This window comes from Homo sapiens, chromosome 11 (assembly GCF_000001405.40).
Source record: "Homo sapiens chromosome 11, GRCh38.p14 Primary Assembly".
Classification (NCBI taxonomy): domain Eukaryota; kingdom Metazoa; phylum Chordata; class Mammalia; order Primates; family Hominidae; genus Homo; species Homo sapiens.
Genome location: NC_000011.10, coordinates 107,749,359 through 107,889,710, shown reverse-complemented (window position 1 = coordinate 107,889,710; position 140,352 = coordinate 107,749,359). Strand labels below are relative to the sequence as shown.

Below are 140,352 nucleotides of genomic sequence, written 5' to 3'. Positions count from 1 at the left end.
AGCTGAGATCTTGCCACTACTCCACAGAATGGGTGACAGGGTGAGACTCATTCTCAAACAAAACAAAACAAAACAGGTTTTTTGTTTTGTTTTGTTTTTTTAGACGGAGTTTTGCTCTTGTCACCCAGGCTGGAGTGCAATGGCATGATCCCAGCTCACTGCAACCTCCGCCATCCAGGTTCAAGCGATTCTCCCGCCTCAGCCTCCCAAGTAGCTGGGATTACAGGCACCCACCATAATGCCTGCCTAATTTTTGTATTTTTGTAGAAACGGGGTTTCACCATGTTGGCCAGGCTGGTCTTAACCTCCTGACCTCAGGTGGGCCACCCACCTCAGCCTCCCAAAGTGCTGGGATTACAGGCGTGAGCCACTGTGCCCAGACAGAACTTCAGTTTTTTAACAAGAATGCAGTAATCTACAATGTAGATTTTACACGGAATGACTCTAGATAATGGGAATAGTTTCCTTAGGCATTTTCTCTCAATTTTTTCCCTTTGACATTCTTAACAGAGGCTACTTAGTTATTCCTCAATGAGAAGGAGATTAATATAAAGAGGGCTACAGTAAGGCATTCCCAGAATTTGTTGGCTTTGAGAGCAATACCAAAAAGAATCAACGTATTCCGTAACTAACTCTTATAGTGGATAGCAGCCTCAGGAAATATCCACTCTAAGATGGGTTTTGCTAACAAACACTGGGACTATGCTGTAATCCTAGGGCTGGTAAATAACTCAGAAAGTTATAACCTTCAGCACTATCCACATGAGGAAAACACTATATTTTACAACTATAAATACTCTGTTTAGGCCGGGTGCAGTGGCTCATGCCTGTAATCCTAGCACTTTGGGAGGCCACGACGGGTGTATCACCTGAGATGAGGAGTTCGAGACCAGCCTGGCCAACATGGCAAAACCCTGTCTTTATTAGAACTACAAAATTGGGCTGGGAGCAGTGGCTTATGCCTGTAATCCCAGCACTTTAGGAGGCCGAGGCGGGTGGATCACGAGGTCAAGAGATGGAGACAATCCTGGCCAACATGGTGAAACCCCATCTCTACTAAAAATACAAAAAATAGCTGGGCGTGGTGGCACACGCCTGTACTCCCAGCTACTCAGGAGGCTGGGGCAGGAGAATCGCTTGAATCCGGGAGGCGGAGGTTGCAGTCAGCCGAGGTCGTGCCACTGCTCTCCGGCTTGGGGACAGAGCGATACTCTGTCTCAAAACAGCAACAACAACAACAACGACAACAAAAACCACTACAAAATTGGCCGGATTGCTTATGCCTGTAATCCCTGCACTTTGGGAGGCCGAGGTGGGTGGATCACCTGAAGTCAGGAGTTTGAGACCAGCCTGGCCAACATAATGAAACCCCATCTCTACTAAAAATACAAAAAATTAGCCAGGCATGGTGGTGGGCACCTGTAATCCCAGCTACTTGGGAGGCTGAGACAGGAGAATTTCTTGAACTCCGGAGGCAGAGGTTGCAGTGAGCTGAGATCAAGCCACTGCACTCTAGCCTGGGCAACAAGAGCGGAACTCCATCTCAAAAAAATAAATAAATAAATAAATAAAACACTACAAAATTACCTGGCTGTGGTGGTGCATGCCTGTAATCCCAGATACTTGGGAGGCTGAGGCGGGAGAATCACATGAACCCGGGAGGTGGAGGTTGCAGTGAGCCAAGATCACGCCATTGCACTCCAGCCAGGCTGACAGAGCGAGACTCCATCTCAAAAAGATAATCATAAAAAATAAATAAATAAATAAATAAATAAATAAATACTTAGGTTACTGGAGAGATGGAAGCTACTGTGGGAAAGGGGCTTTCCAGTTTACATCACCCTTTTTGTGTTTCATTTACGCGGTAACACAATGGCTTAGCGCTTGATCCGTGTTCAGTTTCCTTCTAGTGTGCCTTCCTCATTTGCACACAGGAAAGCAAAAATTTTAGATTTCCCAAACTCCTAGTGGCTATGTGTTTTTTTAAAAAAAAACTTTTTAGTATGGACATTTTCAAACAAACATTTACAAAAGTAGATAGAATAGTATAATGTACTCTGCATAAGCAAAAGCTCTAAAATATTAAGATGAGTGTGCTCAAAGGGGTTATCTTTTATTTTTATTTTTATTTTTTAAGAGTCGAAGTCTTGCTCTGTCACCCAGGCTGGCCTCAAACTCCTGGGCTCAAGCGTTTTCCTGCCTTGGCTTCTCAAAGTTGCCGGGATTTCAGTCATGAGCCATCACAGCCAACCATGAGATTATCTTTTATGTCACTCTAAACCTAACTAAGCTTTATTTTATGTACTATTTTTTTTCCCATTTGTTTTTCTTTTCTTGTACATTTTAAAAATTGGGTATACCTTAAAGTGCACATAAAAGTGTGGGTCGGTGAATTTTTACATATGTATATACCATGTAACCACTCCTTACATGAAGATATAAATTATGTTTATGTCCCAGAAGTCTCCTTCCTACTCTCTCCCAGTTGATATTTCTCCACAGTGTATTAGTTTCCCAGATTATCACAGACTGGGTGGCTTAAACCAACAGAAATTTATTATTTCACAGATCTGGAGGCTAGAAGGTAAAAATCAAGGTATGGGTGAGGTTGATTCCTTCTGGATGCTCTGTGGGAGAATCTGTTCCATGCCCCTTCTCCTAGACTCAGGTGGTTGCCAACAATCCCTGGTGTTCCTTAGCTTGCAGTGACCTCTATCCAGTCTCTGCCTCCATCGTCACATGGCATTCTCCTTCTATGTCTCTATGTCCAAATTACCCTCTTCCTTTTTTTTTTTTTTTTTTTTTGAGATGGAATTTCACTCTTGTTGCCCAGGCTGGAGTACAATGGCATGATCTCAGTTCACCACAACCTCCACCTCCCAGGTTCAAGTGATTCTCCTGCCTCAGCCTCCTGAGTAGCTGGGATTACAGGCATGCGCCACCATGCCCAGCTAATTTTTTGTATTTTTAGTAGAGATGGGGTTTCTCCATGTTGGTCAGGCTGGTCTTGAACTCCCGACCTCAGGTGATCTGCCCACCTTGGCCTCCCAAAATGCTGGGATTACAGGTGTGAGCCACCGTGCCTGGTCCAAATTGTCCTCTTCTTATAAGCACATCAATCATTGAATTAGGTCTCACCTGAATCCACTCTGATCTTATCCTACTTGATTACATTCTCATAGACCCTATTTCCAAATAAGGTCACATTCACAGGTACCTGGATTAGGACTTTGACATATTTTTTGTGGGGACACAATTCAATTCATAACACCAAAGGTAACCACTATTCTGACTCTTATCATAATGGATTAGTTTTACCTTCTTGGTTTTCTTGAAATTCACATAAATGGAAGCATGCAGTATGTAATGGCTTTTGTCACTCAATATTATGCGTGTGAGATTCATCTCAATTTGTTTCCCATAGCAGTACTTTGTTCTTTTCATGTACTATAGTATTGTAGGAATATACAACAGTTTATTCTGTTGATGGGTACTTGGGTGTTTTCCAGTTTGAGGCTATAACTAATAAAAATGGAGCCGGGTGCAGTGGCTCACACCTGTAACCCAGCACTTTGGGAGGCTGAGGCAGGTGGATTGCTTAAGCCCAGGAGTTTGAGACTGGCCTAGGCAGCCTGGCAAAACCCTGTGCCTACAAAAAATACAAAAATTAGCTGGGCGTAGTGGCACACGCCTGTGGTCCCAGCTACTTGGGAGGCTGAGGTGGAGGATCACTTGAACCTGGGAGGTGGAGGTTGCAGTGAGCCAAGATTGTGCCGCTGCACTCCAGCCTGGGTGACAGAGTGAGAGACTGTCTCAAAAAAAAAAAAAAAAAAAAAAAGGTTATGAACATTCTTCTGTTCGCGAATATGTATTCATTTTCTCTTGCGCATACACCTAGGAGTGGGTTTGCAGGGTCATGGCATATGCATATGTTCAGCTCTAGCAGCTATACTGCCAAAAAGTTTTCTAAACTGGTTATACTTCTTTCTATTCCTGCCAGCAGTATATTAGAATTCCAGTAGTTACACATCCTTATCAATTTTGGTATTATCATTTAAAAAGTTAGCAGTTCCTTTGGGCATGTAGTGGAATGTCATTGCATTTCTTTGATGACTAATGATAGTGAATATCTTATGTTTATTGATCATTTGGATATTATTAATTTGGAACTGTGTTTTATCCATAATACTTCTGATACCAACTACTGTGATCTGTTTCTACCCATAGAACACTCCTGGCACCAAATGTGTGGGGTTTTTTTTTTCCCTGACATCAACCAGTTCTCCAGCTCTTCAGATACCAGCTGGACTTCGTGCGGTTCTATCTGATGTTATGTACTTTGAGTTGGCATCAGATGCAACAAATTAAGGGTTCAGTCCCACAAGGCTGCCATCACTTCAGATGTCAATTGCAAGCTGAGGGCCTCCCTTCTTTTGAATGACGAGCTATAAATCGGGAGTTCCCATGATCCCCTCCTCAGGTTCTATAATTTGCTAGAACAGCCCACAGAACTCAGGAAAACTGTTTCCTTACGTTTACTGATCTAGTGTAAAGAACACAACTCAGGAGCAGCCAAATAAAAGAAATGCATAGGGCAAGATATGGGGAAGAGGCATAGAGCTTTCATGCCCTCTCCGGGTGCCCCATCTTCCCAGCACCTCAATGTGTTCATCAACCCAGAAACTCTCCAAACCCCATTGTTTCCGGTTTTTATGGAAATTTCATTATGGTAGCATAATTGATTACATCATTGGCCATTGGTGATTGAACTCAATCTCCACCTCTTCCCTCCTTCCCAGAGGTGAGGTGGGGGCCAAAGTTCCAACTCTCTAACACATGGTTGATTCCTCTGGCTACCATCCTCCATCCTATAGCTATCTAGGGAACCACCAAGAATCACCTTATTAGCGTTATTTTAGGTTTAGTTGAAAGGAGCTTGCTATGAATAACAAAAGACGCTCCTCTTACTTCAGAGATTCCAAGGGTTTTAGGAGTTCTGTGCCAGGAACTGGGATGAAGACCAAATATGTATCTCTCATTATATCACAATATCACAGATGTCTTATTTTGTGAAGGGTCTATAAAAATACATATTTTTTTTTCCTTTTCCTTTTTTTTTTTTTTTTTGAGGCAGAGTCTCCCTCTGTCCCCCAGGCTGGAGTGCAGTGGTGCGATCTCGGCTCACTGCAAGCTCCGCCTCCCGGGTTCACGCCATTCTCCTGCCTTAGCCTCCCCAGTAGCTGGGACTATAGGCGCCTGCCACCACGCCCAGCTAATTTTTTGTATTTTTAGTAGAGACGGGGTTTCGCCGTGTTAGCCAGGATGGTCTTGATCTCCTGACCTCGTGATCTGCCCGTCTTGGCCTCCCAAAGTGCTGGGATTACAGGCGTGAGCCACTGCGCCCGGCGTATAAAAATATTTTGCTGGCTGGGTGCGGTGGCTCATGCCAGTAATCTAGCACTTTGGGAGGCCGAGGTGGGCAGATAACCTGAGGTCAGGAGTTCGAGACCAGCCTGACCAACATGGAGAAACCCTGTCTCTACTAAAAATACAAAATTAGCCAGGCATGGTGGCGCATGCCTGTAATCCCAGCTTCTTGGGAGGCTGAGGCAGGAGAATGGCGTGAACCCGGGAGGCGGAGCTTGCAGTGAGCTGAGATCAAGCCATTGCACTCCAGCCTGGGCAACAAGAGCAAAACTCCGTCTAAAAAAAAAAAAAAATTTTGCTGGCCAGTTGTGGTGGCTCATGCCTATAATGCCAGCACTTTGGGAGGCTGAAGCTAGAAGATCGCTTGACCCAGGAGTTTGATACCAGCCTGGGCAACATTGGAGAGACCCTGTCTCTACCAAAAATAGTATTAATAAATTAATTAAATGTTACAAAGAAAAAAATTAACATAAAGAAAAATGAACAAAATTTTTTGTCTACTTTTTTTTGGGCTTTTTCTTTTGGATTTATATGAGTTCTTTATGTATACAGATATGAGTCTTTTGACTGGGGACAGTGGCTCACACCTATAATCTCAGCGCTTTGGGAGGCCGAGGCAGGCAGATCACTTGAGGTCAGGAGTTCGAGATCAGCTTGGCCAACATGGTGAAACGCTGTCTCTACTATACTAATAAAAAAAATTAGCCGGGCATGGTGGTGCATACCTGTAATCCCAGCTACTTGGGAGGCTGAGGCAGAAGAATCGATGGAATCTGGGAGGCAGAGGTTGCAGCAAACCAAGATCATGCCACTGCACTCCAGCCTGGGCAACAGACTGAGACTCTGTCTCAGAAAAAAAAAAAAAAAAAAGATGTGAGTCTTCTGGCAGATATATGTATTGTAATTTTTCTTTTTCCTCCCGAGATGGAGTTTTGCTCTGTCACCCAGGCTGGAGTGCAGTGGCGCAATCTCAGCTCACTGCAACCTCCACCTCCTGGGTTCAAGCAATTCTCCTGCTTCAGCCTCCTGAGTAGTTGGGATTACAGGTGCCCATCACCACACCTGGCTAATTTTTGTATTTTTAATAGAGACGGGGTTTCGCCATGTTGGGCAGGCTGGTCTTGAACTCTGACCTTGTGATCTGCCCGCTTCAGACTCCCAAAGAGCTGGGATTACAGGCGTGAGCCACTGTGCCTGACCTAATATTTTTAAATAAATAAATCTGTTGCTGGATTTAAAAAATTGTTTTAATGGCTCAACACTTTTATATTATAGATTAAGTAAATGCAAAATTCCATTTCAGGCAGTAATGTCAATTAGACACCTGAATGACCCTTCAAACTAAATAAAATATAAGGCACATAAAATAATTTAAAATGCATTACTGAGCTGATATGAAAGTAATAATGTTAGCAGCGGAACATATCCAAGTCACAGAGCACCAAAGCATGTTACCGACAGCGAATACGTAAGGTCTGCAGCAACCTCAATTCTTGCCTCTTAAGAAGAAAGAATTCACCTCATGGGCATAAAGCAGAGTGAGAGATCCAGGCAAATTTTAGAGCAGGAATTAAAGTTTATTAAAAAGTTTTAGGGCAGCAATGAAAGGAAGTAAAGTACACTTGGAAGAGGGCCAAGTGAGGGACTTGAGAGAGTCAAGTGCACAATCTGATCTTTTGACTTGGGGTTTTATATGTTGGCATGCTTCCAGGGTCTTGCATTACATCTCTCCTGATTCTTCCATTGGAGTGGGCTGTCCACATGTGCAGTGGCCTGCTAGCGCTTGGGAGGTGAGCATGTGCAGTGTGTTTACTGGAGTTGTATGCATGCTCATTTGAGGCATTCTTCCCTTACCAGTCAAGTGTTCCTATAAGGTCATATACCAGTTAAACTCCACCATTTTGCCTCTTAGTGCGCATGTGTGAGCCTACTTGCCCAACTCCTAAGATCTTATCAGGAAGCTGCTGATCACCAGCTTCAGGTTTTTCTACATATTGGGAGACTGCCTTTCCCTGGTGTTGGCTGCAACCAAGAGAGAAAGTTAACAACTGCCTGACCATCACCTGATGGTTGCCTAACATTTCTGGTAGAGCAAGAGGCCCTCTCCTGCCCTGCTCATACCTGACTAATTACTTACTGTAACAATAACTCTGCAGAGGCCTCCAAACAAAAGAAAACTCAGAGACCTTGAGAGGTAATATGATAAAGACAGTATTTGCCCTGGAGTTTTCTGCTAAATCTTGAAGAATGTGAGTCTTCTGCTTTGAAGACCTCTTGGAGCTACTTCTTTAATTGTAGAAGTTAAAGTCTGGGACATGCTTAGGTGAGAAATCTAGAAATCAGCCTTCTTGTCAGAGGCTTTTGGACCAGAGCAACTCCATCTTGAATAGGAGCTAGGTAAAATGAGGCTGAAACCTACTGGCTGCATTCCTAGACGGTTAAGTCATTCTAAGCAGGATGAGATTGGGGGTTGGCACCAGATACAGGTCATAAAGACCTTGCTGATAAAACAGCTTGCAGTAAAGAAGCCAGCTAAAACCCACCAAAACCAAGATGGCCATAAGAGTGACCTCTGGTGGTCCTCAGTGCTACACTCCCACCAGCGCCATGACAGTTTACAAATGCCATGGCAACGTCATGGCAGGAAGTTACCCTATATGGTCTAAAAAGGGGAGGCATGAATAATCCACCCCTTGTTTAGCATATAATCAAGAAATAGCCGGCCGGGCTTGGTGGCTCACACCTGTAATCCCAACACTTTGGGAGGCCGAGGTGGGCGGATCACGAGGTCAAGAGATCGAGACCATCCTGGCCAACATGGTGAAACCCCGTCTCTACTAAAAATACAAAAATTAGCTGGGCATGGTGGCAGGCGCCTCTAGTCTCAGCTATTCGGGAAGCTGAGGCAGGAGAATCGCTTGAACTAGGGAGGCAGAGGTTGCAGTGAGCCAAGATCAGGACACTGCACTCCAGCCCTGGTGACAGAGTGAGACTCTGTCTCAAAAAAAAAAAAAAAAAAAGAAAGAAAGAAATAGCCATAAAAAAGGGCAACCAGCAGCCCTCAAAGCTGCTCTGTCTGTGGAGTAATCATTCTTTTACTCCTTTACTTTCTTAACTTGCTTTCACTTTACAGACTTGCCCTGAATTCTTTATTGTGTGAGATCCAAGAACCCACTCTTGGGGTCTGGATGGGGACCCCTTTCCTGTAACATTCTGAATAAAGCTGAAGCTCCCCAGATCTACACCTGAAGTATAAAGAAAAATGAAAAAATAAATTCCATTGTGCAAAAGACATCAGAAAAGACAGTTGCCTATCTGTAACTGCCCAATGGGGTTCACCTTGCCAGCTGCCTAGACAGAGCCCATTCATCGAGACAGGGGAATTGCAATAGAGAAAGAGTAATTCATGCAGAGATGGTTGTGAGGGAGACTGGAGTTTTATTATTACTCAAATCGGTCTCCCCAAGCACTCATGGAGCAGAGTTTTTAAGGACAACTTTGTGGGTAGGGGAAGGCAGTGAGCCCGGAGTGCTGACTGGGCAGGGATGAAATCATAGGGAGTCAAAGCTGTCTTCTTGCACTGAGTCCATTCCTGGGTGGGGACCACAAGATCAGAAAAGCCCATTTATCAGTCTGGGTGGTGCCAGCTGATCCATCAAGTGCAGGGTCTGCAAAACATCTCAAGCACTGATTTTAGGAGTAGTTGAGGGAGGGTCAGAGTTTTGTAGCCTCCAGCTGCATGACTCCTAAACCATAATTTCTAATCTTGTGGCTAATGTTAGTCCTACAAAGGCAATCTGGTCCCCAGGCAAGAAGGAGGTCTGCTATGAGAAAGGGCTGTTATCATCTTTGTTTTAAACTATAAACTATAGGCCCAGGTGTGGTTGCTCACGCCTGTAATCCCAGCACTTTGGGAGGCCAAAGTGGGTGGATCACCTGAGGTCAGGAGTTCAAGACTGCCTGGCCAACATGGTGAAACTCTGACTCTACTAAAAATACCAAAAAATTGGCCTAGCGCAGTGGCTCATGCCTATAATCTCAGCACTTTGGGAGGCTGACGTGGGCGGATCAAGAAGTCAGGAGTTCAAGACCAATCTGGCCAACATAGTGAAACCCTGTCTCTACTAAAAATACAAAAAATTAGCCGGGTGTGGTGGTGTGCGCCTGTAATCCCAGCTACTTGGGAGGCTGAGGCAGGAGAAGCACGTGATCCCGGGAGCAGAGGTTGCAGTGAGCGGAGATCACACGTTGCACTCCAGCCTGGGTGACAGTGCGAGACTCCGTCTAAAAAACAAAAAACCAGGTGGGGGTTCCCTCTCTCGGCTTTGGAGCCCCCGTCCCTGTCTCTGTACAGGGGAGCTTCTTCCTTCTGTCTTCTCCCTTCCTTCTTGCCTATTAAACTCTCAACTCCTTAAAACAAAACAAAACAAAACAAAACAAAATTACCCAGGTGTCGGGGTGGGTGCCTGTAATCCCAGATACTTACAAGGCTGAGGCAGGAGAATTGCTTGAGCCTGGGAGGCGGAGTTTGCAGTGAGCTGAGGTCGCGCCATTGCTCTCCAGCCTGGGCAACAAGAGTGAAATTCCATTACAAAAAAAAAAAAAAACAACTATAAACTACAAACTAAGTTTCTTTCAAAGTTAGTTCGCCCTACGTCCAGGAATGTACCAGGACAACTTGGAGGTTAGAAGCAAGATGGAGTCTGTTAAGTTAGATCTCTTTCACTGTCTCAGTCATAATTTCGCGAAGGCAGTTTCATATCTTGAACTTGGAACTTGACAGAAGAGAAAGCTATTTCTTGCGGATTCATAACACAAGCTAGCTTTTATGAGTTTTGCAGTTTTAATTCATGCTACCTGTGAAACTCAGAAAACCTTCGAATAGGGAATTTTAAATGGTGCTATTTGGTAGCTCTTGTCATGCGCGTCCGTGTGAAGAGACCACCAAACAGGCTTTGTGTGAGCAATAAAGCTTTTTAATCACCTGGGTGCAGGCGGGCTGAGTCCGAAAAGAGAGTCAGCAAAGGGTGGTGGGATTATTATTAGTTCTTAAGGGCGGGGGGGTTGGGGGGCGGTGGGCGGGGGGAGAGGGACAGAATATTACAAAGTACCTTCTTAAGGGCAGGGGAGAATATATCCTATCAGTTAGGGTGGGGCAGGAACAAATCAGTGATGGAACGTCATCAGTTAAGGCTATTTTCACTTCTTGTGTGGATCTTCAGTTGCTTTAGGCCATCTGGATGTATTCGTGCAGGTCACAGGGGATATGATGGCTTAGCTTGGGCTCAGAGGCCTGACAGCTCTCTCAGTCAGAAGTAACTTATCTTTGGGAGAATTCAGCTGTAATCCAGGTATCAAAATATTCATGGATAATATATCAATATTCAGATCTAGGAAGCCCAATAAAGCCAGGTAAATCCCAAGCAAAAAAATCCACATCTAGATACATCATAGTGAAATGCACAACCCTAAAAAAAAAATAAAGAAAAAAAAAGGATGGTGAAAAGTCACAGGAAAAGAGTCAGATCACCTACAGGAAAAAGGTAATTAGATGGTTGGCTGCCTTCTCAATTGCAAAAATGAAGATAGGAAAATATATTCAAAGTGGTTACAGAAAATATTAGTCAATCTTAAGTTTTATATCCATCAACAGTATCTTAAAAAACAAAGAGGGTGCCATAAAGGTATTTTCAGACAAAAATAGACTTTACATCAAAAGACCCCCTGTAAAGGGAATTCTAAAGATGTAACTGCAGTAGAAACAAAATAAAATCCTGATGGAAGACCTAGGCTACATAATTTTTGGGTCCTAGCGCAGAGTCATTGAAAATGTGAGGCTCGGCTGGGCGCAGTGGCTCACGCCTGTAATCACAGCACCTTGGGAGGCCGAGACGGGCAGATCACGAGGTCAGGAGATCCAGACCATCCTGGCTAACACAGTGAAACCCTGTCTCTACTAAAAATACAAAAAATTAGCTGGGTGTTGTGGTGGGTGCCTGTAGTCCCAGCTACTCAGGAGGCTGAGGCAGGAGAATGGCGTGAACCTGGGAGGCAGAGCTGGCAGTGAGCCGATATTGCACCACTGTACTCCAAGCTGGGAGACAGAGTGAGACTCCGTCTCAAAAAAAAAAAAAAGATAAAAGAAAATATGAGGCTCCGAGGCCAGGCGCCGTGGCTCACACCGGTAATCCCAGCACTCTGGGAGGCCAGAGCAGGCAGATCACCTGAGGTCAGGAGTTCGAGACCAGCCTGGCCAAAATGGTGAAATCCCCATCTCTACAAAAATACAAAAATGAGCCAGTCCTGGTGGCAGGTGCCTGTAATTGTAGGTACTGGGGAGATTGAGGCAGGAGAATCGGTTGACCCCAGGAGGTGGAGGTTGCAGTAAGCCAAGATCATGCCACTGCACTCCAGCCTGGGCAACAGAATGAGACTCTGTCTCAAAAAAAAAAAAAAAAGAAAAAAGAAAATATGAGGCTCCTTGTTAAAAAAATTATTAAAAATTTCAAGATGGCAGTAGCAGGCATGGTGACTCTGCCTGTAATTGCTGCACTTTGGGAGACCAGAGCAGGTGGATTACCTGAGGTCAGGAGTCCAAGACCAGCCTGGCCAACATGGTGAAACTTGTCTCTACTAAAAATACAAAAATTAGCTAGGTGTGATGGCGTGCACCTGTAATCCCAGCTACTCAGGAGGCTGAGGCAGGAGAATCGTTTGAGCCAGGGAGGCAGAAGTTGCAGTGAGCCGAAAAAGTGCACCATTGCACTCCAGCCTGGGTGACAGAGCGAGACTCCGTCTCAAAAACAAAAAACAAAAAACAAAAAAACCTGATGACAACAGCAGAGCGTGAGAGCCAGTGCTGTGGTTTAAATGTGTCCCCACCAAAATTCAAGTGTTGAAACTTAATGGCCAGTGTAATGATAGTAAGAGGTGGTGCCTTTAAGAGGTAATTAGGTCATGAGGGCTCCTACCCTTTGAAATGGGATTAAGTCTTTTAAGAGAGATTCACATAGGTTCAGGTTGGCTTGCCTTTCTGCCTTCCACCCTGTGAGGACACAGGGATCCCCCTCTCCACAAGATACAGCAATAAGGTCCCATCCAGGAAGCAGAGAGCAGCCCTTTCCAAACAACTGAACCTGCTGGTGCCTTGATCTTGGGCTTCTCAGGTTCCAGAACTATGAGAAAATTAATTTATTTTCTTTCTTTCTTTCTTTTTTGAGACAGTCTTGCCCTGTTGCCCAGGCTGGAGTGCAATGACTTGATCTCGGCTCACTGCAACTTCTGCCTCCCAGGTTCAAGCAATTCTCGTGCCTCAGCCTCCCAAGTAGCTGGGATTACAGGTGCACACCATCACACCCAGCTAATTTTTTGTATTTTTAGTAGAGACAGGGTTTCACCATGTTGGCCAGGCTGGTCTTAAACTCCTGACTTCAAGTGATTCTCAGCCTCCCAAAATGCAGGGATTACATGCCTGAGCCGCCGCGTATCTTCTTTATGAACTATCGAGTATTTTGTTATAGCAGCACAAACAGACTAAGACACCAAGCATGGGGCCCTTTGTGACTACATAAGTCATACATCCACAAATCTGGCCCTAGGTACTGTACTGTTGAATGACTGTTATATAATCATTAATTATGTGAAACAACAATAATACTATTCTGTGGTGGGCAGGCATATGAAAACCTACCCCAAAGGCCGAGGGAGCTGAGAGACCATAGAAAGAGGCTGACAAATCCAGTTTCTCATAAAGCAATATTTAATAGGACTTACTAACAGAAGCTTTGTCTCATGCAACTGCAAATTGGTGGATCCTTGCAGTTACCCCCAAGACCCAGGGCTTATATTCAATAATAGGGAATTTGCCGAAGGGCAGGACATACAGTAAGTATGTGAAACTATAAATCTTAAGAGGCATTCTCAGAACTGGAGTTAATCATAAATCAACATGGATTAGCATATGAAGTTGATTTAGCTTCCACAAGTCTGTACTTTGCGGTTGAGAAGAAGCAAGCTAGAACTAAATTACTAGATAACAACAGCATATAAGCTGGGAGAGTTATAAAGTATTCTAAGGTTCTTGCATTGTTTGGGAAGAGGATAAAACTTTTGATTAATTTTAGACTTCACTAAGTTTGCATGTTAGAATAGCTATGACTACTATGAAAGAATAGGCATAGGTAACAAAACTTCCAAACAGGAGAAAAAACTCAGCCAGTTCAAAAGAAGGCAAGACAGAGAGAGACAGAAACATTAAGACAAGTTGCAAACCACATAGTAATTTGGTATAAATAAATCAAAATATGTCAGTAATCATCCTATGTGTAAATAGACTAAACTGTCCAATGAAAAGGCAAAGATTAAAGTAGATTTAGCAGTTCAAGTAACAAAAAGAAAAAAAAAAAAGAAAAGGCAAAGAGCCTAAAAACAAAACAAAGCTGGGCGTGGTAGCTCACGCCTGTAATCCCAGCACTTTGGGAGGCCAAGGTGGGTGGATCACCTGAGGTCAGGAGTTCGAGACCAGCCTGGCCAACATGGTGAAACCCTGCCTCTACTAAAAATACAAAATTAGCCGGGTACGGCGGCATGCACCTGTAATCCCAGCTACTTGGGAGGCTGAAGCAGGAGAATCACTTGAACCCGGGAGGCAGAGGTTGCAGTGAGCCGAGATTGCCATTGCACTCCAGCCTGGGCAACAAGAGCAAAACTCCGTCTCAAAAACAAAAAACAAAACAAAATAAAATCCAGCTATGTGCTGTTTCAAGATATATATATATATAAATATCATTATTATACAGAAATATTGAAAAGCAATGAATAGAAAAAAATATGCCAGGCCAATACCAACTAAAATGAAGTTGGAAAAGCTGTATTAGCATCAGAAAAAATAGACTTTCACACAAAAAGTATTAGGGCAGATAAAGAGTGTCATGTCATAATAATAAAATACTCAACAGAGATGTGTAACAAAAACTACTCTGTACCTAATAATAAAAATTTAAAACATATGAAGTAAATATTGACAATTTTATAATGAGAAACTAAGTTTCTATTTCTTCCTATAATGGAAGAATAGGTTGGTTCTCAAATTTTCGTCTGTCTCACGATCCCATGATGGGCTTCTTAAAACAGATTGCTGGGCCCAACTCCAGAGCTTCTGATTCAATAGGTCTAGGGTGGGGACTGAGAATTTCCACTTCTTACAAGCACCTGAGAGAAGCACCTAGTTCTCAGGTGCTGCTGATGTTTCTGATTCAGGCCTATGCTTTGAGAACCACTGGTTTAACAAATATTTCAGAAATTGATAGATCAAATAGACAAAAAAAATCAGTAGGAGACTGAATATTTGTTCAAATGGACATGTTAAAACACTGAGGGCTGGGCACGGTGGCTCATGCCTGTAATCCCAACACTTTGGGAGGCAAAGGCCAATGGATCACTTGAGGTCAGGAGTTTGAGAACAGCCCGGCCAACATGGTGAAACCCCATCTCTAGTAAAAATACAAAAATGAGCCAGGTGTGTGGCGGGTGCCTGTAATTCCAGGTACTCGGGAGGCTAAGGCAGGAGAATCGCTTGAACCTGGGAGAGGGAGGCTGCAGTGAGCTGAAATCATACCACTGCACTCCAGCCTGGGCGACAGAGTGAGGCTCCATCTCAAAAAAACAAAAACAAAAACAAAAACAAAAAAAACAACCAACCAACCAAACAAACAAAAAACACATTGAGAATAAACATTCTGCCAGGCGTGGTGGCTCACGCCTATAATCCCAGCACTTTGGGAGGCCGAGGCAGGCGGATCACCTGAGATTGGGAGTTTGAGACCAGCCTGACCAACGTGGAGAAACCCCATCTCTTCTAAAAATACAAAATTAGCCGGGTGTGGTGGTGCATGTAATCCCAGCTACTCAGCAGGCTGAGGCAGGAGAATCGCTTGAACGTGGGAGGCAGAGGTTGCAGTGAGCCGAGATGGCGCCATTGCACTCCAACATGGGCAACAAGAGCAAAACTCTGTCTCAAAAAAAAAAAAAAAAAGAAAGAAAACAAAAAACAAACAAAAAAAATTATTTTACACACACATGAAAAACATTTATCAAAATTGACCATGTACTAGGTCTTAAAACTTATCTCGCTATTTTCAAAATATTGAAAGTATCAGGTCAGGTCAGGTATGGTGGCTCACACTTGTAATCCCAATGATTTGGGAGGCCAGGAGTTCTAGACCAGCCTGGGCGACATGGAGAAAACCAGTCTCTACAAAAAATTTAAAAATTAGCCAGGTGTGGTGGTGCTCGCTTGTAGTCCCAGCTACTCCAGAATCTGAGGCAGAAACATCCTGTGAGCCCATGAGTTTGAGGCTGCAGTGAGTTATGACTATACCACTGCACTCCAGCCTGGGTGACAGAGTGAGACCCTATCTCTAAAAAAAAAAAAAGTATCATATAGCCTACATTATCATACAATTAAGTTAGAAATCAACTATAGAAAATAATTAAAAACTTGGCCAGGTGCAGTGGCCCACGCCTGTAATTCTAACACTTTGGGAGGCTACGGCATGTGGATCACCTGAGGTCAGGAGTTCAAGACCAGCCTGGCCAATATGGCGAAACCCCCTCTCTACTAAAAATACAAAAATTAACCAAGTGTGGTGGCTTATGCCTATAGTCCCAGCTACTCAGGAGGCTGAGGAGGGAGAATCACTTGAACCTGGGCGGCAGAGGTTGCAGTGAGCCGAGATCGCGCCACTGCACTCCAGCCTGGCGACAGAACGAGACTCCGTCTCAAAAAAAAAAAAAAGTTAAAAACTCTTATTATGCTTGGAAATTAAGGGATGTGTCTTTCCAACTCACGAGTCAAAGAAGAAGTTATAATGGAAACTGGAAAATACGTAGAAGTGAATGATAGTAAAGCCATTATCAAAACTCGTGAGAGGCAACTCAAAATTAATGAGTTTAGAACGCAGTTTAAGGAGTTAGGGAAAAAGCAACATAAGCCCAAATAATGTAGAAGGAAGGAAATAATATAAATTGGAACAAAAATTACTGAAGTAGGGCAAGGGTCGGTGGCTCAAACCTGTAATCTTAGCACTTTGGGAGGCCGAGACGGCAGATAGCTTGACCCCACGAGTTGGAGACCAGCCTGGGCAACCCAGTCTGTACAAAAGATACAAAAACAGCCAGGCATGGCAGCTGGCACCTGTGGTCCCAGCTACTTGGGAGGCTGAGGTGGGAGGATCACCTGAGCCTGGGAGTTTGAGGCTGAAGTGAGCCATGTTCATGCCACTGCACTCCAGCCTAGGTGAGACTCTATCTCAAAAATAAATAAATAAATAAGTAAATAAATAAAATATAGAGAGGATTAAAAAAGAGTTCCCAGAGGAAGGAATCCCTTTGCTTACTGTTGAAGGATAAGACTTCTCCTTAATCTAATGGAAAGGTATAGCTGTGCAAAATGGCATGTTGTAGTTCACGAGCTGTAAGTAACTTGGTCTGGCTAGAGGGATAGTGGTTGTTAAGTGGGTGCAGAAGAGTGAAGAAAGGAAAAGGCAGTGAGAGAGGCACTGAGATTAATACATTAAAATTCATGGAAGATGTGTATGAAAAGATAAATATATGTTTTTGGGAGGTCACTTTATGATTTAGCTTCTTTTGAGTGCTAACATGATTCTCAAGATACTTATGGGGCTGTTCTCCATAGATGGGCAGGAAATTCTCTGTGGGTGGGAGAACACAATATAAGTAATCTAAGAACAAGATAATTTTAGATAATTTCTGTATGAGTTTGTTAGGGTTGCCATAACAAGATATAACAGACTGAGTGGCTTAAACACATTTATTTTCTCACAGTCTTGGAGGTTAGAAGTCTGAAATCAACATGGTGGCAGAATTGGCTTTTTTGTTGAGACAGAGTTTCGCTCTCGTGGCCCAGGCTGGAGTGCAATGGGGCGGTCTCTGCTCACTGCAACCTCCGCCTCCCAGATTCAAGCGATTCTCCTGTCTTGGCCTCCCGTGTAGCTGGAACTACAGGCATGTGCCACCATGCCCGGCTAATTTTGTATTTTTAGTAGAGATGGAGTTTCTCCATGTTGGTCAGGGTGGTCTTGAATTCCTGACCTCACGTGATCCGCCGGCCTTGGCCTTCCAAAGTGCTGGGATTACAGTCGTGAGCCACCGCGCCAAGCCAGAACTGGTTTCTTTTGAAGCATCTCTCGTCGCTTGTACAGGGCCATCTCTCTGTGTTTTCACATGGTCTTTCCTCTGTAACTGTCTGTGTCTTAATTTCCTCTTGTTATAAGGATACTAGTTATATTGGATTAGGGCCTACCCTAATGTCTTCATTATAACTTAATACCTCTAAAGACTTCGTCGCTGCAATCACATTCTGAGGCACTGGAGGTTAGGACTTCAACATATGAATTTTGGTAGACCTCATTATAGCCCTCCGTCCACCTCTCCTCCAAATTCATACGCTCACCCTGTTCTAACTGTGCCAGAAATCTTAACTCATTTCAGCATCAAGTGTAAGCACAAAATATAATCTAAATCAGGTATGAGTGAGACTCATAGGAGTTATGATTTGTCCTGAGGCAAAATTCCTCCCCAGCTGTGAATCTATAAAACCAGACAAGTTATCTGCTTCCAAAATACAATGATGGCATAGGCATAGCATAGTCTTTCCCATTCCAAAAGTCAGAAATAAAAAATAAATCCCAGCCGGATGCGGTGGCTCATGCCTATAATCCCAGCACTTTGGTGGCCGAGGCGGGTGGATCACCTGAGCTCAGGAGTTCGAGACCAGCCTGGCCAATATGGCGAAACCCTTTCTTTATTAAAAAAGCAAACATTAACCAGACCTGGTAGCTTATTATGCCGGTAGTCCCAGCTACTCAGGAGGCTGAGGAGGGAGAATTGCTTGAACCCAGGAGGCGGAGGTTGCAGTAAGCCAAGATCATGCCACTGCACTCCAGCCTGTGTGACAGAGCGAGACTCTGTCTCCAAAAAACAAACAAACGAACAAAAAAAGACTAAGGCTCCAGAATAATCTTTGGCTTGATGCTCTGTCCTCGGCCCACCAGCGTGGTGGTCCACCCCCTCAGCCCTGGGTGACTTCAATATATACATTTCTGGGCAGGGGGCGGTGCACAATTCAGCCCCCAACAATACCTATGATGAAAATGTAACCTATCAATTTGATAGGGAGAGACTGGGAACCAGTGGATTAAGTCAAGGACATCTTCTCTAAGGAGGCAACACTGGACCTAAGACTATGCTTAGATCTGAAGGCAGATTATTCCGGGCAGAGGAAATGAGACAATAGAAATAAAGGGAAAGAGAAAGAACACAGTATGCAGGTTGAAGAGTTAGGCAGCGCATTTAAGCTAGAGCAAGGAGCCTAAATTTCATGCTAAATACAACAGGCAGGCATTGTAGGCTTATAAGCAGGGGAGAGTGACCTTATTTCGTAGGGATTTTGGGTAATGGACTGTAGGAGGCAAGAATAGAATAAGTAGGAAGATATACCAGTCTGTTGCAGCATATAGGCCACAGATTTTGGTGGTTTGGCCTATGGTGGTGAAGACAGAGAAAAGGGAATGGATTTCAGATATATTTTGAAAATGAATATAAAAACTGGGCTGGGCGTGGTGGCTCATGCCTGTAATCCCAGCACTTTGGGAGGCTGAGGTGGGTGGATCACCTGAGGTCAGGAGTTCAAGATCAGCCTGACCAATATGGTGAAACCCTGTCTCTACTAAAAATACAAAAATTAGCCAGGCGTGGCGGCGTGTGACTGTAGTCCCAGACACTAGGGAGGCTGAGACAAGAGAATTGCTTGAACCCGGGAGGCCGAGGTTGCAGTGACCCGAGATCGTGCCGCTGTACTCCAGCCTGGGTGACAGAGCGAGACTCTGTCTCAAAAAAAAAAAAAAAAAAAAAAGGAAAGACTGGCTATTGAATTGAATGAGAGAAATAAGAGAAAAGGAGAAACCATGTATGATCCCTAGATTCTTTTATTTTTAAAATTAATTTTTTTTCCATAGAAATGAGGTCTTACTTTATTGCTTGTTTCAAACTCCTGGCCTCAAGTGATCCTCCCAGCTCAGCCTCCCAAAGTGCTGGGATTACAGGCATGAGCCACCATGCCTGGCAGATCCCTAGTTTCTTAGTTTGAGAACTGATAGATTGAAGTGCTTTATGTTGCAATGGGTGTAAGTGAGGAAAGTAAGAAATGGAGGAACAGAGAGAGTTTTGTTTGGGCTGTGTTTGAGATGCCTTTAAGACTTCCTAGTGGATATGGCAAGTCAGCAATTATATATACAAATGTGAAGCTCAGGGGAAGCCTGTGCTGGAGCTAAAAAAGTCAGGGAGTCATTAGCCTATGGTTGGTATTTTAAACCACTGCATTAGACAAAAAGGGACTGCTATGGTTAATGACACAGTTTAAAACTTCTCAAGATGATTTTTTGTTTTTCTCTTTTGTGTTTTTATTTTTTGTACAACCTATATTTGTTTCCTTTTCATTTTCCCTTCAGTACTTATTTTAGAAGTTAGATGACCTCAGGAAAAGGGATTCAGGCAATGGTACCTGGAAAAGAGGTGAAGTGAAGAGAAATCTTTCAGGACTGTAAGCAGAAAAGAAGGGGTGAAGTGGGAGCTGGCTGGGACCAAGGGATAATCAGGAATAAGCTCATTTCTTGGAGCCTTTACTCCTCAATTAAATAATAAGGTTAGGCTGGGCATGGTGGCTCATGCCTTTTTGGGGGTTTTGGGGAATGGAGTCTCACTGTGTCACCCAGGCTGGAGTACAGTGGTGTAAACTCGGCCCACTGCAACCTCTGCCTCCCAGGCTCAAGCTTTTTTTTTTTTTTTGAGGCAGAGTCAGTCTCACTCTGTCACCCGGGCTAGAGTGCAGTGGTGCGATCTCAGCTCACTGCAACCTCTGCCCCCTGGGTTCAAGCAATTCTCCTGCCTCAGCCTCCCAAGTAGCTGGGATTACAGGCACCCGCCACCACACCCCGCTAATTTTTGTATTTTTAGTAGCAACAGGGTTTCACCATGTTGGCCAGGTTGGTCTTGAACTCCTGACCTTAGGTGATCCACCCTTCTTGGCCTCCCAAAGTGCTGGGATTACAGGTGTGAGCCACTGCACCCGGCCTAGCTCAAGCTCTTTTAATCCCAACACTTTCAGAGGCCAAGGCAGGAGGACCACTTGAGCCCAGGAGTTCAAGTCCATTCTGGGCAACATGGAGAAACCCCATCTCTACAAAAAATACAAGAAATTAGCTGAGCATGGTGGTGTGCACCTGTGGTCCCAGCTATTTGGAAGGCTGAGGTGGGAGGATCACTTGTGCCTGAGGAAGTTGAAGCTGCAGTGAGCCGTGATCACACCACTGCAATCCAGTCTAGGTGAGAGAGTGAGACCTTGTCTCAAAAAAAAAAAAAAAAAAAAAAAAAGAAAGCTGGGCGCGGTGGCTCACGCCTGTAATCCCAGAACTTTGGGAGGCCAAGGCGGGTGGATCACGAGGTCAGGAGTTCAAGACCAGCCTGGCCAACACAGTGAAACCCCGTCTCTACAAAAAATACAAAAATTAGCTGGGCATGGTGGCAGGTGCCTGTAATCCCAGCTACTCCGGAGGCTGAGGCAGGAGAAAAGCTTGAACCCGGGAGGCCGAGGCTGCAGTGAACCCAGATCGCACCACTGCACTCCAGCCTGGGCGACAGAACGAGACTCTGTCTCAAAAAAATAAATAAATAAATAAATAAATAAAATAAAAATAAGGGCAGTTAGGGTTGTGCAAAGTACTTTCCTCTCTATTAAATTGTAAACAATATGAAGACAAGAACCAAGTCTTAATTACTCCTACATTCTTCGTGCCATCTAGCATGGGGCCCTGAACATAGTAGGTGTTCTAAAATGTTTTTGGAGGGAAAGAAGGAAGGAAAGGTTGATGGAAGAGTAAAAGTATCTTTCACATATTGAATATCAGAGAGCACATCTAGAAATGTGGTCTGCTCATAATTTGCATTCAACCAATATATAGTTGATTGATTTGTAATGTGTCCTATAATAAGATAATGGTAATAAGGCTAATTCTCTAAACAAAGTTGCCATCTAAGCAGATAGTATTATTGATTCCCTCTGCTTAATGACAGGTAATTCTGACTTTTTTTTTTTTTTTGAGACGGAGTCTCACTCTGTCGCCCAGGCTGGAGTGCAGTGGTGCGATCTCAGCTCACTGCAAGCTCCGCCTCCCAGGTTCACGCCGTTCTCCTGCCTCAGCCTCCCGAGTAGCTGGGACTACAGGCACCCACCACTGTGCCCAGCTAATTTTTTGTATGTTTAGTAGAGACGGGGTTTCACTGTGGTCTCGATCTCCTGACCTCGTGATCTGCCCGCCTTGGCCTCCCAAAGTGATGGGATAACAGGCGTGAGCCACCACGCCCGGCCAATTCTGACATTTTCATTTCTTTGGTACCTTGTATACTAATCTAGGCCATTCAAATCGAAGACAGATTGACACTGATCAGTATTCTTCGAATACTTGTGAAAGAGAAAATAAAGAGGCTTAGCTGGAATAATGCAGCTATTGTCCTTGTGAGCCTCAAGTATAGTAGAAAGAAATGTATTTAATAGGATGCTGCAAACAGAATTTTTTAAAATAAAGCTTTTTAAGTAAGTGTTTTAAAATGAACTTTAATTATAGATTATATTTGGAAAGTTCCCACTGCATGTTTATAGAAATGACTTTAGTTTAACTACCTTAGACATTGGTTCTAGATTAAAGGAGTCTTAATTCTTTTTTTTTTTTTTTTTTTTGAGACAGGGTCTCATTCTGTCACCCATGTTGGAGCGGAGTGGCATGTTCATGGCTCACTGCAGCCTGCACCTCCCAGGCTCAAGGAATCCTCCTACCTCAGCCTCCTGTATAGCTGGGGCCACAGGTGCAAGTTACCATGCCCAGCTAATTTTTATGTTTATTATTTATTTATATTTTTTGTAGAGATGGGGTCTTGCTATACTGCCCAGGCTGGTCTCAAACTCCTGGCCTCAAGTGATCCTCTGCCTTGGCCTTCCAAAGCCACTTCTTTACTACTGTGATATTTTTAGTATTCAAATATTCCTCACAAATAATATAATATAAAATCGTGGCTGGGCATGGTGGCTCATGCCTGTAATCGCAGTACTTTGGGAGGCTGAGGTGGGTGGATCACCTGAAGTCAGGAGTTCGAGACCAGCCTGGTCAATGTGGCGAAACCCCATCTCTACTAAAAATATACAAATTAGCTGGGTGTGGTGGCCTATGCCTGTAGTCCCAGCTACTTGGGAGGCTGAGGCAGGAGAATTGCTTGAACCCAGGAGGCAGAGGTTGCAGTGAGCCGACATCATGCCCCTGCACTCCAGCCTGGGCGACACAGTGATACTCCATCTCAAAAAAAGAAAAAAAAATCATAAACACTTAGTGCATTAGGCTGCTCTTATGTTGCTATAAAGAAATATCTGAGGCTGAGTAAGTTATTAAAAAAAGAGATTTAGGTGAGGCACAGTGGCACATACCTATAATCCCAGCACTTTCTGGGGCTGAGGCCAGAGGATTACTTGAGCCCGGGAGTTCGAGACCAGCCTGGAGAACATAGTGAGACTCTATCTCTACAAAAATTTTAAAAATATAAAAATTAGCCGGGATGGTAGTGCATGCTTATAGTCCCAGCTACTCAGGAGGCTGAGGTGGGAGGATTGCCTGAGCCCAGAAGGTCGAGACTGTAGTAAGCCATGATTGTGCCACTGCACTGCAGCCTGGGTGACAGAGCAAGATCCTGTCTCAAATAATAATAATGAGATTTAATTGGTGGCTCAGAGTTCTGTAGGCTTTACAGGAAGCATGGCACTGGCATTTGCTTCTGGTGAGGCCTCAATAAGCTTACAATCACAGTGGAAGGTGATGGAGAGCCAGCATGTCACATGGCAAGAGTGGGGGAAGTTTTTTTTTTGAGATGGAGTTTTGCTCTTGTTGCCCAGGCTGGAGTGCAGTGGTGTGATCTCGGCTCATCTTGCAATCTTCACCTTTCGGGTTCCAGCAATTCTCCTGCTTGAGCCTCCCGAGTAACTGGGATTACAGGCATGCACCACCATGTATTTTGTATTTTTAGTACAGACGGGGTTTCACCATGTTGGCCAGGCTGGTCTTGAATTCCTGACCACAGGTGATACACCTGCCTTGGCCTCCCAAAGTTCTGGGGTTACAGGTGTGAGCCACCACACCTGGCAGGTTCCAGACTCTTTTAAACAACCAGATCTTGTGTAAACTGAGTGAGAACTCATTTATCATTAAGGAAATGGTGCTAAAGCTTTCATGAGGGATCTATCCCATTGATCCAATTACCTCCCACCAGGCCCCACCTCTAACTTTGGGAATCACGTTTCAACATGAGATTTGGAGGGGACAAACATCCAAAACCATCACTTAGAACTACAGTCTTATTATTTTTTTAAATGGATGGTAATCTTAATGTGGATGTGACTATCATAGCTTTTCTTATTCAGTATGTTGTATTTGGTGAGATCTAAAAAGTATATCTATTTATAATTATTTTTACAAGCAATGAGAAAAAGATACTGGGAAAGAGGCTCATACATGCTTGTCAATTAAATTGGAAAGACAGCTTGGTGCTTTTAATGTCAGTATCAATCAGTTACTATTCTGAAGATCTTGGACAATTTACTTATTCTTTTCTGAATTTTAGCTTACTCACCTGAAAAACAGTATTAATTATGCCTGAGAGCAATTTGCAAAGCATTTGTGGCAAACCATAGATGGCTGCAACAATATCCTCCATCCCATATGCTCTTTTCCCATGTGATGGTGACACCCTGTTCCTTTGAAAGGTGGGGTCTACATTCCCTTCCTTTGAGCCTGGGTGGGTTTGGGACTATGGTGGTAATGAGACTACAGGACTTTTTTGGCTAGGTCATGAAAGGAGATACTGAGAAAGAATAGAAAAATAAACAGTTTTTTTTTTCTAAAAACTGGCCTGGCACTTATAGCTGAGCCATGTTATTATTATTATTATTATTTTTGAGACGGAGTCTCGTTCTATCACCCAGGCTGGAGTGCAGTGGCGCAATCTTGGCTCACTGCAACCTCTGCCCCCTGGGTTCAAGCAATTCTCCTGCCTCAGCCTCCCCAGCAGCTACCATGCCCGGCTTTTTGTATTTTTAGTAGAGATGGGGTTTTGCTATGTTGGCCAGGCTGGTCTCGAACTCCTGACCTCAGGTGATCCGCCCGCCTCGCCCTTTGAAAGTGCTGGGATTACAGGCATGAGCCATCATGACCAGCCTTCATATTATTCTTTTATAGGACATAATCTAACAGAATATCATTCTCAGACGAGATTATCCTGAGACCATGATAAAACAAAGCAAGGCTAGCTCATAATCTTCTCTAAGCACAAAAACAATGTCATTGTGCCACCGGTATAATACCAACTCTGGGCTTTTTGCCAAAATAAGTGACGCTAGTTCTTTACCAGTTACAGTTTTTCCTTCACCCAAGTCTGCCCTCCATATAGATGTCTTGAGATACCAATAAGAATTGCATCCAAACAGCCTCCAATCTAGAGTGAACTCCTGCTTCCTTAGACCCTCCTTCGAATCACTCAAACAAGCTAATATCCTATATATATTTAGTTATTTAGTTCTTTCTAACTCTCTGTTACTGAGACTCTATGGTTCCCCCAACACATGAATTCTCTCTCACAGCAAGGAGTAGTAAGTTCAACTTGTTCAACTACACATACATTCACAGTGGCCTTGGTTGGAGGATATTGACAATAAGCTCTTGCTTTTTTCTCTTAGGGCACTTGCTAGGGGTAAGAACCAGCTGCCAGCTGCCACGTAAGCGGACCAATTATCCTGAAGTCACCTAGCTATCTATGAGGAAGCCCAAATTAGCAAATTAGGCCACAAAGAGAGACCACATGGAAAGCCCCTGAAACTAAATGGAGAGAGAGAGAGAGAGAGAGAGAGAGAGAGAGAGAGAGAGAGAGAGAGAGATGCTGGTCAGGCGCTCCATGCTCCAGCCCAAACCTCCCACTCTACCCCTCGCCTTCTCAGTTCAGCTACCTTCTGACTGCAACCACAAGAGAGATCTCGAGCCAGAACCGCCTGGCCCACACCTTCCTAAATTCCTGACCCACAGAAACCGCAAAGGATAATAAAATGATTGCTGTTTGAAGCCTCTATGATTTGGGGTGATTTGATTCATATAATAGAAAATCTAAATTATCTGGCACACAGTAGGCACTCAATAAGTGGTAGCTGTTATTTTGTAATTGTAAGAAGTAAAGTTATTATGTGCAAAACAAATCCTCAACACCTAACTTATTTTTCCAGTAAATTTCCATTGACATAAACTTGTGGATCGGTGCCCACAGATCCACTCAATGTATTTTAATTCTGATACCAAAATAAGGTAGACTGATCAATACTCCTCAGCAGGGATGAGCTCATTTTGGAGCAATGCTAGAGCAGTACTACTATTGCCACTTTTTGAGGAGGATTTGTGTTTAAGAAATACATATAATTTTGTCCATAACTTTAGAATCCATGTCAGTGGTTAATTATATTTCCTGGCCCCAGTGTCTCCTGGGGGTGACATGTTGAGCCTAATATGTTTTGTTTGTTTGTTTGTTTGAGACGGAGTTTTGCTCTTGTTGCCCAGGCTGGAGTGCAATGGCACACTCTCGGCTCACTGCAACCTCTGTCTCCTGGGTTCAAGGAATTCTCCTGCCTCAGCTACTGCCCAAGTAGCTGGAATTAGAGTCATGTGCCACCATGCCAGGCTACTTTTTTTGTATTTAGTAGAGATGGGGTTTCACCATGTTGGTGGGGCTAGTCTTGAACTCCTGACCTCAGGTGATCCACCTGCCTTGGCCTCTCAAAGTGCTGGGATTACAGGCATGAGCCACTGCGCCCAGCTGAGCTTAATATGTTTTAAATTAAGATTAATGTGACCTATTGAAAAATGTCTTAATTGTACATTTTTTAAATTGCAAAGGCAGTATATGCTCATAGCAAGAGCACAAAATGAAGATATATATGGCAATCTCTCACCCCCTTATTCATTCCCCGCCCCATCCCCAACCACTCACATGATTTAACCATTATCAATAACCTGTTATGTATTCTTCCAAATCCTTTTTCTTGCTTATATAATAAACACAGCAAATATAAATATATGTCTATCAATGTATTAATATATGTATATATAAAGATATTTAGTTGGTAGCTTTTATTAAAATGTAACTGTATTATACAGTTACCCTAAAAATTTGCTTTTTTCACTTGACAGTGTACCCTGATTTCTATAAATTAGTGTATACACATCTGCATTTGTTTCCTATGGCCGCTGTAATAAATCACCAATTTAGTGGCTTAAAACAACGTAGATTTATTCTCTTACAGTTCTGGAGGTCAGAAGTCTGAAATCAGTTTTACTGGCCGGTTGTCAAGCCTAAAGGTGTCAGGGCTACTTTCTTCTGGAGCCTCTGAGCTTCTGGTGGCTGCATGTATTCCTTGGCTTGTGTTAGCCTTTCTCTGTCTTCAAAGCGCATCACTTCAACCTCTGCTTACATTATATCACTTTCTTTTCTTTCTGTTTCCCTCCTTTTTTTGGTGGTGGTGGTGGTGGGGACACAGTCTTGCTATGTCACCCAGGCTGGAGTGCAATGGCACGATCTCAACTCACTGCAACCTCTGCCTCCCGCGTTCAAGTGATTCTCCTGCCTCAGCCTCCTGAGTAAAGCGCATCACTTCAACCTCTGCTTACATTATATCACTTTCTTTTCTTTCTGTTTCCCTCCTTTTTTTGGTGGTGGTGGTGGTGGGGACACAGTCTTGCTATGTCACCCAGGCTGGAGTGCAATGGCACGATCTCAACTCACTGCAACCTCTGCCTCCTGCATTCAAGTGATTCTCCTGCCTCAGCCTCCTGAGTAGCTGGGATTACAGGCGTGCACCACCATGCCTGGATAATTTTTGTATTTTTAGTAGAGATGGGGGTTTCGCCATGGTGGCAAAACTGGTCTCGAACTCCTGACCTCGTGATCCACCCGCTTCAGCCTTCCAAAGTGCTGGGATTACAGGTGTGAGCCTCCATGCCTGGCCTCTGTTTCCCTCCTATGACACTGTGATTACATTATGGCCCACAGGATAATCTCTCCATCTCACGGTGTGTAACTTAATCACATCTGCAAAGTCCATTTTGCCACTCAAGGCAACATTCACAGGTTCTAGGGATTAGGACCTGGATATTTTGGGGGACATTATTCAGCTTGCTACAATGTCTAAATTCATCTTTTAATTTCATGTATTTATACAAAGGCATACATTTGACATAACAGGGACTCTATTGGCGGGCGTGGTGGCTCACACCTGTAATCCTGGCACTTTGGGAGGCCGAGGCAGGTGAATCACGAGGTCAGGAGATCGAGACCAACCTGGCCAACATGGTGAACTCCTGTCTCTACTAAAAATACAAGAATTAGCCGGGCATGGGCACATGCCTGTAGTCCCATCTACTTGGGGGGCTGAGGCAGGAGAATTGCTTGAACCAGGGAGTTGGAGGTTGCAGTGAGCTGAGATCGCACCACTGTATTCCAGCCTGACAAAGAGAGACTCCGTCTGAAAAAAAAAATAAAAGCGGGGGGACTCTATTATACGTGCCGGAGTTTTTTTTTGGGGGGTGTGTGTGTGTGTCTGTGTGTGTGTTTTAAAAGACTGTCTCACTATGTAGCCCCAGGCTGGTCTGAAACTCCTGAGCTCAAACAATCCTCCTGCCTCAGCCTCCTGAAGTGTTGGGATTACAGGTGTGAGCTACTGTGCCTGGCCCCCCACCCTCTTTTAAAGTTACTGGTGTTGACGTGTATCTTCTATTTTTCTTCATACTCACATAATCAAACATAGTAGTCCTCCCTTATGTTTCAAGACCCCCGGTGGGTGTCTGAAACTGCAGAGAGTATTTAGCCCTATACAGTATATACTTTTTTCCTACACATACCTATAATAAAATTTAATTTATAAAATTGGCACAGTAAGAAATTAACAACTCATAATAAAATAGAACAATTATAACAATATACTGTAATAAAAGTTATGTGAATGTGGTCTCTCTCTCAAAATATCTTACTATACTCTAGTCACCTATTTTCAGAGGGTAATTGGCTGTGGTAACTAAAACCGTGGAAATCAAAACCTCAGGTAAGGAGGTGACTACTGTATATATTGCAAATAAAAAATCAAATTTGGTTAAGGAGAGACTTTATTTGTAGGGATTATTGCAAATGGGGATGGGTGGGGACTGTGGGGAAGGGTTCCTGCAGTAGGAGGGGGCCTATTCCCTACTGGTGGGAAGTGGAATGAAAAGGTGGCTCTCCACTGGATAATAGATTAGAGAATGTTTCACCCTGAGGCCAACTTCTCAGGAGGGGCTATTAAGGAGGGGTTACCTGCGGCTCAGGGTCAGGGTGGGTGAAAGTTCAGAGGTATGAGGGAGGAAGAGAAATTCAACCAAAATCTTTGATTAAAAAAAAAAAGGTGGGAGGCTTCTTTTCTTTTCTCTTTCTTTCTTTCTCTCTTTCTCTCTTTCTTTCTTTTTTTTTTGAGACAGTCTTACTCTGTTGCCCAGGCTGAAGTGCAGTGGCACGATTTTGGCTCACTGCAACCTCTGCCTCCCGGGTTCAAGTGGTTCTCCTGCCTTAGCCTCCCAAGTAGCTGGGATTACAGGCACACACCAAAACGCCGGGCTAATTTTTGTAGTTTTAGTAGAGACGGGATTTCGCCATGTTGGTCAGGCTGGTCTCGAACTCCTGACCTCAGGAGTAATCCGCCCGCTTCGGTCTCCCAAAGCACTGGGATTACAGGCGTCAGCCACCGCGCCCGGCCTAGGAAGGTTTCTTAATTGTCATTACTTTCCAGGAGCACAGGGCTCAGGTAGAATTCAACGTTGTCAATATGCAGGGTTAAATGAGTTGTTTACTTTACAAAAGTGACATCTTAAATGTGCTTCTAATGTCCTCTTGTTTCATAATATGCTTGTATTATAATACTTAATTAGTCTCTACGGATGACCACGTTCTTAGTTTCAAAGGTTTTTTTGAGGTTCCTGCAGCTGCTAAACTTGGGGTTCCTGAAGTAATATTTCATTTTCGAAAGCTGTTTTTTTTCTTAGACTCCTCTTACAGAATTGCCAGCTCGTCTGCACAGCCTGTCTATTTGAACCTACGTTTATTTTGACCCACCCCAACCCCCAAAGCAGGTGGCCAGGAAAAAATAAAAGGTCCCAACACCTTTTCTTTTGTTTTCTGGATCTCCTCCTTTCCGGAAGCAGGGGGTCAGTGACAGGAACTTTTCGACCCCAGCTTAGTGTCTCTTAATCCCTCTTTAGCCCGTGGAAGCCTCGGAAGGCGTGGCCAGGGCAGGGCATCCAAGCCGAGCGCCGGGGGTTGGCACCGTCTCTCTCCCTGGCACGGCGGAGACAACTGAATACTGAAAGACAAAACCAACACACCGCGAGGAATGAGCCACGCCTCCATCCACGCCACAAAGGCACGTTTCCAAGATCTTTTTAGGATCTTACCCATGTTTTGCAGGGAAAAGCGACACAGACCTGAAGCGCCTTCAGGTTTTTTTTTTTTTTTTTTTTTTTTTTAAGACGACGTCTCCCTCTGTTGCCCAGGCTGGAGTGCAAAGGCGCGATCTTGGCTCACAACCGCCGCCTCCTGGGTTCAAGCGATTCTCCTGCCTCAGCCTCTCGAGTAGCTGGGACTACAGGCACCCGTCACCACGCCCGGCTAATTTTTGTATTTTTAGTAGAGACGGGGTTTCACCATATTTCCCAGTCTGGTCTCGAACTCCTGACCTCAGGTGATCCACCCGTCTCGGCCTCCCAAAGCGTTGGGATTACAGGTGTGAGCCAACGCGCCCTGCCAGCCTTCAGTTATTTTAATGAAGCGATTTTGTACAAATCAGCCAGAGGGAGGGAGAGTGGGAGGGAAGAGGAGGGGTCAGCCAGTCCTTCCAGTTAGGAGAGTCCCGGCTCACTCACTGCTTCTAACTCACTGCTCACTCACCGCTTCTTAGCTTAGGAATCACCTACAATAACCTCGTGTCACTGTATCTTGTGATTTCAAACAAGGAACCCTAAAAACCTGAAGGCACACTGGGTGCCGCTCAACAATAAGGCTCGGCTGCCAAGACGAAAAAAAAATTGCCCTTTCTCCTCCTGCCACCCTGGAGGTGCCAGGTTGTAATCTGCAAATGTATTGTCTGGCCCTTAGGGCTTGACAGTTAATGATTGGTCGCTGAAGGAGCCGAGCGGAGGAGCGAGAGGGACGCGAGCAAGCGAGCGAGGGAGGGAGCGCAGGGCCAGAGCGGAGCCCCAGCCGGCCGCACAGGCACCGCCTCCCGTCTTCCGGGACCCGGCACTTCGGGGGTTTTGGGCGCCGGAGACGCGCAAGGGCGCCGATGGAGGCAGACTCGCCAGCGGGCCCCGGCGCCCCAGAGCCCCTCGCGGAGGGAGCGGCGGCCGAGTTCTCCAGCCTGCTGCGCAGGATAAAAGGCAAACTCTTCACCTGGTGAGTGGAAGGGGCGTGCTGCAGCTCCGCTGGGGCGTGGGGGCGGCTGCGGGCCCTGCGCGCACGTGGACAAGGAGCACACTCTCTGAGGCCCCCAGCAGGGAGGCAGAGGTGGCGGCCGCACGGACTTCGGTTCGGGGCTCAACACGCACACCAGGTATGGTGCGCTTCACCTGGCGTCGGGAAGCACTTGGTGCGTCTCCCTCGGCTCCCGTTTCGAAATCGTGGCGATGTATTTTGGAGGATTTGGGGGGAAACCCACCCTGTGGCACTATTAGGTCGGTCCTCTGGGGCGTTCCGCGGTGGAGGGACGAGGTCCCCGGGGATGCTGTGAAGGAGGAGTGCCCACCTCGGGCTGGGCAGGTGGGTGAGCGCCACTTCCTGGCGCCGGCGCCCTCATTCCATCTGCTGCCGAGCCAGCCAGACTGGGCGCGGTGATTCAAGAGTTGACCGAAGTGAGAAATCCTGGTTAAGTTTTGTGCTGCTGCCGGGTGGGAGACCAGAGCCGGCTCTCTCTTCCTGGGCCTGAGCGAGGTGATATAGCCACCCCCAGGGCTGGGGTCCAGGGAAGCCTGTTTGTGGTATCACTATGCTCTGTGCGAAGTAGGGACAAATGTTTTTAAGGAGTGGGCAGCGACTCTAGAAAGCGTTTCTGTGGTTGCTGGAGGACTTGCACTCTGGAAATGAGAGAACCCAGGACCTAAATAGTGAAAGACATTTATTGGGCACTCGCTCTGTGTCAGGTACTGTGCATAACAATTTATATGGATAATATCAGCTAATCCTCACCACTTTAGGAGATGGTACTATTGTTATATCCACTTTGCCGCTGGAGAAACAAAGAAGGCTAAGCAATTTGCCCAAGGCCACAAGATGATCTTTAAGGGGTGATGCGTTCAAGCCGTAGTCTAAACAGCGTTGGCCACTGACAACTCATGAAACAGATATTTGATTTTTTTTTCATATTAACAAAGCGAATTTCCCTTTAACGATTGTGAAAGATAGTCCTGAAAAGCCATACCATTTTAAAAACGAGATCGATAAAGGTGTAAGCATTTTTTATCATATAAATAGTTTGAAATTGATGCATGTGTTTAAAGGGGAAAGTTGGCCGAAAACCACCTTGTAGCATCCAGTTGTGTATGTCCTGATACATTTGTTAAAAGTTCTCAGCTGGGAGGCAATTCAGTGTAATGGCTAAGGGCACTCACATTCTGGACTCAAATCCTGGCTGGGTGACCTTGGACAAGTCAGTTCTCTGTGCTCCAGTTCCCTCCCTTCCCTCCCTCTCTCCCTCTCTCCTTCCTTCCTTCCCTCTCTCTCCTTCCTTCCTTCCTTCCCTCTCTCCTTCCTTCGTTCCCTCTCTCCTTCCTTCCGTCCTTCCTTCCACAAGTCAGTTATCTGTACTCCAGTTCCCTCCCTCCCTCCCTCCCTCCTTCTTTGTTCCTTCCTTCCGTCCGTGTCCGTCCGTCTTGGACAAGTCACTTAACTTCTCTGTGCTCCAGTCTCCCTCCCTCCCTTCCTTCCTCCCTTCCTTCCTCCCTTCCTTCTGCTGGGTGACCTTGGACAAATCAGTTCTCTGTGCTCCAGTTCCCTCCCTCCGCCCCTCCCTTCCTTCCTGCCTTCCTTCCTTCCTGGACAAGTCACTTCTCTGTGCTTCAGTCTCCCTCCCTCCCTTCCTTCTTGGACAAGTCACTTAACTTCTCTGTGCTCCAGTCTCCTTCCCTCTTTTCCCTCCCTCCCTCCCTCCCTTCCTTCCTTCCCTCCCTCCCTTCCTTCCTTCCTGCCTTCCTTCCTTCCTTCCTGGACAAGTCACTTCTCTGTGCTCCGGTCTCCCTCTCTCCCTCCCTCCCTCCCTTCTTGGACAAGTCACTTAACTTCTCTGTGCTCCAGTCTCCCTCCCTCTTTTCTCTCCCTCCCTCCCTCCCTCCTGACGGAGTCTCATTCTGTCACCTTCCTTCCTGACAGAGTCTCATTCTGTCACCCAGGCCTGAGTGCAGAGGCTCTATCTCAGCTAACTGCAACCTCAACCTTTCGGGTTCAAGCGATTATCCTGCCTCAGCCTCCGAAGTAGCTGGGATTACAGATGTATACCACCACGCCAGGCTAATTTTTTCATGCTTTTAGTAGAGATGGGGTTTCCCCATGTTGACCAGGCTGGTCTTGAACTCCTGACCTCAAGTGATGCACCCACCTCCGCCTCCCAAAGTAGTGGGATTACAGGCGTGAGCCACCGCGCCCAGCCTGTGCTCCAGTTTTCTTATTTGTAAAATGGAGATAATAACAGTACCTACCTTGTAGTGCTGTTACAAGGTTACTATGCAGGAAAGGGCAGACAGAGCCTGGCTCCTTTCAGTGCTCTATATGGGTTAGTTGTCACCATTAGCTCTCTATTCTTGGGTGATGGGAACATTTGGTGATTGCTTCAGGAGATGCCAGTGGCCTTGAGGCTGGGGCAGATGATATGGCAAGATGTATGTTTAACAAGATGTGATAAGAATTAACAATGATTTTCTTTTCTTTTCTTCTTCTTCTTTTTTTTTTTTTTTTTTGAGACAGAGTTTTGCTCTTGTTGCCCAGGCTGGAGTGCAGCGGCACGATCATGGCTCACTGCAACCTCTGCCTCCCGGGTTCAAGTGATTCTCCTGCCTCAGCCTCCTGAGTAGCTAGGATTACAGGCGCCTGCCACCATGCCCGGCTAATTTTTAATACAGACAGGATTTCACCATGTTGGCCAGGCTGGTCTTGAGCTCCTGACCTCAGGTGATCCATCTACCTCAGCCTCCAAAAGTGCTGGGATTATAAGCGTAAGCCACCGTGCCTGGCCTGATTTTTTTTTTTCTCTCCTAATGTTCTGATACTTTTGGAATCCGGGTATGTTTTATAATCAGTCTAGTAGCCTCCTAAATATGAGATTTCTTTTGTCTATGAATGTCCTTTTTATGTATCTCTTTGAGGGCTTTTTCCTTTCTTGTGGAATAGCAGTTATGGGCATTTTTTTTTTTTAGACAGAGTTTCACTGTTGTTGCCCAGGCTGGAGTTCAATGGCGCGATCTCGGCTCACCGCAACCTCCGCCTCCCGGGTTCAAGCTCTTCTTCTACCTCAGCCTGCCAAGTAGCTGGGATTACAGGCATGCACCACCACACCTGGCTAATTTTGTATTTTTTGTAGAGATGGGGCTTCTCCATGTTGGTCAGGCTGTTCTCGAACTCCCAACCTCAGGTGATCCGCCCGCCTCGGCCTCCCAAAGTGCTGGGATTACAGGTGTGAGCCACACGCCTGGCCATGGACGAAGTTCTTTAACAGCAAAAATGGTGTCTTTTTCTTTTTTATATCTACCACAACCCTTAGCACATGAATGAATGAATGAGTGAATGACTGAGGGATGACAAAGGTTCACAAGTCTTCCTTTCCATTCTGCCTCCCTCCCTGAACTCTTCCCTTTATTGGTCTTTATTCCAAGGGTCTTGGGCTGAGCTTCTTGTTTGGTTGGCTGGGCTCTTTTGTTAATTAAAGTTTCCATTCCTACCTCTGGCAGCCATCCAAGCACTTGGATTTTGGATTGCAGTTTCTCTTTATCAGACCCAGCAATCAGAAAAGAGTGGTTTACCAGATATCCAGTACTCCTAATACTCAATATTTTAAGCTTTGTTGTCAAAACTCATGTCCCAAGTTTGAGTAGCTTTGTGAATCCCCACCTGTGGCCAGGGAACCAAGGGTGGGAGAGTGTAGAAAGAGGTTGGTGAATGGATATGATGTGTTATCACCATATGGGCAAGATACAGAGAGAGATTTATAACCACATAGCTCATTTCTATTCCTTTTACCAAAAAGGGGCAAGAAGAGGCTTTTTGGGCAACTGGGTACTAAATACAGGGAGAAGATTGGGGCATAGAGCTTGTTATGTTTTCATTATGAGGAGGATATGTTCTAAGTGACCCCAGCTCTTAATATACCTGCCCCCATAGGGTACAGACAACTTTTCTCTATGATTAGGAATATCAGATCACTCATTCAATAAAAGTTTATTGAACACTTACCATGTGCCAGACATTCATGATAATGAGAACCATATATTCCTTAGTGGAGTGTGTAATTTTGGCTTTTGTGATTTATTACTGTCAACTCAAGTGAAAAATATTGTGATAGAAGACCATAGACTTCCAGGAGTATCTGAGAATACTTCTTATTTAATTGTTTATTATTATTATTATCATCATTTTTTGAGACAGGCTCTCACTCTGTTGGCCAGGCTGGAGTGCAGTGGCTGATCATGGCTTACTGCAGCCTCGACCTCCGTGGCTCAAGTGATCCTCCCACCTCAGCCTCCTGAGTGGCTGGGACTATGGCATGCACTGCCACGCACTACTAGTTTTTTTTTTTTTTCCGTAGAGACAGGGTTTCACCATGTTGCCCAGGCTGGTCTCAAACTCTTTGGCTCAAGTGATCCACCTGCCTTGGCTTTCCAAAATGTTGGGATTACAAGAGTGGCCCACTGCACCTGGTATTATTATTTAATTGTATACTGTCAGACAGTTTACATTCTGACACATAGATCCTAATTTATTCATATGTATGTTTTTAATTTTTAATTTTAGTTTTTGTAGGGACAAAATCTTGCTTTGTCACTCAGGCTGATCTTGAACTCCTGGGCTCAAGCAATCCTCCCATCTTGGCCTCCTAAAATTTGGGATCACAGGCATGAGTCACTGCACCAGGCCTATTCATATATTTTAAAAACGCGTATTCCTTGTAACAACCATCAACTTTATATCTCTAGCAAAAACCTTTAATTATTATTTTATATATTTATCTTTTTCCCATCAAATAGATAAATAAGCTTTTCAAGGGCATGAGTTTTATCATGTTCCTTTTGTAGCAGAGTGCTGGACATGGTTTATTCATTGATTCTTTCTTTTTTTTTTTTTTTTTTTTTTGAGACGGAGTCTCGCTCTGTCGCCCAGGCTGGAGTGCAGTGGCGCGATCTCGGCTCACTGCAAGCTCCGCCTCCCGGGTTCACGCCATTCTCCTGCCTCAGCCTCCCGAGTAGCTGGGACTACAGGCGCCCACCACCACGCCCGGCTAATTTTTTTTGTATTTTTAGTAGAGGCGGGGTTTCACTGTGTTAGCCAGGATGGTCTCGATCTCCTGACCTCATGATCCTCCCGCCTCTGCCTCCCAAAGTGCTGGGATTACAGGCGTGAGCCACCGCGCCCGGCCTCATTGATTCTTTCATTCACCAAGCCTTGGACATCTGTAATGTTCTAGGCTTCAGACTTGTCTCTTTGGCCATAACGAATAGGACTAAGTTCCTGCTCTAGTGAAAGCTCATCATCAAATTATGATAAAAAGTTATGATAAGTGCTATAAAGATAAGTGCAAGGTTCAGCAATGGCACAAAAAAGGGCAGAGACCAAGTCTACCAGGGTGAGATAGGGTTAGGGAGCTTGAGAGGGAAGGTGATCGTGATTATGAAGCCTGAATGAGTTTTCCAGGTGGCCTAGGTGAGGAAGGGTAGTCTAGGCTTGAAAGTGCCAGAAAGTGTTTTGCTTAAGGAACTTCAAGTAGCTTGGTGTGAAGGGGGCATGGGCTGGAGGAGGGAAGGATAATAGGTGGTCAGTCTACACCCACATTACTTTGTTTTTTTGAGATGGAGCCCTAGGCTGGAGTGCAGTGTCATGATCTCCTGAGTTCAAGCGAGTCTCCTGTCTCAGCCTCCTGAGTAGCTGGGATTATCAGCATGGGCCACCACGCCTGGCTAAATTTTTTTTTTTTTTTTTTTGAGATGGAGTCTTGTTCTGTTGCCCAGGCTGGAGTGCAGTGGTGCAATCTCAGCTCACTGTAGCCTCCGCCTCCTGGGTTCAAGTGATTCTCCTGCCTCAGCCTCCCTAGTAGTAGCTGGGATTACAGGCGCATGCCACCATGCCTGGCTAATTTTTGTATTTTTTGTAGAGACAGGGTTTTGCCATGTTGGCTAGGCTGGTCTTGAACTCCTGACCTCAGGTGACCTGCTCATCTCGGCCCCCTCCAAAGTGCTGGGATTACAGGCATGAGCCACTGCGCCCAGCCAGTTTAATTTTGTATTTTGTATTTTTTTTTTTTTTTTGAGGTGGAGTCTCGCACTGTTGCTCCAGCTGGAATGCAGTAGCACAATCTCAGCTGACTGCAACCTCTGCCTCCCAGGTTCAAGTGATTCTCCTGCCTCAGCCTCCCGAGTAGCTGGGACTACAGGTGCCTGTCACCACACCCAGCTAATTTTTTGTATTTTTAGTAGAGACGGGGTTTCACCATGTTGGCCAGGCTGATCTCAAACTCCTCACCTCGTGATTCGCCTGCCTCGGCCTCCCAAAGTGTTGGGATTACAGGCGTGAGCCACTGTGCCCAGCCAATATTGTGTTTTTAGCAGAGATGAGGTTTCACCATGTTGGCTGAGCTGGTCTTGAACTCCTGGCCTCAAGTGATCCACCTCCCTTGGCCTCCCAAAGTGCTGGGATTACAGGCCTGAGCCACCACGCCTGGCCAACACCCACACTCCTTGTTATTGTCTAGCAACAGGTCTGGGATACACCTGTGCTTTCTCCTTTCATTTTGGTTTCCGCCTTCCACAGGGTAAAGTCCTAGACATTTTTGAAGGAGTCATTTAGTTGTGCTTAACTGTGCAGACTTTATCCAATCAACAGACATCTATTGAGCTCTCACTGTGTATGCAGCATAAATCCCAAGCTGGTATGTATCCCTGCTGAAGGGTATTGTTTATAGTGTTATTTAAACAAAGATGTAAAGTTAGGGATCTTTTGTGGCTTGTGCAGTTCCCTGGGGAATTGGGGAACTCTGGATTCTACGAGTCTCCATAAATTCTTCTCCCTTCCCCCTTTTTACTATGAAATTATTTACTATCTGCCCATTCTACTAGACTCCAGGAGTCAGGAATCATATCTAGTTATGGCCATTGTATATTCTGATTGTTACATTACTGACCTTGCAATAGATTCACAAAAAATATGGGATGCATGGCTGAGAATGAATCCTTAATTCCAATAGGCATTGTATAAAGGATTACATCCCTTTTTTTTAGAAAAAATTTCCACTCTGCATTATATGTTTGTGACCCAGTCATGTTGTTTTTTTCATCTAGTGTGTTTCTCAACCTCAGCCTTTTTTTTTTTTAATTTATTTTTATTTTTATTTTTTTTGAGACGGAGTTTCTCTCTTGTCACCCAGGCTGGAGTGGAATGGCGCAATCTCCAGTCACTGCAACCTCCGTCTCCGGGGTTCAAGCCATTCTCTAGCCTCAGCCTCCCAAGTAGCTGGGATTATAGGCGCCTGCCACCATGCCTGGCTAATTTTTGTATTTTTAGTAAAGACAGGGTTTCTTTCTTTCTTTTTTTTTTTTTGAGACAGCATCTCACTCTGTTGCCCCGGCTAGAGTACAGTGGTGCGATCTCAGCTCACTGCAACCTCCGCCTCCCGGGTTCAAGAGATTCTCCTGCTTCAGCCTCCTGAGTAGCTGGGACTACAGGCACGTGCCACCACTCCCGGCTAATTTTTGTATTTATAGTAGAGATGGGGTTTCACCATATTGGCCAGGCTGGTCTCGAACTCCTGACCTTGTGATCCGCCCACCTTAGCCTCCCAAAGTGCTGGGATTACAGGCGTGAGCCACCGCGCCCAGCTAAAGACAGGGTTTCACCATGTTGGCCAGGCTAGTCGCGAATTCCCAACCTCAGGTGATCCACCCATCTCAACCTCCCAAAGTGCTGGGATTACAGGTGTGAGACACTGTGCCCAATCAACCTCAGCCTTCTTGACATTTTGAGTTGACTAATTCTTTTTTTTTTTTTTGGAGACGGAGTCTCATTCCAGGCTGGAGTGCAGTGGCATGATTTTGGGTCACTGCAGCCTCCCCCTCTTGGTTCAAACGAATCTCTTGCCTCAGCCTCCCGAGTAGCTGGGATTACAGGCACCTGCCACCACGTTCGGCTAATTTTTGTATCTTTAGTAGAGATGGGATTTCACCATGTTGGCCAGGCTGGTCTCGAACTCCTGGCCTCAAGTGATCCACCTGCCTCGGCCTCCCAATGTGCTGGGCTTATAGAAGTGAGCCACCGTGCCCGGCCTTGAGTTGACTATTTGTTGGGGCTGTTCTGTAAGATGTAGATACCTGGCCCCACCCAATAAATGCCAGTATAGCACCCTCACCCCCACTCCCAGTTGTGATATTCAAAAGTGTCTCCAGACATTGCCAAATGTCTTCTCGGGGACAAAAATCATCCCTAATTGAGAACCACTGATTTAGTCTATTGTTTTTACCTGCTACAGAGTATTCTGTGGTTCCGTGGTCCATCCACCAGTGTTAGACAACCAGACAGCTTCCAACTCCCAGCCTCCACAAACATCACTGTGATGACCACTCTCATACATGTCCCCTATGTGCTGAAGAACGAGATGATAGCCAGGCTTGGGTCTGAGTCCCTCTAGGTAGAGGGGAGGGGATGCACCCCAGGATGGAGCAATCTTGGGCACTACAGAATCACCCTTGATTTCTGTTGTTCAGTGACTGTCCATTAAGCTATTCCTATCAGCTGCTCTGAAAGAAGGAGGAGGCAGTCTCTCTAGGTTACAGCCCATTAGCCCAAGGAGCTTGGAGAGGGTAGGTGAGGAATGATTGCTGGCTGGACAGCCTGAACCTGTTTTATTAATTTCTCAACACTGGAGGGAGTTGTTAAAGGGGCAGACATGTACTGTAGGGAGAGGTAAGACTGGAATTGAAAAGCTTTTCTCCAGCATGCCCTCCACTGGGCCTCTGGTTCCTCTTTCTGCCCCAGGCTGTAGTCTCCTTCTTCCCCTAGACCAGTTCTAGACAACCTTTGGGTTATTCCTTCTTTTGTTTGCTTCTTTCTTCTGGTTGACTTGAAGGAAGTCAGTGCTTATTCCCTGTCTTGACAGCGCTTCCAGAATAGTCCTAGAGTCCACCTCCCCCTTCAATCCCTATTGTCTTTTTTTTTTTTTTTTTTTCCCAAAACGGAGTCTTGCTCTGTCGCCCAGGCTGGAGTGCAGTGGCGCAATCTCAGCTCACTGCAACTTTCGCCTCCCAGGTTCAAGCGATTCTCCTGCCTCAGCCTCCTGAGTAGCTGGAATTACAGGTGCCTGCCACCAAGCCTGGCTAGTTTTTGCATTTTTAGTAGAGACGGGGTTTCACCATGTTGGCCAGGCTGGTCTCAAACTCCTGACTTCAGGTGATCTGCCCACCTCGGCCTCCCAAAGTGCTGGGATTACAGACGTGAGCCACCGCACCTGGCCTCAATCCCTATTGTGACTAATTCAGTTCAAGCCTTTATCATCTCTCACTTAGACTGTTGTAATAGCTTCCATCCATGCCTCCATCTATCCCCGACCCCAATCATCTCGCTACACAGAAGTCAGAGTGATGCCTAATAAAACGAAAGAGTATTAATGGCTGTCATCAAATGAGAATTCGCTGTGTATCAGGCACCCTACTTATATTTCATCAATCCTCATGACAATCCTACAAAAATAGGTTTTTTATTCTGTTTTGACAGACAGAGCAGGTAAGTAACTTACCCAGGACACTTGGCTGGTGAGAGGCAGAGCTGAGATAGTTTCATTTGTTTCTAAAATCCAGAGCTGCTTTACTCTTTCAAAAATCTCATGTGATATGACTAGTTTACTCAAAAAAATTAAAAGAAAAAAAGAAAGAAATCTCACTGCATTATGCTCAGGCTGAAAACCTTTTGGGATTCTTCCCATCACCTACCCTAGTGGTTTGCAAACCGGAGGAGCTCTTGGGGTTCCCTGGAGGTTCCTTAGGGTTCACCATGGGAAACAAGTAGGGGATAGGAGCTGGTGGGCTTCTGGGCTGGCCTCTGGCACCCACCAGGGTGTGCTGCTATTGATCGTTTTATAGTTGGGCTTTTATGCCAGATTAATAACAATAATACTGTACACTGGATAACTTCCAAGCCAAAGACACTTATTTCTCACAGTCTGGAGGCTGGGAGGTCTGAGACCAAGGTGCCTGCAGGTTTGGTGTCCTTTGGTTCATAGTCAGCTGTTTTCTTTCTGTGTCCTCACATGGTAAAAAGGATTTGGGAGCTCCCTGGAGTCCCTTTTGTAAGGACACTAATCCCATTTATGTAGACTCCACCTTCATGACCTTATCATCTCCCAGAGGCCCCACCTCCAAATAGTATCACATTAGGGATTAAATTTCAACATATGAATTTTGAGGAGACAAATATTAAGTCTATACCAATGCTGTGTGAAGAAAGGGCTCTGCAGCTAAAACAAATCTGAAAGCCACTGTTTATTGGTTAGAGCTCAAACTGCTGCCCCTCCTCCTCTCCTCACCCTTCTCTCCTTTTTCTTCTTCCTCTTTACCTGAACATAATACTTTTTTTAAGTTTTCTTTTTTATTGTGGTAAAATATGCATAACATAAAATGTACCATTTTAGCCATTTTTATGTGTATCATTCAGGGGGATTAAGTACATTTGTAATACTGTGCAATCATCACCATATCTGTTTCCAGAACTTGTTTATTATCCCAAACTCTGCACATTTCAAATAATAACTCTGCACTCCCCCTCCCCAGCCCCTGGCCACTACAGTTCTACTTTCTGTCTCTATGAATTTGACTTCTCTAGATACTTCATATAAATGGAATCATTTGGCACTTGTCATTTTGTGAGAGTTCAGTCTTCTCGACATGAGGTAGGAGGCTTTCCATCACTGGCCCACTTCCCTCTCCAGGCTCACCTCCCAGAATGTCCCTCTCTCACTTGGCACTTGGTTCAGAGACACTGATCTGCTGGTGATTCCCTTGTGCACACCATACCTGCGCCTTTGCACCTGTAGTTCCCTCCTGGGATTGCTTTCACTGTTAGCACCAACTTAGGAAATCTTCTTCCCTGTTTCCTCTGTCCCTCCTGACACACATTTTCAGTTGGGTGCCCCTCTGTGTACCTGTTCCTACCTCATCATTGCACTTCTCATATTGTAATGTTAAGTATAATTATCACTTGCCTGGGAGAGTGCCTTTTTAAGGACAGAGATGATAATTCATCTTTGAAGTTCCTGCAGTACTTTATGCCTGGCACAGATCTGAAATGGTAGCAATTCCTCCCATGATATGTATGAGTTAAGACTGAAATAAAAATTAGGCTATTTCTGAATAGCTTTCAGAGATTATTTCTGAAGGTAGCCACATTTGTGGAAGAAGTGAATTGCCTCCCCAGGAAATTGCTTGTGTAGGCAAGTTTTGGTACCTTTATGAAAAAGCTGTAGTAGACTGCGTGAGGTTGCTCATGGGTGTGATCCCAGCACTTTGGAACACCAAGACAGGAAACTTTCTGGAGCTCAGGAGTTCAAGACCAGCCTGGGCAACAAAGCGAGACTCCTGTCTCTACAAAAAAATAAAAAATAGAATATTAGCCATGTGCAGTGGTGTAGGCCTATAATCCTAGCTACTTGGAAGGCTGAAGCAGGAGGATCACTTGAGATTGTGAGTCCAGTATTTCAAAGGCACTCCACTGCACTCTAGCCTGGGCGACAGGGTAAGTCCCTATCTGTAAAAGAAAAGCTATGAAAACCTATGCCATTATTTACTGAAGATCATCAGAGAGAACAAATCATTTCACACAGGTTAATTTTCCAGATAATTTAAAACTCATTCTTTTAAGCATTAAAATTCACTTTTTTTTTTTTTTTGAGACAGAGTCTCGCTCTGACACTCAGGCTGGAGTGCAGTGGCATGATCTTGGCTCACTGCAGCCTCCGCCTCCCGGGTTCAAGCGATTCTCCTGCCTCAGCCTCCTGAGTAGCTGGGATTACAGGCGCCCGCCACCATGCCAGCTAAGTTTTGTATTTTTGTAGAGAGAGGGTTTGACCGTGTTGGCCAGGCTGGCCTTGAACTCCTGACCTCAAGTGATCCACCCACCTTGGCCTCCCAAAGTGCTGGGATTACATGCTTGAGCCACTGCTCCCAGCCTAAAATTCACTTTTAAATCTAGTTGAATGACACTATTTATGTAATGGATTGTTAACTTCTGCTAATTCATTTATTTATAATTTTGGCAGCAATTCTTTGAGGATTAATTGGTTTGTACTGAACAACTGTCTTAGGGTAGGCCAAGCCATTTAGTTACTTATTGGGTCCATTTGCAACTAATCCTGGAGATTTTGCCAAGAAAAAAAAAATTACTTAAAAATTTTCATGGCATATTTAAGACAAATATATGAGACTACTCTTTTGATAAACAGTACCTTTATCGTGGTATCATGTTTTCTTCATGATTCAGGATCATCATCATTCACTTTTTTCTGCTGAGAGGCAACAATACGTTCATGGGCGTTGATATGGATTATTTGTCTGATTTTTTTCAGCCTTTTTTCTCCCAGGTTGTCACATGTGATTTTTTTTTTTCTGTTACCAATCATATCTCTGGAACCCTGTGTTCTTTCTAAATTATGATTTCTACTGTATTAACACCGTAGAAACCAGATAACTCAGTTTCTTAGAATTGCTTGTAGTCAAAGTATAAATAGACCCCAAATAAAGATTTGAATGGTTTTCATTTTTATAAATTATAAAAGCTTTGAATCCAGAGATTTTGAGCTGTTTATTTTGGATAATGACAGGAGCCTATGTTATTTATTTATTTATTTATTTATTTATTTATTTATTTATGACAGAATCTCAGTCTGTCGCCCAGGCTGGAGTGCAACGGCGCGATCTTGGCACACTGCAACCTCTGCCTCCTGGGTTCAAGCAATTCTCCTGGCTCAGCCTCCTGAGTAGCGTGGATTACAGGTGCACACCACCACGCCCAGCTAATTTTTGTATTTTTAGTAGAGATGGGGTTTTACCATGTTGGCCAGGCTGGTCTTGAACTCCTGACCTGAAGTGATCCGCCTGTCTTAGCCTCCCAAAGTGCTGGGATTACAGGCATGAGCCACCGTGCCCAGCCAGAGCCTATGTTATTGAAAGCCATCCAACAAGTGATGTGTCACAAAAACTTGGTTATTTATGTTAATGATACACAGAGAGATTCCATGAAAAACCACAGGTAAATCCAAAACTTCTTTCTAGTCATTTCTTTTTCCTTTCTTGTTTTTTGGAGATGGGGTCTCACTTTGTCACCCAGGCTGGAGTGCAGTGGCACAAACATGGCTCCCTGCAGCTTCGACTTCCTAGGCTCAAGCAATCCTCCAGCCTCAGCCTCCCGAGTAGCTGGGTTTTGCCATGTTGCCCGGGCTGGTCTTGAACTCCTGGGCTCAGATGATCTGCCCGCCTTGGCCTCCCAAAGTGCTGGGATTACAAGTGTGAACCTTCTAGTCATTTCTTAAAAATGTAAGGGTACTTAAGGAAAAAACAGATTCTGTTTATTCAGTCTAACACAGCCTTACTAAGGAGGATGGTGTTGTGCTGCATGGGTGCAGTAGATCTTCCCAGAGAATTGTGGGGATATTCCTACTCCAGAAGTGTTTAGGATATACTTGGGGGAAGAGCATTTCCTAAGCTTTTCACTGTGATATGAAGCAAGAAATAAAAATAATAATAACATTTGTTGAGTAAGGCTTACTTTGTGCACTGAGCAACCACACTATTCTGGGATCTCAGGGTGAATTAACTCATGTAATTCTTTTTTTTTTTTTTTTTCTTGAGATGGAGTCTCGCTCTGTTGCCCAGGCTGGAGTGCCGTGACGTGATCTCGGCTCACTGCAAGCTCTGCCTCCCGGGTTCACGCCATTCTCCTGCCTTAGCCTCCCGAGTAGCTGGGACTACAGGTGCCCGCCACCACGCCTGGCTAATTTTTTTTGTATTTTTAGTAGAGATGGGGTTTCACCATGTTAGCCAGGATGGTCTCGATCTCCTGACCTTGTGATCCGCCCGCTTTGGCCTCCCAAAGTGCTGGGATTACAGGCGTGAGCCACCGCGCCCGGCCTGTGTAATTCTTACAATAACTTTATTTATTTATTTATTTATTTATTTATTTATTTATTTATTTATTTATTGGAGAAGGAGTCTGACTCTGTCACCCAGGCTGGAGTGCAGTGGGGCGATCTCAGTTCACTGCAACTTCCGCCTCCCGGGTTCAAGCGATTCTGCTTCCGCCTCCTGAGTAGCTGGGATTACAGGTGCATGCCACCAGGCCCGGCTAATTTTTGTATTTTTAGTAGAGAGATTTCACCATGTTGGCCAGGCTGATCTCAAACTCCTGACCTTAGGTGATCCGTCTGCCTCGGCCTCCCAAAGTGCTGGGATTATAGGCGGGAGCCACCGTGGCTGGCCCTTATAATAACTTTCTGCGGCAGGTATTATAATACTATAATGGCTAGTGCCATTTCACAGATGTGAAAGTTGGAGCACGGAGAGGTGAGGTAATTTTGCCTAACAGTGTTAGTCACACAGTAGTAAGGAATGCAACCAGGCTTCCCCCTCAGGCAGTCTGGCCCCCAGAGCCTGTGCTCTTACTCACTGTACCTTTCTGTCTTTTGCGATAGGGCAACAAACAAAAAACAGACCTTGGGCAGTCTATCCCTAGGCCTGTTCTGGATTATTTGTATCTCTAGGGATGGCAAAGAGTATATAAAGTCAGATAAATAGAATGCATCTTCTGGGAGCATTATTTATTTTTTAGACCCTAGTTGCATGGAAATGGATTAATCATAATCACTGGCCTATGACACACTCTCATTGTGGGCTCATGAATGGCTTAATTAATATACATATATATATATATATATATATATATATATATATATATATTTTTTTTTTTTTTTTTTTTTTTAAGATACAGAGTCTCACTTTGTCACCCAGGCTAGAGTGCCATGGTGTGATCATAGTTCACTGCAGCCTTGAACTCAAGTGATCCTCCTGCCTTGGCCTCCAGAGTAGCTAGGACTACAGGGGTGCATCTCTAGACCTAATTTTAAAAAAATTTTTGTAGAAATGGGGTCTTGCTATTTTGCCCAGGCTGATCTTGAACACCTGGCTCAAATGATCCTCCCACCTTGGCCTCCCAAAGTGCTGGGATTATAGGCGTGAGCCACTCTGCTCAGCCTCAATTAATTTTTTTTTTTTTTTGAGACAAAGTTTCGCTTTTGTTGCCCAGGCTGGAGTGCAATGGTGCGATCTTGGCTCACTGTAATCTCCACCTCTTGGGTTCAAGCGATTCTCCTGCCTCCGCCTCCCGAGTAGCTGGGATTAGCCCAGCTAATTTTGTAGTTTTAGTAGAGATGGGGTTTCTCCATGTTGGTCAGTCTGGTCTTGAACTCCCGACCTCAGGTGATCTGCCCACTTCGGCCTCCCAAAGTGCTGGGATTACAGGCATCAGCCACTGTGCCTGGCCAGCCTCAATTGCTTTTTTAATATAGTAAGTTCCCGTAAACGCATCACCAGTCCTAAAGCTAGAATTTACATGTACCTAGACCAAAGATAGTCACAATCTGGAATTTTCCTTTCACTCTTCCTTTGCTCTCATTTTAATATTGCTTTGTACCTCTGTATTTCTAAAAAGTATGCTTTTATTATCATGTTTGACTTTATAAAAAGGATATCATGCTCTATAATCTGGTGAGACTTATATCCCCTTATATCACGTTGATAAAATTAATTCATATTGTTGCAGGTGCTGATGCTGTATACAAACACTCACTTTGACTCTTTGTAATATTCTTTCCTGTGAATATACCACACTTTATTCATTCATGCTGTTGATGGGCATTTGGGTTTTTTCCGGGTTTTTTGCTATTGTATACAGACTTCTAGAAACAGTCTTATGCAGATCTCCTGTTGATCATGTGTAAAGGGCTTCTTTCATTCACAGACATGCACATATACATATATCTAGAAGCAGAATTGCTGGTTTATAGGGCAGGTGATTGTTAGACTTCATAAAATAATGCCAAACTGTTTTCCAAAGCAGTCGTACCAATTTCCACTCCTAAATTAGCCAGGTATGGCGGTACACACCTGTAGTCCCAGCTACTGGGCAGGCTGAGGTGGGAGGATCGCTTGAGCCCAAGAGGTGGAGGTTGCAGTGAGCTGAGATTGCGCCACTGCATTCCAGCCTGGGTGACAGAGTGAGGCGGTATTAAAAAATTTTATTTTTAATTAGAGGGGTATGGTGGCACATTTCCTGTAATCCCAGCTACTTGGGAGGCTGAGGCATGAGAACTGCTTGAACCCAGGAGGCGGAGGTTGCAGTGAGTTGACATCATGCTACTGCACTTCAGCCTGGCAACAGAGTGAGACTCTGGCTCAAAAAATAAAAAAATTAAAAATTTTTTTTCCACTTCCACCAGCTGTATATGAGAAATCCTGTAAAACAACTTCCAGTCAAGCTTTAATTTTTTTTTTTTTTTTTTTTTTTTTTTTGTGAGACGGAGTCTCACTCTGTCGCCCAGGCTGGAGTGTAGTGGCGCAATCTTGCCTCACTGCCTCCCAGTTTCAAGTGATTCTTGTGCCTCAGCCTCCTGAGTAGCTGGGGTTATAGGCACACCACCACGCCCAGCTAATTTTTGTATTTTTATTTTTATTTTTTATTTTTCTTTATTTTTCTTTTTTTTTGAGACGAAGTCTTGTTCTTTCACCTAGGCTGGAGTGCAGTGGCACGATCTCAGCTCACTGCAACCTCCACCTCCTGGGTTCACGCAATTCTCCTGCCTCAGCCTCCCGAGTAGCTGGGATTACAGGTGCACACCACCACGCCCGGCTAATCTTTTGTGTATTTTTAGTAGAAACGGGGTTTCACTATGTTGGCCAGACTGGTTTCGAACTCCTGACCTCATGATCCGCTCGCCTCGGCCTTAATTTTTGTATTTTTAGTAGAGACAGGGTTTTGCCATGTTGGCTAGGCTGGTTTTGAACTTCTGGCCTCAACTGATCCACCTGCCTCATCCTTCCAAAATGCTGGGATTACAAGTGTGAGCCACTGCGCCCGGCCAGGCTTTAAAATTTTTGATGGTCAAATGAATGTAAAATAACATCTTAATTTACATATGCCTGATCCCTAATGAAGTTGGGTCTCTGTCTATGTTTATTGGCTTTAGTGTACTTTTTTTTTTTTTTTTTTTTGAGTTGGAGTCTCTTTCGTCTAGGCTGGAGTGCAGTGGCACAGTCTCCGCTCACTGTGGCCTCCGCCTCCTGGATTCAAGCAATTATCCTGCCTCAGCCTCCTGAGGAGTTGGGATTACAGGTCTGCACCACCACACTTGGCTAATTTTTGTATTTTTAGTAGAGACAGGGTTTCACCATGTTGGTCAGGCTGGTCTTGAACCCCTGACCTCAGGTGATCCACCTGCCTTGGCCTCCCAAAGTGCTGGGATTACAGGCATGAGCTGCCACACCCGGCCGGCCTTAGTGTACTTCTGTGAAGTGCTGCTGTTCTGTGAAATACCCACCTTTTCCATATTATTTTCCTGTTAAACAGATTGCTCTATACACATTGCAACTTAACGGATTTAAAGATCCCACCTGAGACTGACAAAATTTTGGGCTTGCATCAGGTTCCCCGATAATCCTCGTTCTTGTGTGGTAGTGGAAGTTGAAAAGTTTTTGAGCCTATTCAGAGTTGTCTGGATTAAATTAGGAGAAGTTGAAGCTAGTTTAAGGGAGGCGTATGACAGTTTTTCTGGTTTGGGGCCTGTAGGGTGTTGAAAGACTAGAAGGGATGACATGACTCATAGGAAATCTCCTCGCCGCCTCCGCTTCCCTCACTGGGCCAGGTCTCCACGAGCTTTCTAGATTAGTCACAGACTCCTGTTTTCTTCAGGTGCCTGATTGGTGTGTGACGAGTGTAGTAGGTCAGTTGTTAGAGGTACTGGTGGTGTCCAGCTCACCACTGGCATAGGAAAGAAAAAAAAGAGGATTTATTACTTTACAGAATCATGGAGGGTTACGCTGCCAAACCACAGAGAGACCAGAGAAGCAGCAGGAGCCAGGAGTCCAAACCACAGCAGGATTCTGTGTAAGCCTTTGTGCATTGCGTTTGCTGTTGGCTTCATTCTTCCAGCTGCATGCCAGTTGATTATCTTCATCTGAGGATTGCATTGGACAATTTAGATCACACAAAACACAAAATGAACAAACCCCTCAAGTGTTGAAAGCGATTTTTGTTTTGATAATCCGCAATGAGGGAAATCTAGTTTTTACAATAGTTAAAGAGAATCGTCCTTCAGAACCTTCTGTTCTGCCTCAATGGGCAGGCAGTGTTAAGAATTGAACATTTTATGTGGCTTCTTGGCTGCCTGTTGAGAACAGGGTTTGTTTGTGCTCAGTCCCTGTGCCAGACTGGGATGGGCAGAGGGAGGGTTGTATGCCTGTCTCAGGGATGTACTCTCTTGCAATCCAGACTTGTGAAATGGCAGCACGTTTATTACCAACCCTAATCCTATGCTTCCTGATCCTACCTGCCTCCCACCCCAGCACCCACCTTTTCAGCCCTCCTGGAGCTCCTCTGTGTCTTTTGGAGTGTGTCCATGTTTGTGCACCTCTTAGAATTTTTCTCACAGAAGAGTTGTGGGGAGGGAGGATCCTGGAGGCAGAGGCCACATACTCCATATATTGCCCACAGTTGAATGCTGCCCTCTTTATTTTGCCCCCTTCCCCCTAATCTAGGCAATAGACTTAAGTTCCTCTGACCCATATCCAAAGAGAATAGCTGATATGAAAATGTGTTTCAGGTTGGGCACGGTGGCTTACACCTGTAATCCCAGCACTTTAGGAGGCCAAGGCAGGGGGATCACCTGAGGTGGGGAGTTTGAGACCAGCCTGACTAACATGCAGAAACCCCATATCTACTAAAAATACAAAATTAGCCAGGCGTGGTGGCGCATGCCTGTAATCCCAGCTACTTAGGAGGCTGAGGCAAGAGAATCGCTTGAACCCAGGAGGCAGAGGTTGCGATGAGCCGAGATCGCACCATTGCAATCCATCCTGGGCTACAAGAGCGAAACTCCGTCTCAAAAAGAAAATGTGTTTCACGCTTTCTCCTTTCAGCCAATGAAAGCCAGATGACAAAGAGAAGGATATCATACATGGATTTTATATTTTCCCTTATTTTTATCAGAACACCCCTTATTAAAATAATTGTAGAACATATAACCATATGGGTTTGGCTAATCAGTACCCTTTGTTAGAGAGGCAGGGTAATATGTTTTCTTTTTCTTTTTTTGAAACGGTGTCTTGCCCCATTGTTCAGGCTGGAGTGCAGTGGTGTGATCTCTGCTCACTGTAACCTCTGCCTCCTGGGTTCAAGTGATCCTCCCACCTCAGCCTCTTGAGTAGCTGGGATTACAAGCATGTGCCATGACGCCCAGCTAATTTTCATGTTTTTAGTAGAGACGGGGTTTCACCATGTTGGCCAGGCTGGTCTTGAACTCCTGACCTCAAGTGATCCCCACATCTTGGCCTCCCAAAGTGCTGGGAATACAGGAGTGAGTCACTGCGTCCAGCCAGAGCCAGGGTAATTTGTACCAATTGATCTCCCTGTATGGTATCATAATTGTCAGTATTACATATGGTATATTTTATTGTTGTCAGGGAAGTAGTGTATGGAACGGGAAAAATGTAGACTTACTAATTTTCTGATCTTGGAAAAGTTACTTCTGAACAGCTGAAACTGTTACAACTATTTTTCAACAGTATAATGGTACTAATAATCTCTATCTCACAAGAGTTTTTGTGATATTTAAGAGAAACTTATCGGCCAGGTGTGGTGGCTCATGCCTGTAATCCCAGCACTTTGGGAGGCCGAGATGGGCAGATCACCTGAGGTCAGGAGTTCGAGACCAGCTTGGGCAATATGGCGAAACCTCATCTCTACTAAAAATATGAAAATAAGCCAGGCATGGAGGTGCACGCCTGTAGTCCCAGCTACTTGGGAGGCTGAGGCAGGAGAATCGCTTGAACCCAGGAGGCAGAGGTTGCAGTGAGATGAGATAGCGCCACTGCACTCCAGCCTGGGGGACAGAGCAAGACTGTCTCAAAAAAAAAAAAAAAAAAAAAGAGGGCCGGGCAAAGTGGCTCACGCCTGTAATCCCAGCACTTTGGGAGGCCGAGATGGGCAGATCACCTGAGGTCAGGAGTTCAAGACCAGCCTGGCCAACATGGTGAAACCCCATCTCTACGAAAAATACAAAAATTAGCTGGGCGTGGTGGCGGGCGCCTGTAATCCCAGCTACTCGGGAGGCTGAGTCAGGAGAATCGCTTGAACCCAGGAGGTGGAGGTTGCAGTGAGCCGAGAGTACGCCGTTGTACTCCAGCCTGGGTGACAAAAGCAAAACTCCATCTCAAAAGAAAAGAAACGAAAAGAAACATCATATATAAGTACTTAGTATGGCACCCACACACATTTATTTTTATTAAGCCACTTCACTTTTGTTGAGGTAAGAAAGGTTTTATGAATCCCTAATAAATGCAAGTAGTGTACTTGCAGTGTAACAGTGGTTATGAGCTCAGCCTCTGGAGCCACACTGCTTGGGTTGGTCTCCAGGTTCTGCCATTTGCTAGTTGTGTGATATTGGGCAAGTTACTTAACATCTCTGTGCCTCCATTTCTGTTATCTGTAAATAGCAGTAATAATGGTACCCATCTCAGGATTGTTGGGAGGATTAAATCAATTAGCGCTTGGTATATAGTATACACTCAATAAGTGTTAGATGTCATAATTATTATTACCATTACTATTACTAGATATTGTGAGACTATGTGTGTATAAGGTGGGGGTGGGTGGGTGGCAAAAAATCCATAACACGATGTCTGCATTTAGAATCTAGTAAAGCAAGTGGAACATATAAAACACTACAGGCAGAATATAGAAAATGGAAAAAGAGGATTGCAACCAAAATGTCATAGGAATTTAGAGGTCATCATTCTGGTAGTGGGTGCCTTTCTTACTATCTTTATTCCCACAATTAATTTACTTTTTTATTTTTATTTTGAGACAAACTCTCACTCTGTCGCCCAGGCTGGAGTGCAGTGGTGCCATCCCAGCTCACTGCTACCTCTGCCTCCCAGGTTCAACTGATTCTCCTGCGTCAGCCTCCCGAGTAGCTGGGATTACAGGTCTGTGCAACCATGCCCAGCTAATTTTTTTTTTTTTTTTTTTAGTAGAGACAGGGCTTCTCCATGTTGGCCAGGCTGGTTTCGAACTCCTGACCTCAAGTGATCCACCTGCCTCGGCCTCCCAAAGTGCTGGGATTACAGGCATGAGCTGCTGCTCCTGGCCTTATTTCAGTTTTTTAGCATGGCAGAATGTAAAGAACACAGGCTTTGGAATCATATTTGGATTTTAATCTAGTGCTGCTATTTATTTGGCACATAAACTTGGTTAAAAGACTTAAATGCTGCCAGAATGATACATATATAGTGTTGTATGAACATGCAGTATGTTAATATACGTAAGAGCTCATCAGTGGCTAGCACTTCCCTGTCTTTTATTATGTAGGGGATGGGACAGTACTAATGTGTCCCCTGTGTTCTTCACTAAGTCACATGGGACATAATGCATAAGAATAAATCACTGGATTTATACTTTCAATTTTTGTTGGTTTCCATGGAACTAGTTCAGCAGTTTCTGGCTTGATGGCCTGGTTTTATTTTCTCCCTGGCAAACGATGAAAGTGTTTCAATCCAAGGTAGCTCCCAATCAGCTTTGCCTGCAGTTTTTTAATAGACTCTTTATTTGATGTGATTATTTTGTTACTAAGGAAATTCGCTGAGATGAATGTAAATAGTTATAACATTATGATTCAAGTGTTGTTTTAAAGTATCACATGCATTGTTGACTTTGTATATTCGTTTTCTATTGCTGTCATAACAAATTACCACCAATTTAGTGGTTTAAAACAACACCAATTTAATATCTTACTGTTCTGTAGGTCAGAAAGCCAACATTCATCTTCCCGGGCTAAAAATCAAAGTGTTGCAGGTGTTGCATTCTTTTCTGGAGGTTTTAGGGGAGAATCAATTCCTGGCCTTTTCCACCTTCTGGAAGCTGCCTGCCTTCCTTGGCTTGTGACTTCAAAGCTAGCAACGTTGCATCTCTCTGAGCCTTCTGTAGTTATAGCTCCTTCTGACTACAGCTGGGAAACGTTTTTGCTTTTAAAGTCTCATGTGATTAGATTGGGGCTACCTGGTTAATCCACATCTACAGAAGTCCCTTTTGCCTTGTAAGGTAACCTATTCACAGGTTCAGGGGTGAGGGAGAGAGTGTGGACACTTTTGGAGGACCAGTATTCTTCCACCTACATTTAGTGGTAGAACCCAGAAATGATGCCCCCCACCAGACAAAAAAAAAGCTTTAGAGCACAAAGAAATAAGAACACCTAGATGTTGGTGAAAATGTAAGCAATAGTTCTACAGCTTTCTAGAGCTCATGAACAGCAGGGAAACAAAAAAGAAAAAGAAAAAATGTAAGTGATAATTCATAAAATGTCAAGGAAACCTTTACTCAACTTTCACCCACAATCTTTTACACATACTCAGTGTTTGAAATAATAAACCAATAATTGCTACTGACTGTTTAGGTTATACCACAGATTAGAAAAATACTGATTCCTTTGGATGAGCTGCATGTTCAGGCTCCATTCATGCTGGAGAATTTACAATGCTGTCCGCTTTGCTGGGATGACAATTCCTATAGCCCTTCTCTTGACCCAGACAACTTGTCTTTATTCTTCAAGTCAAGACCTTATGAATAAGGCTTTCCATGAATCCCAGATTTGGTTAGATCTCATCCTACCTTGTACATCTCTTTGTTCACCCTCACCACATTTGGAATTGTTGCTTTACTATTCTTCTTCACTGCTGTATTGTGAATTCCATGAGGACAGGGGCTCCGTTTCTCTGCTCCCATAGCTTGACACAGTGTTAGGATCTAAAAAAAACATGCTGAATTGAATTGGGTACCATTAAGGAGATGGTAATAAGAGTCATTGTGTTTGGGAGGCTGAGGCAGGCAGATCGCTTGAGTCCAGGAGTTCCAGACCAGTGTGGGGAACATGGTGAAACCCTGTCTCTACTAAAAATAAAAAAATTAGCTGGGCATGGTGGTGTACACCTGTAGTCCCAGTTACTTGGGGGCTGAGGTGGGAAAATCACTTGAGCCCAGGAGGCTGCAATGAACCCTGATTATGCCACTGCGCTCCAGTTTGGGCGACAGAAACCTGACCCTGTCTCAAAAAAAGGAAAAAAAAAAAGTCACTGTGGGCTATTGAAGCTGCCTTCCAGGTTCGGACTATTTCCACTAAGCAGGGAAGGGAAATTCGCACACATTCCAGTCTCTAGGTAAAAATCTTGAAGTGGTGTGCTACTGCAAAGTCCTCTCTTGAAAAAAGACACAGGTATAACCTCTGATTTGATTGTTTTGAGATAGATGACCTCCCGCAGACAAGGCTGCAGTTTACCAGGTGTACTGTGTTCAGCCTGTAGGTGTAGTTACCTTCAAATACCTTAAGTGGCTGTTTGCTCTTGCTCCACGCTTTTCTGTTTTTGCATGTGAGTGTGCGTGTTAATGATTTAAGGCATTGATTGTTGGCCTCTTTAACTAGCACCCGTTTGATTTTCTGCGTAACTCTCTCTCATTTTCTACAGGACTTGATATTGGTAGCTTTTATCTTATTGGCTATGGGATGATATTATGATGGTTTACAGTTGTCAGGTATTACAGGAGTTGTATATTTTGTATATTTCAGTAGTGTGGACAATATGATTGAAGTGTGTTAGGATATTTTTGCATACAGAATTCCAACTTAAATGTATAATAATTATAATTCCATAATAACTGAATCTGTAGTCATGCAATATGTTATGTATTATAAAATGTATGGAAAAATATACTTAGATATGAGTATATATGATATGAGTATATATGATCAGATAAAGTTTGGGCATTTATAGAGAGAAATCGCATTAGCCTGTATTTTTACGGCTGTGGAAATCTAGCCTGTGTTTTTGTAGCTTCATTCATTTTATTTTTCTTTGAGATGGAGTTTCACTCTTGTCACCTAGGGTGGAGTGCAATAGCGCGATCTCGGCTCACTGCAACCTCCGCCTCCTGGGTTCAAGTGATTCTCCTGCCTCAGCCTCCCAAGTAGCTGGGTTTACAGACATGCGCCACCACACCCGGCTAATTTTGTATTTTTAGTAGAGATGGGGTTTCACCATGTTGGCCAGGCTGTTCTCGAACTCCTGACCTCAAGTGATCCACCCACCTTAGCCTCCCAAAGTGCTGGGATTACAGGGGTGAGCCACCGCGCCCAGCCGCTTCATTCATTTTCGTCAACGTTTGGATGCATCCTCTATTTGGAATTTATTTTGTAATGCCTAACCTTGTTTTTACTCTAACTCGCTACTTTAAATTTTCCCTGTTTGTCTCTTTAATCACCTAGCCTTGCTTCTCCTGTAAATAAGACTCTCTAGCTGGGAAAGCCGGACAAACTCCAACTGACCCCTTAATTTACAAGACACTAAGGGCTCCTTACCCAATCCCCTTCCGCAAGGAGTTAACCTGTGTAAGTAGATCCTCAGCATTTCAAAGGAGCCCAATTAACTGATAAGGTACTGAAACAAACAATGTATGAAGTTCCCAGGATTTTACACAGAGATAACAACATAAAGCCTTGAGTCCGTGTCCGGCATAGCATCTATATCTAACTCTAATGAAAGATTTAGAGCCCCACACCTGGTTCCGTTGCTTTTTTGTAACCATTTGTCTTTTTAAATTGTTTATCTCTCTGTAACCATTTGTTTCTTTGATTCTTGCATGTTTTTACTTCTGTAGAATTATTGCATTTAACTTCCCCTCCCCTTCCTAAACCAAGGTATAAAAGTTAATCAAGCCCCTTCCTTGGGGCCGAGAGAATTTTGAGCGTTAGCCATCTCTTTGGCTGCTGGCTTAAATAAAAGACTCTTAATTCGTCTCAGAGTGTGGCGTTTTCTCTAACTCGCCTGGGTGTAACAATTTTAACAAGAGTCATGTAGGAGGGAACATGGTTAGCAAAAGCACTCTACTTAGTGCCAGTAGGTTTGTATTTTGCTCCTGATTCTGATACTTTTGAACAGCATCAGTTAGGCAACCCATTTCACCTCTCTCCTTTTTTTTTTTTTTTTTTTGAGACAGAGTCTCACTCTGATGCCCAGGCTGGAATGCAGTGGTGTGATCTTGGTTCACGGCAACCTCTGCCTCCCAGGTTCAAGCTATTCTCCTGCCTCAGCCTCCCAAGTAGCTGGGATTACAGGCATGTGCGACCACGCCTGGCTAATTTTGTATTTTTAGTAGAGACAGGGCTTCACCATGTTGGCCAGGATGGTCTTGATCTCTTGAGCTCGTGATCTGCCCACCTCAGCCTCCCAAAGTGCTGGGATTACAGTCGTGAGACACCGCATCCAGCCATTTCAACTCTCTTAGCTTCAGTTTCTTCATCTGCAACCACACAGCATTGGCAAATGGATCAAAAATAAAATAAGATAGGGTATAGAAGAGTTTTTGTAAACTGTGAGACACTATAAAAAACATAGACAAGGTATTCTGATGGCGTCCATTAGCATGAATGTAATAAGTAAATAAATAATACTTGATGATGATGGATGCCCCACTGGCAAGTCCAGGGAGCTTTAAGTCAGCAGTTTGGAAATCTCAAATTGTCAACAGAGGATCACAGACCAGAAGAGGTTGGGAGAGAAACAAAAGATGGAATGTGAGCTGCAAATCCAAATTAGCCACAAGGATTAAACATGAGGAGTTGAGGGGAAGCCTTCCAATGTTATATTTTCTTCTAGTCCCTGTACTTTCCTGACAGAATGTAGATTTTGTTTGTTTGTTTTTGAGACAGGGTCTCACTCTGTCACCCAGGCTGGAGTGCAGTGGCATGATCATGGCTCACTGCAGCCTTGAACTCCCTGGGGTCAGGTGATCCTTTCATCTCAGCCTCCTAAATAGCTGGGACTATAGGTGCATGCCATCATACCCGGCTAATTTTTGCATTTTTTTCTGTAGAGAAGGCATTTGATCATGTTGCCCAGGCTTGTCTTGCACTCTTGGGCTTCAGCAGTCTGCCCACCTTGGCCTCTCAAAGTGCTGGGATTACAGGCATGAGCCACCACACTTGGCTGTAAATAGATTTCTCATTGTTTGAAAACTAGTATGTACAGAATAAAAAGAAAATAACAAAAAATTTCCACAATCCCACCCAAATTATCTGGTTCTTTTAAGGTTTAGTCAATCAGGCAATTTGATCCATCAATCAATTCATCAAGTCATTGACTTCTAAACCCTCCCACTACTATCTTTTGGCTCCAGGCCTTTTCTTGTTCTCGTAGATTCAGAATAGAATAAACCAGTTCCGGGAACTAACAACATTGGGAATGCTCAGAGGTAGAAGCTGTCTTGATTGGAAATATCCTGAGTTACAACTAAAGTGACTGGATATAACCTAGTGGGTTACTTGCTGGATCTAGACCCATACTAAACTTGCTCTGCTCCAAACTTCTGTTGTATTGTTATAGAATACTGCAAAATTAGCTCACCCACCCCATCCTTTAGTCTAAGAAATGCAGTATAACATTTGGTGAAGATCAGCAGAAAAAAAAAATATTTTGCCAATTTCAGAAATGTCCCGCTCCATAAGAAACTATAACTGGTGTTATAATGTATAGGGTAATTTTTGGAAAAGCTTGCTTTATTGCTTCATTAAATAGTGAGACTGTGGTTTTGGCAAAACCTTATGAACATATTTCTAGAGTAGTAGATAAGAAGGCTGACACCTGAACCTCTTGATTCCTGTTCTTTGCCAGAATTTTCCAGTTCTCTTTGTCTGGAACATCATGATCAGTTCATTTGGTAGTGACCAGTCTCTGGAGAAAGTAGCTCTTGCTGTTCAAACTTACACTTACACTTGAAAAGAAAGGTGGTAGTTTTTAATGAGAATTGTCACTGCTAACTTTGACAGATGGTCACAAGACAACCATCTCAAAAGAAAAACCTACCTGGGAAATATAGGATTAATGTTGCTTGGTGTATCTAGAACAAGGGCAAAGAAATTACATGTCCCCCCACTTCACGAAGATAATTTTGTATCTGCCTTGCAACCAGATAAGATTGTCTTGTTGGTTGGGTGTGGTGGTGCACGTCTATAATCCCAGTGCTTTGGGAGGTCTAGGCATGAGGATCGCCTGAGGCCGGGAGTTTGAGACCAGCCTGGGCAACATAGTGAGTGAGGCCTTGTCTCTACCAAAATTTTAAAAATTAGCTGGGTGTAGTGGCATGTGCCTGTAGTCCCAGCTATGTGGTAGGCTGAGATGGGAGCAAATACTATCACCCTGTCCCATTCCAATGAGTTTTGCAACTTATTTTACACTTTTATTTTTAAGTTGAATGCTTCCTGATAATCACATTTGGGTTGACACATTTCCAAGTTAAACTGTAGATTGATTTCTTCTTGTAATCCATTTGTTCCTACTTGTTCCAGTTGAACTAACAGAGGTTTCAGAAAGGTCAGCTTTCTCCGGTGGCATTTTTTACCTTTGCAGCAATTGTGCCAGCCCGTATTGATTCATATCCTGGATAAACAAAGAGGAATATGACACTGTTTCTGTCTTTTAGGAGCTTGTGACCTACCTGGGTAGCCATATACATAGTAAGTAGAATACAGTGTGAGACATTTTATATTAGATCAGCAATCTTCAGGTTTTTCTTCCATTATGAACCCCTTTTATTATTATTTTTTGCCAGGAATCTTATGTTTTGAAAGATTTTGACACCCTTTCCCCAATACTCATTTGTTAAGTAATAATGAGTTTATTTTTTTCTCTCTCTCTTTTAACTAATCAGACACCTGAACTTCTGATTAGCAAGAGAAAATGATTGTTACCACACTTGGTTGATATAATTAGAGCTGAAGGCAAATACATGTGATGTTTTGGCTTGTCTGAACAGCCTTGGCATGGGTACATGTAGGGTTTCTGTTGGCTTAAAAAAAATTTTATGGGAACATTCAAATAAAAGTAGAGGCTGTTCTCTTTTTTTTTCTTTTCTTTTTTTTTTTTTTTTGAGACTGAGTCTTGCTCTGTCTCCCAGGTTGGAGTGCAGTGGCGTGATCTCGGCTCACTGCAAGCTCCGCCTCCCAGGTTCACGCCATTCTCCTGCCTCAGCCTCCTGAGTAGCTGGGACTACAGGCATCCACCACCATGCCCAGCTAATTTTTGTGTTTTTAGTAGAGATGGGGTTTCACCATGTTGGCCAGGATGTTCTCGATCTCTTGACCTCGTGATCTGCCCGCCTCGGCCTCCCACAGTGCTGAGATTACAGGCGTGAGCCACTGTGCCCAGCCAACAGTATTTTCTTCTTAGGATAATGTTTTTAAATGCATAAATATTAAAAATTATAATGGAAACCAATTGCAAAGATTTAGTTGTCAAATTATTAAAAAGCAAATTGGGATATATGTTAATATAGAGGCTTCTTTTCTTTAAAATTTACTAAGTAACAAAATATCACAATGAGTTTTTAATTACAATTTTTTTTTTTTAACTTTTATAGAGATGAGGTCTTGCTATTTTGCCCAGGCTGGTCTCCAACTTGTGGCCTTAGGTGATCCTCCCGCCTTGGCCTTCCCAACGTGCTAGGATTACAAGTGTGAGCCAGCATGCCTGGTTTACCATGATTTTGGAGTAGTGATGAATATAAATTTTATTTGAAATTTTAGCTATAGTAGCCATACGAAGTGAAAATATCTGTGAATTCTTTTGGCAGCAAAGTCTTAGGTCTTGCTAGCACCACTATAGTTTGTTGCCTATGTTTATAATTGAAGGGATTGTTAAATTTTAGTTCAATGTTACTGAAAATGAGGATATATATATTTTTTTCTACTGAAGTTCATAGACCCTAGAATATTTTCATGGACCTGGTCCATGTGCCCCAGGTTAAAAACTCTGTAGTCTTTTTTTTTTTTTTTTTGTGAGATTTCATAGGTATTATGTACTACCATCAAGAGGTGTCTTAATTTGTTTTTTGTTGCTATAAAAATATGCAAGACTGGTAATTTATACAGAAAAGAAGTTTATTTCATATAGCTCTAAAGGCTGGGAAGTCCAAAGATTGAGCAGCTGCATCTGTTTGGCTTCTGGTGAGGGCCTCATACTGTGTCATAGCATGGTGGAAGGCATCACAGGGCGAGAAGGGTGCACTGGGAGTCAAACAAGTTTTTTTTTTTTTTGAGATGTAGTCTCACTCTGTCACCCAGACTGTAGTGCGGTGGCACGATCTCTGTTCACTGCAGCCTCTGCCTCCTGTGTTCAAATGATTCTCCTGCTTCAGCCTCCCAAGTAGCTGGGATCACAGGCACCTGCCACCATGCCTGGCTAATTTTTGTACTTTTAGTAGAGATGGGGTTTCACCATGTTGACCAGGCTGGTCTCGAACTCCTGACCTCAGGTGATTGGCCCACCTCAGCCTTCCAAAGTGCTGAGATTACAGGTGTGAGCTTTTTTTTTTTTTCTTTTTTTTTTTTCCTACTGACCTCCTGCTCCAAGACAGTCTCACTCTGTCGCCCAGGCTGGAGTGCAGTGGCGTGATCTTGGCTCACTGCAGCCTCCTCCTGCCAGGTTCAAGCAATTCTCCTGCCTCAGCCTCCTGAGTGGCTGGGACTACAGGCGTGCACCACCACTCCTGGCTAATTTTTTGTATTTTTAGTAGAGACAGGGTTTCACCATGTTGGCCAGGCTGGTCTCGAACTTCTGGCCTCAAGTGATCTGCCCACCTCGGCCTCCCAAAGTGCTGGGATTACAGGCATGAGTCACTGCGCCCGGCCGGGATTAAGTTTCAGCATGAGTTTTAGAAAGGGCAGATATTCAAATCATAGCAGGAGACATATAATTTTTTCTTGTCTCTTTCTTTTTTGTTGTTAGGAGCTATTGATGTTTTGTCTAGATCCATTATTTTATTAGGGCTCCTAAAGTGATATTTTATTTGTCATCCCATCTTAATTCATTATACAGACTATTTCCACAAGGACAAACTCCTTTTCATCAACTCTTTGATTACCCTGAGGTATAATTTGTATAAGAAGGGCAGGATAAACATTAATTCATTTCTTTTATTCACTAGTCTTCAAAATAGTAAGTTCATTCCCTAGCACCCTCCAAAGAAGACCAGCAAGTTAAAAAAAATTTTTAGTATTGCTATTTTTTTTTTTTTTTTTTGAGATGGAGTTTCGGTCTTTAAGGTAGGCTGGAGTGCAGTGGTGCGATCTCAGTTCACTGCAACCTCCGCCTTCCGGTTTCAAGCGATTCTCCTGCCTCAGCCTCCTGAGTAGCTGGGATTACAGGCTCCCGCCACTGGCACAGCTAATTTTTGTATTTTTAATAGAGACGTGGTTTCACCATGTTGGCCAGGCTGGTCTTGAACTTCTGACCTCGTGATCCACCTGCCTCAGCCTCCCAGAGTGCTGGGATTACAGGCCTGAGCCACTGTGCCCAGCCAGTATTGCTATTAACTCATGGATTTAAACATTTGAGGTGTTTCAGTCCATTGCAGTTATTCTTCCCAGTGCTAAGAATTTATTTTTGTCATAGATTCAATCCTTAGTTTTCTTGCTATTTGGTGTGACAAGATGTTTCAGGCTTATTTTGTAAATTTCCTGCCCCAGGTCTGAAATCAGCCGTTCTCCAAAAAGCTCTAGTTCTTTTTATTTTTGTTTACTTAATTAATTAATTTATTTATTTTGAGACAGAGTATTACTCTATCGCCCAGGCTGGAGTGCAATGATGCAATCTCGGCTCACTGCAACCTGTGCTTCCTGGGTTCAAGTGATTCTCCTCCCTCAGCTTCCTGGATAGTTGGGATTATGGGTGCTCCACCACGCCCAGCTAATTTTTTTTTTTTTTTGAGACAGAGTCTTGCTCTGTCGCCCAGGCTGGAGTGCAGTGTTGCGATCTCGGCTCACTGCAACCACTGCCTCCTGGGTTCTAGTGATTCTCTTGCCTCAGCCTTCCGAGTAGCTGGGATTACAGGTGCATGCCACCATGCCCGGCTGATTTTTGTATTTTTAGTAGAGATGGGGTTTCGCCATGGTGGCCAGGCTGGTCTCGAACTCCTGAGCTCAGGTGATCCTCCCGCCCCGGCCTCCTGAAGTGCTGGGATTACAGGCGTGAGCCACCACATCCAGCCATTTTTGTATTTTTAGTAGAGATGGGGTTTCACCCTTTTGGCCAGGCTAGTCTTGAACACCTGACCTCAAGTGATCCACCCACCTTGGCCTCGCAAAGTGCTGGTATTACAGGTGTGAGCCACCACGCCCAGCTCCTAGTTCTTTTTAGTGGGAGGTAGTATTTAGTTGCCATTATCTAGGCACTAGGGGTGTTCATAATTAATGGATTAGTCATTGTTTCAGAGCTTTTTAGGGGAAAGAGATAGGATATATATATGTATATGTTATGAAATACTCATGACATACTACGAAGTACTCATGAGTCAATTGTACCTTTCAGTAAAGTTCAAAACTATAAGGTTTTTAACTCAACCTCTTCAATCTTACATCTTCATCTTTTTTCTATATATCCCAATGAATACATCAATATTCATATTGTATATGTATGTATATACGATATTCATATATCAATATGTATATACAATATTCATATTGTAGGGGGACATAGCACTGAAAACCAGAAGAGGTTAAAGGGGCTTCCATCAATATAATTTTCTTATTTTCTGTATTCCACAGTATTTGTAAATACTCCCAGAATAATATCAACACCATATCAAAACAGTTTAAGCTATTGTACAGTTCTTTTTGATCCTATGGTATATTTTATTAGGAGTGTACTATCAAATTAGTATATTTTAAAGTCCCTTGAAATAATTCCTGTCAGGTTTTGCTACCAATTTTTAAAACATCAAGTTTATTTTAAATTTTATTTTAGATGTGGCTTTTTTAAATTTAATTTTTGTTTTACATAATTATAAGTTATGTAACATACTTACATGGCCTCAAAGGCAAATCTATAAAACAAGGTATAGTCAGACATACACCTTTTACTTTGCTCCCTCTGCTGTCCTCCCTATACACAACTTTTAAAAAGTTTTGTTTTGGCTGGATGCAGTGGCTGATGTCTGTAATCCCAGCACTTTGGGAGGCCAAGGAGAATGGATCACCTGAGGTCAGGAGTTCGAGACCAGCCTGACCAACATGGAGAAACCCTATCTCTACTAAAAATACAAAATTGGTTGGACGTGGTGGCACATGCCTGTAATCCCAGCTACTTGGGAAGCGGAGGTTGTGGTGAGCCCAGATCGAGCTATTGCACTCCAGCATGGACAACAAGAGCAAAACTGCATCTCAAAAAAAAAAAAAAAGTTTTATCTTTCCTTTTAAAAAATTAACAAATTATAGATAAATATTTGCATTCCATACCCATTTTTCTCCACATTTGCTTCCTTTTTAAAAAAGGTATACCTGGCAGTCACTTTATAACAGTACATATAAATATGTGCCTTGCTTTTTATAGCTGTACAGTAGTACTCCTGTGTGTTTATTCAGCTAGTCTCCCATTGTTAGACATTTTGTTTTTTTCCTTTAGTCTTTTGCTAGTATAAATAGTGCTGTAATGAATAGCTTTGTAAATACACCTTTTTGTATTTTTGCCAGAGTTGCCTTGGGGTAGATTCCTTGAGACAAAATTGCTAGAAATTGTCAAATCAGCACCCCCAAACTCTCCCGCTGAAATAGAGATTTATTATTTTACGCTTTTACCAGCAACAGTCAGAAGTACTGTTAAGTTTTTGAAGTGTCAAAAACAGATCCTGAACAGCCCATGGATTGCATTCACTTCTTCCACGGATTCCTAAAAGTTGAGAGACCTCAGAATCAGAAGCATTGCTGTAGACCCTTGCTCACTCAAAGTCTGGTCCGTGGACCAGCAGCATAAGTATCTCCTGAGAGCTTCTTAGGAATGCGGAATCTCAGGTCGGGCGCGGTGGCTCACGACTGTAATCCCAACAACTTTGGGGGGCCGAGGTGGGCGGATCACGAGGTCAGGAGTTTGAGACCAGCCTGACCAACATGGTGAAACCCGTCTCTACTAAAACTACAAAAATAAGCTGTGTGTGGTGGCAGGCGCCTGTAATCCCAGCTACTGGAGAGGCTGAGGCAGGAGAATCACTTGAACCCAGGAGGTGGAGGTTGCGGTGAGCCGCGATCGTGCCACTGGACTCCAGCCTGGGCAACAGATCGAGACTCCATCTCAAAAAAAAAAGAAAAAAAAAAAAAAAAAGAAAGAAATGCGGAATCTCAGGCCTCTCTCCAAACCTACTGAATCAGAAGCTGCACTTTAACAAGAGCCTTAGATGATTCATATCACATGAAAGTTTGAGAAGCACCAGGCTAGGGCTGTGTTATTCAATACTATAACCCCCAGCCACATGTGGTTATTTAAATGAAAATGAATTAAAATAGAATAAAACAAAAAATTCAGTTCCTCATTTATACTAGCCACATTTGAAGTGCTCAAGAACTACTTTTCAAACATTTCCATCGTTGTGGTAACATCTACAGTATTGCACAATGCTGATCCCTGGCTTCACTGTCTAATTTGGTAGCCATTCTCCATATATGGCTATTTTATTTAAGTTGAAACGAAATTACATTAAACATTCAATTCCTCATTCACATTAGCCATGTTTCAAACACTCAATGGCTGCATATAGGTAGAGGCTACTCTATTGGATGGTGCATATATAGAGCCATGTTTCAAACACTCAATGGCTGCATATGGGTAGAGGCTACTCTATTGGATGGTGCATATATAGAATAGACAGGTATGGTCAAGAGGTTACCAAAAGACAGGGCGAGCCAGAGGAAGGAAGGAAATAAAATGCACTCAGTGCCTCAGGTGGGTGGATGTGCTAGGTACTTTTATAGGTTACATCAATTAACCCTTAGGCGCATAAAGGTGGTATTACACTCACTTAAAAAAGACATAAGAGAACTACCTAACACTAATAAAGAGTAGAGTTAGATCTTTGGATTCAAAGACTAGGATTCTTTCTGCTATGTTCAGAAGGAATAATCTTTTCTTGAAGGTCACATCCAAATTGCACTCTCTACTAGCCTTTTCCAGAACAGCACATGGTGTGAACCACTGTTTTCACTTGCCTGTACCTGTTTCTCCTCTCTTTCATGTTTCAAATTTAAATCCAGAACCCAGTTTTATCTAACTCTGGAGTTTGTATTTTTTCCACTGTAACATTCATTGAGTTCACTTTTGAGGGCCTCTTGTCTACAGTATTGTCTGCCTTGCATTTTAACATGATGCCATCTTCATAATAGTGCATTTTTTGTTAATAAACATTTACTGAGCACCTATTCCGAGTAAGACATCATCCAGTGAGCAAAAAGAAAACACTGATTTCCTTTCTTTTACTTGCCTTCTTTGTGAGGTGATCATATACACCAATACACTATCTATTTTTTAAAATTTGACTTTTTTAGCTACTTTGAGTTTTGAATATGACTAACAGAATGTAGGTTCTTCACAATTGCAAGCTACTCATGCTTACTAGAATTAGATGATACATTGATGGCTAAACTTTTGAATCGTAGGACTATGGAGATGGAAAGAAAACAGTTCATCTTGGCTGCTACTCACTATGTAAAGAAAAGCTACTTATAATTTATTTCTTTTCTTTTTTCTTTTTTTTTTTTTTTTTGAGACTGTCTTGTTATGTCGCCCAGGCTAGAATGAAGTGGCATGATCTTGGCTCACTGCAAACTCCGCTTCCTGGGTTCAAGTGATTCTCTTGCCTCAGCCTCCTGAGTAGCTGGGACTATAGGTGCACGCCACCACACCTTACTAATTTTTGTACTTTTAGTAGATATGGGGTTTTGCCATGTTGGCCAGGCTGGTGTCAAACTCCTGGCCTCAAGTGATCTGCCCACCTCTGCTTCCCAAAGTGCTGGAATTACAGGTGTGAGTCACAGTGCCTGACCAAAAACTACTTATAATTTATTTCTAAACATGCTTCCGATATAATTTAAAATGCTTTAGAAATAGAAACTGGGTAGCTTATGTGCAGAGTGCGAGAACTTGGCCTAAATGTATATTTCTTTTTGGGTTCATAATAGGATTTTTATAGACGTACTGGAAGTTATTATTCTTTACCAGGTATTTACAGGTGGCAGATGTAATGGATTTTAAAATCTCCCCCAAGTAACTATGTTCCATAGGAGTCTTAGCACTAATATGAAATCCTGCCTTTAGCTGACAACATGCAACCTAGCAGCACAGATTTATTGAGACATAAAGTGAAGGGAATGCATAATTTGCATTCAAATAATGCATCTTATCGGTCACTTGGAACTCCTTTTTTTCAAATAAAAAGAAAAGAATAATTTAGTGGTTTGCCGTCCTGATCATGTCTTAGACTCATCTGGGAGACTTAAAATAGGCTGATACTTGGAATCTACCCTCTGAGAATCTGATCCAACTGGTTTGGGCTGGGGTCTTGTTGTCAGTGTTATTTTTAAAGCCCAGTGATTTTTAAATATATAATCAGTAGAGGACTGCCTATCTAATTTGAAATAGTAAATAAAGAAGAGCTAAAGAAATGAATGCATCTCATCATTGTGTCTCATATATATATTATATATATGTGTATATGAATGCATCCCATCATTGTGTCTCATATATATATATAATGTAAAACTAGTGTTTAAATTAGGCACAAACTTGTATTATGGCCTTTCCTGCATTCCTCAATCTTCCTAAAATACCTTTCAGGTGTGTGATTGTTTTGACTCCTCTGTGAACCTTCTCCAGGACATCTTGAGCTTTCCTTCTCCTTGGCTGCATGCACAACTCTTATTTTAACCCTTTCTCATTTTATTGTGGTTTTGTGTTGTGAGGTCTGTCTGACTCCTCACACAGAAAACTTCTGAGGTTGTTCAACAATAGCAAATACCCTATTTGCCAGGCACTATTAATCATGGAGAATATAATGTCCCTTTCCTCCTGGAGCTTAGAGTTTTGGGGAAAGAACAGTGTGTGGTGGGTACTGTGATGGAGGGTTGTGGTATTTTGTGGGGGCACACAGTGGAGCTCCCCGATGTGTTCTGGGGAGAAGAAAGAGGGTCTGGGACTAGAAAATAGGTGAGTCTTAATTCTAAATTCCTTGTGCTTGGCACATATTAACAACCATTGAACTTTGGTGAATATATGACTGAGGAGCTTACTGACTGAAGATGTAAATAAAAATATATTTTCATTGGAAATCAGGTACATAAGTATCTATTTTGGAATGGAAGGGAGGTTACGATATACATTTTAAGTTTCCTAGAAGAAAGAAGGAGTGAAGTAAAGTGCCACATGATCTTTTCTTCTTTCATTCCTTAAATTTTTTTTTTGAGACGGAGTCTCGCTTTGTTGCCCACGCTGGAGTGCAGTGGTGTGATCTGCAGCCTCTGCCTCCTGGGTTCAAGTGATTCTCCCGCTTCAGCCTCTCGAGTAGCTGGAATTACAGGCATGTGCCACCACACCCAGTTAATTTTTTTTGTATTTTTCCAAAATATATGGGGTTTCACCATGTTGGCCAGGCTGGTCTTGAACTCCTGACCTCAAGTGATCCGCCTGCCTTGGCCTCCCAAAGTGCTGGGATTACAGGCATAAGCCACTGTGCCTGGCCTCATGCCTTAAATTCTTAAAGTTATAAAATAGATTCTAATAGTAATGTGGTTGGAAGTGACCTTACTCAGCCCATCTTCTACCTGTTTGTCCACTCCTGCCCTCAGTGATCCATAACTCTTGTTTGCTGTGTATTCTGGTAGCCTGGCCCCCAGTGTGAAGCTGCCTTGGGGAAATTTGTCTTGGAGTTGGATCATATCCTGCCATTGAAGTTCATTTTAGTGGAGGTTCCGTTAGTAAAACCGGGACAGGATATATCCCAAGGTCAGATGCATGTTTCTTCTGGCAGCTTTGCTTAAACAGGAACAGGTTTTGTTATGGTATAGAGGGTTCCTCTGTTCAGAATTCACATGAACCAGGACCTTGTACAAATTTATACAAACATGAAAGTGGAGCTATAAGTAACAAAAATTGTTTTGAGGCCTTCAGTGTCTATAAGTTTGAGTGTTCTTGTCTTCTTTCTTCCTTTGCTCAATTTCCTACCCCCTCCCCGCCAGCTTTTCTCTCTCACTCTTGCTCTCCTACTCCTCTATTATAGATGAGGTCATTATGATTTGGAGCCAAGAGAAGTGCATTCCTGTAACTTTAAATCTCCATACTCAATTTGTGACTCTCCTTTTTTTAGAAGATAGTTTTACTTTATAGTTGGAGGACAGCTTGCTTAATTGTGCTATTTTAGAATGCAGATATGAGCTTACTGTAGGAATTCTGTCAATTTGTGAAGAGGGCTTAATGCTTCCACACTTTTTATTCTCACTTATTTCAGATTTATAATTGCTTTCAAGTCCATTATGAGATGTGAAAAATGCTCTCAATTTGATTAGGTTATCAGCCACTTGGTTAGGGTTTCTGTGCCTGGTACTTTGGACATCCAACTCCCCCATGATGTACAGGGAAGCAGTGTGACTACTGGGAGGAGAGAGATCAGGCCAGGTTCCTTCTTTCCTGACAGCAAGGCGAGGTACAGGGATGCTTTGAAGAAGGGTGTTTTGTTTTGTTTTGAGACAGAGTCTTGCTCTGTTGCCCAGGCTGGAGTGCAGTAGCGCCATCTCAGCTCACTGAAACCTCTGCCTCCCAGGTTCAAGCAATTCTCCTGTCTCAGCCTCCCAAGTAGCTGGGATTACAGGCGCCTGCCACTATGCCCAGCTAATTTTTGTATTTTTAGTAGAGACGGGATTTCACTATGTCAGCCAGGTTGGTCTTGAACTCCTGACCTCAAGTGATCCGCCCGCCTCAGCCTTGCAAAGTGGTGGGATTACAGGCGTGAGCCACTGCGCCCAGCCTGAAGGGGTTTTCTAATATAAACTCTGTTATAAAATCATAATGGAGAGATACAGGAGGGGAAGAGAGGGATGAGGGGAAGGACAGGAAGGAGAAAGAGATATAGAACGTAGGAAGATACCAACTGTGAGGGATGACCCACCTGTTATCCCAAGACTGTGTGCTGTAGGAGGGATAGCAGATGTTTAATGGCCAGGAAATTTGGGCATTAACACTGCTCCTGTGTGATCTTAGGCAAAACACTACTCTCTTCTGGGCCCCAGTCTCCTTGATTAAAGTGGGTTAGTGCCAAGGTTCTGCAATTCTGAGACTTCCAGGGAAGAGAGGAAGTTTCCTTAGAGCCCTCTCTCCCTCCCTCCTTCCTTCCTTCCCCTCCCTCCCTTTCTTTTCTCTCTCTCCCAATTTTTTTTTTTTTATTTTTTGGGCAAACTCTCACTCTTTTGCCCAGGCTGGAGTGCAGTGGTATGATCTCGGCTCACTGGAACCTCTGCCTCTCAGGTTCAAGCGATTTTCCTCCCTCAGCCTCCGAGAAGCTGGGATTACAGGCGTGTACCACCACACCCAGCTAAATTTTGTATTTTTAGTAGAGACTGGGTTTCACCATGTTGACCAAGCTGGTCTCAAACTCCTGACCTCGGGTAATCCATCCGCCTTGGCCTCTTAAATTGCTGGGATTACAGGTGTGAGCCACCTTTAAGCAAATTTGAATCCTGTGATCTGGTCTTTTAATAGGAGCACTGATCTCTTCTGCCTTTTACGGACAGTATGACAATGGGTGAATTCTGGACCCACTCTGAGTCATCTTCTCCATCTGTAACATGAGTGCAATAGTACTTTTCTCAGGGCTGTTGTCAGGATCATGTTATTGAGATTGTGAGCTGTGATAGGTATTAATTGAACAATGAAATATAGGGAAATCGGAACCATTTCCTCAGCCAGGTACCTCTCCCCACATGGTTCCTGAGAGAAGCATATGGCTGGGAATAATGACACAAAATGAATGAACTTTTTCAGCCTTTGGCTTTGGCCCCACATTCCTGGAGACTCCTGGTGCACTATACCGGACTAAGTGGTGAATTTCCTTTGTCTAGGATAGGGCAGCCTCAGACCCGAATCAATGCAAACCATGACTCCTTCAAGAGGAAGTGTGCACAAGAGAAGGAGATAGCAACTCTGGATCTGGTTTAGCTCATCAGCTGGTGCCTGGTAGAGCATGCTTAGAAAGAATGCTACCTGTAGGGGAGGAAATCCTTAACGTTTTGCTCATCTTGGTGAAAATTTCCTCCAGTAACCTAACACAGTGTCCTTGGATTTGGCCAGTTCTTGACATCATCACCTTCCCTTTGGAGAGTGGAGATTCCTTACTTTTGAGAGTACCAGACTCAGCTACATGAAGTAATATAACCCTTTGGAGAGCAATCTAGGAAAACGAAACTGAAGATGCTCATGCCCTAAGAACAAACACCATCTCGTCCAATTCTGTTCTTGGATATATCTCCAGAGCAAGTGATTCCTTTAAACTTTACTATAGAAATAGAAAGTCATTATATTTGTAGGACACTCTGAGTTTCCTGCTCCCAGCAGAATGCAACTGGCTGGAATCTCTCCAGATGCCTTAGATGGCTCCCATCAGGTCATCCTGAGTACTGAGGAGATTAAATCTCAGCATATCTATAACCACCCCCCCACTTTTTTAAAATAGAGACAGGGTCTCTCTTTGTTGCCCAGGGTGGTTTTGAACTCTTGGGCTCAAGCAATCCTCCTTCCTCAGCTTCCCAAAGTGCTGGAATTACAGGCGTGAGCCACCACGCCTCACCATCTGTAATCCATTTCTACCACCTGGCTAAAAACTAGAAAAAACTCTTAGAAAATTACATCAAGAGACATATGAAAACAAAAAAGAAAAAGGAATACAACCAAAATATTCATCAACAGTGGAATGGATCAATAAAGCATGATGTAGTCATGTGGTAGAGTACTATACAGTACTGAAAAGGAAGAACAAGAACTCATGTATCAATATGGATGGCCCTCTCAAACCATGTTGATCAAAACCACAATTGCAGAAGTATATACAGTATGATGCCGCCTGTATAAAATTTTGAAACAATACTATTTGTTGCTTAGGGATACTTACATAAATATTAAAATATGTAGAAAAGCATGAAAATAATAAATACTAAGTTCTAATTAGTTACCTCAAGAGGGCTAAGAGATTAGAGAGAACACAGGTGGGATACCTCGATGTTGCCAAATGTTTCTTTTCTTTTTTTCTTTTTTGTAGTGGTATGATCTCAGCTCACTCTAACCTCTGCCTCTTGGGTTCAAGCTATTCTTGTGCCTCAGCCTCCCCACTAGCTGGGATTACAGGCGTGCACTACTGTGCCTGGCTAATTATTGTGTTTTTAGTAGAGATGGGGTTTTGGCATGTTGCCGAGCTGGTCTCAAACTCCTGGGCTCAAGTAATTCACCCGCCTCAGCCTCCCAAAGTGTTGGGATTACAGGCGTGAGCCACTATGCCCAGCTGACAATTGTTTCTTTTTCTTTCTTTCTTTCTTTCTTTCTTTCTTTCTTTCTTTCTTTCTTTCTTTCTTTCTTTCTTTTTTTTTTTTTTTTTTTGAGACAGAGTCTTGCTCTGTCACTCAGGCTGGAGTGCAGTGGCACGATCTCGGCTCACTGCAAACTCCGCCTCCCGGGTTCAAGCGATTCTCCTGCCTCAGCCTGCTGAGTAGCTGGGACTACAGGTGCATGCCATCACACCCGGCTAATTTTGTATTTTTAGTAGAGATGGGGTTTGACCATGTTGGTTAGGCTGGTCTCGAACTCCTGACTTTGTGATCCGCCTGCCTCAGCCTCCGAAAGTTGCTGGGATTACAAGCGTGAGCCACCGTGCCTGGCAAATTGTTTATTTTTTGAGGTGATAGATACACGGATACATGTTGATTATACATTATACATACTTTGTTGTGTGTTAGATAGAAGAAATAGTAAAAATTAAAAATGAAATAAGCTGTGAGAGTAGTTCAAGGTGAGGCTGGAGATTCAGAGGGTGGGTTGCCTGTAGGCCATTTTAAAGTGTGGCTTTCACCTAAGGCCAGAGAGGAACCAGCCACCGAAAGGTTTTAGACATGAGAAATGATCTCATCATATTAACACTCAGAACATCACTCCTGCTGCAGTGTGGAGACTGGATTTGGGTAGAATGAGAGTAGGATAGGAAGAATGCTTAGAAAAAGTTTCCTCTTTGAAACGCCATCTTCTCTAGGCCTCCAGATTGTTTCTTCCTTCCTAGTTCTCCCTTTACTTCTCTGGCCATGCCCTCTTATCTCCATCTCTAATGAGTCTTTCCCGTCCAGCTCTTTTCTTTTCTTTTTTTTTCTTTTCTTTCTTTCCTTTCTTCCTTTTGTCGTCTCATTCTGTCACCCAGGCTGGAATGCAGTGGTACAGTCTCGGCTCACTGCAACCTCCGCTTCCTGTGTTCAAGTGATTCTCATGCCTCAGCCTCCCGAGTAGCTGGGATTACAGGCGCCTGCCACCACACCCCGCTAATGTTTGTAGTTTTAGTAGAGACGCGGTTTCACCATGTTGGCCAGGCTGGTCTCGAACTCAACCTCAAGTGATCTGCCTGCCTCGGCCTCCCAAAGTACTGGGGTTACAGGTGTGAGCCACCGCACCCAGCCTCTCCAGCCCTTTAAATATTGCTGTTTCCCACAGTATTTCTTTTTTGCTCTTTTCTTCCCAATTTTTAGTTATACGCCTTAGTGATCTCATTATGTTCCCACATTCAGCCACCACATTTATGCTCATGATTCTCAAGTTTATTTCTCCAATCCAATCCTTTCTTCCAGCTCCAAGCTGCCTACTGGACATTTCTTCTTGGCTGTCTCATAATTAAACAAAATCCAGCATGTCCAAAATGGAGCTATTATCTTTTCCAAATATGCCTTTTCCTTCTGCATTTAGGATCTTGGTTAACCATATTGCTATCTATCCAATTATCTGATCCAGAAAATACGTATTATTTTAGCCTCTTCTGTCTCAGTCAACTTGTTTCTTTAATTAGTTTCCATGTTAGAAATGCAGGGTAAGGGCCAGTCACGATGGCTCACCCTTGAAATCCTAGCACTTTGGGAGGCTGAGGTGGGAGGGTCCCTTGAGCCTAGGAGTTTGAGACCAGCCTGAGCAACATAGTGAAACCCCATCTCCACAAAAAAAAAAAAAAAAAAAATTAGCTGGGCATGGTGGCATGTGCCTATAGTCCCAGTTATTTGGAGGCTGAAGTGGGAGGATTGCTTGAGTCTGGGAGGTCAAGGCTGCAGTGAGCTGTGATTGCACCACTGCACTCTAGCCTGAGCAATAGAACAAGACCCTGTCTCAAAAAAAAAAAGTCATACACACACACACACACGTGCGCACTTTACAAAGTATATGTTATAGCTGAGTAATCAAAATGATCTCTAAATGGATGTTCAGTGAAATGGGGGAATATGCTTTTGTGGGAATGGAGGGGATCAGAAAAATAGAGAATAAAAATGTAGTCCTTCAGTAACTAACATTTTAATTTTTATTTCATGAAATGAAGAACCACCTGGAATAATTAGCATTTCCCTTTGTGTTTAGCAGTGTGTGTGTGTGTGTGTGTGTGTGTGTGTGTGTGTGTAAGGTATAACTTATTTGCATGCTGTTCTGATTTCTTCCCTTATTTTCTAGGAATATTTTGAAAACAATTGCCCTGGGTCAGATGTTGTCCTTGTGTATATGTGGGACAGCCATCACCAGCCAGTATTTGGCAGAAAGATACAAAGTGAACACCCCCATGCTTCAGAGCTTTATCAATTATTGCTTGCTGTTCCTAATTTATACAGTGATGCTGGCATTTCGATCAGGTATGTCAAATGTGGAAATTATCTTTTCAACAAAATTATCTTCATAAAAATTACTAGAAAAGTATGACACCTCTAAATTCTGTGAAAGTAGTGACTGGAGACTTATGCACAATTCTCTGAAATTGTTGATTAAAGTAAGTAGCACCATACTGTTTGTAACACAGAAGTTGTCCAAAAAAAAAGTGTTTTTTTTTTTGTGTGTGTGTTGTTGTTGTTGTTGTTGTTTGTTTTTGAGACAGGGTCTCACTCTGTCACCCAGGCTGGAGTGCAGTGGTGCAATCTCGACTCACTGCAGCCTTGACCTCCCAGGCTCAAGTGATCCAATTACCTCAGCCTCCCTAGTAAGCTGTGACTACAGGAGTGTGCCACCATGCCTGGCTAATTTTTTTTTTTTTTTTTTATTTTAGAGATGGGTTTTTGCCATGTTGCGCTGGCTGGTCTCTAACTCCTGGGCTCAAGTGATCTGCCCACCTCAGCCTCCCAAAGTGCTAGGATTTCAGGTGTGAGCCACTGGACCCAACCTAAAAAGTGTAAATGTCATTACAAGTTAGGTTTCCCCCCCAATTTTAAAAATATTTTAAAATATTAAGATGATATTAAAAACACTTAAAGTCAAGAACCTTACTCTCCAAAATATTTACTTCCAACTAAATAAAGATGGTAAATGGAACGTCAGTTGCACGTGTAGCTCAGGTCTCTCTCTCTTTTTTTTTATACAGAGTCTCACTCTGTCACCCAGGCTGGAGTGCAGTGGCACAATCTTGGCTCACTGCAACCTCCGCCTCCTGGGTTCAAGTGATTCTTGTGCCTCAGCCTCCTGTGTAGCTGGGACTACAGGTGCACACCACCACACCTGGCTAATTTTTGTATTTTTAGTGGAGTCCGGGTCTTACCTTGCTCCTAACCTCAAGTGATTCACCTGCCTTGCCCTCCCAGAGTGCTGGGATTATAGGCGTGAGCCACTGTGCCCAGATAATTTTTGTATTTTTTGTAGAGACAGGGTTTCACCACGTTGCCCAGGCTGGTCTCGAATTCCTGAACTCAAGTAGTCCTCCCACCTTGGCTTCCCAAAGTGCTGAGATTACAGGTGTGAGCCACTGGGCCCAGCCAGATACATTGTTATTAACCAAAGTCAATAATTTACCTTAGGGGTCGCTCTTGGTATTGTGCATTCTATGGGTTTTGACAAATGTACAATGCATACATTTACCATTACAGTATCAAACAGAACAGCTCCACTGCCTTAAAAATCCCTCTGCTCCACCTATTCATTCCTCCCTCCCTCCCCACAAACTCCTGGTAGCTGCAGCTTCTTCTTTTTTTTTTTTTTGAGGCAGAGTCTTGCTCTGTCACCCAGGTTGGAGTACAGTGCAGTGGCGTGATCTTGGCTCACTGCAATCTCTGCCTCCTGGGTTCAAGCGATTCTCTTGCCTCAGCCTCCCTAGTAGCTGGGATTACAGGCACGTGCCACCACACCTGGCTAATTTTTATATTTTTAGTGGAGATGTTGGCCAGACTGGTCTCGAACTCCTGACCTTACGTGATCTGTCTGCCTCGGCCTCCCAAAGTGCGGGGATTATAGGTGCCTGTCCAGCTTCATTATTTTTTAAAACTTTAGTTTAACCCTTTGTTGTAAAGGGGTTTGAAGGTCTGATTCTAAGTTTACTACTTGCTTTTGAATCGTGTGGCTGACATAGCAGAAGAAAAAGCCTTGCAAAGGTTAGTGAATCCAGTGAACAAGGACAGCACTGTGCACACTTAGGAAATTAGAGTAATTTATTTCATCCCATGCACCAGCTATCTAAAAGTCTTTATTGAAATTTAGGGCTGGGTGTGATGGCTCACACCTGTAACCCCAGCACTTAGGGAGGTCAAGGTGGGAGGATCACCTGAGGCCAGGAGTTCAAGACAAGCCTGGGCAACACGATGAAACTCCTTCTCTACAAAAAATACAAAAATTAGCTGGGCATGATGGCATGTCCCTGTAGTCCCAGCTACTTGGGAGGCTGAGGTGGAGGATGGCTTGATCCCAAGAGGCTGAGGTTGCAGTGAGCCAAGATCACACCACTGCTGTCAAGCCCAAATGACAGACCAAGACCCTGTCTCCAAAGGAAAAAAAAGAAGAGTTGGGAGTGGAACTGTACATGGTTAATAACCCTGGACTTTGCTCTTTGTGGAAGCATTGGCCTTCAGGAATTTGGTGAGACTCCCAAATGTATCAGTGCAGTTAGTCTCCCTAAGGGATGGTTGTTAGGTGCTTCCTATGCCATTTGATGCTGAGGAAGACTAATTCTGTGTTTTTGTTTTGTTTTTTGTTTTTCTTCTGAGACGGAGTTTCGCTCTTGTTGCCCAGGCTGGAATGCAGTGGCACGATTTCAGGTCAATGGCACAATCTCGGCTCAGTGCAACCTCTGCCTCCTGGGTTCAAGCGATTTTCTTGCCTCAGCCTCCCTAGTAGCTGGAATTACAGGCACCTGCCACCACGCCCAGCTAATTTTTGTATTTTTAATAGAGATGGGGTTTCTCCATGTTGACCAGGCTGGTCTCGAACTCCTGACCTCAGGTGATCTGCCCACCTCAGCCTCCCAATGTGCTGGGATTACAGGTGTGAGCCACCGCACCCGGCCTAATTCTGTGTTTTCAAGATGTTCCTGCTAACTGGATTTTACTGATAATTATTTGGTTATGATTCTCACTACTTTTATTTATTTGTGAGTTATCTTGCCATAAAACCTTCTCATATATGTGCCAACTCTGCATCTCCTGTGATGACAGATTCTCCAAAGTAGTGAATCCAATTAATTTGAATACATATAATTTGGAGGAATAAAAGGTGTTTCTTCAGTGTGCACTAAGCCTTTTCTCAAGCTTATCGAGGACTTAATTTTCACTTGAAAGCACACCTCTTCCAAAAGAATGATCACCTGCAGACTTTTCTTTGAAGAAGCCCATGAATAGAAGTTAAATAACCAATTAATTTCTAGGAAAACATTTCATTTCCTAGGATAGTCCGTGGCTTGTCAGAAGTGGCGACATACAAGCTCATATCCAGAAATTTTGTTTCTGTTATGATAGGAAAGGGATTTTAAAAAAAAACTATTTTATTTTTTTAAGTTCCAGCATACATGTGCAGAATGTGCAGGTTTGTTACATAGATAAACGTGCCATGGTGGTTTGCTGCAGCTATCAACCCATCACCTAAGTATTAAGTCCAGCATGTATTAGCTCTTTTCCTTAATGCTCTTCTCCCGCCCTGCCCTCCCTCTTTTTTTTCTTAAAGAGGTGGAGTCTCATTATGTAAGCCCAGCTGGTCTTGAAATCCTGGGCTCCAGCTGTCCTCTGCCCTCACCTCAACCTCCTGAGTAGCTGGGATTACAGGTGCACACCACTGTGCCCATTTGGGAAAGGGAATTTAACCACTTTTCTCTTACTTTCATTCTGGTGCTTTTATTGAACACTTGGTCTCTGATGATACTTTAACTAGGGTTTCATGCTAGAAAAAAATCTAACTCTGGTGAGCTGTTGCAGGAGTTTGGGTTATGAAGAATGGAAACTAGGAGGGGGCCACATTAGAAATACACAATAGCCAGGCGTGGTAGCTCACGCCTGAAATCCCAGCACTTTGGGAAGCTGAGGCAGGCAGATCACTTGAGCTCAGGAGTTCAAGACCAGCCTGGGCAACATGGTGAGACCCCCATCTCTGCTAAAAATACAAAAATAATTAGGTGGGTATGGTGGCGTACGCCTGTGGTCCCAGCTACTCAGGAGGCTGAGGTGGGAGGATGGCTTGAACCCAGGAGGCAGAGGTTGCAGTGAGCCGAGATTGTGCCACTGCACTCCAACCTGGGCAACAGAATGAGACCCTATCTCAAAAAGAAGAAGAAGAAAAAAGAAAAAAAAACAAGAAACTCTTGCTTCTACTCTTTTATCTTCAAATCAACATGTATGGTATCATTTGCAAGTAACATGTACTAACCCATATTTCTTTCAACCAGGCAGTGATAACCTTTTAGTAATCTTGAAAAGAAAATGGTGGAAGTACATCCTGCTGGGACTAGCAGATGTGGAAGCTAATTATGTGATCGTCAGAGCCTACCAGTACACAACTCTAACCAGTGTCCAGGTAAGAGGGAGCCCTCTGACCACTTTGGATTTTATAGCTTCAAAAGAAGAACACGAAGTCATATGTGTTGACCTAATTTTATTGAAAATCTATTCACTTGAAGAAAACCTAAACACAGGTGGATGCTGTTTTCTAGTAGAGCATATGCTCTAATGAGTAATGTTTCCTAGAATTAGTGAAAATGTATACAACTTAAGCTGCCCCCAAACTGCTATGGCAGATTAGAACAGTTCCTACCAAATAAGCATAAATATTTAGTTGGCAGTTGATGCTGTGGTGTTGACACGTGTTCTGTTTTATATGCTGCTCAAACATGGCATATGAAAGTATACCTTTGTTCTATAGGAAAGTTGAAGCTTTGCAAGCATAGTAGATATTCATGACAAAGAAACCATTGGAAGAAACCCAGTAGACATTTTTGGGAGAGGTGGTAGCCAGAGTTAAAACTCCCATCCCTATTTCTTTGTTAGGTTTATTCTTGCTGCATTGAAAGAAAAATATTCCTACATTGCAGAGGTTTTCAACTTTGTAAAGTTGAAGACAACTGATTTCAGTTGTCTTAATGTTAGCAAACTATGGGATGTTTCCTAACACTGACTCACCATTACTGACTACAAAATGTTTTATAAGTGGAGGTGAAAGTGAGATAGACTCAAATGCCAGGTTTAGATGTCACAGTTTGTTTATAACTTTTTTTTCATTTTTTTAAATAATAAAAAAAAGTGTGTATCAGATGTGGGATTTGAAGTTTATAACTTTTTGATATGTCCCTTTCTCACTATACAAAATACAGAGATGTTCTTACTTGACTCCAAATTTTAGGGACTGGAAAAATTGAAATTAGACTTATTTCGCATAGAAAATATAAGGATTGATGAGAACTCAGTATTTTTCCAGTGTGAACCTACATTAAATGTTACTACCATTATATTAACTACTTTCTTTTCTGTAACATTGTGCTAAGCATTGTTCTCAGGAAACCTCTTGGATTTTGACCAGTATGGGTTAAAAAGCTGAGATAGGAAATGATTTATTAAGACAGACACTATAGGAGGCACAAAAAGAACCTAAAGTTTCGTAAAAATTAAACCCAGCAGTTACCTAGAGAATGAAGTTTATCACTAATAGGAGTAAGTGTACTTTTAGCGTTGGTTAATGAAGTATACATAAGTATGTAGAAAATGGTATTTTCTTGTCACATCTACTCTCATAATCTCACCTACATTTTAATTACTTGATTACAATTCCCAGGAACTTTGATCTCTAACTAATGATAAAAAGTTTTGAATTGGTGCAAGGCCTAAACACAGTTAAACAGAACACTTACAGTTGGATAGTTGCGACTGAAGTTCATGCCTTCTTTCAATTTCAAAGAAATTGAAAACAATTTCTTTCACGCTAGCCTCTTAGAAAAACCTAAGCATTTGGTTGCCAAAAGTCATGCACTTACGGTCCTAGCAAAGAATATATTATAAAAAAGGCATCTAACAAGGTAATGTTTTCTCCAGCAGCAGCGACAGCTGTGATAGGAATGATTCAAGCTGGTTCTCCAACTGAGTAAATCTCTGGCCTGGGTAGTCCAAAAGGATGGAAATCTGGATTAGGTGGTCTTTGAACCTTCTTCTTAAGGATTCCTTAGAAGGTTCTGTAATTACCAACAGTCATGGGATAGTTCACGTGAAGATGATGATGTGGCCCAGGTTGCTGCTCATGTCCCTTCCCACTTTACTGCCACATCAACCCATTTCCCACTCATGGCCTGCTCCTTCTCCCCTGTGCTGCTCTGTTCTTCCTAGAATGCAGTCCTTTTTGAAGCCTGCTCCCCTCATTGTCAAAGGTTAATTCAATTTTCATTTTCTCTTCTATACTCTATTGTACCTCTAATATGATCTAACTTGTTTTTATACCCATGTCGCAGGGTCTGTCTTAGTACTCTGCTTACTGTGACTATACAATAATTTTTAAAAATAAAATTGATACTCTTCGAACTGAAACAGAGAAGACATCCATCACCAAGAATACTTTTTTTTTTTCTGAGAAGGAGTCTTGCTCTGTCACCCAGGCTGGAGTACAATGGCATGATCTTGGCTCACTGCAGCCTCCGCCTCCCAGGTTCAAGTGATTCTCCTGCCTTAGCCTCCTGAGCAGCTGGGATTACAGGCACGCGCCACCACACTTGGCTAATTTTTTTTTTTTTTTTTTTTTTGAGGTGGAGTCTCATTCTGTCACCGAGCTGGAGTGAAGTGGGATAATCTTGGTTCACTGCAGCCTTGGCCTCCTGAGTAGCTGGGATTACAGGCATGCGCCCAGCTGATTTTTTTTTTTTTTTTTTTTTTTGTATTTTGAGTAGATACGAGGTTTTGCCATGTTGGCCAGGCTGGTCTCGAACTCCTGACCTCAAGTGATCCTCCGGCCTTGGCCTCTCATAGTGCTGGGATTACAGGCATGAGCCACCACTCCCGGCCACCAAGAATACATTTTGAAAAGAAGGTTCACATGACTAAAGGTGATAGATATCAGATGAGAAGTCATGGAATGTTAGAGTCGGAGGGAAACTGTGTGATCATTTCGTCTGATCTTTTTATTTTATATTTTGACTTGGAGAGTGACTGGCTGGGGCCACACAGCTAGCTGGTCAGCGTGGGGCCGGGGCCTGAGGTTTCTGGAGCTCTGATCATGACATAGGCATCTCCCTCATTGCCCAACAAAAGTTGTTAAAGATAGAGCAAATTTAAGTTTGATTTTAAGACACAAGGGACTCTTCTGTGGTAGTTCTTAGAATGTCTTTTTCTACTTTTTTTGTTTAAGGAATGTAGTTGAGATTTTGTTAAGCCGTTATGGCTGGATTCTGCTGGTGTCTTCAGGGACAGGGTATTATCATTTGCATCGTTTAATGTTTTGTTATTCAGGCAGGCTCAATAAAGCACTTAGGAGATTAGAGTTCTGCAGCTGGAATAAATAACAAGGCAAGATGCCCATTCCTACACATGATGCGTTGGACTCCACTGATGCTACTGCAGTGAAAGGCAATCAGTAAACAACTGTGGACAGGATCGAATGGGCTGTTGGAGATTTAGGGGCCTGTCTTGTTCAAGACCAAACAGATACAGAGAGAATCAGGGACAAGGTTTGAAACAACAAAAGGGTGAGCAATAAAACAGCAGTTTCGGGAATATTACTGGTATAAGGAATATATTTCTTCCTTGAAAGAAATACATTGGAATGCATCAAGAATCTCTTGAATATATTTTATCCTTGAATGCACATTAAATTTGTGAATTTAAGAATTGAGTGAGTGCACTCTCTTTTTTATCTTTTATCTTGCAAACAATTTTGGACCTGCTGTAATTTTGGCACACTTAATCCCTCTGCCTTCCAGATGAGCAATATCAGGTGTATAGCTAGTGTTTTCTGGACCCAGTATCAACAGGTGAGGGGGAGCATGTGAGGAGGATGAGCAAGAGTATTTGCCATGAGCACGAGTGTGTCTCACATGGTGGGGTTGGACGCTTTGTCAGGGAGATGGTGTCTGTTCTCTCACAGTAACCCATGCTTCTTTGTAGCGCTTAGCCCGATTCCAGTGAAATATCTGGTGGTGTGATTATTTATTCCATGTCCTTTCTAGCTTTGTGTGCTCCTAAGGACACAGCTTGCTCTGTCCTGTTCACCGCTATTCCTAGCTCCTTTCACAGTGTCTCACACATGCAAGGTGTTTAACAAATATTTGTTGACTGAGTAAATGGTTGCAGGTAGGAAGGAATGTTTGTCTACTGAACTTAAAGATATACACAGGGCCAGGCGTGGTGGCTCACGCCTGTAATCCCAGCACTTTGGGAGGCCGAGGCAGACAGATCACCTGACATCAGGAGTTCGAGACCAGCCTTGCCAACATGACAAAACCCCATCTCTACTAAAAGATACAAAAATTAGCTGGGCATGGTGGCAGATGGCTGTAATCCCAGCTCCTTGGGAGGCTGAGGCAGGAAGAATTGCTTAAACCCGAGAGGCAGAGGTTGCAGTGAGCCGAGATTGCACCACTGCGCTCCAGCTTGGGCAACAGAGCGAGACTCCATCTCAAAAAAAAAATAATAATAATAAAATAAAAGAAAAGATATACACAGGTGGGAGCATAGAGGTAAAGTGCACAGGCCCTCAGCAGAATTCTTGTATACAGCAACTGACTCTTCCATTGTATTTTATTATCTATTCATTTATTTTGAGACAGGGTCTCTCTGGGTTGTACAGCCTAGAGTGCAGTGGCACCATCACAGCTCACTGCATCCTTGAACTCCGGGCTCAAGTGATCCTCTCACCTTAGCCTCCCAAGTAGCTGGGACTACAGGAGTGCACCACCACACCCAAGGTTTTTTTTTGTTGTTGTTTTTTTTTTTTTTTGTACAGACAGGGTTTCACCATGTTGCCCAGGCTGATATCGAACTCCTGGACTCAAGCAGTCTGCCCGCCACAGCCTCCCAAAGTGCTAAGATTACAGGCGTGAGCCACCGTGCCCAGCTGTCATCCCATTTTTAACTATGTGTTTTTGGCAACTCATTTCACCTCTCTGTATCTTCATTTTCTCATGTATAAAATTGGATTGTAATTTCAGTCTCATGGAATTGTGAGGATTAAATGAGTGAATCCAGGTAAAGCTCTTAGTACAGGGCTGGCAATAATAAATGCTCAATAAATACTGACTCCTATTATAAATACTGACTCCTATTATTTCTTAATTACCCATCTTTTAGCTAATGAGAGATATGTTTTAAACTGTTGATTCTCTTTCCATGCAGCTTTTGGATTGCTTTGGGATTCCTGTGTTGATGGCTCTGTCATGGTTTATTCTTCATGCAAGATACAGAGTGATCCACTTCATCGCCGTGGCTGTCTGTCTGTTGGGTGTAGGAACCATGGTTGGTGCAGACATACTAGCAGGGAGGGAAGACAATTCAGGTGAGACGGTGTCACATGTTTGTGCTTCAATCACAGCAAATTTGTTTATGTTTTCACTTTTATATCAACAAAGAAACTTGTTTACTGGAGTATTTCTTTTTAAGTCACTGTGTAGGTGAGAACACTTTGCCACACTTTGTGTTGAATTCAGTTGATAGTATAAAATCTAATTGAGGTCTATGAATTCATCCAATCTTCAAGTGAGTTAAACGTCTCCTTGGATTGAGAGAGAAAATTACAGTTGATACTATAAAATCTAATTAAGGTCCATGAATTCACCCAGTCTACAAGTGAGTTAAGTGTCTCTTTGGATTGAGAGAGAAAATTATAGTTGATAGTATAAAATCTAATTAAGGTCTGTGAATTCACCCAGTCTACAAGTGAGTTAAGTGTCTCTTTGGATTGAGAGGGAAAATTACTTTGAAAGCAGGTTCCCATTTTTCAAATTGACCTACCCCTTCAATGAACTCCATTAATTTGTCATGTCATGGAATCATTTTCTGAGGCCTTACATTATGATATATATCATCAGTTTCTAGCCTGTTAGACTTCTGAGGAGTTAAATTATGAAAAATTACAGCAGAATTGCACCAGAAAGTGAGAAGAGTAAGAGATTTTAAACTTCTAGTAACCAGGTTGGGTGCGGTGGCTCACACCTGTAATCCCAACATTTTGGAAGGCCAAGGTGGGTGGATCACCTGAGGTCAGGAGTTCGAGACCAGCCTGGCCAACATGGTGAAACCTCGGTCTCTACCAAAAATACAAAAATTAGGCCAGGCACAGTCGCTCGCACCTGTAATCCCAGTACTTTGGGAGGCCAAGGTGAGCGGATCACTTGAGGTCAGGAGTTCAAGACCAGTACAAATGCAAAAATTAGCCAGGCATGATGGAGGGTGCCTGTAATCCCAGCCAGTTGGGAGGCTGAGGCAGGAGAATCACTTGAACCCGGAGGTGTAGGTTGCAGTGAGCTGAGATTGCGCCACTGCACTCCAGCCTGAGCAACAGAGCAAGACTGTCTCAAACACACACATACACACACACACATACACACACACACACTCTCACACATAAACTTCTAGTAACCAGTTTCTTCTTCTTTAGTGTCATTTAAATGAACACGAGTCAGATGACCGCCTGGAGGCACGCTGTGGAGGTTCATCTGTTGACAGTGTTTTGCTTTCTGTGGCTTGTCTTCCTGCAGGGAGTGATGTATTGATTGGTGACATCTTGGTCCTTCTTGGGGCTTCCCTCTATGCCATTTCAAATGTTTGTGAGGAATACATCGTGAAGAAGCTGAGCAGACAGGAGTTTTTAGGAATGGTGGGCCTGTTTGGAACAATTATCAGTGGTATACAGCTGTAAGATTCTACAATTTTTTTCTAAAGACAAAATAAGCAAATATATTATAGATGATAACTACTAATATTCATTGTTTATTTGGCCCAAATTCACATTTGGAATTAGTATTAGGTGGATGCAAGAGTAATTGTGGTTTTGCCATTACCTAATAACTTGCTGAGTGTCTACTAGAGGATTGTTAAAACATCAAGAATTACTTCCTATTTTCTTAAACATGTGTGTTGCTTAGGATTCCTGATTACCATGTGGTAGAGGCATTTGCCAGTAAGGAGTTTTTTTAGTTATTTCCAGAAAATATTAACACATTAACTTCCTAAGCTTATTCAAAAACAAAGCATAATATCATATTTTCCTCCTATACTTGACTATTATTTCAGAGCACCTGTAAGGGAGTCAAACATATCTTTATGAACTCCTTTGGTTTTATTCTTTGTCATTTTTATTAAAGATCGTTATTTTTATATTCTAAGACAAATTCAAATGTCCATGTAATTCCTCACTTTAGCTGAAGTATAGTGACTAAAATGCTTATAAAATAGTGAAAATTAGTATGTGGACCTCTCTGTGACCTCTTGTTTTAATCTTAGATTGATTGTGGAATATAAGGATATTGCCAGCATTCATTGGGACTGGAAAATTGGTATGTAAAGAAATAATTCCTTTTAGTCAGCATTCTTTAACAAACAAATGAACATCTAGAAATATGTGCTTTATTTTAATAATATTTAGACGTCTTTGTAAAATCCAGGAGTGATTTAATACATATCAACTATAGTGGTTTACATTGAGTTTTCTCTGAAAATTGGTAGATAAGCTTCCATAAAAGTTAATTCTTAATCTTTACCTGCAGGAATAGCCTTTGGTTACTAGGAATCCTGAACAAGACTGGAGATTGACCTTTGGTCAAACCAGCTTTCAATTAGATCTGTATCTTGGGTCCTCAAACTTCTTGCGAAGGTTGTCTGCTTGATATAATTTGTGAAGCATTAACCTGAATCATCAATGGTGTGAAATCTCCCTCACCTCCCATTGCTCCTGTCATCTGATATTCCTAGGCATCTGCATAAATAAATAAAGGAAAAGAAAATGGTGATGGGACAGTCAGAAAAGATTGGAACCTGGTTTAATGATGGGGTGGGGAGAAGTTAAACAGTACATAGGTGTCATGGAAGATTGTCTACCATGGTTGGTAATTTAATTCAATTAAATAACTTAGATTGCAGGCCTGGTGCGGTGGCTCACGCCCGTAATCCCAGCACTTTGGGAGGCTGAGGTGGGTGGATCATGAGGTCAGGAGTTCGAGACCAGCCTGGCCAACATGGAGAAACCCTGTCTCTACTAAAAATACAAAAAAAAAAAAAAAAATTATCCGGGCATGGTGGCGGGCGCCTATAATCTCAGCTACTCGGGAGGCTGAGACAGGAGAATCACTTGAACCTGGGAGGCGGAGGTTGCAGTGAGCTGAGATTGCGCCACTGCACTCCAGCCCAGGCAACAGTGCGAGACTCCGTCTCAAAAAAAATAAATAAAAATAAAAATAACTTAGATTGCTAGAAAGTGTGTGTGTGTGTGTGTGTGTGTTGAGTATGGGATGAGATTAAAGAAGTAGTTGCAAAGCAGAGATACTGCTAATGTAGTCAACATCCACGTGGCAAGCACTGTCCTAAAAAGGATAATTATATTGTGCTGCCTCGGAGCACTTAATTTAATGAGATGAACAAAATACAATGGACCTAATAACTGTCTTTGATGTCTTTAAAGATACTTTATTCTGAATCCAATTATACAAATCATGTCCAACCAAACAAAAGCAAAGAAAACATAATGAGTGATTTTTCTTGACATGAGATGTTGATTCTGCCTTTATTGGCCTTTTATCACAGGCATCGCTGTCCTGGCAGGGTGCATAGCAAGGGGTGATTAAGAGCAATGGACTGTCACACCATAAGCAGGATTTTCTGACCTTGATCATCCAATACCTTGTTGGATTTTTTGAGGTCCTTTATCTACATCACAACTTGCTATTTATATTCTTTTTTCGAGAGAGCTTTATGGTCTCATTTTCAATGCTGACTGTTAACAAGGGGCTTTGTACATAATATGTTAAAGGGTTAGGGAGTTTTATATGACAGCTAAGCCTCAAACTCCTTTGTCTTATGTTTTCTTGCCCTAATATTAGATATTCCATGTTTTTTTCCACAGCCCTGCTGTTCGTGGCATTTGCCCTGTGTATGTTTTGCCTGTACAGCTTCATGCCATTGGTGATTAAAGTCACTAGTGCCACTTCCGTCAACCTGGGCATCCTGACAGCGGACCTCTACAGCCTTTTTGTTGGACTCTTTCTGTTTGGCTATAAGGTAAACAAATAGATCACGTTCAAATAAGAATACTTGCTTGGATCCAAAAAACGTAGCAGGTTTCTTCAAGACTCTAGATCAAAAAATAAAACCTTCTCATCTTCTTGGCAAGAATTTCATTGGTCAGGCCTCCCTTTGCTGCTTCTGAATTACAAAATGGGTTCACGTAAGAATTGTCCTTCTAGGGTTTTTCTAAAGAGTGAAATACATGGATTTCATCTTCGATGGTATGGCCCAGGGCACTAGCTTATGGAATTGTTAACGCATGTTTTCAGGTGATAAACAAGCTGGCCCAGAGCTGCTGTTGACCTTGAGGGACAGTGTAACTTAACCTGAGCACTAGGAACTTTTCCATTCATTCTTTTTGCCTTGGTATAGAGACAAAAAGTCTGGAGTACCTGATGGAAAGGAAAGAGAGATGGCCAGTTTATCATGCATGCATGATTGGAATGGTTCTGTCTTTGATAGTAATTTTATATCTTAAAGGTAATTCAGTCCAGTGGTTTTTCAGACTTTTTCTATCCACATCATCACAGCATTTACAAGCGTAACCTGCTGCCATCAGCAATGGGTCCTATTACCTGTACTAATTCTCAAGGCAGGTGGGGTGGAAGGGAATATATCAGTGTCTTCAGGGGAAGCAAGAGAGCAAATATGGAGTTTGAAAAAATAACATCCTCAGAGAGTCTGATACACCTTCCCTTGAGAATTGATTGAGCCATTCATTTTATTTATTTTATTTTATTATTTATTTATTTTTTTTGAGATGGAGTCTCACTCTGTTGCCCAGGCTGGAGTGCAATGGTGTGATCTCGGCTCACTGCAACCTCTGCTTCCCAGGTTTAAGTGATTCTCCTGCCTCAGCCTCCTGAGTAGCTGGGATTACAGGCACCCTCCATCATTCCTGGCTAATTTTTGTATTTTTGTAGAGATGGGGTTTCACCATGTTGGCCAGGCTGGTCTTGAACTCCTGACCTCAGATGATCTGCCTGCCTCAGCCTCCCAAAGTGCTGGGATTATAGGTGTGAGCCACCATGCCTGGCGGAGCCATTTATTTTAGACATGGAAAAACAAAGGCCCAGGGAGGTGATGTGTAGCTCAGTGACTTACCCTTAGTCAGCAGCTGGTTAATGGTAAAGCCAATATTAAGTCTTAGTTGTCAGTCTTCTATCAGTCCAGGCTTCTTGCCACTGCACTTTCCACCTTAATTTCATTATTAAGATAAGAGTCTCAAGCTTATGATTGCATCATGTTAAAGTCTCATAATCAGACAGAACCAAGTATATAGATTTTTTTTTTCCAACTTCACAGCTAATTTGAAAATTCCTAGGGCAGCAGTTTAGCAGTTCTCATCTATTTTTTTTTTTTTCTTAGATCCAGGGCTTGCTGATCACTCTTTTTAAAATTTTAAGCCCCTTTTAAATGCTTAAAAATTGGGAACCCCAGTCATTTATACCTATTATTTACCATATTATAACTGAAAACTGAGAAATTAAAAAATACTTATTAACTCATTAAGAAAATAATAAATTCATCATGTTATCATTTTTATGAAAAAATGTATTTTTCAAAATAAAAAAATAGTGAGAAGAATTTCATTGATTTATATTTAAAAAATCTCTTTACTCTGTGGCTTACTAGAAAAAACACCTGGATTCTCACATCTGCTTCTTCCTTCTGCCTTGTGATATCACATATCATGTAGCTTCTAGAACATTTCATTGTGCACTTGCAAGACGATGAAAGCGAAATGGGCAAATAGCATTTTAGTATTATAGTAATGATAGTTTTGAGGGCCAGGTGCAATGGCTTACACTTGTAATCCCAGCACTTTGGGAAGCTGAGGAGGGTGGATCACCTGAAGTCAAGGGTTCGAGACCAGCCATGGCCAACATGGGGAAACCCCCCTCTCCACTAAAAATACAAAAATTAGCAGGGTGTGGTGGCACATGCCTGTAATCCCAGCTACTCGGGAAGCCGAGGCAGGAGAATCGCTTGAACCTGAGAGGCAGAGGTTGTAGTGAACCAAGATTGTGCCATTGCATTTTAGCCTGGGTAACGAGCAACTCCGTCTCAAAAAAAAAAAAAAAAAAAAAAGTAGTAATAGCTTTCACTGTATAGATTCTTCCCCAGAGTTTTAGGTCCCCTCAAGGATTTTGGATTATACTTTGAGAACCCCTGCTTTAGAAATACCTCTTTTCAGCCTGGACAACATGGTAAAACCCCATCCCTACAAAAAAATACAAAAATAATGAGCCAGATATGGTAATGTGCACCTGTAGTCCCAGCCACTCCAGAGAGAGACTGAAGTGGGAGGATCACTTGGGGCCAGGGAGGTCGAGGCTGCAGTGAGCCATGATCTGATCACACCACTGCACTCCAGCCTGGCTGACAGAGCGAGACCTGTCTTTTCTCAGTGTGCCTTCAGTAAAGGATTGTTGACCTGCTTCCTATTTTCTTGACAGTCATTTGAGCAGATAGTTAGAATGCTGGCTGTTACCTGATAATTTTAGTTTCAGTAGAGGTTATTAACTATCTTTCTTCGTCCTTGTAGAATTTTGTATCCAGACAAATCCTTATTTATGCTATTCCCAGAAGTCGGCCATGAACTCACAACACTTAGCTGAATTACTGATACATTAAGCTCAGTGGATTCTCAGAAATTTCTGCTTAAGGAGTGTAAACCTTTGGTTTGCAAGGTTACATGTGAAGGAACCAGCTGTTATCTTTGCAGACTTGCTGGTTAAGGTATTCCTGAACTAAGACTGAAGGAGTATTTATAGCTTACTAGTAACATCATTAAAAAAAAGCCAGGCCGGGCGCAGTGGCTCATACCTGTAATCCCAGGACCTTGGGAGGCCGAGGCGGGCGGATCACGAGGTCAGGAGATCGAGACCATCCTGGCTAACACGGTGAAACCCTGTCTCTACTAAAAATACAAAAAATTAGCCGGGCATGGTGGCATACGCCTGTAATCCCAGCTGCTCAGGAGGCTGAGGCAGGAGAATGGCATGAACCTGGGAGGCAGAGCTTGCAATAAGCCGAGATCACGCCACTGCACTCCAGCCTGGGCAACAGAGCAAGACTCTGTCTCAAAAAAAAAAAAACAAAAACAAACAAAAACAAAAAAAAAGCCAAAGTGTGCCGGGCACAGGGGCTCACGCCTGCACTTTGGGAGGCCAAGGCGGGCAGATCACGAGGTCAAGAGATCGAGACCATCCTGGCCAACATGGTGAAACCCCGTCTTTACAAGTACAAAAATTAGCTTGGAGTGGTGGCGTGCATCTGTAGTCCCAGCAGGAGAATTACTTGAACCCGGGAGGTGGAGGTTGCAGTGAGCCGAGATCATGCCATTGCACTCCAGCCTGGGTGACAGGGTGAGACTCCGTCTAAACAAACAAACAAAAAAAGTAAAATAAATAAATAAAGTCAAAGTGAATCAGAGAAGTCATCCTGATGGGTGCAGATTTTTTTCTGAGAGCCAAATTGTCATAGACTACAATGTCAGCCTTAAGTTTTTCTGTGATGCCGTGGCTGCATTTCATCTGGCCACCACTAGGGGTGCTGGTGTTTCTATATAGCAGTTGCAGGCCAGTTGGTGGCCGGCTTTGGCTTCAACTGCTTTCAACTTTAAAATGAAAAATCCCTTTCTTATGTCATTTTTTGGCCACATAACTTTAAACTACTATTCTCAGAATCAGAGCATGCAGTTGATAAATTCCTTTCCAGTTATTTTGTGTTCCTTTGTCCCTGAATGTCTAATAGTACATTCTTAGATCAGATTTTTACTATTTTTGGTCAAATGTTTCAAGACTTACAGAGCAAAGAGCAGGTCTTCTGAAATCTTCAGAATAAATTACAGAGGTAGAAAAAACTCAGAGCATAATGAAGACACCTAGCACTTTAGAAGTAGTTTGTTTTGTTTGCGACAGAGTCTCGCTCTGTCACCCAGGCTGGAGTGCAGTGGTGTGATCTCAGCTCACTGCCACCCCTGCAGTCTGGGTTCAAGCAATTCTTGTGCTTCAGCCTCCTGAGTAGCTGGGATTACAGGCACCTGCCACCAAACCCGGCTAATTTGTGTATTTTTAGTAGAGACGGGGTTTCACTATGTTGGCCAGGCTGGTCTCGAACTCCTGACCTCAGGTGATCCGCTTGCCTCTGCCTCCCAAAGTGCTGGGACCACAGGGCATGAGCCACTGAGCCTGGCCAAGAAGTAGTTTTTAAAGGCAGATTGTAAGCTTGATACACTACCAGTTTTAAAAACTGTGTCTAAAATAACTTTGGCTCTAATTTTTTGAAGCAGACAGTTGAAAAAGAGGCTCAGAATTTTTTACGCTCATCCGTGTCCCTTAAGCACTCTGCCTCTCCTGAAATTGATCTTGAGTGAATATTTGCTGAATAAAGTAATCGCAAGAAACTTCCTGTATAGATCCAGACACAAAGAATTTTACAAGACAAAGAAGTAAGCGCCTCTAATTCAGGAGACTTAATCTCTTTATTAGTCTCTCCATCCTAATAAAAGTGACTCCATTTAATCACCTGCCTTCTTAAGAGAGACATGATAGTTTTTCTTCTGAACATTTAAAAGCCACCAAACCAAATATAACAGGTTTTGAACAAGTTATATAGGTGTTTTCACAGGTAACAGTAAACATTTTATGGGACAGCAAGATTACCTTTCAAAATACCAACTTAAGGCTGGGCGCAAGTGGCTCACACCTGTAATCCCAGCACTTTGGGAGACTGAGGTGAGTGGGTCACTTTAGTTCAGGAGTTTGAGACGAGCCCGGCCAACATGGTGAAACCCCATCTCTATTAAAAATACAAAAACTAGCTGGGCATGATGGCGGGCACCTGTAATCCCAGTTACTTGGGAGGCCGAGGCACAAGAATTGCTTGAGCCCAGGAGGTAGAGGTTGCACTGAGCTGAGACTGCACCACTGCACTCCAGCCTGGGTGATAGAGCAAGACTCTGTCTCAAAAAATAAATAAATAAAAATAACAAAAAAAAATAAAAAATACCAACTTAAAAAGTTTAGAGTACTCCAAACAGCTCTAACTTCCCCTAATATTCTCTGAATCAATTTTTTTCAACAAACATTTATTAAACACCAGCTATGTGTTGGGCCCTGTGCTATGTATTAGATCCAAGAATGAAAATCAGTGGTAGGAAATTATAGTTGTCTGCTTAGCTTGACATTATTATTGGTTTTGCATTATCATTTAATCCAGGAAGCATTTTCCTGTCTTGGGGAGGGCTGTGGCTATTACATTCCTTAAGGAATTCTTAAGGTTTAACGTTAAGAAATAATTGAGCATCTATAACAAGTTAGCACATTAAAGCTGTTGGTGACCCAAGGAGCCCACAGCTGGATGTGACCAGCAATCTACTTAATACTCATTTCAAAAAATTACTTAGTTTTTTCTTTTACCTTTGGGAGTGTATCTTGCTTTTTTTTAATTTTTAATTTTCTTTTTAGCGATAGGGTCTCACTATGTTGCCCAGGTTGGCCTCAAACTCCTGGGCTCAAGTGATCCTCCCACCTTAGCCTCCTGAGTAGCTGGGACTGCAGGTGCCTACCACTGTGCCAAGCTAGCTTGCTTGCTTTTTCTTCTCTCTCTGTCTCACTCCTTCCACCCCCTCCTTCCTTCTCATCTTCTTTCTCTTCCTTTTCCCTCCTTCCCTAGCCCATTCTGTTTTCTTACTGTTTTTTGCTGTCATCTCCTTATTTGAACTTTTTATTGGGCATAATATGAAACTTAAGCTAATTTAAAACTATTTATTGGTGTGAATAAAATAGAATGCCCCGTTCTTAATTTTTTATTGATACAAATATTTATACATATTTATGGGATACATAAGACATTTTGTTACATGCATAGACTGTGTACAAGTCAGAGTATTTGAGACGTCCATCACCTCGAGTATTTATCATTTCAACTGTAGTCAACCTACTCTGCTGTCAAACATTAGAACTTATTCCTTCTATCTAACTAAATGTTTGTACCCATTAAACAACGTCCCTTAGGCTGGGCATGGTGGCTCACGCCTGTAATCCCACCACTTTGGGAGGCCAAGACACACAGATTGCTTGAGCTCAAGAGTTTGAGACCAGCCTGGGCAACATGGCACAACCCTGTCTCTACAAAAAAAAAATACAAAAATTATACGGGTATGTTGGTGCACACCTGTAGTCCCAGCTAATTGGGAGGCTGAGGTGGGAGGATTGCTTGAGCCTGGGAGGCACAGGTTGCAGTGAGCTGAAATTGAACTACTGCACTCCAGCCTGGGTGACAGAGCCAGACCCTGTCTCAAAACAACCACCACTACAAAAACCTAACCTCTCTTTATCTCCCACCCCCAATCCACACATCCTCCACAGCCTCTGATATCTGTCATTCTATGCTCTACCTCCACAAGATTGACTTTTTAAGCTCTCACATATGAGTGAAACATGCACTATTTGTCTTTCTGTGCCCTAGCTTATTTCATTTAACATAATGACCTCTAGTTCCATCCATGTTGCTGCAAATAATAGGATTTCATTTTTTTGTGGCTGAATAGTATCCCATTGTGTTTATATATCATATTTTCGTTATTCATTTGTCCACTGACGGACAGTTAGGTTGATTCCATATCTTTGCTATTGTGAATAGTGCTGCAATAAACAGATGAGTGCAGGTATCTCCCTTTGATATACTGATTTCTTTTCCTTTGGATAAATACCCAGTAGTGGGATTGCTGGATTGTATAGTAGTTCTATTTTTAGTTTTTTGAGAATCTCCGTACTGTTTTCCATAGTGGCTCTACTATACTAATTTACATTCCCACCAGCAGTATTTAAGAGTTCCCTTTTCTTTTTCTTTTCTTGAGATGGAGTTTTTGCTCTGTTGCCCAGGCTGGAGTGCAGTGGCATGATCTCGGCTCACTGCAACCTCCGCCTCCTGGGTTCAAGTGATTCTCCTGCCTCAGCCTCCCGAGTAGCTGGATAGGTGCCACCACCACACCCAGCTAGTTTTTGTATTTTTAGTAGAGATGAGGTTTCACCATCTTGGCCAGGCTGGTCTCGAACTCTTGACCTCAGGTGATCCACCCGCCTCAGCCTCCCAAAGTGCTAGGATTACAGGCGTGGGCCACCGCACCTGGCCTAAGAGTTCCTTTTCTATACATCCTTGCCAGCATGTTATTTTTTGACTTTTTAATAATAGCCATTCTAACTGAGGTAAGATGATATCTTATTGTGGCTTTGATTTGCACTTTCCTGATGATTAGTGATGTTGAACATTTTTTCATATACCTGTTGGCCATTTATGTCTTCTTTTGGTGAATGTTTATTCATGTCCTTCGCCCACTTTTTAATAGGATTATTTGTTTTTCACTCTTTAGTCATTTGAGTTACTTGTATACTCTGGTTATTAGTCCCTTGTTGGATTAATAGTTTGCAGATATTTTCTCCCATTCAGGAGGTTATCTTTTCACTCTGTTGATTGTCTTCTTTGCTGTGCAGAAACTTTTTAGTTTAATATAGTCCCATTTGTCTATTTTTGTTTTTGTTACCTGTGCTTTTGAGATGTTAGCCATAAAATCTTTGTCTAGACCAATGTCCTAAAGTGTTTCCCTGTGTTTTCTTCTAGTAGCTTTATAGTTTTGGGTCTTATATTTAAGTCTTTAATCCCACCTTGAGTTGATTTTTTTATATGGTGAGAGATAGGAGTTCATTTTCATTTTATACTAATACCATGCTGTTTTGGTTGCCCAGCATTGCTTTGGCTATTTGGGCCCTTTTGTGGTTCCATATGAATTTTAGGATTGTGTTTTCTGTTTATGTGAAAAATAACATTGATATTTTGATAGGGATTGCACTGAATTTATAGATTGCTTTGGGCAGTATGCTCATTTTAATGAGATTAATCCTTCCAGTCCATAAGCATGGGTGTTTCCATTTGTGTCATCTTCAATTTCTTTCATCAGGGTTTTGTAGCTTTCCTTATAGAGGTCTTTCACCTCCTTGGTTAAATTTAGTCCTATTTTATTTTGTGTAGCTGTTGTAAATGGGATTGCCTTCTTGGTTTCTATCTCAGCTAGTTCATTATTAGTGTATAGAAAGGCTACTGATTTTTATATGTTGATTTTGTATCCTACAACTTTACCTAATTTATTGATCAGATCTAAGAGCTATTTTGTGGCATCTTTAGGTTTTTCTGGATATAAGATCATGTCATCTACAGAGAGGGATAATTTAACTTCTTCTTTTCTAATTTGGATGCCTCTTATTTCTTTTTCTTGCCTAATTGCTCTGGCTAGGACTTCCAGTACTATGTTGAATAGGAGTGGTGAAAGTGGGCATCCTTGTTTTTTTCCAGTTCTTAAAAGTAAGGCTTTTATATTTTCCCCATTCAGTATGATGTTAGCTACTCCATTCCTAATTTTAAAATCAGGTTAGCAGGATTAATCATAAGTTGAGTTTGCTTTTCCAGTTGAAAGGAAAAATAAGGCCCTGGGTATTTGATTACACATTAGTTACAGTACATAGTTTCTCTAATTTTTAGTACACCATTCTTGGTCAGTCTTTAGCCACTCTCTTTCTGTGCTTTATCATGCTGCTAAACATACATACTGATGGCCAGGCGTGGTAGCTCACGCCTGTAATCCCAGCACTTTGGGAGGCCAAGGCGAGCGGATCACAAGGTCTGGTGTTCGAGACCAGCCTGGCCAACATGGTGAAACCCCGTCTCTACCAAATATACAAAAATTAGCCAGGCATGGTGGTGCATGCTTGTAGTCCCAGCTACTCGGGAGGCTGAGGCAGAAGAATCGCTTGAACCCGGGAGGCAGAGGTTGCAGTGAGCCAAGATTGCGCCATTGCACTCCAGCCTGGGAGACAGAGCAAAACTCTGTCTAAAAAAAAAAAAAAAAGAAAAAATACAGACTGATTTCTTTAATACTTCAACTTTTGTATGGATTTTCAACTCAAGAGGAAATATACAAAATTCTTAATAGAATTTATTTAGACTTTTGGGGTATATCATTTTTCCATATATATACCCAATGAATTAGTGTTCTTTCCTCATTGCATTTTGCTCTGGGTGGTGGTTTTCAGTCTTAGGAAGGGGAAAGTTGGGGAAGGTCACCAAAAACTCCATCCATACTTTTAAAATTTCTGTCAGAATGGGCTCCTGCTCTTTTTGGTCCTTCTGGGAACAGAGAGTGTATGAGATGCCTCTCACAGGGCTCTGTTTCCTATGATTGTCCTCACCGGACCTTACACTCAGTCACCTCTTTGGGCTTTGGACTCTTCTAGTATCTTAGGCTCTTTCTAGCTCTACAATTCTGAATCTGCTCAGTCCACCATAAATTTTACTATGTAATACTTGCCCACAGAGACAAGATAATGTATTAAATTTTAGCAAAATGAATTTCATTGAATAGCACACATTGAGAGGCTGTTGAGCAGATGCCCCTTCTGTACTTCCACATTTCATCATAGTCTTACGTTCCTCTGCTTCATACCAATATTGTAAGCAGTGTCTAGGGTCTGAATGGGGCTCTCTGTGGTATCCATGATGACCTTTTATTTTCTCCACTAAGTGGGACTATATGCAGAGTGGGGTGTAGCTGGATTATGACAGAGAAAAGCAAAGGTCCATTTCTCCTAAAGATCCAAGGATCCAGGTGGCTTATGTGCCGGGTGCTGTTGGCAGAGTCCCATCATTCACCAGCATACATGGGAAGGTTTTGTGCATTAGCATCTCCTTAGGTAACTTTCAGAAAAAAGATCATGAGGCCAGGCATGGCGGCCCACGCCTGTAATCCCCCGCACTTTGGGAGCCTGAGGCGGGCGGATTGCTTGAGCTCAGGTGTTCGAGACCATCCTGGGCAACATGGAAAAACCCCGTCTCTACAGAAAACACAAAAATTGGCCGGGTGTGGTGGTGAGTGCCTGTGGTGTCAGCTACTCTGGAGGTTGAGGCGGGAGGATCACTGGAGCCTGGGAGGTGGAGGTTGCAGTGAGCCGAGATTGTGCCACTGCACTCCAGCCTGGGCCACAGAGCGAGACCCTGTCTTAAAAAGAAAGAAAGAAAGAAAGAAAGAAAATAAAAAGATTATGAGAGGGTAATCCTCGAAGCACAGTTGGCAAAAGCCAGCAGCAAAGATGTGTATGTGAGGGGCACAATTCACTGCCTGTTCTTCCCTTCTAGTTTTCAGGACTCTACATCCTGTCCTTCACTGTCATCATGGTGGGGTTTATCCTGTACTGCTCCACCCCTACTCGCACGGCCGAGCCGGCTGAAAGCAGCGTGCCTCCAGTCACCAGCATTGGGATTGACAACCTGGGGCTGAAGCTGGAGGAGAACCTCCAGGAGACCCACTCTGCTGTCTTGTAGCTGGAGAAGATGGCGCACCCATCCCCCACCAGGATAAAGCAGAGCCTGCTGCCTGCTGAGGGGACACTTGGGGAAATAGCAGACTCAGAATGGACACTCTACAACCCTGGGTTGGATCCAGTGGTTAGGTTTTAGAAAGGAACACTGAACAAAGTTCAAAAGTAGAAATACCAAAATAGAGCAGAAACCAAGCTAAGAGTGTGTTTCTGTGTTTGAGGACCAATATCTGTTCGTGTTGAGGAGATGAGGTGCAGACTCCACACTGGGGTCTTAGAGGCACCAGTGGGAAAGCAGGACTGGGGAGAGATCCAGGACTGAGCCAGCCTCAGGCCAGGGCGGGAAAGCAGGCTGTCCAGGCTGGGCTTGGTGGTCAGGAACAGGGGCAGCTCACGGTGGCTCTGGAGTACGTTTCCTCTGTCAGATGCTTCAAGGTTTTTTTTTTTTTTTTTTTTTGCTGAGGCAGTTATTGTCCACAGGCCTTTGGGTACAGATGAGGCCTTGGGGCTGACTGCATGTGGCAGAAAACGGGTGGGTCAGCCCTTGAAAAGTCTTGAGATATAAGTGTGAGTACTATACAAGCATTAAACTGGAGTGCAGTAAACCTAGGAACCTTCCCACAATTGTTTTTTTGTTTGTTTGAGATGCAGAGTCTAGAGTGCAGTGGTGCAAGCTCAGCTTACTGTAACCTCTGCCTCCTGGATTCAAGTGTTAGTAGCTGGGATTACAAAAGCATGTGGCCCCACGCCCAGCTAAGTTTTGTATTTTTAGTAGACATGGGGTTTCACCATGTTGCCCAGGCTGGTCTTGACCTCCCGACCTCAAGTGATCTGCCTGCCCCGACCTCCCAAAGTGCTGGGATTACAGGCTTGAGCCACCGTGCCAGGCCTGTTTTGTTTGTTTTTGTAGAGAGATGGGGTTTCGCCATGTTGCCCAGGCTAATCTCAAATTCCTGAGCTAAAGCGATCTGCCCACCTCGGCCTCCGAAAGTGCTAGGATTACAGATGTGAACCACTGTGCCTGGCCTGTTTGTTTGTTTGTTTAAAACATTTCTCCATCACTCATTCCAGGTCCCAGAGCAAACTCTCTCTGCTCTCGGAGCCTGTGACACTGGCTATGTGCTCCACAGTTTCAGTCCCAGGTCATACTCTCCAACAGTTTTCAGAGCTCCATATATATGTAGATGCCATCCTTTCTAAAAACTTCTCACGACCTCCTGGAATATTCCTATTGATCTCATTTTATTTAGCATCAGCTCAAGAAACTAAGTCTTAGTGCACAGTATCACAACAAAGAAAAAGCTTTGTTTTTATAACTGGTAAAAACAAGAAAAGATTCTCATCAAAATGAAAATATAAAATTAATCATTTCTCACCAAAGAGTATGCCTGGGAGCCTCCAGCTGTTAAAAGACAATGCTATTACTACTTCTTATCAAAAATCTGTAATGCCCTGTGATTTTTATGATACTTCTTCAATACAAAGTGTTAATATGTGTCATCAGTATAATAACAACCAACAAAATGCCACTTTCAGAAAACTGTATGTAAATTTTTTGTAACAATGTAAAAAAGAAATGGGGAGTAAGTGTTCACATCATTAAAAGGCTTTGAATTCATGGAAATACATCAACTGTGTGGTTTCTTTGATTAACCATTTCCCCTTGTGGATTTTTTTTCCAGTAAAGCCGTCCTTCAAAACCCTTGTGGATTTTTTTTTCTTCTTTTTTTTTTGTTTGAGTCTTGTCCTGTCGCCCAGGCTGGAGTGCAGTGGTGCCATCTCAGCTCACTGCAACCTCTGCCTCCTGGGTTCAGCAATTCTCCTACCTGGACTACAGGTATGCACCACCATGCCCAGCTAATTTTTGTATTTTTAGTAGGGTATCACCATGTTGGCCAGGCTGGTCTCGAACTGACCTCAAGTGATCCACCCACCTCAGCCTCCCAAAGTGCTGGGATTACAGGCATGAGCCACCACGCCTGGCCTCCTTGTGGATTTTGAATGACTTGACATATTCAGTATTTCTTCATATTCAATTTTTCAGAGTCGTATCCTCTGTGGGGTGAGGCAAGCCTGTCTATTTGGGGACTATGCTGGGATTCCAGGGAATTCAGAGCAAGCTTACCGATCATTTGCAGGAATAAACATTTTCCAATTCTGAATTACCACAATGAGTTTTTTTTTACTTTTTTGAGTGAAGTAACCTTTCATTTTCTGCAACCAATTAAAACTGCCTTTTCAATCGATGTTTGGTTTTTGCTCCCTAACATTAACAACTATGAGAGTGGGAAAGGTTATGTTAAAATGTTTGGCTCTTTTAGGAAGACTTTCAGTTTGATTAGCACACTGATGGTTTAGTTTTAAATTTGTGCTATTTTGCTCATTGTTTCATTTTATTTACACCAGCGACAGCCGCAGTCAGAACTGCAGTTGCTGATCCTGCAAGGTTGCTGTTTGGTGAGCAGGGTCATTCACAAAGTCTTTGGTTACATATTTGGGTGTTTAGGATACATATACACCAGGATGGACTTTAGAAAAAGGAAGTAGGCCGGGTGCACTGGCTCAAGCCTGTAATCCCAGCACTGTTACGTGCAGGTCTTTGTTCTTAGAGCTCCCAAGATGGTGGTGGGCCGCTCCCAAGATGGGGCAGGCCACACCCAAGATGGCAGCAAGCCTTTTGTTCTCTGACCTGGGGTTCTTGGCCTCAGTGGATTCCAAGGAATGGAACCTTGGGCCATGTGGTGAGTGTTAAGCTCTATTAGAAGCCGTGGGTCACGGAAGAGAACCGTGGAAACCAGCAACTAGTGTTCAGTTCGATTAGGATGAACCTGGGCACTTAGTCATGCAGAAACAATGGCGAGCCTTTAGCCTGATCAGGAGCAGCAATGGGCGCCTCGCTGGATCAGGAGCACAGTGGACACTCTGCCAGATCCGGAGGGGTGGAAGTCAATGGTGGGTCTGCAACGGCAGCAAACAGCAGTGGTGGACGGCTCGGCTGGAGCCGTAACAAACACGGACAAGAAGTGTAGCTGCAAGATTTAATAGAGTGAAAACAGAGCTCCCATACAATGGGAGGGGACCCAAAGGGGGTTGCCCGATCCGGTTCGAATGCCTGGGTTTATATCCCGATCATTGTCCCCTCCCCATGCTCTCAGGCGATATATGATTTGACTATTTCTTTACTGCCTACTTTTAGCCTAATTTGTATTTTAGTGAGCCCTTTTTACTACCTGATTGGGTGTGAGCTGAGTTACTAGCCCTGTGTTTAAAGGTGGGTGAGGTCACCTTCCCCAGCTAGGCTTAGGAATTCTTAGCCAAGGAAATCCAGCTAGTCCTGTTTCTCAGCACTTTGGGAAACTGAGGCAGGCAGATTACTTGAGGCTACGAGTTGGAGACCAGCTGGGTTAACATGCTGAAACCCTGTCTCTAAAAAACACAAAAATTAGCTGGGTGTGGTGGCATGCACCTGTAGTCCCATCTGCTCTGGAGGCCGAAGCTGGAGGATCACTTGAGCCTGGGAGGTCCAGGCCCCAGTGAGCCGAGATCATGCCACTGCACTCCAGCCTGGGCAACAGACCCTGTCTCAAAAAAAAAAAAAAAAAGAAAAAGAAAAAGGAGATAGCATTTTTTGAACCCTAGGAAACCATCCAAATCTCAACTTATCTGTGTTGACTTTTTTTGTTTTTTGAGAGATGCAGTGTCCTGATCTTGGCTCACTGCAACCTCTGCCTCCCGGGTTCAAACGATTCTCCTGTCTCAGGCTCCCAAGAAGCTGAGACTACAGGGATGCGCCACCACGTCTGGCTAAGTTTTTTATTTTTAGTAGAGACGGGGTTTCGCCATATTGGTCAGGCTGGGCTCAAACTCGTGACCTCGTGATCTGCCCACCTCGGCCTCCCAAAGTGCTGGGATTACAGGTGTGAGTCACCATGCCCGGCCATCTCTGTTAACTTTTAGAGATATGCTTTGTTTATATATTCAAAACATAAAATTAAACATTTTTAGAGAATAATTTTTGATGTATGTATTATACTAGAAAATACACCACAAGTGAAGGTTAATGTTTTAACATAATTGAGTTACTCACTTGAGTCTGAGTGTTCTAAGAGAAACCTGAAGTCACCCCTTACAACTAATATGATTTGTGTCCCTCCTCACTAAACAGATATTGAATGTTTATCGTGTCTAAGTATTTTAAAGGATACAGATGAAGAGATGTGTAGGGCAAAGCATGGGGGAAGGGGCAAGGGGCTTCCATGCTCTCCCTGGGCACACCACTTTCCAGGAACCTTCATGGCTTCAGCTATCCAGAAGCTCCCCAAACTCACTTCTCTTGGATTTGTTTTGTTGAGGGAAGTCTGGCTCTGTCACCCAGGCTGGAGTGCAGTGGCACGATCTCAGCTCACTGCAACCTCTGCCTCCTGGGTTCAAGGAATTCTTGTGCCTCAGCCTCAGGCGTGAACCACCATGCCCAACTTTTTTTTTTTTTTTTTTTTTGGTATTTTTGGTTTTCACCATGTTAGCCAGGCTGGTCTCAAACTCCTGCACTCCAGTGAACTGTCCGCCTTGGCCTCCCAAAGTGCTGGGATTATAGGTGTGAGCCACTGCGCCTGGCCCTCTTGTGTTTTTATGGAAGTTTCCTGATTCAGCATTCCTTCCCCCAGGGTATAGGGCGGGACTCACTCTGGGGAGGGTCTGAAGACCCACAATCAGAAAAGCGGGCAAGTCCTGGCTCGGGGCAGGTGAAAGGAGGGCAGGAGAAAATTCTGTTTCCTGAGGCCTAACCCAACATAACAAAAGACTGTAATGAGGCTATGGGAGTTAGGAACCAGGAACTGTATGCAAACTAATATATATCATGACACCATAGGCCACCTCTGGTTTTCAACCATGGATCCCTTACAGCAAAACAAATATACAGAATCTTTAATAATTACTTTAGTCCATCATATTGTGTGACTGTCTCCCAGGCAGAGGCCACTCAAGTTTGCAAGCTTCCTTTTAATCTTGTCAGACTCCAAAAGCAGGAGTGGTCTCGGCAGGCACACTGCTTCGCCCTTTCAGGCATCTGGGATCATCGAGTTAAGAGACAGTGTCATCTTTTGCTCTGAGTCTCTTTAGAGTCATTAATATGATATTGGATTTTCCTCAATTTATAACGCACTTTTTCATTTATTTATTCTTGGCTATTCCTCCTTTTTTCCATTTGTCATTTAATTTTACCCCAATTTTTCCACTTTTGGAAGGGACATTAGGTTTGGCCACTGTGCTGATTCATGTCGCTGGTAGCAATACCTGTCTAGCGAGTGCCTCCCCCTCAGTCCACGCCCATTCATAGAAGGAAGGGTCACATAGGATCTGAACTAGTGAGCCTTTTTTTTTTTTTTTTTTAGACAGAGTCTTGCTCGCTCTGTCACCCAGGCTGGAGTGCAATGGTGTGATCTCAGCTCACTGCAACCTCTGCCTCCCAGGTTCAAGCGATTCTCCTGCCTCAGCCTCCTGAGTAGCTGGGACTACAGGCACACACCACCGTGCCTGGTTAATTTTTGTATTTTTTTTAGTAGAGACGGGGTTTTATCATGTTGGCCAGGCTGGTCTCGAACTCCTGACCTCAGGTGATCCACCCACCTCAGCCTCCCAAAGTACTGGGATTACAGGCCTGAACCACCGCACCCAGCCTGTATTTATTCTTAATCCCAATTTTTCCAGATGGGGTGAAGGCACAACCAACCCCTCATCGGTCCCTTAGGAATTCTGACAAAGTTTAAAAACATAGTGACAGTTTCCTGCTTAGAAATAATTCCTGCTTGCAGCACTTGTAGTTACAGCCCTGGTCCTAGGACCACTGCATTAGGTAGTGGAGAGAAAAAAAATTTTTTTTGGCCAGGCGTGGTGGCTCACACCTGTAATCCCAGCACTTTGGGAGGCCGAGGCAGGTGGATCACGAGGTCAGGAGATTGAGACCATCCTGGCTAACACAGTGAAACCTTGTCTCTACTAATAATACAAAAAAATTAGCTGGGCGTGGTGGCAGGTGCCTGTAGCCGCAGCTACTTGGGAGGCTGAGGCAGGAGAATGGCGTGAACCTGGGAGGCGGAGTTTGCAGTGAGCTGAGATGGTGCCACTGTACTCCAGCCTGGGCCACAGAGCAAGACTCCATTTCAAAACAAAAAAAAGTTTTTTTTTGAGGTGATTTTGAAACCACCTTTGCAAAATTATAACTGAGACAATGAAAGAACTCTAACCTAACCAACTCTATCTTGCTTCTAACCTCCAAGCTGTCTTTGTTTATTCCTGGGCATAGGCTGAACTAACTTTGGGAGGAACTTAGTTTATAGGCTATAGTTTAAAACAAAGATGAGGCTGGGCATGGTGGCTCACACCTGTAATCCCAGCACTTCAGCAGGCAAAGGCGGGCAGATCAACTGAGGTTGGGATTTCAAGACCAGCCTGGCCAACATGGTGAAATCCTGTCTCTACTAAAATACTAAAATTAGCAGGGCATGGTGGTGGGTGCCTATAATCCCAGCTACTTGGGAGGCTGAGGCAGGAGAATCGCTTGAACCCAAGAGGCGCAGAGGTTGCAGTGAGCCAAGATCTCACCATTGCACTCCAGCCTGGGTGACAGAATGCGACTTTGTCTCAAAAAATAAAAATAAAACAAAATTGCTAACAGCCCTTTCCCCAAAAGAAGCCTCCTTGCCTGGGGACTGGACTACTAACATCGGCCACAAGATAAGAAATTATGGTTTAGGAGTCATGCAGCTGGAGGCTACAAGATTCTGACCCTTTCTAAGCTGCTCCTATGATCAGTGCTTGAGATATTTTGCAGACCCTGCACTTGATGGATCAGCTGGCACCACCCAGAGTGACTAACTGGCTCATCTGATCTGTGGCCCTCACCCCGGAACAGACTCAGTGCAAGAGGACAGCTTCAATTCCCTATGATTTCATCTCTTACCTAATCAACTAGCACTCACGGCTCACTGGCTTCTCCCCACCCACCAAGTTGTCCTCCCGAATGCTTGGGGAGACTGATTTGAGTAATAATAAAACTCTACTCTCCCACACAGCTGGGTCTGCGTGAATTGCTCTTTCTCTATTGCAATTCTCCTGTTTTGATAAATCAGCTCTCTCTAGGCAACAGGCAAGGTGAACCCACTGGGCGGTTACAATCTGGGGAAGAAAGAAAAAATTATAGTCATTATACCAGTGTATCCCTCCCTTGGCAAGAATTGTATAGTCATTACCAACATCCTCGCCAGCCCCCCTTCCCCAGATCAACCAGAAGGAGAAAAAAAAATCTAGTGCGGGAGATTCTAGTTCCACTCATTTTGAGTGTGAGCACACACTCGTGAATGTGTGTAAGCCAGCCGTTCATAATTTTATCTCCCCTGCTTTAGGCAACCAGTGTTTCAATTGTACATTCTACTTCTCTATTACTCTAAGAAGGATATCTCTCCGCCTACTGTTGGACGTTATGAGTTGTGTACAAGTAGTTTCAACTTTCCCAATAATGTAAATAATCAAGGAATTTGAAAACCTTGACCTCTCACTTTAATTATCATCTAGCCCAATTCCCTTTTTAAAGATAAATAAGGGAAGGCACAGGAAAGCGATGTGATTTGTCTGAGTTTTATGCCAAACGAAAATGGATTCTTAGTTCATTACTGGATTCCTAGTTCATTACTAATTCTCACTTAGCAGAATGTCAGAAACACTGGAGATGCTTTTAAAAATAGAGATTATCAAGCCCTATCCCAGAACTACTGAGTCAGTCTCCAGGGGTGGAGGCCAGGGATCTCTGAGCACACATTTCCTAAAATATTTTGCTTAATAATAAACCTGGGCTTGGTGTGGTGGCTCACACCTTTAAACCCAGCCCTTTGGGAGGCCAAGGCGGGAGGATCACTTGAGGCCAGGAGGCCAGAAGTTCAAGGTCAGCCAACACAGTGATACCTTGTCTGTACAAAAAAGAAGAAAAAAAAATTAGTCAGGCATGGTGGCATGCATCTGTAGTCCCAGCTCACTCAGGAGGTTGAGATAGGAGGCTCACTTGAGCCCAGACATTTGAGGTTGCAGTGAGCTATGATTGCCACCACTGCACTCCAGCCTAGGTGACAGCAAGACCCTGTGTCAAAAATAAAATAAAATAAAATTTAAAAATAAAACTCTATCTCTATAGGGATAATGGTGTAATGGTGAAGTAGAGAATCTCAGGTGACAAAAATCTCATCTGTCCATCAAGGTTGATCTCAAATGTAGTCTCTTAGGAACCCTTTCTCAGCCTGGGTCCCACCCGCCTTTAAGCTTCCATAGTCTTTGCTCATATCTTCCTTTTAGCACTTACCACAGTGCTTGTGGTTTATCCACCTGCCCTTCCTCACCCCAGTTGGAGCTCTTGTAGGTCAACAGTGGCCTTTTTTCCTTTTTTTTTTGAGACAGGAGTCTCGCTCTGCACCAGGCTGGAGTGCAGTGGCATGATCTCGGCTCGCTGCAACCTCCGCCTCCCAGGTTCAAGCAATTCTCCTGCCTCAGCCTCCTGGGTAGCTGGGATTACAGGTACCCACCACCACACCTGGCTAATTTTTATATTTTTTAGTAGAGACGGGGTTTCATCATGTTGGCCAGGGTGGTCTTGAACTCCTGACCTCAGTTGATCCGCCCCCCTTGGCCTCCTTAAGTGCTGGGATTATAGGCGTGAGCCACCGTGCCCGGCCCCTTTCTTCATCTTTCTAGCCCATTGGTCAGCTCACCTCTTGGGTTAAATAAACTTTACCTTTTGTCTCAGTAGAGAACACTGAAGGGGACACTGACCTAAAGTAAAGCCTTCTATGCAGACACATGTGGTTAGCAAGTTGTCCTACCCTGCTCTGTTCTCTTTCTTGCTGGGCCTTTTAGTCCTAGTCTTTCCCTTTGCCTGCTCCTCATCTGGAGAGGGGCAGAGGAATTCCAATCAGGGCATCCCAAGTTAAAAAACAATGTCCCAGAGAAGCAATGGTATGAATGACAGCTATTATATCATAATACTGTGCAAGGCTATGCATCCTGGTTTAAAGAAATTTGTGAGAACTGGGAATTTAACCAGCCTGTATAACACTGCTTCCTTGAAAAATTTATTTTCAAACATCTGGCTTACATGAGATCTTAAAAATTTTTTAAAAATAATATATTTTAATCAATATATTTAAAATATTATTTCAGTGTGTCACTAGCCACATTTCATGTATCCAATAGCCGCATGTGGCTGGTGACTACCCTGTTGAACAATGAACTCTTAACTTCTTCAAATTAGACTGTTAGAGTAGGTGGGCAGGCAAACATGAACACCACAGGAGAGGGCTCTCCCTAAGGAACCTTAGGCAACCATCTGGTGATGGTCAGGCGCTTTTTAAACTCTCCGTCTAAAATAATAACTGGTCACAGCTAGCACCAGGGAAAGGCGGTCTCCCAATAGATACAAAACACCTGAAGCTGGTTATCAGCAGCTTCCCAATAAGATCTTAGGAGCTGAGTGAGTGTGCTCACCCATGCACACTAAGATGCAAAATGGCGGAGTTTAACTGGTATATGACATCCCTCCAGGAAGCCTGGACTGGTAAGGGCAAAAATGCCTCAAATGAGCATGTGCACAACTTCAGTAAACACACTGCGCATGCGACCCCTCCCAAGTGCTGGCAGGCACTGCGCACGCGGACAGTCCACCCCAAGGAATAATCAAGGGAGGAGAGACTCAAAACTCCATTTGGATCTCTGAAGTCACCTGCTTGGTCCTCTTCCAAGTGTACTTTACTTTTTTTTACTGCTCTAAAGCTTTTCTTTTTTTTTCAAAAAAAATTTGAGACAGAACCTCACTCTGTCGTCCAGGCTGGAGTGAAATGGCATGATGTTGGCTCATTGCAGCCTCTGCCTTCCGGGTTTAAGCAATTCTCCTGCCTCAGCCTTCGGAGTAGCTGGGATTAAAGACACACACCACAACGCCCAGCTAATTTTTGTGTTTTTTAGTAGTGTTGGGGGGTCTCACCATGTTGGCCAGGCTAGTCTGGCTAGTCTGGCCTCAAATGATCCGCCTGCCTCGGCCTCCCAAAGTGCTGGGATTACAGGTGTGAGCCACCACGCCTGGCCCCTGCTCTAAAGCTTTTTAATAAACTTCCATTCCTGCTCTAAAACGTGCCTTGGTCTCTCACTCTGCCTTGACTCTTAGACTAATTATTTCCTCTGAGGAGGCAAGAATCGAGTTGCTGCAGACCTATACAGAATCACGGCTGCTCACAAGACTCTCCTAGGGATTGTTGATATAAATTGTCTTATTACAGAGATTGAATCTAAGTTATCACAACATTTAAAATCAGAAATACATTTGATAACAACCATTTTCATAAAGAATCTTTAAGTGAGTATTTTACTAGAAAATTCCATTCATGAAGATAAGAAATTATTTATCTAAATGCGTGCTGATCCCTGAGGCTAAAAATCAGGATCAAGCACAAGCTTTTGAAACACACCTTCTTTAGTTGAAAACCTCCTCTAAGGCCGGGCGCGGTGGCTCACAACTGTAATCCCAGCACTTTGGGAGGCAGAGGCAGGTAGATCACAAGGTCAGGAGTTCGTGACCAGCCTGGCTAATACGGTGAAACCCCGTTTCTACTAAAAATACAAAAAAAAAAAAAAAAAAAAAAAAAAATTAGCCGGGTGTGGTGGCGGGCGCCTGTAGTCTCAGCTACTTGGGAGGCTGAGGCAGGAGAATGGCGTGAACCTGGGAGGCGGAGCTTGCAGTGAGCCGTGATCACGCCACTGCACTCCAGCCTGGGCAACAGAATGAGACTCCATCTCAAAAAAAAGAAAGAAAAAAGAAAACCTCCTCTAAATGCTTTTTAAGAGCCTATTGGAACAATATTTATTGATTTTAAAATTTTTTTGTAGACATTAATGCCATTTAAAAAAAAAAAACAAAACCCAGCCGGGCACAGTGCCTCACATCTGTAATCCCAGCACTTTGGGAGGCCGAGGTGGGCGGATCACCTGTGGTCAGGAGTTCGAGACCAGCCTGACCAACATGGAGAAACCCTGCTCTACTAAAAATACAAAATTAGCCGGGCATGGTGGCGCATGCCTGTAATCCCAGCTACCTGGGAGGCTGAGGCAGGAGAATCGCTTGAACCTGGGAGGCGGAGGTTGCAGTGAGCCGAGATTGTACCATTGCACTCCAGCCTGGGCAAGAAGAGCAAAATTCCGTCTCAAAAAAGAAAAAGAAACAACAAGCAAACAAACAAACAAACAGCACTGCTGGTGGCTGGCACCTGTAATCCCAGCACTTTGGGAGGCTGAGATGGGAGGACTGTTTGAGCCCAACAGTTGGAGACCAGCCTGGGCAACATAGTTGCAACATAGCCGTCCCCTACCCCCCATTAAATTAGAAAAAAAAAGTATTTAAAAAAAGCCCAAACTCTACTGATGAATAGTATAACAGAGTTGCTACATTTTCCATAGTGTTGTGTAGATGAAGTATACTGTGCAACTGGACTGGGGCAACACTGTAAGAAGAGAGGATTTTGCTGGTGTCACTTTCACTATTTGTGTTTTGAAACAAAGTTGTCTTCAGCCTCTTAAGGAATTGGTATATATTTATGGGTGGACTTTCCAGCAGGTGGCACTTTAACAATTGTAACAACCTAAAGACCGTTTGCATAAACAATAGTGTTGACATTTTATAGTGCTTCCATAACGTCCTGTAAATCAAAGTGTTTTGTTTTAAAAAGGGTATTATAAAGATTGTCCTCATCAGGGGCTACCTTTGGTTAACAGATGAATAATTGTTGGAAGCTAAACAATGGGTACACGTGGACATACAGAGTGTAATAATAGATACTGGAGACTCCAAAAAGTGGCAGGGTGGGAGGGAGGTGAGGGTTGAAAAATTACCTGTTGTGTACAGTGTTCATTATTTGGGTGATGGGTACACTAAAAGCCCAGATTTCACCACTACCCAATATACACGTGTAAGAAACCTGCACTTATACACACATATATATGTCATAAATATATATAATATATATAAAATATATATTATATATATTATTTTTTCTTGTTTTTTCCCTTTTTTTTTTAAGCCTCTGTGGCACTGGTATGTCAGGCCAGGTTTCCATTATCAACCAGAACAGTCAGGTTCACTAACCCTTTTCTGATGAATGTGTAAGTTAAACATAAAAAAACTGAAGAAATTGGTGCCTGAGGGTGAGCGCTGGAATGCAAAAACAAACCCATTAAGACCTGGCCTGGGTTTTCTCCGGCCCTAAAGTCTGATCAAATAATAAAGGCATTCTTACACATACACCTCGTGCCAGAGCTCATTCAAGATGAAGAAACTTTCCAAGACTCTAGAGAAAGCTTTCCAGACCCTAGACCCTAGATAAAGATTAGATATAGATTGAATGAAACACTGCCACTTTTAGGTGCACTACCACACATGGGCAAATAACTTAGAATATGTATAAGCACTGAAAAAAAAAAACCTTGTAAATTTGAGTTGGTCGGGTGAGTTACTCTGACCTGCCTGAAACCGGTTGCAGAAATAAACTCCCTTCTTTCTCAGTCTGTCTGCATCTCATTATTGAACTATGAGAACAAGCAGCTGGACCCCTCGTTCTGTCTGGGTACACTGGCAGAGGAACAGACACATAGATCAATTGGACCTAGGAAAAAACTCACACAAATATGCTGAAATTAATTTTTGACAAAAGTGCAAAAGCAGTTCAATGGAGGAAAGATAGTCTTTTCAACAAGTGGTTCTGGAGCAACTGGACATCTACTGGGAAAAAAAATAAACATTGACTATGTCGGTTAGAAAAAAACGGTTGAAGAACTGGGGTCCCGGCCAGGCGCGGTGGCTCACACCTGTAATCCCAGCATTTTCGGAGACTGAGGCAGGTGGATCACCTGAAGTCAGGAGTTCGAGACCAGCCTGGCCAACATGGTGAAACCAGGTCTCTACTAAAAATACAAAAATTAGCTGGGCGTGGTGGCTCGTGCCTGTAATCCCAGCTGCTTGGGAGGCTGAGGCAGGAGAATTGCTTGAACCCAGGAGACAGAGGTTGCAGTGAGCCAACACAGTGCCACTGCACTCCAGCCTCGGCGACAGAGTGAGACTCTGTCTCAAAAAAAACCAAAAACCAAAAACAAACAAAGAATTGGGGTCTCAGAAAAGTTGAAATATCTGTCTCAGGTCACACAGAGTTTGGTGGCTAAGGTAAAAACAGAAACCAGGATTTTAACCTTTCAGTTTAGTCAGCAGCCAAAGTCTCCGCTCTGTAAATTCTGAAGGGGTCATGGTTGCTGTGGCACTGCTGAGACAGCAAATACAAATGCATCTCTAATGAGAGCTGTTGGGATGATTTTCTTGGAAAAACTAGCTTGGTAATACAGTTTTATCTGCAACGCTGGGGGCTGCCCTTTTAAGAAGCTGTCTACAGTTTGTCTCTGTGAGGTCTTACGTATGCCTAGTCACGATTCTCTTTTCTGTCATAATTATGGTGATGTGCCATTTCATCTACATTTAATCACTTAGTATCTGGACATATCCTCAGCCTTCAAAATACATCAATAAATCAGGGAAATTTAGCAGATAGCCACTTAGCTGATTAAAAGGCAAGAGATTTATGAGGAAATTAGATAATGCTGACCATGCAGTTCTCTAGTAGTCCTTTAAAGGGTGTTTTGAGAAGTCTGGCAATATATAAATGGTGCATTAGAGGAAGCAAAGCCTCTTCAGAACGACAAAATTTTACCCATCCTTCATGCACAAACCTGTAGGATTTAATGTTCCAAGCTTTCTTCTCCCAATGCTCAAACTTTTACAATGTACCTTAATCCTCGGTTTAAATACTTTCCTCTTCTAGCAATCTTTTCTTTTCTTTTCTTTTCTTTTGAGACGGAGTTTTGCTCTTGTTGCCCAGGCTGGAGTGCAATGGTGCAGTCTCGTCTCATCGCAACCTCCGCCTCCCGGGTTCAAGCAATTCTCCTGCCTCAGCCTCCTGAGTAGCTGGGATTACAGGCATGCATCACCATGCCCAGCTAATTTTGTGTTTTTAGTAGAGATGAGGTTTCTCCATGTTGGTCAGGCTGGATCTCGAACTCCCAACCTCAGGTGATCTGCCTCCTTGACCTCCCAAAGTGCTGGGATTACCGGTGTGAGCCACTGCACCCGGCCTCTTCCAGCAATCTTAATTTAAAATGTGAACACTTTTGGAGAAGGAAATGAAAGAATTCGTACCAATTTTAAGAGGCCATTTGAACAATTATTAGCTCCAACTGACCATAAACAAGCATTCAGATGGTTCCATATATGCCTCACTCAATCAGCTATTACATTCACTGCCTGCCCATTGGGGAGGCCACAGTCTGTACACAATGTGTGATGTAGAGAACTTGTAGTGCTAGTAGCTGGGGTTTCCATGCTGTCTTTTTCCATTTATGCTGCTATAACAGAACACCCAGAAAGTTCATTCCTTCTTACACCATGAGAGGACACAGTGTATCTACAAGCCAGGAAGAGTGACTTCACCAGACATGGATTCTGTTGGCAGCTTGATCTTGGACTTCCCAGCCTCCAGGACTGTGAGAAATAAATTTCTGTTGTTCATGAGCCAGCTAATCTATAGTATTTTTGTTATGGCAGTGTGAATGGACCAAGACATGCCTTATTCTGCTTTGCAGTGTATCAAAATCTCAATGGAATGGGAAAGGTCAGAAACAAACACTTTTTACATATTCAACATAGAACCAAACATAAAGCCTTAAAAATAACAGGAACTCAGTAATATTGCATTTGTATTTGTTGATTAACTATGCTTTTTCCTATGTTCTATCAGATCCTAAACTTGTGAATCACTACTTTTTGTTTGGGTAAGTAGTAATAATCCTACCATGTAACAAAGCAAAAAGTGATTTAATATTCAAGACATTGCCCAAATATGATATCTCTAAATTGCATATTAATCTTTTCCAGGAAGTCTTTCTTGGCATAACGTAAATGGGACAGAACAAAGAATTTTAGAAGATGCTTGATGAGGAAGTGCTACTCCTATTTAGAAAAAGGAAAGCTTAATTCAATAGGTTATATTTTCTATGGTTGGAACACATGCTATTGACAAATGACAAAGTAAATAGAAGGGGAGTGAGAGGAACATATGATTATTCCGGTGTTAACATGAATGTTTGTGAAAATGACTATATTTGGGAGCCAGAATCTGCATATCTGAGTAGATGATTCACACTCTTACAGACTCTGCAGACGACTGCTTAGGATTGAAGAAACAGGTTCTATCATTAAAAAGCTGGATGATCTAGGGTGATGCTTTTTCACTTCCCTTTCATAACTCTCATTGATCTAACAATAGTATGTGCCTGGCAATGGACTGTTTTTTAAAAACATACATTGTCTTATATAAACTTCACATCTTAAGGAGGCATATACTATTTATATCTCCATTTAACCAATGAGGAAATGAAGGCTTGTACCAGGCAGGATAGAATTAGGTTATGCTACTATAACAAACAACACCAAATATCTTATTGGCTTAAAACAAGATTTAATTTTTGGCTGGCTGGGCATGGTGGCTCATACCTGTAATCCCAGCACTTTGGGAGGCCAAGGTGGGAGGACTGCTTGTGCCCAGGAGTACAAGACCAGCCTGGGCAACATAGTGAGATACAAAAAATAAAAAATTAGCTGGGCATGGTGGCACACATCTATAGTTCCAGCTACTTGAGAAGTTTAGGTGGGAGGATTGTTTGAGCCTAGAAGGTTGTGGCTACAGTGGGCCCTAATTACACCACTGCACTCCAGCCTGAGTGACAGACCAAGACCCTGTCAAAAAAAATTATTTTTTGGCCATACTACAGTTCCACTGTGGGCTCCAGATTTTGGTCACTTCCCTGACACAGGCCTGCTACCCAGGGAACTATTAGAAATGCCGGCCAGATAAGTGATCTCTTGAGCCCAGGAGTTTGAGACCAGCCTGGGCAACATGGTGAGACCCTGTCTCTACAAAAAAATACAAAATTAGCTAGGTGTGGTGGTGCTTACCTGTAGTTCCAACTACTCAGGAGGCTGAGGTGGGAAGAATCCCTTAAGCCTGGGAGGCCGAGGCTGCACTGAGCTGTGATCATGCCGCTGCACTCCAGCCTAGTGACAGAGCAAGAACTTGCCTCCCACCCCTGCGCCACACAAAAAGAGAGAATGAATAAAAACCTGCTGAAGCTTAGCTACACATGTTCCAGTACCTAATACTTAGCATTTTTTCTCTGTTGCCCAGGCTGGTGTGTAGTGATGTGATTACAGTTCTCTGCAGCCTTGACCTCCTGGACTCAAGTGATCCTCCCACCTCAGCCTCCTGAGTAGCTAGGGTCACAGATGTGCATCATCACACCTGACTAAATTTTTTTTTTTTTTGAGACGAAGTTTCGCTCCCGTTGCCCAGGCTGGAGTGCAATGGCGTGATCTCAGCCCACCACAACCTCCACCTCCTGGGTTCAAGTGATTCTCCTGCCTCAGCCTCCCAAGTAGCTGGGATTACAGGCATGCACCACTACGCCTGGCTAATTTTATTTTTAGTAGAAATGGGGTTTCTTCATGTTGGCCAGGCTGGTCTTGAACTTCTGACCTCAGGTGATCCACCTGCCTCGGCCTCCCAAAGTGCTGAGATTACAGGTGTGAGCCACCGCACCCGGCCAGATTTTTTTTTTATAGAGATAACAGTATCACTGTGTTGCCCAGGCAGGTCTTGGACTCCTGGGCTCAAGTGATCCTCCTGCCTCAGCCTCCCACATTGCTGGGACAAAAGGCATGAACCATCATGCCTGGTTATACTTAGCATTTTAATTTATATGCAGTCATCCCTTAAAGCATCAGCTGGACTTAGGCACTTAAAAGGACTGATTTAAGTGTCTACTGCCCAGAACGATTGACTTTTTTTCCTGCCCAGGAGTTTGCATCTTTTTTTTTTTCTGAGACAGACTCTTGCTCTGTCTGCCTGGCTGGAGTGCAGTGGCGTGATCTCGATTCACTGCAACCTCCGCCTCCCAGGTTCAAGCAATTCTCCTGCCTCAGCCTCCCGAGTAGCTGGGATTATAGGCGCCCGCCACAGCACCCGGATAATTTTTTTTTATTTTTAATGGAGATGGGGTTTCACCATGTTGGCCAGGCTGGTCTTGAACTCTTGATCTCAAGTGATCCGCCCGCCTCAGCCTCCCAAAGTGCTGTGATGACAGGCGTGAGCCACCGCACCTGGCCAGGTGTTTGCATCTTTAGGGGTCAAATAATTTTAAAATGTTCAATCCTCAAAACACAGAATATCCTCTCTTCCTCTACCAAAGCAAGACCATCAACCCTCCTAAGGGATGCAACTTTTTTTTTTTTTTTTTTTTTTGAGACCGAGTTTCGCTCTTTCACTCAGGCTGGAGTGAAGTGGGCAATCTCGGCTCACTGCAACCTCCACCTCCTGGGTTCAAGCGATTCTCCTGCCTCAGACTCCCAAGTAGCTTGGATTACAGGTGCGTGCCACCATGTCCGGCTAATTTTTTGTATTTTCAGTAGAGATGGGGTTTTACTATGTTGACCAGGCTGGTCTCAAACTCCTGACCTCAGGTGATCCGCCCGCATTGCCCTCCCAAGTGCTGGGATTACAGGCACGAGCTACTGTGCCCAGCCAGGATGCAACTCTTAATACTGATCTTTTTAGAGGAGATGCCCCCAAGAGATTCTAATATATTCATATAAAATTCTGGAGCAATGACTGTTTTTAATGAATCTAAGCTATCCTATTCCCTTTTGAAAAGATGATGTGCTCAATACATCTATGGCAGTTTTCTAGTACCTTCCTTGCTGAAAAAGAGAAAAAACAACCCATAAATTTATCTGGGTCATTTCACTACATTATTAGGATGATTCACACTTAAGAATAAACTATCAGGTTTGAAAAATCTAATAAATTTTAAAATATAAGAAAAATACATCCACATTGTGTGGGAAATAAATTAGAAATAAAAATCTGACGATTGTTCTTTAAAAGCCTAACACCTACCAGAAATCTTTTCTCTGATGGGGATTAATAGCTATTTGTGCTTTATTGCCATGGTGATAAAATTTGTTTCCAATGGTATTATTTCAATTTTGCCCAATGGAAAAATTAGTTTGTGATTTTCTCACAACCATAAAATGTATTTCCAATAATACAGCTGTGAATTTTAGTTTATTATCTCCCTGTTTCATATTTAGTTTTTTTTTTTTTTTTTAAGGAGGCTTGTGTTCTAAGGGATTCTAATACATTAGCTAATTGTGTATGCTTTAGTGGCAGAATCTATCACTTAATAGTTCTGTAATCTTTAAAAAAATTTTATTTTAATAGGTTTTTGGGAGAACAGGTAGTGTTTGGTTGCATGAATAAATTCTTTACTGGGGATTTTGGAGATTTGGGTGCACCCTAGCAATGTACTGTACCCAGTGTGTAATTTTTTTTTTTCTTGAGACCAGAGTCTCACTCCGTCGCCCAGGCTGGAGTGCAGTGGTGCGATCTCATCTCACTGCAACCTCCGCCTGCCGGGTTCAAGCGATTCTGCTGCCTCAGCCTCCCGACTAGCTGGGACTACAGGTGCCCGCCACCACGCCCGTCTAATTTCTGTATTTTTAGTAGAGATGGGGGTTTCACTATGTTGGCCAGGATGGTCTCCATCTCTTGACCTCGTGATCCACCCGCGTCGGCCTCCCAAAGTGCTGGGATTACAGGCGTGAGCCACCACATCTGGTCCAATGTGTAGTCTTTTATCCCTCACGTCTCTCCTGCTCTTCCCCACGTGTCTCCAATCATGTCTAGTTTTATACCTTTTGTCTCTTGATATTGTCCACTTCTGCCTCTTATTCACTCTCCAGTCTTCAGTAAAGACTTTGAAACTTGGCTTATAGGTTTCCCACCCAGCTTCCTCCATCACTTGAATGATTCATGGCCAATTCCCCTTGAACCTCATAACTTCTTTATCTCCTTAATGCCAATGACGGTTACCTTAATTTCTCTCTAGCAGCTACTCCCATATTACCTCTAAAGTTTGTTACCACTCAGAAGTGCTTTCCCTATCTTAAATTCGCGTATTCCAGATGCTGAGCACAATCCGCCTCTTCAAACCCAGCACAGCCATTTTGTATACTCCCCTGAACTCTTATTCTTTAAGAACGTTGACTTTTCCCCCCTTCTTGAGTACTTTTTCTTCTCTCTACCCTGCTTGGAGTCTGGTTGATTGCTTGGACTTCTTCCATTCCACCTACACCATTTGCTTGTACCCACATCTTGCCCAGCAAAACTCCAATGCTAAATCACTACTGAATCAGTCCTCCATTACCTGCTTGACATAATATCTGGTCTAACCTAGGAAATGTGTGTTGGAGAATCCTCAGGGTGGAGTTTTTAGGCCAGCTCCTTCCTAGCCAAGGGGCATCTGTGATAGTGGGTAAGTCATCAGCAGTTTAGTAGTGAAAGCCTCCTTTAGTGAATCAACTATATCCCATCTATATTCCATTGTTCTTTGGTTTCTTTAGGCATTTCTGATAGTTCATTTCTCACCTTTTCTTTTTTTCTTATCTTTTTTCTTTCCTTCTTATCTTTTTTCTTTCCAGAGTCTTGCTGTATCGCCCAGGCTGGAGTACAGTGGCATCATCTTGGCTCACTCCAACCTCCGCCTCCTGGGTTCAAGCGATTCTCAGCTTCCCGAGTAGCTGAGACTACAGGCGCCCGCCACCACACCCAGCTAATTTTTGTATTTTTAGTAGAGATGGGGTTTCACCATGTTGGCCAGGCTGGTCTCGAACTCCTGACCTCAGGTGATCTGCCCGCCTTGGCCTCCCAAAGTGCTGGGATTACAGGTGTGAGCCACCATGCTGGGCCAAGGGAATTTCTTAGAAAGTTGAAGGGGAAGGGCCAGGCGTGGTGACTCACACCTGTAATCCCAGCACTTTGGGAGGCTGAGGAGGGCGGATTGCCTGAGGTCAGGAGTTCGAGACCAGCCTGGACAACATGGTTAAACCCCATCTGTACTAAAAATACAAAATTTAGGCTAACATGGTGGTAAGTGCCTGTAATCTCAACTACTTGGGAGGCCGAGGTGGGAGAATCACTTGAACCCAGAAGGTGGAGGTTGCAGTGAGCCGAGATTCTGCCACTGCACTCCAGCCTGGGCAACAGAGGGACACTCTGTCAAAAAAAAAAAAAAAAAAAAAAAAAAAAAAAAAAAAAAATTGGAGGGGAATTGGGAATTGTGTAATTGTGTAGTTGTCCAGTGTTCAGGCTTTGGAAAAATACTTGTATTCTGTATTTAAATCCCATATATCCTTTGGGACTTTGGGTAAGCTACTTGACCTCTCTGAGCCTTAGTATTCTCACCTCAGTAGTTTCACCTCCAGAATTAAGATTCAGAATGCAAAGTGCTCAGCACAATGCTTAACACACAGTGAACACTCATTAAATGGTAGCTGGTATTATGGTAGAGGGGTTTATCTTACTTTGTTGGTATATTTGAAGATCAAAAGAAAACATTGTAACAGAAGGAAAAAGACCAAAGAAACAAAAACAAAAACAAAAAAAAGGAGGATACATTGTACATAGTAGCTGTTCAATAAATAACTGTTGAATATAATTGCCTTAGAAAATAATCTTTTTTGGGTGGATTCTCACCTTGGGGGCTCCTTTGATCTTTTTAAAAATTAAGTTTTCACCCTATATATGTCAATGATCAATTATGAAAAACTGAACAGATAAGAATAAGTAACAAAAAAATTCCCCCAATTCTCCCAACCAGAGACAATCACTATCAACAATTTAGAGAATATCTTTCCAGATCTTTATTTTATTTTTTTGACAGAGTCTTTCTCTGTCACCCATGCTGGAGTACAGTGGCACTATCTCAGCTCACTGCAACCTCCGCCTCCCAGGCTCACGTGATCCTCCATCTCAGCCTCACCAAGTAGCTGGGACTACAGGCAGGCACTACCATATCCTGCTAATTTTTGTATTTTTAGTAGAGCTGGGGTTTTGCCATGTTGGCCAGGCTGGTCTTGAACTCCTGGCCTCAAGTAATTCACGCACCTCAGCCTCCCAAAGTGCTGGGATTATAGGCCTGAGCCACGGCGCCCAGCCTCCTTTCCAGATCTTTATGCATATACACATATGAAAAAGTTTGCACAAATACATACGTGTAGTCTGCATGTATTGAACCACATAGTACATATCATTTTGTAATTTGCTTTTTTGCACTTAGTGAAATGTCATAGACATCTTTCCAAGCTAGAGAATATTGCTCCTCCTAAGAACTGAATAACACCCACTTGAACAGATACCCTGAGGCTTGGTAAAAATCAGGAAACTGTACACTAGATGGCGGTGTTGAAATAAAAATTTTGGAAAATAAATACCTGCATTAACTAATGCAAGAACAAGAAGCTCTTGGGACTTCTTCAGTCAAGTCCTGTTATTGACATCCTGATAATTAATAACTGGTGAAAGAACATATATCTGATCAAGATTATATTACTTTGGAGGCTCCATATTCCCCCAGCTTGGGCTGCAAACATCAGCTCTTAAGACTCTTTAAGATTTGTAAGACTGCATTCAGATTTGTTTTATCATCCATCTGTGAAACTGAAAACTTGCCCTCTATGAATAAACCGCTTGCCATCTCTTTCACACTCTCTTCTGGATGCCTGTATGAGACACAGCAGATGGACTGATACTTTTTCTGCCTCCCCAGCCTGAAAAGCAACTCTGAATCCTGCACCACTTCCGTTGCAACAGAGGAAGACTTGCCCCATGGTAATTATGGGAGAAACGTCTCCATGTCTGGTTTAAGGCACTCTGTGGGTGGTGCTTCACTCTGAGATTCCAAGTCTCAGGGACCTTTATGTGACTCTCCCTGGAATGTATATTCTCCATAGCAACTGTCCACAGAGAGTGTGTCACCCTGGGCCTTCTGAGTCCCAGCCTTCCTTGGGTCAGATGGTCAGATTTAGTCAGTGTTTTTTTTTTAGACAGAGTGTTGCTCTTTTGCCCAGGCTGGAGTGCAGTGGCGTGATCTTGGTTCACCACAACCTCCGCCTTCCAGGTTCAAGTGATTCTCCTGCCTCAGCCTCCTGAGTAGCTGGGACTACAGGTGCGTGTCACTATGCTCGACTAATTTTTGTATTTTTAGAGAGATGGGGTTTCACTATGTTGGCCAGGCCGGTCTCAAACTCCTGACCTCATGATCTTCCCACCTCAGCCTCCCAAAGTGCTGGGATTACAGGCATGAGCCACCGCACCCGGCTACCATGTTATTTGTAGATAGTTTCCATCCCTGATCCCAACAAATACACATCACACACACCCTTTGGTATTTGTACAGTACAATCTATTGGGAGAGAGTGCAAAATGCAAATCTGGAATTGCAGTTTAGCCACTAACTAACATTGGGATCTTGGTTAAACCCCTTAGCTTGCCTATTTCTCTACCTTTGTTTTGTTAAATATGAGTAACAATGATACTTGGCCCCATTCTAGGGTATCAAATACATAGATTATACAGGTACTTAGGGTCCTTCCAATACCACTCATAAAATATGAGAAAAACATTTTGAAAGAATTTGATTTCTTTCTCTCTCTCGACAGAGTCTCACCCTGTCACCCAGGATGGAGTACAGTGGTATGATCTCAGCTGACTGCAACCTCTGCCTCCCGGGTTCAAGCCATTCTCCTGCCTCAGCCTCCCAAGTAGCTGGAATTACAGGCTCCTGCCACCATGCCCAGTTAATTTTTGTTTTTTAGTAGAGATAGGGTTTCACAATGTTGGCTAGGCTGGTCTCGAACTCCTGACCTCAGGTGATCCACCCACCTCGGTTTCTCAAAGTGCTAGGATTACAGGCGTGAGCCACCACGCCCCGCCAGAATTTGATCATTTCTGTTATTAAAAACAGTCATCATGGGGAGAATCAGAACATGAGTTTTTTTTACATTTATTTTATGATTTAGTTTGTTTTTATCTTGTGCTACACTGACTTCTCAAACTCCATAGCAGAGGTCCTAGAAGCATAGTACCATGAAAATATGATTGAGGACTTGAAGGTATTTTCAGAGTCAGAGCACAGTCATGTCACACTCACTGATAGTAACTCCGTGGGTCTATTATAGCTCTGAGTCATGGACACACATTTCATCTTACGGGAAGCAGCACAAAGGGACGAGAAGCAGCTTTGTTCCCACAGACTCTATGAAAAGCCACAAGTGACACTTGCTCTGGGAGCTGACTGTTTTGGCTTTATTTAGCTGGAGAAAATGAGGTCTGGCTTAAACTGAGAGCCTAAATAGGGAGATCTTGAAGTGATGGTTTAGGAGATGCCACTGATGAAGGTTTAAAGACAATCTAGCTCCCTTCCTGGTCACAGGCAACCAACAAGAGAGTTAACTAGCAACCCAAATGAAACTTGTCAATTTGATAACCTTCAACATGACTAAGTTCAGTTCAATATATTTCAATCCAAAGAATGGGTTTTGTTTGTTTGTTTGTTTTGAGACGGAGTTTTGCTCTTATCACCCAGGCCAGAGTGCAATGGCGTGATCTTGGCTCACTGCAAACTCCGCCTCCCAGTTTCAAGAGATTCTCCTGCCTCAGCCTCCTGAGTAGCTGGGATTGCAGGCGTGCACGACCACAACTGGCTAATTTTGTATTTTGAGCAGAGATGGGGTTTCACCATGTTGGCCAGGCTGGTCTTAAACTCCTGACCTCAGGTGATCTTCTCGCCTTGCCCTCTCAAAGTGCTGGGATTACAGGCATGAGCCACTGTGCCCAGCCCAAAGAATGGCTTTTGAGTACTTACTCTGGCTAGGGTATGTGAAAGATAAGTGAATCCGATTTCAGGAGGTGTAATCTAGAAGATATGTATATACATACACATACACACACACACCTCTACTGTAGGGTGATAAACCCAGTTAGTTTGTCTATCTTGTTCATCGCCTTATATCCAGTGTCTGGAATGTAATAGGAGCTCATTATTTTTTGGATGAAGAAATATATAATCTATGCAAAGCAAAATATAACAACTGCTGTCAGAGAAATAAAAAGTGATGATGGAGTACAGAAGGGGTAAAAAGTAATATCGATTAAAAGGAAGAAGGAAGGCCAGGTGCAGTGGCTCATGCCTATAATCCCAGTACTTTGGGAGACCTAGGTGGGTGGATTGTTTCAGCCCAGGAGTTCTAGACCAGCCAGGGCAACATGGTGAAACCTCATCTCTACAAAAAATACAAAAAACTAGCCGGGTGTGGTGACACATGCCTGTAGTCCCAGCTGCTCAGGGGGCTGAGGTAGGAGGATCACCTGAGCCTGGGAAGTTGAGGCTGCAGTGAGCCATGATTGCACCCTGCACTGCAGCCTGAGCAACAAAGCGAGACGCTGTTTTAAGGAAGAGTCACGAGGAAACGAAGTGTTTGAACAGAACCTTGAGGGATGGGTGGAATTTTCATGGGAAAAGGAAAGTTGATTGAGATTGATCCCTTGCTTCACGAGGAAACATGACAGGGAAGTCAGGAGACAAGAGAAAGATAAACTTAACAAAAAACACAAATAAGCATACACACATAGGCTTTCTGTGGCAGTTGCTGCTTAAAGCACTTTACAAACACTAACTCATTTATTTCCTTGTTAATTTCTTCCTTGTCCCTGTGGTCATTCCAGAACGTGTTGTTTAATATCCATATATTTGTACAGTTTCCAAAGTTTCTTTTATTATCAATTTCTGTTTTATTCCATTGTGATCTGAGAATATAATTTATATGACTTCAATTTAAAAACAATTTTTGAGATTTGTTTTGTGTCCTAACATATGGTCTATCCTGGAGAATGTTCCATGTGCTCATGAGAAGAATGTATATTCTGTGGCTGTTGGGTACAATGTTCTGTAAATGTTAGTTAGGTCCATTTGTTCTAAAGTACACAGTTAAAATCCAAAATTTCTTTGTTAATTTCTGTCTAGATGATCTGTCTAATGCTGAGAGTAGGGTGTTGAAGTCCCCCACTACTATTGCATTGAAGTCTATCTCACCCTTTAGATCTAATAATATTTAGTTTCATTCCATGCACTCAGATGAGTGCTTTGGTGTTGTATATGTTTAGAATTGTTATATTGTCTCTCTTTTTTTGAGATGGAGTCTCACTCTGTCGCCCATGCTGGAGTGCAGTGGTGTGACCTCTGCTCACTGCAACCTCCGCCTCCTGGGTTCAAGTGATTCTCCTGCCTCAGCTTTCTGAGTAGCTGGGATTACAGGTGTGTGCCACCACACCTGGCTAATTCTTGAATTTTTAGAAGAGACGGGGTTTCACCATGTTGGTCAGTCTGGTCTCAAATTTCTGACCTTAGGTGATCCGTCCACCTTGGCCTCCCAAAGTGCTGGGACTACAGGTGTGAGCCACCATGCCCGGCCTAGAACTGTTATATTCTCTTGCTGAATTGATCCCTTTATTATTATATAATGCTCTTTTTTGTATAATGTCTCTTTTTACTGTCTTTTACTTAAAGTCTGCTTTTTCTGATATAAGTATATCCTGCTCACTTTTGGTTTCCATTTGCATGGACTATCTCTTTCCATCCCTTTCTTGTCGGTCTATTTTGTGTCTTTACAAGTGAGATGAGTTTTTTTATAGGCAGCATATAGTTCAGTAATTTTTAAAATCCATTCAGCTAGTCTCTCTCTCTCATTCTCTGTCTCTCTGACTGTATATATTTAGTCAGAGTCATCCTTCAAAATATATATATTTTGAGGCAAGGTCTCATTCTATTGCCCAGGCTAGAGTGCAGTGGCATGGTCTTGGCTCACTGCAGCCTATGCCTCCTGGCTCAAGCAATCCTCTCACCTCAGCCTCCTGAGTAGCTGGGATTACAATTTCATGCCACCATGCTTGGTTAATTTTTACATTTTTATTTTTTCATTTTTTATTTTTATTTTTTTTAGAGACAAGGTCTCACTATATTGTCCAGTTGGTCATGAACTCCCGGGTTCAAGCAATCCTCCTGCCTCAGCCTCCCAAAGTGCTGGGATTACAGACATGAGCCACTGCACCTGGCCTCAGTCTATAATTTTTTAAGTAAAACATTAAATTCATTTACATTCAAGGTTATTGCTGATATGTGACAGCTTATTCCAGTCATTCTATTTATTGGTTTCTGGTTGTTTTGTATATCCTTTGTTCCTTTCTTTCTCTCTTATTGCTTATCATTGTGGTTTGGTGGTTTTCTGCAGTAGTAACATTTGAGTCTTTTCTCTCCCTCATTTGTGTGTTTGCTGTACCAGTGGGTTTTATACTTTCATGTGTTTTCACGATAATAGATATTGGTCTTTTGCTTCCAAGTGTAGGTCTTGGAATATGACTTTGTATCTCTTCCCATCAAGAGATGGAATCTGGAGTTGTTTTTTGACTTGCCTTGGACAATCACTTGCAGCAGAAGCAACTCTGTTTAAGTTCTAAATTTATGCCTCAAAAGGAGATACATACTTTCTTTTTCCATAGGTTAATGGGGTACGGGTGGTATTTGGTTACATAAGTTCTTTAGTGGTGATTTGTGAGATTTTGGTGCATCCATCACCTGAGCAGTATGCACTGCATCCTATTTGTAGTCTTTTATCCCTCACCTCCCTCACACCCTTCCTCCCAAGTCCCCAGAGTCCATTGTATCATTCTTATGCCTTTGCTTCTTCATAACTTAGCCTTGACATATCAGTGAGATCATACAATCTTTGGTTTTCCATTCCTGAGTTACTTCACCTAGAATAATAGTCTCCAATCTCAACCAGGTCTCTGTGAATGCTATTAATTCATTTCTTTTTATGGCTGAGTAGTATTCCACAGTTTCTTTATCCACTCATTGATTGATGGGCATTTGGGTGGGTTCCACGATTTCGCAGTTGCAAATTGTGCTGCCATAAGCATGCGTGTGGAAGTATCTTTTTCGTATAATAACTTCTTTTCCTCTGGGTAGACACTCAGTGGTGGGATTGCTGGATCAAATGGTAGTTCTACTTTTAGTTCTTTAAGGAATCTCCACACTGTTTTCCATATTGGCTATACTAGTTTACATTTCCACCAGCAGTATGTATAAGTGTTCCCTGATCACCACATCCATGCCAACATCTACTGGTTTTTTGATAATGGCCATTCTTGCAGGAGTAATATGGTATCACATTGTGGTTTTGACTTGCATTTCCTTGATCATTAGTGATGCTGAGCATTTTTTCTTATGTTTGTTGGTCATTTGTATATCTTCTTTTGAGAATTGTCTATTCATGTCCTTAGTCTACTTTTTGATGAGATTGTTTGCTTTTTTCTTGCTGATTTGAGTTCATTGTAGGTTCTGGATATTAGTCCTTTGTCAGATGTATAGACTGTGAAGATTTTTTTTCCCACTCTGTGGGTTGTCTGTTTACTCTGCTGACTGTTCCTTTTGCCGTGCAAAAGCTCTTTAGTTTAATTAAGTCCCAGCTATTTATCTTTGTTTTTATTGCATTTGCTTTTGGGTTCTTGGTCATGAAATTCTTGCCTAAGCCAATGTTTAGGAAGGTTTTTCCAATGTTATCTTCTAGAATTTTTATAGTTTCAGGCCTTAGATCTAAGTCCTTAATCCATCTTGGGTTGCTTTTTGTATCAGGTGAGAGATGAGGATCCAGTTTCATTCTCCTACATGTGGCTAGCCAATTATCCCAGCACCATTTGTTGACAAGATTGTCCTTTCCCCACTTTACATTTTTATTTGCTTTGTTGAAGATCAGTTGGCTATAAGTATTTGGGTTTATTTCTGGGTTCTCTATTCTGTTCCATTGGTCTATGTGCCTATTTTTTATACCAGTACCACACTGTTTTGGTGACTAAGGCATTATAGTATAGTTTGAAATCAGGTAGTGTGAGACCTCCAGTTTTATTCCTTTTGCTTAGTCTTGCTTTGACCATGTGGGCTCTTTTTTGTTTCCACATGAATTTTAGAACTGTTTTGTCTAATTCTGTGAAGAATGATGGTGGTATTCTGATGGGGATTATATTGCATTTGTAGATTGCTTTTGGCAGTATGGTCATTTTCGCAATATTGATTCGACCCATTCATGAACATGGGAGGCGTTTCCACTTGTTTGTGTCCTCTGTGATTTCTTACAGCAGTGTTTTGTAGTTTTCCTTGTAGAGGTCTTTTGCTTCCTTGGTTAGGTATATTCCTAAGTATTTCTTCTTTTTTCAGCTATTGTAAAAGGGGTTGAGCTCTTGCTTTGATTCTCTGCTTGGTCACTGTTGGTATATAGAAGAGCTACTGATTTGCATACATTAATCTTGTATCCAGAAACTTCACAGAATTCTTTCGTCAGTTCTAGGAGCTTTCTGCAGGAGTCTTTAGGGTTTTCAAGGTAAATGATCATATAGTCAGCAAACAGTGACAGTTTGACTTCCTCTTCACTGATTTGGATGCCCTTTATTTCTTTCTCTTGTCTGATTGCTCTGGCTAGAATTTCCAGTACTAAGTTGAAAAGGAGTGGTGAGAGTGTGCATCCTTGTCTCGTTCCGGTTGTCAAAGGGAATGTTTTCAACTTTTCCTCATTCAGCATTATGTTGGCTGTGGGTTTATCATAGATGGCTTTTTATTACATTGAGGTGTGTCCCTTGCATGCTGATTTTGCTGAGAGTTTTAATCATAAAGGAATGCTGGATTTCATTGAATGCTTTTTCTGCATCTATTGAGATGATCATGTGATTTTTGTTTTTAGTTCTGTTTATGTGGCATATTACATTTATTGACTTGTGTATGTTAAACCATCCCCCATATACCTGGTATGAAACCCACTTGATCATAGTGGATTATCTTTTTGGTATGTTGTTGGATTCGGTTAGCCAGTATTTTGTTAAAGATTTTAGCATCTATGTTCATCAAGGATATTGGTCTGTACTTTTCTCTTTTGTGTATGTCCTTTCCTGGTTTTGGTATTAGGGTGATGCTGGCTTCATAGGATGAATTAGGGAGGGTTCCTTCTTTCTGTTTCTTGTGGAATGGTGTCAAAAAGATTGGTACCAATTCTTCTTTGAATGTCTGGTAGAATTCTGCTGTGAATCCCTCTGGTCCTGGGCTTTTTTTTTTGTTAGTAATTTTTAAATTACCATTTCAATCTCGCTGCTTGTTATTGGTCCGTTCAGGGTATCTAATTCTTCCTGATTTAAACTAGGAAGGTGGTATTTTTCCAGGAATTTATCCAACTCTTCTTGGTTTTCTAGTTTATGTGCATAAAGGTGTTCATAGTAGCCTTGAATGATCTTTTGTATTTCAGTGGTGTCAGTTGTAACATCTCCTGTTTTGTTTCTTAATGAGATTATTTGGATTTTCTCTCTTTTCTTGGTTAATCTTGCTAATGATCTATCAATTTTATTTATCTTTTCAAAGAACCAGCTTTTTGTTTCATTTGTCTTTTGTATTTTTTTTGTTTGTTTCAATTTCATTTAGTTCTTCTCTGATCTTTATTTCTTTTTTTCTGCTGGGTTTGGGTTTGGTTACTTCTTGTTCCTCTAGTTCCTTAAGTGTGACATTAGAATTTCAGGTTGTGCTTCTTTAGTCTTTTTGATGTAGGCGTTTATGGCTATGAACTTTCCTCTTAGCACCACCTTTGCTGTATATCCCAGAGGTTTTGATAGGTTGTGTCATTACTGTTGTTCATTTCAAAGAATTTTTTAATTTCAATCTTGATTTTATTTTTAACTCAATGATCATTCAGGGCAGGTTATTTAATTTCCATGTATTTGCATGGTTTGGAATGTTCCTTTTGGAGTTGGATTCCAGCTTTATTCCACTGCGGTCTGAGAGAGTGCTTGATATAATTTCAATTTTCTTAAATTTATTGAGGCTCGTTTTGTGGACTATCATATGGTCTATCTTGGAGAAAGTTTCATGCACTGTTGAACAGAATGTGTATTCTGTGGTTGTTGGATGAAATGTTCTGTATATATCTGTTAAATCCATTTGTTCCAAGGTATAGTTTAAATCCCTTGTATCTTTGTTGACTTTGTCTTGATGACCCGTCTAGTGTTGTCAGTGGAGTATTGAAGCCCCCCATTATTTTGTTGCTCTCCATCTCATTTCTTAGGTCTATTAGGAATTGTTTTATAAATTTGGGAGCTCCAGTGTTAGGTGGATATATGTTTAGGATTGTGATATTCTCCTGATGGACAAGGTCTTTTACCATTATATAATGTTCCTCTTTGTCTCTTTTATTTTTACGTTTTGAGATGGAGTCTCGCTCTGTCGCCCAGGCTGGAGTGCAGTGGCACAATCTTGGCTCACTGCAACCCCCACCCCCCGGGTTTAAGTGATTCTTCTGCCTCAGCCTCCTGAGTAGCTGGGATTACAGGCATGCACCATCATGTCCGGCTATTTTTTGTATTTTCAGTAGAGACGGGGTTTCGCCATGTTGGCCAGGCTAGTCTTGAACTCCTGACCTCAGGTAATCTGCCCGCCTTGGCCTCCCAAAATGTTAGGATTACAGGCGTAAGCCACTGTGCCCGGCTCCTCTTTGTCTTTTAACTGCTGTTGCTTTAAAGTTTGTTTTGTCTGATATAAGAATAGCTACCCCTGCTCACTTTTGGTATCTATTTGTGTGAAATGCTTTTCTCTGTCACTTTACTTTAAGCTTATGTGAGTCCTTATGTAGTAGGTGAGTCTCCTGAAGACAGCAGATGGTTGGTGAGTTTTATCTGTTCTGCAGTTCTGTATCTTTTAAGTGGAGCATTTAGGTCATTTGTGTTCAATGTTAGTATTGAGATGTGAGGTACCATTGCATTCAACATGCTATTAGTTTCCTGTGTACCTTGGTTTTTTTTGTTTGTTTTTTTTTTTTTTTTTTTTTTTTTGCTTTTTAACTTGTATTTTTGTTTTATAGGTCCTATATGATTTGTGCTTTAAAGAGGTTCTGTTTTGATGTGTTTCCAGGATTTGTTTCAAGATTTAGAGCTCCTTTAACAGTTCTTATAGTAGCTGGTGGCTTGTTAGTGATGAATTCTCTCAGCATTTGTCTGAAAAAGACTGTATCTTTCCTTCATATATGATGCTTAGTTTTGCTGTATACAAAATTCTTGGCTGATAATTGTTTTGTTTGAGGAGGCTAAAGATAGGGCCCCAATCCTTCTAGCTTGTAGGATTTCTGCTGAGAAATCTGCTGTTAATCTGATAGGTTTTCCTTTATAGGTTACCTGGTGCTTTGTCTCACAGCTCTTAAGATTCATTCCTTCATCTTAACTTTAGATAACCTGATGACAATGTGCCTAGGTGATGACCTTTTTATGATGATTTTCCCAGGTGTTCATCGTTCTTCTTGTATTTGTGAGAGGTGAAGCCGGCTGGGCTTCTGGGTCAGGTGGGGACTTGGAGAACTTTTATGTCTAGCTAAAGGATTGTAAATGCAGCAATCAGTGCTCTGTGTCTAGCTAAAGGTTTGTAAATGCACCAATCAGTGCTCTGTGTCTAGCTAATCAGGTAGGGGACTTGGAGAACTTTTCTGTCTAAAGGATTGTAAACGCACCAATCAGCGCTCTGTGTCTAGCTAATCGGGTGGGGACTTGGAGAACTTTTCTGTCTAGCTAAAGGATTGTAAATGCACCAATCAGTGCTCTGTGTCTAGCCAAAGGTTTGTAAACACACCAATCAGCACTCTGTTAAAAATGCACCAATCAGCGCTGTGTCTAGCTAAAGGTTTGTAAACGCACCAATCAGCACTCTATAAAATGGGCCAATCAGCACTCTGTAAAACGGACCCATCAGCTCTCTGTAAAATGGACCAATCAGCAGGATGTGGGTTGGGCCAAATAATGGAATAAAAGCAGGCCATCCAAGACAGCACCGGCAACCCGCTAGGGTCCCCTTCCATGCTGTGGAAGCTTTGTTCTTTTGCTCTTCACAATAAATCTTGCTGCTGCTCACTCTTTGGGTTCGCACTACCTTCATGAGCTGTAACACTCAATGCGAAGGTCTGCGGCTTCACTCCTGAAGTCAGTGAGACCATGAACCCACCGAGAGGGATGAACAACTCCAGACGCACCACCTTTAAGAGCTGTAACGCTCACTGTGAAGGTCTGCGGCTTTACTCCTGAAGTCAGCAAGACCACGAACCCACCAGGAAGAACGAACAACTCTGGACACGCCACCTTTAAGAGCTGTAACACTCACTGCAAAGGTCTGTGGCTTCACTCCTGAAGACAGCAAGACCGTGAACCCACCAGAAGGAATAAACTCTGGGCACATCTGAACATCTGAAGGAACAAACTCCGGACACACCATCTTTAAGAACTGTAACACCGCCAGGATCCGCGGCTTCATTCTTGAAGTCAGCGAGACCAAGAACCCACGGGAACCATTCCAGACACATTTGGATGTCTAGGTCTCTAGGAAGGCTGGGGAAGTTTTCCTCTATTATTCCCCCAAATATGTTTTCCAAACTTTTAGATTTCTCTTCTTCCTCAGAAACACTGATTATTCTTAGGTTTGGTTGTTTAACATAATTTCAGACTTCTTGGAATCTTTGTTCATATTTTCTTATTTTTTTTTTTGTCTTTGTTGGATTGGGTTAATTCAAAGACCTTGTCTTTGAGCTCTGAATTTCTTTCTTCTACTTGTTCAATTCTATTGCTGAGACTTTCCAGAGCATTTTGCATTTCTATAAGTGTGTCCAATGTTCCTTGAAGTTTTGATTGTGTTTTCTTTATGCTATTTCCTCAAATATTTCTCCCTTTGCTTCTTGTATCGTTTCTTGGATTTCCTTGCATTGAGATTCACCTTTCTCTACTGCCTCCCTGATTAGCTTAATAACTAACTTTCTGGATTCTTTTTCAGATAAATCAGGGATTTCTTCTTGGTTTGGATCCATTGCTGGTGAGCTAGTGTGATTTTCTGGCGGGTGTTAAAGAGCCTTGTTTTGTCATATTACCAGAGTTGGTTTTCTGGTTCCTTCTCATTTGGATAGACTCTGTCAGAGGGAAGGTCTTGAGCTGAAGGCTGTTGTTCAGATTCTTTTGTCCCACGGGGTGTTCCCTTGATGTAGTCCTCTTTTCATATGGATGTGGCTTCCTATGAGCTGAGCTGCAGTGATTGTTATCTCTCTTCTGGGTCTAGCCACCAAATCTGCCAGGCTCTGGGCTGGTATTGAGGGTTGTCTGCACAGAGTCCTGTGATATGAACTGTCTATGGCTCTCTCAGCCGTGGATACTAGCACCTGTTCCAGTGGAGGTGGCAGGGGGTTGAAATGGACTCTGTGAGGGTTCTTAGCTTTGGTGGCTTAATGGTCTATTTTTGTGCCAGTTGGCCTCCTGCCAACCACTTGGAGGAGGTTGGCACTTTCCAGAGAGCATCAGCTGTGGTGGTATAGAGAGGAACTGGTGGTGGGTGGGGCCCTAGAACTCCCAAGAGTATATGCCCTTTGTCTTCAGCTAGCAGGGTTGGTCGGGAAGGTCCATCAGGTAGGGGCAGGGCTAGGTGTGTCTGAGCTCACACTCTCCTTGGGTGGGTCTTGCTGCGGCTGCTGTGGGGAATGGGGGTGAGGTTCCTAGGTCAATGGAGTTATGTACCTAGGAGGATTATGGCTGCCTCTGCTGAGTCACGCATGTTATCAGGAAAGTGGGGGAAAGCCGGCAGTCACAGGCCTCACCCAGCTCCCACGCAATCCAAAGGGTCGATCTCACTCCCACTGTGCCCCTCCAACAGCCCTGAGTCTGTTTCCAGGCAGAGGGAGAGCAGGGCTTGAGAACCTGCTTCAGGCTACCTGTCTCCCAGCTGCAAAAATAAAGGGCTTTGGTTCTTCCCCCATCTACAGAGTCTGCACACCAGATTTGCACCCTCCCCCGAGTTCTGGCCAGGAGGCTTCTCACCAGGTTCAAATTGTTACAAAGTTCACCTGGAGACTTCCTTCTCCCTGTGGTGTTTACCCCTGCACCTCTGTCCACCCTCCCAAAGAATCCTTGTGGTGCTAGGCAGGAATGGCCTGCTTGGGGACCCAGCGAGCTCCCAGGACCTTTCTCGCTGCTTCCTCTACCCCTGTATTTCACTTGGCTCTCTAAATTGACTCAGCTCCAGGTATGGTCAGAAAATTCTCCCGCAAACTAGACCTTCAGTTTCCCCAGTGGGGGTGTGTGTTCAGGAGTGGAGGATCTCCCTTTCCCACTTCTGCAGTTTGGGCACAGTGTTTGGGGTGTCTCCTGGGTCTTGCAGGAGCAGTCCACTTCCTTCAGAGGGTCTGTGGGTCCTCTCGGGACTCCTGGTTTGTTATTGAAGTTGTTCTGGAGCTTAAGTTCACGATGTGAGCCTCCACACAATGCTCTGTCCATCTGAGTCAGAGCTGCAATCTACTCCTGCCTCCCATCTGCCATGATGATCATAGTCAGAAGGTGCTACACATTTTTAAATGACCACATCTCACAGGAACTTAGTCACTATGGGGAGGACAGTCCCAAGAGCATGGTACTAAACCATTTGTGAGAAATATTCCCCCATGGTCCAACCATCTCCTACCAGGCCTCACCTCCAACACAAGAAATTACAATTCAACATGTGATATGGGTAGGGACACAGATCCAAACCATTCCATACATGCTTCTTATCTCACCCTTGGGAACTCGCCTGCTGCCATGTGAACAAAGCCTGGGCTACCCTCCTGGCTAATGAGAGACACTGGCACTGTTACCTCCTCAGCTCTAGATGGCAGTAGACAATTCCCAGAACTCTTCAGCTGAGTGCAGCCCAAATTGCCAACCTACAAAAACATAAATAAATTGTGCTGTTTTAAGCTACTAAGCTTTGGGATAGTTTGTTAAGCAGCAGAAGCTAATTGATACTTGACTACACACTATGCTGCCTCTAGATTATACTTACTTTGTACAACAAATTTCATAGATGATTTTGCATGTTGTCTCATTTAATTTTCACAATTACTACACGAGATGGGATCTAAAAAAATAGAGATTGTGGGAATTTAATTAACTTGTCCAACATCAATTGCTAATGAGTGGAAGAAGCAGAGTTAAAATGTATAAAATAGGCTGGGCATGGTAGCTCATGCTTGTAATCCCAGCACTCTGGAAGGCTGAGGCAGGTGGATCACTTGAGGTCAGGAGTTTGTTTGAGACCAGCCTGGCCAACATGGTGAAACCCCATCTCTACTGAATATAGAAAAATTAGCCAGGCATGGCGGCACATGCCTGTAGTCCCAGCTACTTGGGAGGTTGAAGCACAAGAATCGCTTGAACCCAGGAGGTGGAGGTTTCAGTGAGTTGAGATTGCGCCACTGCACTCCAGCCTGGACAACAGAGCGAGACTCCGTCTCAGAAACAAAAAAAAAGGGCTAAAATTTATAAAATTTCCTAAAAATCGTAGGTCAAATGAGACTTCAATCAGTGCTGCTAAGGAACAGCGGCTACTTCTGATTCCGATTCCAGATATGATGGTGAATGAGCAGAGCTGCTGGCTGTCTCTTCTAACTGAACTGTAGAGATGCCACGGAAATGAGAGAAAAGCTCTGGCATTTGAAGTACTAACGCAAAATTCGTGAGAAACCTTTGAGGAGATGCAAAGTGATTATGACCTGGTATGAAAAGGAAAACTCAGTTTGGGCAGAAGGCCAGGCTCCAGTGGGATGGAGGGGCAAGGGGACTTTGAGATATGTGTTTTTTTTTGTATATTGTCCTGGGTAGATCATTGATATCTCTATTGTAAGTAGAAAATAAATGTAGTAGTTCCAGTCCAAAGCCTCAAGTCAGTGGGACAAAAGCAGCGTGGTTGGCTGGAGTGAGGAACAGTTAACAATGGGGCAGTCAGATAATTGAGTCTTTGTGTGTTCCCTGCTCTCTCCCATCTCCCCACACTTCTAGGATTGGAGAGTTGAAATGGGGTGAGAAAGGATCTTTCAGTGGGTATCTTTGAGGGTAAAGGTTTATGTAGCTTCTGCAATAATCTGGTATGAAGGTCAGAATTACCTGGTGAAGTTGTAAAATATGAAATGACACTCATCCTCCCCAACTCCCCAGAAATGGCACAAGCAAGAGTCTGGGCCTTAGCTCCTCATTCTGGGTACACATTACCAGGGGAAAATGAACTCAGAGGCAACAAAATATTGAAATAGTGGAGGAGTCCAATCTGTTTGACGGAAAAACCACCACCCAAATGACCTACCTGGAGGAACCAGAATTGGTGTAAGACATGAACCATGATTTAAAAATAAGCTTAATAAATATCCTCAAAGAAACAGGAGATTATATTGGTTAATATGAAGCAAGGACAAAAAAACAACTAAGACGATCCAAGTAGATATCTCAGGTATAAAAAGTATAATACTTGAAATATGGATTCAACCGATATGGCACTGAGAAGAGTGAATATAGACAATAATTACTGAGCTAGAATATCAGGTCAAGAAACTGCCTTAGGTGCCTAAAGAATTAAGGCCCTAGCCTGAACTTGCAACAAGTACTGGAGTTTGGAGGAACAAATTCTGTCTCTCCTCTCTTGTATTTGTTTTTTGTTTTTGTTTTTTGTTTTTTTCAGATGGAGTCTCACTCTGTTGCCCAGGCTGGAGTGCAGTGGCACAATCTCAGCTCACTGCAACCTCAGTCTCCCAGGTTCAAGCAATCCTCCCACTTCAGCCTCCCAAGTAGCTAGGATTACAGGTGTGCACCACCACGCCAGGCTAATTTTGTTTTGGTATTTTTAGTAGAAACGGGGTTTCACCATGTTGACCAGGCTGGTCTTGAACTCCTGACCTCAAATGATCCACCCCCCTTGGTCTCCCAAAGTGCTGGGTTTACAAGCATGAGCCACTGCACTCGTCCTCATTTGTATTTCTTTTCTCTCTTAGATATAAAGTACCATATATGCACAGTTCTGCACCTTGCTTTTTCATTAAACAAAAATGTCCAGAGATTATTCCATAGTAAAATAAAAGATCTTCCTCATTTTATATTTTGTATGTGTGTGTTTTTGTTTTCTTCTTCCTCATTTTCTTTTATAGTTGTACATTACTTCATTGTGTGGATGCATTATAGTTTACCCAAATATCCCTCAGCAATGATATTTGCATTTTTTTTTTTTTTTTTTTTGAGATGCTGTCTCCTCTGTTGCCCAGGCTGGAGTGCAGTGGCGCGACCTCAGCTCACTGCAACCTCTGCCTCCCGGTTTCAAGCAATTCTCCTGCCTCAGCCTCCTGAGTAGCTGGGACTACAGGTGCGTGCCACCATGACCAGCTATTTTTTTTTATTTTTAGTAGAGGCGGGGTTTCACCATGTTGGCCAGGCTGGTCTCGAACTCCTAACCTCGTGATCTGCCTGCCTTGCCTCCCAAAGTGCCAGGATTATAGGCGTGAGCCAGTAAGCCACTGTGCCTGACTGATATTTGAATTCTTTTCAGTCTTACTGCAATGGATATCCCTGGTTTTTTTTGTTTTTGAGACAGGGTCTGGCTCTGTCATCCAGGCTGGAGGGCAGTGGTGCGATATTGGCTCAGTGCAACCTCCACCTCTGGGGCTCAAGCCATCCTCCCACCTCAGCCTCCCCAGCAGCTGGAACTACAGGGGCACACCATCACACTTGGCTAATTTTTGTATTTTTTTATAGAGGTGGGGTTTTGCCATGTTGGCCAGGCTCGTCTCAAATTCCTGAGCTCAAGCTATTTGCCCACCTCGGCCTCCCAGAGTGCTGGTATTCCAGGCATGAGCCATTGTGCCAAGCCCACTACTACTTTTTAACATAGTGAAGAAGGTCCTAGCCAGTGTTAAACAAGAAAAGGGTCTAAGAGATACTAGGACTGAAATGAAAAAGATAAAACCACATCTGTTCAACATCTAAATATATTACTTTTTGTTTTTAAATTTCTAAAATTTTTATAGAGATGAGATCTCGCTTTGTTGCCCAGGCCAGTCTCATACTCCTAGATTCAAACAATCCTCCTACCTTGGTCTCCCGATGTGTTGGGATTTCAGACATGAGCCACCATGCCTGGCCTAAATATATAACAAATAAAAATATTTGGCAAAATTGCTGGAGACAGGATCAACTTATAAAATCAACATTGTTTCTCTCTAGGCTAGTAATAGCAAACTTGAAAATAATATAGAAAATAAGATTTTGTTGACAATAGCAGTAACAAGTCTGTAAGAGAAAGGATCATTAAAACATGGCAGGCTGGGTATGGTGGCTCATGCCTGTAATCCCATCACTTTGGGAGGCTGAGGTGGGCATATCACCTGAGGTTAGGAGTTCAAGACCAGCCTGGCCGACATGGTGAAACCCCGTCTCTACAAAAATACAAAAATTAGATAGGCATAATGGTGGGTGCCTGTAATGGCGGGTGCCTGTAATCCCAGCTACTCATGAGGCTGAGGCAGGAGAATCACTTGAACCCGGGACGCGGAGTTTGCAGTGAGCCGAGATTGTGCCATTGCACTCCAGCCTGGGCAACAGAGTGAGACTGCATCTTAAAAAACAAAAAACATAGTGGATAAAGACTGAAATCGTTAGAAGCTTTGAAGTAGATATTCATGCAGGAATTCATATGTCTTAAACATGGTAATGAAGTGACAAAAGTAAGAAGCATATTGAAATTATATTAGAAGTATATACAAACTCATCACAATTTTCATGAGTTCATGAAATATGCTTATTTCAGGACATTATATAATATGCATCAGAGTTAGTGATGTAGGAGTAAAGGATAAAGGCAAAAATTAAAGAGATAAAGCAGGAGGGATGTTTTGCATGGACTGATGATGATAATGTGTTAAGAATTAGGATCATGCTTAATTTAATCCTTCACCTAAGGTAGAACAACACACAACAAAACCTCATAAACAGAAATCCCTACAAATCCACAGGGACTAGGCTCATCTTACACTGGGCAAGCGAAAGCTACATAAGTGAATCATTAGAAATCTCATGGCATGCTAAGAAGGTGAATGATAGATTTTCTAAGCATGTAAGCACTCTGTTGAAATAAATTCAGCACTCTGTTAAATCAAAGCCTCTATGCCTTAAGTGAAATGGCAGATGTGGTACCTATGACATTTTGCTCCCTCCTGGGACCTGATCATAAGACACTCACTGGATTTTCTCACATGGGATTTGGTTAGCAAAATGCAGTTTTCCATTATTGTGTGGTGACTGTCACTTCACAGGCTTTAAAATGGGAAGCAACTGTCAATGACCTTGAGTCACATTCATGGTTAGAATATTTTTGCCTGCTGGAATATTCAGTATAAGCCACCATCTCCTGTTGATGGAATTCACATCAGAGCCCCTCTGGGTGATGTGCACAGTCCTAAAGAGGGTTGAGTTTCAAGTGGCTTAATCTATTTCACTCAAACACTGAGCCCCAGGCACTGTAGTCAAAACAAAGGTATCCAAGGGAACTGTGTTCTTTTGACTCAGTAGATATTATTTTTAGAAGGAGTATATTAAATGGTCATCCTGTCCAGTTCTCCATCTGATGTTTGGCACCACTTAGCAAGATTCCATTAATTCGTCATTTGATGATGACTGAACATCCTTGTCTGGAAAGCTCATCATTCCAGCAACAGGGATTGCATGACCCTTTTTATACATTAATGTGTTCATTAATTTCGCAAATATTTGTTGAACTCCAACTATGTGTCAAGCACTGGGCGTGCAAGGTTGAACAAGACAGATACGTTTCTTATTTTGTGAGTCTAACTTTCTGGTGAGAGACAAGTACATTGACACATATAGAAGAACATGCTACTGAATAATATTTAATGAAAATAAAAGATGGTGATGTCATAGGGAATGTTGGGGCAGGAAGTGGGATGGCTGCTTTAGGTGGGGATGGATGGAAAGCACCCTTTCAACTGAGACCTGAATAGCAAGGAGGAAGCAGCCCTAGGAAGCATTCAAGACTGAAGCAACGGCTGGTAAAAACTCAATGGCCAGGATAAGAAATTTGGTGGGTGTTCCACGGCATACTACGCAGCCATAAGAAGGAATGAGATCATGTCCTTTGCAGGGACATGGATGGAACTGGAGGCCATCATCCTTAGCAAGCTAACACAGGAACAGAAAATCAAACACCACATGTTCTCACTTATAAGCAAGAGCTAAATGATGAGAACACATGGACACATAGAGGGAAACTTGGTGCCTACCAGAGGGGGGGCGGGGGGTGCGGGGGGAGGAGGGAGAGGATCAGGAAAAATAACTAATGGGCACTAGGTTTAATATCTGGCTGATTAAATAATCTGTACAACAAACACCCATGACACACATTTACCTATGTAACAAACCTGCACATCCTGCACATGTACCACTGAACTTAAAAATTTCGGTATAAAAATTTAAAAATAAAAAGATTAAGTGTAAAGAAAAGAAAAAAGAAATTTGATGTGTACTGGAGGAAGAGAAAGACCTTGGCTTGAGGGACATATACCTGTTTATCATTTAGTTTTTCTGTTTTGTGAACCACCTATTCATATTATTTACCTTTGAAAAAATGGAATGTCCTTGCTTTTTCTTGTATGTTTTCAAGTGACCCTTGCATACCCTAAAATTAATTCCTTATTGGTTTTATATGTCACAAACACATTCTAATTTGTCACTAGACCACTTGCTGGTATGGCATGATTTGTTGAACAGACATTCTTGATTTTGATGTAGTCAAATCTCATCAACTTATCTCCTTATGTATTTGCCTTCTGGGTCTTGTTTAAAAAATCCTTCACTGAGTTTATATTTTTGATTTTTTTAATTTATTTAAATTTTTTGCTTGTTTGCTTTACAGATTTACCCTTTACATATAGTTACTTAATCCATCTAGAATTCACCTTCATTTATGGTGTGAAGTGTGGACTCATGTTAATTTTTTTTCATGTCAGGAGCCACGTTCCACCGGGCATGGTGGCTCATGCCTGTAATCCCAGCATTTTGGGAGTCTGAGGAGGGCGGATCATTTGAGGTCAGGAGTTTGAGACCAGCTTGGCCAACATGGTAAAAGCTTTTCTCTACTAAAAATACAAAAATTAGCCGGGCATGGTGGCAGTTATCTGTAATCTCAGCTACTTGGAAGGCTGAGGCAGGAGAATTGTTTGAACCCGGGAGGCGGAGGTTGCAGTGAGTCGAGATTGTGCCACTGCACTCCAGCCTGGACGACAGAGTGAGACTCCGTCTCAAAAAAAGAAGAAAAAAAAAAAGTGCCACGCTTTGCAACATCATCTTTCCCTCTAGTTAGATGATGCCATTTCTATTATAAACCAACTAAGATCTGGGCATTAGGGACACTCATCGCTATTGACGTGTTTGTTTGTTTTAGAAATCATGAGTTCATACTGAGACCTCCTGTGCCAATTCAACAACACCACAGAGATCTTCCTTTCTTTTCTCCATTCCATAATTCTGCCTCCTTTCTTCCACAGTGAGAACGCTGGCTTCTTCAAACATAATCATATTTACACACTTAATTCTTCAATAAATATAAAATAGATTCAGAATTGGTACATCCATACCACTATGAAAAACAAACCCATTAAAAAAGAACTCAGCAAATAACTTAAAACAGAACTACCATTCAAGCCGCAATGCCATTACTGGGTATACACGTAAAGAGATCTAAATTGTCTTATCATAAAGACACATGCACGCGTATGTTCATTGCAACACTGTTCACAATGGCAAAGACATGGAATCACCTAAATGCCCATCAACGGTAGACTGTATAAAGAAAATGCGGTACCTATAAACTACGGAGTACTATTGATAGGGAAGGGGGGCAGAGAAGTGCTGGGTACAGGAGGTCGTGGTCCCTGGCTAGCGCTTCACCCCCAGGCCTGTGCCCACAGACTTAGGTGAGAACAGGCATTTCTGTTTTCCTGCCCAAACGCTGCATTTCCCAAGACCACCCTGGCCTGCCATGCCCCCATCCTGTACCCATAAAAACCCAACGCCCTAGCGGGCAGAGACACAAGCGGCTGGACGTCCAGAGGACTCAAGGGGAACACGCCAGTGGAAGAGCACACCGACAGACGCCGGCAGGTCAGCAGGCCATCGACCGGCAGAACATGGAGTTTGGACAGGGTCGGAGGAGGAGAGCCTGCGCTGCTGAATGGCCAGATTCCAGGGGAAAACCATCTCCCTTCTGGCTCCCCCAACTGCTGAGAGCTACTTCCACTCAACAAAACCTTGTACTCAGTCTCCAAGCCCACGTGTGATCCGATTCTTCCAGTACACCAAGGCAAGAACCCAGGGATACAGAAAGCCCTCTGTCCTTGCGATAAGGCAGGGGTCTAATTGAGCTGAGTACACAAGCCGCCTATGGACGGCTAAACTGAAAGAGCACCCTGTAACACACGCCCACTGGGGCTTCACCCCTAGACACTGCCTTGGGGTCGGAGCCCCACAGCCTGCCCGTCTGCATGCCCCCCATAGAGGTTTGAGCAGCGGGACACTGAAGAAGCGAGTCACATCCCCATCGCACACCCTGCGAGGGGGACAAGGGAACTTTTCCCATTTCACTATGAAGCCATAAAAGCAGTGAGATCATGTTCTTTGCAGCAACGTAGGTGAAGCTAGAGGCCATTATCCTAAGCGAGCTAGTGCAGAAACAAAACCAAATGCCACATGTTCTCATAAGTGGGAGCAAAACGTTTTGTACACATGGACACACACAAAAAGGAATAATAGAAACTGGGGCCTACTTAAGAGTGGAGGGTGGGAGGAGGGTGAGGATGGAAAAACTACCCATTGGGTGTTATGCTTATTACCTGGGTGATGAATTATCTGTACGACAAACCCCGTGACGTGCAATTTACCTATATAACAAACCTGCACATGTATCCCAAACCTAAAATAAAAGTTTAAACAAAGGTATACAAAACTCTGGAGAAGCAGTAGCAAATAAAAAACACACAAACAGAAAAGAGCTCAGGATTTGTCTGTTATCCCTTCACTCCCCACCTTTACTATGAGGGTTATGGTCAAAGTGTTGTGTCCAAAAGTTCCTCGTCAGCCTCCCTGCCCTTTACTGAGGTTATGTTATTAATGTGAAATACACTCAGGTTTTCTGTCTGTTCTCAGTTTTAAGTCCTTACTCCTCCTTTTTAAATTTTTTTTTTTTTTGGACAGAGTCTTGCTCTGTTGCCCAGGCTGGAGTGCAATGGCACGATTTTGGCTCACACTGTAGCCTCTGCCTCCCAGGTTC

General features: G+C 43.1%; 1 protein-coding gene and 1 long non-coding RNA gene across 3 annotated transcripts, besides 12 other annotated features; one reads left to right on the top strand and one right to left on the bottom strand.

The window, feature by feature from the left end:
* Positions 6,329–6,517: a silencer, noted in NCBI's record as "fragment chr11:107753920-107754108 (GRCh37/hg19 assembly coordinates)". NCBI's record gives its function as "represses an EF-1alpha promoter that drives an FKBP-Casp9 reporter gene in an ReSE screen in K562 erythroleukemia cells {active_cell/tissue: K562}" and the evidence as "EXISTENCE:reporter gene assay evidence [ECO:0000049][PMID:32094911]".
* LOC124902746 (uncharacterized) lies at positions 28,722–30,481 on the bottom strand. Its single transcript, XR_007062876.1, has 2 exons — positions 30,057–30,481; positions 28,722–29,965 (listed from the first exon to the last, which is right to left on the bottom strand). It is a non-coding gene; the product is annotated as an uncharacterized LOC124902746 (long non-coding RNA).
* Positions 30,799–31,108: a silencer, noted in NCBI's record as "silent region_3873". NCBI's record gives its function as "represses an Ori minimal core promoter by ATAC-STARR-seq in GM12878 lymphoblastoid cells {active_cell/tissue: GM12878}" and the evidence as "EXISTENCE:reporter gene assay evidence [ECO:0000049][PMID:35858748]".
* SLC35F2 (solute carrier family 35 member F2) lies at positions 30,924–98,720 on the top strand. 2 transcript variants are annotated; one of them, NM_017515.5, is made up of 8 exons: positions 30,924–31,053; positions 73,746–73,921; positions 77,917–78,044; positions 82,835–82,994; positions 84,196–84,352; positions 84,941–84,993; positions 86,556–86,710; positions 96,911–98,720. In NM_017515.5, the coding sequence occupies exons 1-8, from the start codon at positions 30,944–30,946 to the stop codon at positions 97,094–97,096; spliced, it is 1,125 nt and encodes a 374-aa protein (NP_059985.2). In that variant the 5' UTR covers positions 30,924–30,943; the 3' UTR covers positions 97,097–98,720. The 2 variants fall into 2 exon arrangements, with proteins under 2 accessions (NP_059985.2, XP_047283102.1); XM_047427146.1 differs by lacking the exon at positions 30,924–31,053 and adding an exon at positions 31,132–31,210.
* Positions 31,329–31,398: an enhancer, noted in NCBI's record as "active region_5475". NCBI's record gives its function as "activates an Ori minimal core promoter by ATAC-STARR-seq in GM12878 lymphoblastoid cells {active_cell/tissue: GM12878}" and the evidence as "EXISTENCE:reporter gene assay evidence [ECO:0000049][PMID:35858748]".
* Positions 47,725–47,784: a silencer, noted in NCBI's record as "silent region_3872". NCBI's record gives its function as "represses an Ori minimal core promoter by ATAC-STARR-seq in GM12878 lymphoblastoid cells {active_cell/tissue: GM12878}" and the evidence as "EXISTENCE:reporter gene assay evidence [ECO:0000049][PMID:35858748]".
* Positions 48,331–49,530: an enhancer, noted in NCBI's record as "P300/CBP strongly-dependent group 1 enhancer chr11:107710907-107712106 (GRCh37/hg19 assembly coordinates)". NCBI's record gives its function as "activates an origin of replication core promoter dependent on BRD2, BRD4, P300/CBP, MED14 and CDK7 cofactors, with strong dependence on P300/CBP, by STARR-seq in HCT116 cells {active_cell/tissue: HCT116}" and the evidence as "EXISTENCE:reporter gene assay evidence [ECO:0000049][PMID:35650434]".
* Positions 48,986–49,035: an enhancer, noted in NCBI's record as "active region_5474". NCBI's record gives its function as "activates an Ori minimal core promoter by ATAC-STARR-seq in GM12878 lymphoblastoid cells {active_cell/tissue: GM12878}" and the evidence as "EXISTENCE:reporter gene assay evidence [ECO:0000049][PMID:35858748]".
* Positions 55,857–56,402: an enhancer, noted in NCBI's record as "NANOG-H3K4me1 hESC enhancer chr11:107704035-107704580 (GRCh37/hg19 assembly coordinates)". NCBI's record gives its function as "activates a minimal SCP1, AML or CMV promoter by ChIP-STARR-seq in naive and primed H9 embryonic stem cells {active_cell/tissue: H9 hESC(naive and primed)}" and the evidence as "EXISTENCE:reporter gene assay evidence [ECO:0000049][PMID:30033119]".
* Positions 56,403–56,948: an enhancer, noted in NCBI's record as "H3K4me1 hESC enhancer chr11:107703489-107704034 (GRCh37/hg19 assembly coordinates)". NCBI's record gives its function as "activates a minimal SCP1, AML or CMV promoter by ChIP-STARR-seq in naive H9 embryonic stem cells {active_cell/tissue: H9 hESC(naive)}" and the evidence as "EXISTENCE:reporter gene assay evidence [ECO:0000049][PMID:30033119]".
* Positions 56,949–57,494: an enhancer, noted in NCBI's record as "H3K4me1 hESC enhancer chr11:107702943-107703488 (GRCh37/hg19 assembly coordinates)". NCBI's record gives its function as "activates a minimal SCP1, AML or CMV promoter by ChIP-STARR-seq in naive H9 embryonic stem cells {active_cell/tissue: H9 hESC(naive)}" and the evidence as "EXISTENCE:reporter gene assay evidence [ECO:0000049][PMID:30033119]".
* Positions 63,745–64,244: an enhancer, noted in NCBI's record as "H3K4me1 hESC enhancer chr11:107696193-107696692 (GRCh37/hg19 assembly coordinates)". NCBI's record gives its function as "activates a minimal SCP1, AML or CMV promoter by ChIP-STARR-seq in naive H9 embryonic stem cells {active_cell/tissue: H9 hESC(naive)}" and the evidence as "EXISTENCE:reporter gene assay evidence [ECO:0000049][PMID:30033119]".
* Positions 98,927–99,136: a silencer, noted in NCBI's record as "fragment chr11:107661301-107661510 (GRCh37/hg19 assembly coordinates)". NCBI's record gives its function as "represses an EF-1alpha promoter that drives an FKBP-Casp9 reporter gene in an ReSE screen in K562 erythroleukemia cells {active_cell/tissue: K562}" and the evidence as "EXISTENCE:reporter gene assay evidence [ECO:0000049][PMID:32094911]".
* Positions 139,156–139,699: an enhancer, noted in NCBI's record as "H3K27ac-H3K4me1 hESC enhancer chr11:107620738-107621281 (GRCh37/hg19 assembly coordinates)". NCBI's record gives its function as "activates a minimal SCP1, AML or CMV promoter by ChIP-STARR-seq in naive H9 embryonic stem cells {active_cell/tissue: H9 hESC(naive)}" and the evidence as "EXISTENCE:reporter gene assay evidence [ECO:0000049][PMID:30033119]".

What these genes read in the sequence shown, in the direction of transcription:
- SLC35F2 (NM_017515.5), top strand. Translation starts at nt 30,944, where the DNA reads ATGGAGGCAGACTCGCCAGCGGGCCCCGGCGCCCCAGAGCCCCTCGCG. An exon ending in ATTATCAGTGGTATACAGCT is followed by an intron (nt 84,353 to 84,940) that starts GTAAGATTCTAC and finishes TTTTAATCTTAG; the next exon opens with ATTGATTGTGGAATATAAGG. An exon ending in TCATTGGGACTGGAAAATTG is followed by an intron (nt 84,994 to 86,555) that starts GTATGTAAAGAA and finishes TTTTTTCCACAG; the next exon opens with CCCTGCTGTTCGTGGCATTT.